At 43.5% G+C, this 144179-nt stretch overlaps 1 protein-coding gene across 1 annotated transcript; it reads right to left on the reverse strand.

Annotated features, from left to right (window-relative positions):
- Window positions 1-1669: 1669 nt before the first annotated feature.
- Window positions 1670-104278, reverse strand: fhdc1 (FH2 domain containing 1). The gene is made up of 12 exons (XM_080192597.1): window positions 103802-104278; window positions 74988-75619; window positions 60862-60923; window positions 34157-34259; window positions 15291-15376; window positions 13933-14033; window positions 13259-13329; window positions 13049-13156; window positions 12062-12132; window positions 9386-9503; window positions 7165-7329; window positions 1670-5855 (listed from the first exon to the last, which is right to left on the reverse strand). The coding sequence occupies exons 2-12, from the start codon at window positions 75396-75398 to the stop codon at window positions 3333-3335; spliced, it is 3819 nt and encodes a 1272-aa protein (XP_080048723.1). The 5' UTR covers window positions 75399-75619; window positions 103802-104278; the 3' UTR covers window positions 1670-3332.
- Between the last annotated feature and the right edge of the window lie 39901 nt (window positions 104279-144179).

Here is a 144179-nt window from a genome sequence, read left to right on the forward strand (position 1 = left end):
GCCTATTCCATTGAATTGAGCTGCGGCTTGGCTTCCTCCTTCGATGAACTTGTTCTATGAAACAGGACTCCCAGACTTGCACGATCTACAGTTCTGAGGTGGTCCATTCGGAAGATCGGGAGAAAAATGTCCAAGGTAAGTAAATAGGAGGAGAATGGCAATCTGACTGTGTTTGCCAATCCTTGGAAGATTGTTAGATGACCAAGGTTGCTTGGATGCAGTACCAAATTGCAAGGTAATCAGCTAAAACTACTTCCCGTTCACAAACACAAACAAGCCACCGAGAACTGATAACAGTTCCCCAAACACAATATATTTAAATTGCCCACCTTCTCCTATATCTCTGTCAAATCCCAGGCGTTCCACTGCATTGGAATTTCCAAAAGCATCGGGGTCATCCTCCCATCCTCTCATCCCAGACCTTGTTACTCCAAGATCTCAGTAACACCGAGATTACACCAATGTCTGCCATATCTCTATAAATTCAGGCAGGTGCCACATACCAGCCAGCTTCACATTACCCCCTTCGCTTCCTGCTCCCATTAATACTGAGGCAGCTCCCATTAACACTGAGTACTTCTACCCTATTCCCAGACTCCAACATGACCATTTCCCATCCCTATCCATCTGCTGCTTCCCTACTGACACACCTCTTCCCCACTCTCTATCTTTCCAATATCAGCTGTATTGCATTCATTTGAACATAACGGGAAAATAATATATAAATGTTGAAGCTGGAATGTATGATCACAAAGGTACCTAATAATGTGAAACTTCAAACAAAATCAAAACAGGGTAATTTTTCAGAGACTTGAATCCTGGCACAGAGGAAGTACAATGGAATATTAGTGATGGCACAGAACAGCCACTATCATGTAGGATGCCTTATATTCATCTTAGTAAAGTTAATGGAGCTGAATATTGGACAGGTAAGTAACAGATAACTTATGTGACATTACTGGATTTGTGCTGTGCTGGTGCCCAATTTTACTCCTCCAGCCTTCACCAGTTGATCTCCATTGTCTGTCGTGTACTAATGTAGCAGTGGGCACTCACAAAGTTCACTGAAAAGACAACACAGTCACTATTCAATGAGACAGAACTGATTTTTAATACTTAACTGAGCAGAAGTTATGTGGAACGTGCAAATGTTACTGTATACAACACTTCATTTCAATTTACAAAGATACATCACTTTTGTTCACAACCTTAAGGTAATCATACAATCTGAAATGACTAGTCAGCCATTAGGTTTTTAAAATCAGGATGAAGGCAGCTACTGATGAAGGTAAAAGAAAGCAGCTCCCGCAGATATACTGGCCTTCATTACACAACAACACAGGAGGGTGCAATTGATAGGGACTGGAGAAGATGAAGGAAGCTAACAGTTTGCGACTTCTTTGCCAAATAGCAAAAGCATCTCAGATATATAGAAATAAAATGCCAGCTGACCTGTGTTGAGCTTTCAGACTGTCATATTTACATTCAATTCTATTTCTATTGTGGATGCAAAATAATCATCCATCACGTCTCAGTCAAAGGTATAAGGAGAGGAAAAGATCTGGAATTCCTTAGACTCTGTCAGTTAAAAAAAATAAAGATGCCAGCGATCTCGAGCATGGTGTGGGTGGATTCAGCAGCCTGCAGGTACTGGAGCCCAAACCAGCCTGGTTCATTTCACAGAGAGTCTGTGGGTCCGTTAGGAGACATAATGAGCTCAGCTCTAACAAAAATATATACTTCTTTTAGAATAAAAGCACATTCTGGAGCGAGGTTAGGGTGTAATATATCCCCATAAAAAACACTACGGAAATAACAGCATGAGAAATTTGCTGATGCACAAACATGCCCAGCGCTTCATGCTGGCGGGATGTTCCGATGGGAATGGCAATTCCAATCGCGAGCCGGCCCTGCCATGGGGAAACAACGGCAGAGGGCTGCAAAATTCCAGCCATTCTTTCTACAGACAGGCATTGGTCCAACAAAGCAGTTGTACACAGATGTATACCGCTTTTATATTTAATCAAATTAGGAAGAACACCACTACACAGACAATGCAACACCTACATATATATATATAGATTAGCACGCTGCATATTTATAAGGACACTATTAAATAAAAAAAAGGGATGACCTTTCACAGCACAATTTGTGTTTGAAAGTCACAGGCTAACATCTGATATCAAAAGGATTATCATCGTTTTCCAGAGTAAGGGTTTCACAAAGTTCTGCATTTTACTCTCAGGGTACTCCTGCAAGAGGGCCTCTTTTCTATTGTTGTGAGAAAGAATTTCCTTTTACAGAAGGTGTCAGAATACAGAAGAGAGCCACAGACAATAGTCTATCTAAATCTCAAGTTCCAATTCCTGAACAACCCTACAATCAGTGACCAAACATCAGTGGTTATCTCATCCACAGAGTTTAATTAACCAGATATTGTATTGACTGTACAGATTATGCTATGCACTTTGTAATATACACATTATACATACCACGATACAAAAAATAAATTATGGTGCTGCAACTAGGTAATCGAGTGGAACCTTCAGTCCACTAGTTCGTTCACTGGTATCTCTATACATTTCTAATCCTCAGCACCAATCCCCTCCTCCCATAAAAAGAAAGTAGCAGCCCATCATAACGATAAATATGCACCTTCTAGAGATTTAAAGATTTAACATTGATGTGTACTTTAAAGAGATACATTGACTAACTACAAAGAGAGATAAAGCTAACTTAGCTTTGCAAGATTTTGATGTAATGCATCAAGATCCATTTACAGACAAGCAGCATCCGTACTCAATCCTGCAAAATACTGTGCACCAGTCATTCTTCCTGAGGAATTAGCGATCACCTTGCTACTAATCAAGATGTTGCTAGGTTCTGGTTCTGCATCAGTTGCATGTGAATGTCATTTCTATTACAATTATTAGTCTCCACCAGGTCTTTGACTCCGCTGTCACAATAAATGGGGCCAGCCAACACATTTCTGCATGCATCAATTCACTGGATAGCGGGAGGTGCACTTCTAAATGGCAGAGCTGGTTCTGGCACTCTCTCCACCTCCTCCCGGTGCCACAGAGAACACATCTAGAAGCCTGACCGACTGGTTGAAGAACAGTCAGCATCAGTTGACAATGAGAGTCAATGTCTGGTCCTCTGATTGGGAGTCTTAACACTCAAGCACTGTCGGGTTGACTTGATGTGGAACAGCATCATGCACCAATGAAAAGTTGAGCTGCGGGCACACGAGGGAAGAACTTTCCTTTCAAAAAGATTCCGCCATCACCGTTAATTTGTTACTGCCCTAATCTACACACAAGAGGAGAATTTCACTTCCACTTCAGCACCCTTTCTGGGGTTTTCCTGATTCTACTCTCTGCTGCTGGGACAGCTTTCTTTTCTGTTGATTTTAACAGAGCAATGTTTCCTGTGCAAGTGGTTTGTGTTTTACAAGTTGCTGTTTTACTTGTCTCTTGAGGCTTGCTCAGTGGTTTTTGGCTACTTGCCCTTTTCAAGGAGCTACTTTCACTGCTCTTTGTGTGGCTTGTCCCACTGTACCTTACCGAGGTCTGCTTCTGCAAAGCAGCTCGGGTGAGATTTGTTGGCTTGGAGGTTTGTTGAGGTTTCTCTGGGCTCTGTTTGGAGTCCACCTTCAGTCGCCGAGAGGATGACGCCACAGTATTTCTGGCAAAGCTAGGAGTTGGGTTTGGCATGGCCATGCCATTTCTATCCGTGGGCTCTGCTGCTCTGCCAGTGTCTGTTTTAGACTTCGGAAGACTACTTGTAGTTGAGCGACAGATTTTCGTGCTTTCCTCAGGTTTTGGCCTGGAGATATTATGGACTGGTTTAGCACTGGGCTTTCTAAATGAATCTCTATGCTTTGGCAGACTGTTTGATGAGCTACCCAAAGCAATAGTCCCTTTTGTGGGCTTTTGATCTGTAACCGGATAGCTGGACCTACGGGGAGTCTTTATGCAACTGTCCCATCTATTTGATCCTGGAGCCTTTTGAGACTGTTTTAGTTCATCACTGCTAAATGTTTTTGTTTCTGATCTTTTAACACTATTTGATCTTCTAATTGGCTTTGATATTGGCATAATCCTTTTTATTTCCTCATGATTAGACTGGCTTGCTGCTCTGGGAGATCTGGGACGGATTGAAGTTCTGAAACAGTGCACTGTTGTTTTTGCACTGGCCTTTCCTTTCTCTCGAACAGTCAAAGACTGCTTTAAATGGGAAACCTGCTTTGCTTCCTTTGGCAAATCTGATTTCAGACAGACTGCCTCAGGAGCTGAAACGTTGCGAGTGTTTTTTCCTTTAGTGACAGGAACAGAAAGATGGTCACATGCCGTGTGGTCCAGATCATTAGATGTAGCTGCCTGGTCTCTGGTATTATTATCTTGCTTTTCACATGCCTGAAGTAGCTCTTCTTTGGTTCCCTGGCACACACCTTCACATTTCTCTGAGAATCCAGGACAATCCACATCATCTGTGTATCCCAGCACAAAAAACACTGTTCCACACTCCTTATTTGAAACAAGGTTAGTGGCTGATTTTAGGGTATCGGAGCTCAGTTTGGACATTTCCGTGCTTTCTTCATTTCTTTCCTTTTGTGGTGATGAGTGAGAACTTGAAACACAGTAAGACTTGCAATTAGAGCAACTTTTCGAAGCCAAACCGGAAGGAAGTACATTTGAGTCACGGTCAGTAGAAGTCTGAAAGTTCACATCTATATCAGCCGTCTGCAAGTTTACATCTGTAGCAGGAATCTTCGAGCTCACATCTGTACCAGGAGTCAGCAAGCTCACATCTGTATCAGTAGTCTGCAAGCTCATATCTGTGTCAGCAGTCTGCAAACTCACATCTGTATCAGCAGTCTGCAAACTCACATCTGTATCAGCAGTCTGCAAACTCACATCTGTATCCGCAGTCTGCACGCTCACATCTGTATCAGCAGTCTGCACGCTCACATCTGTACCAGGAGTCTGCAAGCTCACATCTGTATCAGGAGTCTGCAAGCTCACATCTGTATCAGGCGTTTGCAAACTCACATCCATATTAGGAGTTTGCAAACTCAAGTCTTCGGCATACTCTAGGTCTGTTAGTGTAACGTCATCACAGGTTGTCATTTGGCTAGAGTCAGTTACTTTAGAATTGGAATAACTAAAAATTTGTAAACCCTCAAGATGCTCAAGTTGTTCTTTGGCTGCAGTCACCTGGTTTAAATTTGCAGTCTGTGTGTGATTCCTATTCTGTTTGATATTTTCATTATTATTGTTGTAGGTATTGTGGGCACTCTGAGTGATTCCACTGTCAGTCTTTGTGTTACTGAGATTTGGGGTAAAAATAGTCTCTGTGTTCTCAGTAACGTAGGGTACAGCTGAAGCTCTGCGCTGAAGGTTGTCTTTTACAGGGGTGTCTGGAGAAGAGCCCCGGTCCGAGTCGAAGTATGCATTATCTAAACTTCCTTCTCGAGTTTCTGCCATCTCTTGCCAGGCTGCCCTCTGTCTAGAGCAACGTGCAATTGATCGAGGGATGCTGTTTGATTTTGCCTGTTCATCTGTTCTGGCACTCTGCAAAAAGGACAGTAAATGGCTGTCCATTACTGAGCCTCCAGATGAGCGGAGGCGCCGACTTCTTGTTCTTTTTACACCCCCGGGACTTTCTGATCTCTGCTGGGTGAAGGCCAAGAGGTCATGTAGTCCATCCTTGATGAGCAGTTCCACATCATTCTCACTGCTGCTCCTTCCAAACACAGCTCGCTCTCCAGCAGCCCACAAATGCCGCTTCTCCTCCAGTTCTTTTAACCTCTGCTGTTGACGGAGTTCCTGGATCTCTCTGTCTCTGTTCTCCTATGGGATCAAGGGACAAACTTTTCAGTCACCTAATATTTATCATTTTAGCTCACTGACAATTTTTCTTGAAAAGTTTGAAATAAGTGGAATGAAGGAGTCACAAAAATTCTAGTTAACATTGATCTAAATTTTAAAGTTTATTTATTAGTGTCACAAGTAGTGCTTACATAACAAAGCAATGAAGTTACTGTGAAAATTCCCTAGTAGCCACACTCCGGCACCTGTTTGGGAACACTGAGGCAGAATTTAGCATGGTCAATGCACCTAACCAGCATATTTTTGGACTGTGGAAGGAAACTGGAGCACCCGAAGGAAACCCACACAGACACGGAGAGAACGTGCAGACTCCACACAGACAGTGACCCGAGTCCAAGAATTGAACCCGGGTCCCTGGTGCTGTGAGGCAGCAGTGCTAACCACTGTGCCACCATATCTTGTTGCAACATGTTTGCACCAAAATATAAAACTGAAGCCTCATGTGGTTCGATAAATATTTTATAATAAGGTTTCGAACAATGATATTTCTTAGAAATATGATTTACTGACATAAAGTTAGAAAGATATGTACACTTTCTAGTCTGTGAATAAAAATCCGTTTGAAAACCACACACAGAACTCATGCTGGGATCATTTTCTTCTTGCACTGATTTGTTCTGTATAAACTCCTCCCCATTTCTTGCAAAGGTTGACTTTTTCTGGGGGTTGTTGTCCAAAACAGCCATTTGGGTTCGAGGGACTAAAGGCAGTTAAACCACAGGGGATTATGACTACTGAGGCAGATTCTATCCTCTTCAGATGTATACATTAAACACATATTTATGTGTGTGTAATGTAAAGATCTGAAGAGGACAGAGTGTCCACATGGGGCACTGATTAGCAATCAGGAGGGGGATCTTTAGTTAATTTCTCTCCCGCCCAGCTCAGGGGCAATGAGGCTAATGCATGAAACCCAAACCCCACCACAGCTGCCCAACTCGACAGAGACTGAGGACTGGATCTGGGGGTTTTCCTGATCCACCTGATTCAGGACCACACTGGGCAGTGCATTCACGCACTCAGCTATCATATTCAACCTCTGTTTTGTGAAATTGGGCTGCTCTCCTGTTTGCCTCGTGCTATGCACAGCTGCATTTACAATAACTCCAGCTGTCGCCTCATTTCAAGACTTCCTTAAAATTTCAGGTCAATGAAGAGAATTCTTTCTGTCATTCAGTAAACCTGAATGGATTGGCTTCACATACTGAGGAAGGGATTCAGCAAGCAACTGCAGCTGTTTCAGATCAGAGCAGCTTGTGAAGCAGCTTACCTTGACAGCTTTCTTGAATCTGTCACAAAAGTCTCGAAATATCCTAAAGCATTCTTCTAATTTCATTGTTTCCTTGTCTTCGCAGAAGAAGTCGATGAGAGCATTGGTCTCCCTTTGCAATTCCGTTCGCTCTTTCTCTAATTTGTCCACTTCTCTTAAAGCTTGCTAAGGGAAACACACACAGCGCTTTAGTTAATGCTGGATGGAAGTCAGGGCTCCATTTATCAATCAATATTAACTGCAACAAAATTGACTGTCAGTTACATCCCTCCAAACCACACACATCCTGGCATGGAACCAAATCACTCTTCCTTCACTGTTGCTGGGTCAGAATCCCGGATTCTCTTCCTAGCAGCATTATTAATAAAGTATTTTTTTAAAAACCTACACCCAAAAGGACTCCTGAGGTTCCAGAAGGTGACTCACCACCGCCTTCTCAATGGGCAACTAAGGGTGAGCAATAAACGCTGGCCTAGCCAAGTGCTGCTCATATCCCATGAAAGAATACAGAAATCCTATAAACAGTTTGTTAGATCTGACTTTCTAGACTGCAACGTCTTCTCGAAACTTCCACAAAAACAAATGTTTTTCTTCAGAAATACATTAAATAAAATTTAAAGAACGGATGTCACTAAAAGATATCAAATCACTGTCATGTAAGACAAGTAATAAGTTTAATCATAAAAGCAAACATTGAACTTCATCTGTCAGAGTTTGTTCTTGTTTGTTCTGGTATGATGGAAAATGATGCAGTGTAATACACAGTGTATGATATCTAGTGGGAACCTGACTTGTTCCTTCATGTAAGTAAGTAAGTTCGAGTGCACAGTCTCTTTTGTTAATTGGCCTTTCTGGTTTCCTCATTTGCACGGTATCGCTCCTGCTCTGTCCAAGACCTCAAGAAACTACAAAGGGTTGTGAACGAAGTCCAGTCCATCGCACAAACCAGTCTCCCATCCATTGACTCTATCGACATTTTCCGCTGCTTCGGAAAAGCAGTCAGCATAATTAAGGACCCCATGCACCCAGGACATACTCTCTTCCACCTTCTTCCATCGGAGAAAAGATACAAAAGTCTGAGGTTGCGTACCAACCCACTCAAAAACATCTTCTTCCCTGCTGCTGTCAGACTTTTGAATGGATCTACCTCGCATTAATTTTTCTCTACACCCAAGCTATGACTGTAACACTACATTCTGTGCTCTCTCCTTTCCTTCTCTATGTACGGTATGCTTTGTCTGTATAGTATGCAAGAAGCAATGCTTTTCACTGTATTCCAATACACGTGACAATAATAAATCAAATCAAATGAGTATTGAGACTAGCACTATCATAAGATAACTCTTCAGCCCCTCCAAATGTCATTATTGTTGTTTGTGTTTTTCCTTGTACATGCATGCTGCAATTAGACATTTCCCTGCTGCCAGGAAATTTAGAATTCAACCCTTTAAATTAATTAAAATCTCAGAAAAAATACTTCGATGAAGTCATACAATCAGAATTAATATTTGTATCTGACAGAGATACTAAATATTATTATTATATTTGTACAATCCTTGTACAACAAAACTAGAATTTTAAGCTCATTCTGTTATTAACTTAATAAAATATGTATTAATGGCACTGCTATTCATTTTTAATAAAGCCCTATTTTCAAAATGGCAGCCAGATCATTTTTGGCACAGTGAGAACAGATTAAATAAAATATCCTTTACCCTTATAATAGCCCATTAAAATTGTGAACATCATTTTTTAAATTCTGAACAGATATTTAATACTATAATTATAGTAGAAACAGAATACTCTTTGTTTAAATATTGAATATGGATTTTTTACACACAAGAGAAGACTGCCACAAGTCGAAAATGTACACAGCAATTGTATGTTATCTGATCGCCTCACTTATGGGATAAATTCTATATCCAACAACTAAACTTTTAAGTATTCTCTATATATTCAAACAAAGCCCATGAGAAACTTTAGACATTTGTGATAGGCACAATGTGAAGAGATTAAGATTAACAGCAGACCAACACAACTATGCTCGTTAATCTTTCTGGTTCAAGTTATCTACTGCAATAGGTCAGTGTTCCCTGCTCTTTCCTAATTGAATACGGTCATCTGATATATTCGGCAGCATAATGTTAATATTTTAATCTTTTCTATTCTATAAAGCTGCCATGTGGATATGCAAGTCAAAGGCCTTTTGACACTGGCTCACCTGGGTAAAATCCTCCATTTGATGCAGGAGTTCAAAATCTTGCTTTAAATTTCCTTGTAGCCATCTTGTTCTGCTGACAAGTGACTTGAGCTCACCATCAATGCTGTCTACTGACAATCTGAAAGAAAAATATCGTTAACAACAGATTTTCACATTTAAAAAAGTTCAGACAGGCCCTATCTTGTGCACACTGCATTGGCTAGATTTGGGTGAACACTCCTCACATAAAATTGTATCTGAAAAGACAAAATCAATCGTGCACTGTGCCGTATTATAAAAAGGGAAGCAGACTTTGTTTAAGTAGCTGCAGTATTGTTTTCCGGAATAAAAGCTAAATGCTGCAGATGCTAGAAAACTGAAATAAAAACATAAAATGCTGTCAAGACTCAGCAGATCAGGCAGTGTATGTGGAGAGAGAAACAGAGTTGATAGTTCAAGTCCACATGGCTTCTTCAAAGCTGTGAAGAAGTCACATGGACCTGAAATGCTAACTCTGCTTCTCTCTCCACAGATGCTGCCAGATCTGCTAAGTCTTTCCTGTTTTGTTTACAGAACTGTTATATAATTAGGCCAAACATTACTTCCGAAAAACAGCATTTATCCAAGTTAAATATAAAACATACAAGTGATGGAAACCTATAGAGAATTCTAGAAATGCACGGAAAATATAATGGTGGGTTATTGATGTTTTCTTGGTTAAACTTCACCAAATACTGACTAACCTATTATGTATTTCAGGTATTTTATTTCATTCATCCAAGTTACCGTTATTCTGTAAATTTCCATTTTTGCTTTTAACTGCATTTTTTCCTTTCCTAAATATTGAAAACAGGAGCTGAAAAATTATGATAATATTCTTTTCCTTGCCTTTTTCGTTTTCATCCCTGTCTCTTTCTGATTGGGAACACTGGAGATCAATGGTGTTGGAAGTAACGGGGCTTTTGTTCTGCAGTTTGATGCTGACAAGTGTTTGAAATATGCTAGGGCCAGTGGAAAAAGAAGGTTTTTGGATACTCCCATGGAGTTATTGGATGCTGAAACCACTGGGAATTTGTCCTATCAATGGCGAGACTCAACAGAGGATGTTGGAGCAGGAAGGCAAGTAAAGTGAATCTGAGGATCCTTGAAGCTATACGAGCTACGGGAAACCATGACACAGCGAGCTGACAAGGTCGTGTGTGAGGCTTTTCCAATCCTGCACCAAAAGCCATTTTCCTGGTCGTGTTTTGCTGGCACAATCGGCTTTGCCCCCCGCCACCACTAAAAAGGGGTGGGGCATGGGGAGCAATCAGCAGTAGATCCTGATTTTGTGGTGGGGGGGTCATGAGATCTCCCAGTACACTGGGAGATCGGGACGTCTGTGCAATGGTGCTCCCAGAGCTCAGCAGCTGGCTTCACCAGCAAAATTAGGCTCTGCTCCTCCCTTACTGATGAGAACCACAGCCTGGCTCTTTCTTTAACCTTGTGTCTTACAATTACGACTGGGAGCCTGACGAAAGAATCAGTGCATTCAATTCTCTCCGTTTCTCACGCTCGTCCGACACTTAGAATTTTTTTTGTTAAATTCCACCTGTAGAATTTAATTGGGAAGATCTTGCCCTGGTTATCCTACAAATGTTATTTTATTTCCAGTGATCCTGGGCATCTGCACCACTCCTCCTGTTTCACCTTCCAGACTGCAGTGTCAAAAACCCCTTCTTTAGTGGAAGTGCCTTGACATATCTTTGTTCAGTCCTATCTTACACCAAGGGCGCATTGTGTGCAGTTAAGGGTGAATATCAGTGCAGGCTGTCACTCTGACCAGCGCACATACAGCCTGTTTTACTGTAAGAAACATCAGCATCCTTTTGCAATTCATTAATCCTCAATTTATAAAAATTGTGTGCAGAAATGTTTTCTCAGCGTGAAAGTTTTCTCTTTACTCCCCCCTCGTTTGTTTGCACTCCACTTGTGAACAAGATGATTCACACAAAGGTAAGGTTCCTGAAGCAGTGGTAAAGCTCTAATCAAAATACAAAGGGCAAAAACCAGCAAACACAGAAAACAGAATTGGAAATTTTGGGAATACATAGCAACACTGTCAGCGTCTGCAATGAGAAATGCCCGTCTAACCTGATTTGTTAATCTCTCTTGTTCTGAGCTCAACTAACTCAAATAGCAATCCAGGGATTGAAGGCAAAAGTTATTTCTTCCACAGCAACACATTATTTACTGCACCCCTAGTTCTTAAGAAGTTATCGTGCATCTAGATTGCTGATACTCAAAAGTGCAGTGTATTTCGACAATCCAACAATGCATTGTCAGCTTTATCTGGCATGAACATTCAGGCAATAACAAAGCTAAGCGTCGCTAATGTTTGCATAGTAGACTCCAGGTACGTGATGGAAACAAAAGAAATAATAACAAACACAGCCATTTCGTTAATCCCAGCTGCAGATGGCTTTGGTCATGGGATATCTGGAAATTGCGTGTGGTCAAAAGATTTTTAGGTGTGGCTCCCTAAGTTTGTTTTCAATGTATGAGGTTTCTGCGAAGTATCTGTGAATATTTTTGGGGCACTTTTATAATTTGATAACTAGGTGCTTTATTAGCATTGTCTTGGCATTTGTTTTCTTTGTGCATGTTTGTGGCAGGGGAATGAAGTAAGGGGAGAGAAATAGTCCTGTATTATCTTACCTGGCTGCCTCCTGGACATGTTTCAACTTCTCAGGGAAAGCTGAAAGATTTGCATCCTTTTTTTGTGCTTCCTGTTGGACAAAAAGGATCATTGTTATCGGCTTGCCTGCCTTCTTTTATGTGAAGAGGAATAAATGACACCATTTAAATAACATTTCTTCTTCATTTACAGTACTCAATGATCCAGGTTTCTGTATCCAAAGCTTCATTCTGATGTGCCGAGTTGTTATAACTGTACAATACGTTGGTAGGGCCACATTTGGAGTACTGTGTATAGGAAGGATGTTATTAAATGGGAAAGAGTGCAAAGAAAATTTGTAAGGATGTTACAGGTACTGGAAGGTTTGAGTTATAAGGAGAAGCTGGATAGGCTGGGAACTTTTCCCCTGGAGCGTGGGAAGATGAGGGATGGCCTTATTGAGGTTTATAAAATCATGAGGAGCATTGATAAGATCTTTTTCTAAGGTCTTTTTCCCAGGGTAGGGGAGTCCAAAACTAGAGGGCAGCAGTTTAAGGTGTGAGGGGAAAGATTTAAAAGGGACTCTAGGGGCAACTTTTTCCACACAGTGGGTGGTGCGCGTATGGAATGAGTGCCAGAGGAAGTAGCAGACACAGATATTATTACAGCATTTAAAAGAAATTTGGACAGGTACGCGGATGGGAAAGGTTTAGAGGGATATGAGCCAAATGCAGGCAAATGGGACTAGTTCAGTTTAGGAAACCTGGTCAGCGTGGACAAGGTGGGCTGAAGGGCCTGTTTCCATGCTGTATATTGCTATGATGCTATGAATGAAAAGTGAATTCAGTTTCCTGGAGTTAATAGTGTACCTTATTTGGAAGGTTAATCATTCCCATTATTTATGATAGGAAATTGCTGTCTGAACTGATGCCCAGAAAAATAAGAATTGAGTGACCCAGCCATTAAAAGGAGACTACTAGATGACAGTTGCAAGCATTTGTCCCTACAAGTAAGCTTTGAATACAAACCAGAACGACAAAGTGCAGCAAGTTCATTCCTGGCTTGTTTGCCTTTGTATCCGCTAACTTCAGCAATGAAGACAGTTTGAAACCCACAGCATTTCCGGCGTGACCTCCCTGAAGAGAAAATGGGAAGAGGCCATCAATGGGCAAGAATCACATGGAGAGGTTTTGTGGTATTTAAAGCACAACAAAAAGGGACCATTATAAATCACTTACAGCATTCATGATATTGCCGGCCTGTAGAACCAAATGCAGGATTGCATGAAGTTCCTCACAAGTCATCAATTCTGAAAAATGTTAATAAGGGTACAAAGTTCAGCTACACACCAAAAGGCACTGTGAAACATTTGTGAAACAGACACCAGAACGTTTAGAACTTTGTCAATGAAACATCTATTGTTGCTTATTCAACAGTTTTCGAGGTAAGACAAATAGCCACTCTGACAGGAGTTCCAACTTTCAAACAATTTTGTCCTCTAGTTTTCACCCTCCACCTTAGAATACATTGACAACTCGATGGGCTCCTTGGGCACTAGGTGCTTTTCCTAAGCCAACCTGATTCATGTGCAAGTCTAAACAGTGATTGTTGGCAGTGCAAACAACAAGTGTGATCATCGCAGCCAGACATCCACACACATACAGTTCCAGCAGGGATGGATAGGTCGCACTCAGAAGCAAGATCCACACCTGCACTGTTGTCCATGTCCAGAAGATCTGAACGTGTACATGTGTCTAGTTTAGGAGCCAGGTTTCTACCATAAATCAGAATAAACGTGCCACGTTACAGAAGTTTACAGTCAGTCTTTGAAACATACACTGATCCTTGCCAACTGAGTAGAAGACTGGCACCTGAGAGTTGCACTTTTGTCATTTCTCAGTGTATTTATTACCTTTTGTAGCCATTCGAATTGCTCTCATTTCTTTGTATAGAGTAAAACAGGCAGGAGAAAACTCTTCTTTAAGAACCATAGCTTCCATTCGCAGGGCATAGCTGCAAACCAGCAAAATGATTATGTGACTTAGCACGCATTTGTATAATCAAATATAAATATATATCTTTTATTCATTCATGGGAGTGTCACTGGCAAGCCCGTCATTTATTGCCCAGCCCTTATTGCTCAAGGGCAGCTCAGAGTCAACCACATTGCTGTGGCTCATGAGTCACATGGAGGCCAGACCAGGTAAGAATGGCAGATTTCCTTCCCTAAAGGACATCAGTGAACCAGATGGGTTTTTCCAACAATCAACAATGGTTTTATGGTCACCAGTAAATTCTTAATTCCAGATATTATTTTTTGAATTCAAATCCCACCACCTGCTGTGGTGGGATTCGAACCTGGGTCCCTGGAACATTAACTGAGTTTCTGAATTAACAGTCTAGCAATAATACCATTGGGTAATCAACTCCCCAGATATGGAGAACAGTCTGAGGGAGCTAGAGTCATAGAATCCCTACGCTGCAGAAGGAGACCATTCAGGCCATTGAGTATGTACCATCGAGGGGCGGCATGGTGATACAATGGTTAGCACTACTGCCTCACAGTACCAGGGACCCAGGTTCGATTCTCGGATCGGGTCACTGTCTGTACGGAGTTTGCACATTCTCCCCATGCCTGCAAGGATTTCCTCTGGGTGCTCCGGTTTCCTCACACTGTCCAAAAATATGTGGGTTAGGTGGATTGGCCGTGCTAAATTGCCCCTTAGTGTCAGAGGGACTAGCTAAGGTAAATGCATGGGGTTGTGGGTAAGAGGCCTGAGTGGGATAGTGGTCAGTGCAGACGCGATGGGCTGAATGGCCTCCTTCTGCACTGTAGGATTCTATAATTCTAAGACTCTATGACAGGGTATCTTACCCAGACTCTCCCCGTAACACTACATAATTACTCTGCTAATCCCCCTAACCTGCACATCTTTGGACAGTGTGTGGAAACGGAGCGCCTGGAGGAGACCCATGCAGACGTGGGGACCGTGTGAAAACTTCACTCCACCTGAGACTAGAACCGACTTTGGGTCCTTGGCGCCAAGAGGTGCAGTGCTAACCACTGTGCCAATGTGCTATTTATTCTTATATCAATTTACCCCCCATGAAGAATTCCTCACTGATATCATTGAAGAATGTTGTGCAGACCATGTAGATAGCAACCTGTGGTGCTATCTGCCCCGGGGCATCAACACTGTCAGCAAAGCAGGATTACGCAAACAAATCAATCCCCCTATATTTTTCTAGAGTGGGAAAGTGCTACCTTACTTTGGCACTCGGAGCAGCAGGATCATGAATGAATCTGCAAGTGATAGCTTGTTTACATCATCTTTGAAGGCTTGTAACTTCTTTGCCTGCAGGAAAGATACATGATTCAATTAATACAACCTTCTTATTTAAATAAAAATCACAATGCAAAAAAGGATTTCTAATACTTGTTATTCAGAATTGTGGACACATGTTAAGGTATAACTTGTTTTAAGTGCCAAACTCAATAATGAGAGATGCCAATAATCGTAGACTTGTTACAGTGCAGGAGAAGGCTATTCAGCCCACTGAGTCTGTGTCAGCTTTCTGTAAGTAAAATGCAGAATCCCACTCCTCTGTCTTTCCTCGTACCCTGAAATGTTGCTTCTTCAGGAGCTTATCCAATTCCCTTTTGAAAGTCAGGATTGAAATTGCCTCCATCAGATTCTCAGGCAGTGCATTCTAGATCCTAAACACTTGGTCTGTAATAACAGTTGTTCTCATGTTGCCATTGGTTCTTGCCACTGAGGAAGGCAATCATGATGTTAGGGGCTAGGCCAGTGGGAGGGGATCCTAGAGCTCCCAGGGAGGAGGGTGCCACAACTCTGAGGGGGCTTTATTAATGAGGAGCACCCCCTTTCTGCCCAAGATGGGATAAAGTGTAAGTGTTACTTTTCTGCTCTCCCCATGCCTGCTCCAGCAAGCATAAAAATTGAAGCTGGGTAGGAAAAAGCCATTAAGAAGCCCATAAATAAAATATACGTACATTGGATTGCCCAGTTATTCAAAGATACACATTCAAATGAGACGACAATGGGAAGAGGGAGGAGTTGGCGAAGGTAGACTGGGAGCAAAGACTTTATGGTGGTACAACTGAGGAACAGTGGAAGACTTTTAAAGTGATTTTTCACAGTGCTCAGCAAAAGTAGTGATAAGGAAGGACTGTAGACAAAGAGATAATCAGCTATGGGTATCTAAAGAAATAAAGGATGGTATCAAATTGAAAGAAAATGCATACAAAGGGGCAAAGATTAGTGGGAAGCTAGAGGATTGGGAAATCTTTAAAAGTAATTCAAAGCCATGAAAAAAGCTATAAAGAAAAGTAAGATAAATCATGAGAGGAAACTAGCTCAGGATACAAAAATAGATAACAGAAGTTTCTGCAAATATTTAAAATGAAAAAGAGTGGCTAAAGTAAGTAAAATGAAAAAGAGTGGTCCTTTAGAGGATAAGAAAGGGGATGAAATAACTGGAAATGAGGAAATGGCTGAGGCATCGAACGGGTGGAAGTCACAAATAACACTCCAAAAATTGATGACAAGAAGGCTATGGCAGGTGAGGACCTAGAAACTATCATTATCATAAAGAGATAGTGTTGGCCAAGCTAATGGGGCTAAAGATAGACAAGTCTCCTGGTCCTGATGGAATACATCCCAGGGTACTAAAAGAGATGGTGGGAGAAATAGCAAATGCACTAATTTACCAAAATTCGCTAGACTCTGGGGTGGTTCCCGAAGATTGGAAAAAGCAAATCTGATGCCATTGTTTAAAAAAGAAGGTAGACAAAAGGCAGGTAACTATAGGCCGGTTAGCTTAACTTCTGTAGCAGGGAAATGCTTGAATCTATTATCAAGGAAGAGATAGCGAGACATCTAGATATAAATTGTCCCATTGGGAGGACACAGCATGAGTTCATGAAGGGCAGTTTGACTAATTTGGAGGAATTCTTCAATGTGCAGTGGACAATGGGGAATCTGTGGGTGTAACCTAGCTGGATTTGCAGAACGCATTTGACAAGATGCCGCACCAAAGGCTGCTGCATAAGATAAAGGTGCACCGTGTTATGGGTAATGTATTAGCATGGATACAGGATTGGTGAACTAACAAAAAGCAAAAAATGGAGGTAAATGGTGTTTTTCTGGTTGGTAATCAGTGACTAGTGGTGTGCCTCAGGAATCAGTGTTAGGACTGCAATTGTTTACGATTTACAAGGATGATTTGGAGTTGGGGACCAAGTGTACTGTGTCAAAGTTCGCAGATGACACTAAGATATATTAAAGCAAAGTGTGCAGAGGATGCTGAAAGTCTGCAAAGGGATGTAGATGATCTGAGTGGGTGAGGGTCTGGCTGATGGAGTACAATGTTGGTAAATGTGAGGTCATCCATTTTGGTAAGAATAACAGCAAAATGGACTATTATTTAAATGATATAAAATTACAGCACACTGCTATGCAAAGGGACCTGGGTGTCCTTGTGCATGAGTCATAAAAAGTTAGTTTGTAGGTGGAGCAAGTAATTAAGAAGGCAAATGAAATTTTGTCCTTCATTGCTAGAGGGATGGAGTTTAAAAACAGCGAGATTACGTTGCAGCTGTATAAGATGCTGGTGAGGCCACACCTGGAGAACTATGTACAGTTTTGGTCTCTTTACTTGAGAAAGGATATACTGGCACTGGAGGGGGTGCAGAGGAGATTCACTAGGTTGATTCCAGAGTTGAGATGGTTGGCTTATGAGGCAAAATTGAATAGGCTGGAGCTATACTCATTGGAATTCAGAAGAATGAGGGGAGATCTTATAGAAACATATAAGATTATGAAGGGAATAGCTAAGATAGAGGCAGGGAAATTGTTTCCACTGGCAGGTGAAACTCGAACTAGGGGGCATGGCCTCAAAATAAGGGGGAGCAGATTTAGAACTAAGTTGAGGAGGAACTTCTTCACACAAAGGGTTGTGAATCTGTGGAATTCCCTGCCCAGTGGAGCAGTTGAGGCTACCACATTGAATGTTTTAAGGCAAGGATAGATAAATTTCTGAATAGTAAAGGAATTAAGGGTTATGGTGAGCAGGCGGGTAAGTGGAGCTGAGTCCACGGAAAGATCAGCCATGATCTTATTGAATGATGGAGCAACACTATGTATGGATTTCACTGTCAGTGTGGTGTCAGATAGATAGGCTGTACATCCCAACAACTGGCTGATCAAATCAAATAACATTCATTCAGTTGTTTGTCATAGGCAGAGCACAGACGGAACTTCACCAGCCTGCGCTTGCAAAACCCAAAACAAAATCTCTACTGTTCAGGTAACATTCTGCAATTGATCAGTGCCCACTGAACAATCCTGAGTATGTTAACAGCTACATAAACAGCCAGTCTAAGATGATCAGTCAAGCTTGTATCGTGCTTTATTTCTGCTTGCTAGAAGTGACATACATCAATATGTTATTTGCAAACAAAGCAACATGATTGAGTCTTGCACATTTTTAATTACCCAAAAGCTATGGGAGCCTCTAATTGCCCATTGCTTTCTCCATGGCGAGCCCTTTTCTGCTGTGGTATAAATTGTTGTAATTATTTGAAATTTGGCACTCTTACATTTGTCTCCCTTTATTTGATATTGCCTCTTCTTGTTGCTCCTAACATACACTTCTCTGTATTGAATTTCATCTGTTACACGTCTACCCATTCTACCAGGCTGTCTATATTCTCTTGAAATCTATTGCCATTGCACGATACTTCCAAGTTTTGTACCAAGTGCAAGTTTTAAAATTATGCCTAGTGACCCCCCCAAACCCCCCCCAAGTCTAGATCATTACTATAGATCAAGGAAAGCAGCTGTCCTAGAACCAACCCCCCGGGAAATCCACTGTATATCTCTCACCAATCTAAAGAACCACAGTTCATCACTGCTTTCCAGTTTCTATCACCCATCCAACTTCATATCCGTGCTGTCACTTTCCCTTTTTTTCTGTGAGTTTTAGCTTTGCTGCAAACCTGTTATGCGGACTTTATCAAATGTTTTTTAGAAGTCAATGTATACCACGTCAACCACATTACCTTTATCAACCCCCTACTACCACATCAAAGTCTAAGCTCAGTTACTTTATATATGCACAGGAGAACAGAACACAACAGTTTACAAAAACAGAAAATGCTATTGCACTGTAACGAAGTGTTATACTGATTCAAAACGTTACTCTATTTTCTCTCCACAGATGCTGTCAGACCTGTTGAGATTTTCTAGCATTTTCTGATTTTGTTTCAGATTCCAGCATCCGCAGTAATTTGTCTATATCTTAGGACAGTTTACAAACATAAGAACATAAGAACATAAGAAATAGGAGCAGGAGTAGGCCATCTGGCCCTTCGAGCCTGCCCCGCCACTCAATAAGATCATGGCTGATCTGTCGTGGCTCAGTTCCACATTCCCGCCCTCTCCCCATAACCCTTAATCCCCTCTCTTATCAAAAACCCATCAACCCGCGTCTTAAAAATATTTAGCGAGGTAGCCTCCACTACTTCAACGGGCAGAGAATTCCAGAGATTCACCACCCTTTGAGTGAAGAAGTTCCTCCTCAACTCCGTTCTAAACCGCCCCCCCTTTATCTTGAGGCTGTGCCCCCTAGTCCTATTATCCTTTCTGAGCGGGAAGAGTCTCTCCAACTCTATCCTATCCATCCCATTCATCATCTTATACGTCTCAATGAGATCTCCCAAACCAGGGGAATCCTGTCTGAACAATACAAAGGGATGAGCTTAGGGCTCAAGTTTAAAGTCATCTCGCAAACTTGGAAAGCATTGCTTATCGGTTTGTCCAGTTGTTTGCCAAAAGGTTCCAAGTGATGCAGATCTGTGGGAAAAACCCTGGTATGTGTCTAGTCAGCGAGGTATGTTACAATTCATAAGATAATAGCTGGGGAAGAGAACCATACATATTACAAAAAAATACACACACATTGGATTGCCCAGTTATTCAAAGATGAACAAATGAGAACAGGCGCTACTAAAACCATTGTAGTCTATCGCACCGTGTTCCCATAGTGGTGATTCAAATTGTAATTATGTGAAAAGGGGAGATCTGTGCAAATTCAACACCTTGATTTGTTAACATGCAATTAGATTGAGAATGTTCAAAACAACCCAGTCGCAACAGCAGAGAACTGCAATATTAAAAACAACCAAAGCAAGTGTTTAGCCTCTGGCACACGTCATAGAAATGAGACAAGGCAGATTAACCTTTTTGTCTTTTCAAAATTGCATACCTAACTGCTAAAAATGATCTTTCAAAGATGTTATCTTGTTTCAAATGTGGCACACTGTCTGCTGCATGACAGTGCCATGAACTGTTGGAATAATGGGATGAAAATCAGAATGCAGAAAGAGATTTGAAGTCACGCTTGTACCACCTCCAGGAGTGTGACTGCGGTGAGTCAGCAGAAGAGACCTGGGCCAGTTGCCACCTTCTTAACCATGACACAGAACTGGGGAGTTTGTAATGAACAGATGAAAGCAGTTAGATGGCTGAAGGGATGAAAACAGCCACTGAGTGGGTGTTATGCTCATAAGAGAAGTTTGTTTGAAAGTCTGATTGCAGCACATAATTTTGAGGCCAATTAATGATTATTGTGATTTAAATGTACTTGAGGGCATTAACACAAACACCTGCGATATGGTGGCACAGTGATTAGCACTGCTGCCTCACAGTGCCAGGGACCCAGACACTCTCTCTGCAAGTGTGCCAGCTTAGGTGGATTGGCCATGGTAAATTGCCCCTCAGTGTCAGGGGAATAGCTAGGGTCAATGCATGGGGTTATGGGGATAGGGGCTGGGTGGCATTGTGGCTGGTGCAGACTCGATGAGCCGAATGGCCTCTTTCTGTACCGTAGGATTTTATGATTCTATCAATCAAATGCTGATTAGAAACAATCTCCCTGGAGTTGTCCACACATCCATTTCCACTGAAGAGCAGAGTGTGCTGAACGTTCAAAAGTGGTCCAGGGTCAGAGGGAGAGGATGTACTCCAGGAGCTCCTGGGGGTTGCTGAAAGCACAACAGAGTGTAGGGAAGAGAGGGGGCAGATAGGCAGGTAATGTGGCAGATGTGGAAGGTGACTGTCCATGAGGTAACAGCCAGGAATCTTGCTGAAGGACACGTTTCAAGTGCCACGGGAAACTGAGCAACTTGTCACGAGTGGTCACAGTAAGGTCCTATCTCTCAATAACCACAACTCAGCATCACAAACACAACATACCTCATCCATCTCAGACGGCACACGGATGTTCATACAACAACTGCATCATGTTCAGCCTGCCTGAAAGGTCATGACTATGGGGACTTGGGCCTTAACCTGGCCCATAACGTACAGCCTGGATCCCACTTTACGCGTGTGGTTGCTGACCAGTTCCATCCAACAACCAGTGAAGCTGGCACCAAGCCGTGCCTGATGACTGAGCTCACACTCCACTACAGTCTGAGTATTTACCCCGGAGTAACTGCAATGGAGGTTCAGCCAGCTGCCATGGAGGCTCTGGCGTCCTCTGCTGAAAGACACTTGCAGAGAGAATCTCTGATGCCAAATAGCTACCCTCCAGCAGATCAGTGTTGTTTTAAGGAAGTGGTGGGCATTAATTGGGACTTCACTTGAGCACATATAAAGAGAGACATATTGAAACTGAGTAAGGAGGTGAATGTTTGTATTCTTTCACTCTAAAGCTAAGAGCAGGACTAAGTTGAGATTGGCTCCAGTACTATTCTTTTCCAGCTGGCTTTGTTGAATAGATTTAACTGGCCTAGCTGAAGAGATGCTGAGTTAGCAGCATAGAAACCATATACAGGAAGCTGCTGATCTCTCTCTCTCTCTGGATGCCAACCTTCCTGTTTCCACCCCACAATTCCACCATTATCCTTGCAGTTGCTTATTAGTCAAATGCCAAGTCTGTTTAAGCCTGTGCTGAGATGGTGCAGTCCGACTGGAGTCTCATATCCTACAGCCTTGCCAGGATGTGCTAGGCGGGAACTTGTAGATTCTCAGCAACCATGCGCCTCGCATGCTGCTGCTAACTCACAGTTCCACTTCATCGAAGCAGCAACACTTACTGGATAGCCAACAGGATTTAGCACCTGAGTGACTAGCTTGTGATTTGTAAGTATTGTTGGTTATGCCATGTTTCCAGTGTTTGTGTTTGCTCGAGATGAGGAGTAAGTTTTGCAGTTGCCATTATTATTGTTGATGGGAGGAATTGAGAAGATTGTGTGCAGGTGAATGCTCAGCTGTGGAAGGTAAGGCATGTGGAAATCACTCTCTGAAATGTGATGTTGGAGTTCACCTCTCAAAAGCAGTCTTCAGTTAGATGCTGGCCAGTGCCCTATAGGTGCGGGCTATCTACTTTAAATCCCTGATGCTAACCTAGTCCGCTGCATCTTCCTCTTATGGCTCCTGAGTTTAACCTGATAGTCACCAGATTGTTGTGCATTCAATAACAAACCAATGCATGTCTGGGGATTTTCTTGGCCAGTGAAGGCATCAAAACCGCAGCTTGAGGATATTCCAGGTGTCCGAGTAGCTCTCATTGTACAGCTGAACCAGAATTCCCAATCTTTCGGTGCTGGATTCGGAGCAGCGAGGGATAGACAATGGAAATGTCCTTTGACCTCAGGAGGGAATTTCTGGTCTTGCTCGAGCGAGGCCCTAAAATCCCGCCCCTGCTGTCTGGTTCTTCCTCAATAGAAGGGAAGGGATGGAGAGGAAAGTTGCTGGATAAGTTAATCTAGGGCCCAGGTAATGTTCTGGGAACCTGGGTTTGAATCCCACCATGGCAGATGGTGAAATTTGAATTTAATAAAAATCTGGAGTTAAAAGTCTAATGAATTCATTGTTGATTGTAAAAAAACTCATCTGGTTCACTAATATCCTTTGGGGAAGGAAATCTTCTACAATTACCTGTGACTCCAGCAATGTGGTTGGCTCTTAAATGCCTCTGAAACTCAGAGCAAAACTCAGAGAAATTCAAGGGCAGTTAGGGATGGGTAAAAAATGCTGACCCAGTCAGTGGTGCCCATCCATGAAAGAATAAAAAAAAATCATGAGCTGAGACACCAGAGGATATTCCTTGTTACCTGGTAACCAGGCATCACATAGTGTTGCGGTTCAGAAGTCTGTGGAACAGATGACTATCTCATTACAAACACCTCATGGCAGTTTCCTGGATAGCAAGCATTCACTTGCACGGTGCATTGCCAATGGTTACAGATAAGCTGCACACAGAGGGATTGGAATATCTTCCAGCTCATGAACATCTCTGAAGCATTCACACAGTGTTCAGTCAATAGCTCCCTGGACCATGGGGAATTCTACAGTCCAGTCAAATCTAGAGCTCTCTGCCTCTGGTCTTCTCTGGCAATAGGAAATGACGTATAATTATTTCTCAGAATATGTAGCTGTTTGTCAGAATTGCACAGAGGACCATCATACAGTTGTGGGGGCTCCAGTAAGCACAGATCTCCTCCTGCACTGCACTTGGGTCATATCGATGGGGGAATAGTACTCTCTGAGACCCTGGGTTCATCGTACCTCCTGCTGAGAGTGTTCCTGTTCCTCTCTTCCCCAGCAGCTAGTGCTACTCTGCCTTGTGTCTTCCCCTCCTCCCAGTCTTCCTGCAATCCCAGGTGTCCATAGAAAGATGCCCGGGATCAAGCATTCCTTTTCTCCTAGAGGTAACTAATAAAGTACAGTAGCACAGCATCCACTTCCTTTAGATGAGGTCCTCAGAAAATGTCCTGGAGAAATGTTGATGCAGTGTTAGTGAAATCTTCACAAGTGTCCCAGGAAATCTCCTGATGTGTTCCAAAAGTCCTTGTCAAATGTAATGCAGTCAAGCAATCTCCAGCAGCCAGTGAGGAGTGAAAATTGAGCACTGCTTTATGTAGCACTAGAAATCATTGGAATGACTTCTTTACTCCAATTCAGGTAGCTAGTTTGGAGAGATCATTCATTGAAATGTTAGACATCAAAACGTCCTGCAGCCTCTATAACCGCCACCACAGGAAATGATACGAATACAGCACCTTTAATATAAACAAGGCTCCACTGGAATATTACAACCAAGGCATGACACTGAGCCACATAAGGAGATAGTAGGTCAGCTGACCAAAAGCTTTGACAAAGAAGTAGCTTTTAAGAAATAACTTAAACATATAAATTAGGGGGAGGAGTGGGCCACTTGACCCCTGAAGCCTGCTCCACTATTCAATAAGATCATGGCTGATCTGATTGGAATCTCAAACTCCACATTTCTGACTACCCCCAATAACCTTTCACCCCCATGTTAATCAAAAGTCTCCCTAGCTCTGCCTTAGAAACATTCAAAGACTCTGCTTCCACTGCCTTTTGAGGAAGGGAGTTCCAGAGACTCACAACCCTCTGAGAGAAAATGTTTCTCCTCATCTCTGTCTTAAATGAGAGATCCTTAATTTTAATCAGAAATCTTAATTGTAATCACTGCAGCAGAGAGATGTAAAGAGGGGACCCTAGAGTTTGGTGACTGCAACTGAAAGTGCAGGAACCAATGTAGCAGTGATTAAAATTCAGGATGCACAACAGGTCAGAGTTTGATGAACCTGAATATTTCATCGAATCATAGAATCCCTACAGTGCAGAAGGAGGCCATTCAGCCCATCAAGACTGCACCGGTAACAATCCCGCCAAAGCCCCATCTTGTAACCCTATGTATTGACCCTACTAGTGTCCCTGACACTAACAGGCAATTTAGTATGGCAAATCAACCTAACCCACACATCTTTAGATGGTGGGAGGAAACCAGAGCACCCGGAGGAAACCCATGAAGATACAGAGAACGTACAGACTCCATACAGACAGTTGGAGGATTATGGGACTGGAGGAGATGACAGAGATAGGGAGGGGTAAGCCCTGGAGCGTTCTGAAAAGATCGGTGAGAATTTTAAATTAAGGTGTTGCTTGATGTATGTCAGTAATCACAGGATTATAAACATTTGCACGCAATTTAGTTGTCAGTCAGAGCTTTGATGACCCTCTGGGCAATATGTTTCTACACAGTTCTCAATTCCTTTACCAAAATGGCATTTTACCCTTGACTGGTTATCAGATCAAAGATCCCACTTAGCCATCGTTTTAGCACCTAAAACATCCAGGGAAAATTGCTACTCAAAAATTTAACTTTGAAATCTTGCTGGATCAGAATGTATTGAATTAATTAAGCACTAACCTGACATTTTCAAAATGAAAATCAGCATATGCACTTTTGAGATTAAAATAAAAATCCTCCTTGAAATATGCACAACACTGACATTTATTGCCTATCCTGAGTTGCTGATTCAATTGCTTACACAGAGTGAAGCTGAAAGTCAGCCGTGTTGGAGTGGCACTCGTTTCAGGTATACAACAGACTGGGTGAGAATGACAGGCTTGCTTTCATAAAGGACACAAGGGAACTATTCTTCTTTTAAATTTGTTCTAAGGATGTGAACATGCCCAGCATTTATTTCCCATCCCTAATTGCCCTTAAGCGGGTGATGGTGAGCTGTCTTCTTGAGCTGCTGCAGTTGATGTGGTGTAAGCACACCCACAGCGCAGTTAGGGAGGGAGTTTCAGGGTTTTGACCCAGCCACTGTGAGGAAATGGCAATATAGTTCCAAGTCCACTTATTAGAGGAAAAGATTTGGTGGCATTGGAGGCAGTTTAGAGGAGTTTCACTACATTGATTCCAGGGATGAGGGGTTTGTCGTATGAAAAGAGATTGAACAGTTTAGACTTATACTCTCTGGAATTCAAAAGAATGTGGGTAGATTAAATTGAGGTATACAAAGTGATAAAAGTTATGGATAAAGTAGACGAGGAGCTGATGCTTCCTCTTGTGGGGCAGTCTAGGACAAGAGGTCATAGTCTTAGGATAAGGGGTAGCAAATTTGAAACACAGTTGAGGAGAAACGACTTCTCCAAAAGAGTTGTGAATCTGTGGAATTCACTGCCCTAATGTGCGGTCGATGCTGGAACAGTGAGTGCATTTAAGTAGGAGTTAGGCAGATTTTTAATTGGTCATGGGTTGAAAGGTTATAGGTAGAAGGCAGCATAATGGAGATGAAGAGCGTGTCAGCCATGATCGAATGGCGGAGCAAATTCAATGGGCCAAATGGCCTAATTCTGCTCCTATATCTAATGAACTAAGTCAGGATGGTTTGTGAATTGGAAGGGTGATAATGTTCCCATGCATCTGCTACCCCTCTTCTTCTAGATAATAGATGTTGTGGGTTTGGATGGTGCTGTAAAAGAAGCTTGATAAGTTGCTGCAATGCATTTTGTATGTGGTGCACACTGCTGCTGCTGTGTGACAGTGGTGGAGGTAGTGAATATAATGGCTGGGGTGTCAGTCAGATGGGTTGCCTGGACAGTATTGTGCTTCTTGAGTGGCTTTGGAGCTGCACTCATCTGGGCAAGTGTAGGGTATTCCATCATGCTCTTTGTGGATGGTGGACTGGCTTTGGGGAGTCAGGAGATGAGTTACTTGCCACTAACTCCTGACCTGCTCTTTCAGATACAATAGTTTGGCTGGACCAGTTAGGTTTCTGGTCAGTGGTACCCTTCAGCATGTTGATAGTGGGGGGATTCAGCAATGGTAATGTCCTTGAATGTCAAGGCAAGATAGCTAGATTCTTTCTTGTTGGAGAGGGTCATTGCCTGGCATTTGTGTGGCACAAATGTTGCTATCAGAATGTTGATCTGAATGTTGTCCAGGTCTTGTTGCACTTGGACACGGACTGCTTCATTATCTGAGGAGTTGCAAATGGCTCTGTTAATTGTGCAATCGTCAGTGAAGATCCCTAATTCTGATCTTGCAATTGAGGGAAAGTCATTGATGAAGCTGCTGAAAATGGTGGCATCGACGGCACTACCCTGAGAGATCCTTGTAGCAATGTCCATGGATTGAAATGCCTGAGCTCCAAAAACCGCAACGTCTTCTTTTGTGCTAGGTATGACTTCAATCAGTGGGGAGCTTTTGCCTTGATTCTGTTAACTTCAGTTTTACAACATTGCCTTGATGCCACACTCAATCAGTGTTACCTTGGCAGTCACTTTCACCTCACCTCTGAAATTCAGCACTTCTGTTCACATTTAGATCAATGCTGTAAAGAAGTGTGGAGCTGAGTGGCCCTGGAGAAACCCAAATATAGCATAAGTGAGCAGTTTATTGCTGAGTAAAGGCCACATGGATTACATTGGCACCTTCTATCACTCCGCTGATGGTTGAGAGCTGACTGATGGGGCGATAATTGGCTGGGTTGGATTTGTCCTGCTTCTTGTCGTCAGAACAAACCTAGGGAATTTTCCACGTTGCTGGATGGATGCCAATGTTGTAGCTGTAGTGAAACAGCTTGGCTAAGGGATTGGTTATATCTGAGCCTTCAATATTACAGCCAGGGTTGTGCCAGGGCCCACTGCTTTTGCAGTATCCAGTACATTCAGCCACTTTCTGATACCGTAGTATCTGTGACAGACTGGGTTTTTACTGCCAATATGATTCCCTTCATGGTCACTTCTACTGACCCCAGTTTGCTGAATTTATAACAGAAATAAACATTCCAATTTTCTGAAGCCAGTCTCAACAAGCTTGGCAAACAATAATTAGTGGGCAAATATAAGAAGGGGAAAATTAAAACACTTGAGTCAGAAATTATAGTGCTGGATTGGTACACAAGTCGCTCACACACATCAGAAGATTTTAAAACTACAATTAATAGGTGATGGATTTGCTCTGATCCTGCTTTACCATTTTTAACATTGGTCAAAATCCTGGAATTCCCTCCCTAACAGGATTGTGGGTGTACCTACACCTCAGGGACTACAGCAGTTCAAGAAGACAGCTCACCACCACCTTCTGAAGGGCAACTGGGGATAAGCAATAAATGCTGCACCAGCCAGTGATGCTCACATCCTGGAAATCAATTTTTTTAAAAGTTGGCCAGGATTCTCCCAAAACAAAACTAAGTGCCCAACAGATGGGAAAATGGAAGAATTTTGCACCCTTTTTCTTGGGTGTACTTGTCAGCACAAATTTCCCACCCCACCCTCTGTGCTTTACAGAGTGCCTCAAGAAGTTTAACGCCAGAAAGTAAGGGCGGGGCCTCATCCTGCCCAAGAGGCCAGCAGCGGACTGTTGAGTGGGCCGCTGCGCATGCGCCGACCTGTCAGTGGGGAGATTGGCACACGCACACTGTCCCCTCCCACCACCACTGCCAATCCTCTGATTCCTGTTTATCCCCGAACTCCCACTCTGATGGCTGGCCTTCCTGACAACCCCAACCCCCACTCCCTGGGGCCAGCCCTGATCTCAACCCCAGCCTTCAATGGCCAACCCCGACCCCTCACCCAAGGCCAGCCCCTCCCTATTGCAGGGTGGCAGCAAGATCTCCACACCACTGATCACCCTCCAATAAGCCTCAGTATGCCCTGCCCCTTGGCACTGCCCAGTGACAGGGTGACCCTTGGGCAGTGCCAGTGTACCAGGCTGGCATTGCCCAAACAGCACACCCCCTTTCTCCTAATCTCTTGGGGTGGCCTCAATGGCCACTGTTCCCACCAATGGGGTCAGGATGTCTGTGCCCCATTAGTAGGGAGCAGTTGTAAACCCCACTAGTGGCAACTTCTTCCAGCAGCGGGGAGGGGGTGATGCCAGTGGACCTGGAGATTACTGGTCCAGGCCCGCTAATTAGATGGAAATGTCAATTTCCATATGATAACCAGCTCCGTGCCAATTTCCAGTGCGGAGCTGATTGTGCTAACAAAGGGCCTGGGAGACTTGTGATGGACTGAATGCTGGGCACATTTCTCATGGAAGTGCCCCCACCCCTCCAACCACCGTTGTCTCCTGGCCTGCTGTGCTACTTAAGCAGCACAGTGGGCTGGGAGAATCCCGGTTGTATCCCTGGCCTCATTCCATTCTCTAAAACCAGAAGCAATTACATTTTTAAAGCTTTCCAGAGAAGAGAAATAAGCTCACTGTGGCACTTGCCGCATATTTTATGAGCTCACTGTGCCTTTTAGAAGAAGTTTCACAACACCAGGTTAACGTCCAACAAGTTTATTTGATAGTAAACCCACAAGCTTTCGGAACGCTGTTCCTTTGTCAGGTGAGTGGAAGGTGTTCAACAGATGGGAAAATGGAAGAATTTCCTACCCGGACAAAGAAACAGCGTTCCGAAAGCTTGTGGGTTTACTATCAAATAAACCTGTTGGACTTTAACCTGGTGTTGTGAGACTTCTTACTGTGTTTACCCCAGTCCAACGCCAGCATCTCCACATCATAACTACCTTTTACAAGTGTCACACTTTTGAAATAAGTTAGACTGTTTTGTAATCAATCACCTTTTTACGTACTAAATCCTGAAAGCCCTTTGCAACACTCAGTGAAAGGGCTGCACACAGTGGCTCTTTTAGCCCAGCATTGCTGGGAAATGTGATGGGCCTGGATTTTGCAGTTAATCGGTGACCTTGAAGGACGTCGCTGTCAGAAATCCAGCCATCCTCGTGGAATTCACCTTTCCTGACGTTAATTCAAATCTGGTGACAAGTCTCGAGGTGACCAGCAAGAGTGAGGTCATCGAGCATAAAATTACAAGGAGATATTAATAGATGAAGCAAATGGGAAAACTGCAGCAAATGGATTTCAATTTGGAAGATGGTGCTTTCTATAAGGCTAAAAGTTAGAAACAGTAGAGGTCCAGAGAGGTTTGAGGCTGCGGCTACATAAATCGTTATAATGTACTGAAATTGATCAAATGTGATAGTGGAATGTTAGCCTTTATATCTAGTGCGGCACGATGGCACAGTGATTAGCACTGCTGCCTCACAGCACCAGGGACCTGGCTTCAATTCCTGGCTTGGGTCGCTGTCTGTGCAGAGTCTGCACGGTCTCCCCGTGCCTGCAGAGTTTCCTCCAGGTGCTCCGGTTTCCTCCCACAGTCCAAAAGACGTGCTGGTTGGTGCATTGGCTGTGCTAAATTCTCCCTCGGTGAACCCAAACAGGTGCTAGAGTGTGGCAACTCGGAGATTTTCAAAGTAATTTCATTGTTGTGTTAATGTAAGCCTAATTGTGACGCTAATCAATAAATAAACTAAAAACTTAGCGCATTAGAACAGAAGGGATTGAAGTAATGCTAAACAAAACCCTGGTGAGACCACATCTGAAGTACTGGGAGTATTTCCAGGCACGATACCTCAACAAAGATTGATTAGTCTTGAGGGAATGCAGTATAAATTTACCAGAATGATAGCTGGATTCCAAAGGTTAAATTACGAGACAAGATTAGACAAACTAAGGTTATGTCCCCTGGAATTTGGAAGATTAAGCGATGATTTCTTCAAAGTTTTGAGATATTCAGGCAAACAGAGAGAAACAATTTCTTCTGTTAGTGAATGTAGGGCTAAGGGACATTGTCTAAAATTAGAGCGAGATCTTTCAGGAGTGAAGTTTGGTAAAACAACAAAGGGGATGAAAGTTTAAGGGCGCAATCTTACCGGCTGTTCACACCACGTTCCAGCTGCGGCAAAGTCAGAGAACTTCAACCAAATCTCCGTTTACTGCAGCGGGATAGGAAAATCCTGCCGGATTGAACAGCCATAACATTCTGACCTAAAACTCTCTGGCACAAATGTGACTGATGCTAGGTCAATTGTTGATTGTAAACCTGAGACTGATAGATTTTTGATATCCAAAAGGATAGCAGAGGGAAAGTTGGGTAAATGAAGTTCAGTCCCACATCAGCCATGATCTCACTTATACATTATCCAGAGAGCAAAATAAAGATTGGAACACATCTGATAGAAGCTGAAATATTATAAGCAAAATATTTTAAAAACAATAGCATTTTTATCATAATGGAAAAGCTTAACAGGGCAGCACAGCGGTTAGCACACCTGCCTCACAGTGCCAGGGACCCACGGCCAATTCTGGCCTTGGGTCACTATCTGTGCAGAGTCTGCATGTTCTCCCCATGTCTGCATGGGTTTCCTCCAGGTGCTCCAGTTTCCTCCCACAGTCCAAAGATGTGCAGGTTAGGTGGATTGGCCATGATAAATTGTCCCTTAGTGTTGGGGGATTAGCAGGGTAAATACTTGGAGTTATGGGGTTAAAGGCCTGGGTGGGGTTGTTGTCAGTGCAAGCTCAATGGGTTGAATGGACTCCTTCTGCACTTTAGGTATTCTATGATTCTACACAAAAATAAATTAGTTTTCCATGAGAAGGTACATAGTAATTGTAATGACTTAACACGCTGTTAAAAACTCCATTACACTTCATTAACATGGTGCACCTTTATCAGGGATTATTAACAGTGACTTTCCAATGTAAAAGGGAATTCTTGTCAATTCAGCAATTCCAGATGGCCATCTGCAGAGACATGAACAATGCAGCCTGTGGAGAAGCAGATGTTTAACAGAGCATGTTCAGGCACCAGGCGTTGTTGTCAGTTTCAAGGGCAATTATAGGGAACATTGACAGTTACACCATCATTCTAACTGCAAAATCCAGACCATTATCTTGAGTATTTTCCTCCTTTAGATGTTCCACAATACAACAACAATGGCTGCTACTTGTTTTTATGTAGCGCCAAGGTACTTCACAAGAGCACTATCAAACAAAATTTGGACCAAGGCACAGAGAGATATTAGGGAGAATCTGACCAAAATATTTGGCAGTGTTGCTTCTGGCAAGAAACGTATCAGTTTTCTCTCCAGATCATATGACAATCTGCCAAAAAAGAAATCAAGGCATGGGGTGTGTTTCATGCTGTCATGCAGGGGGCAGGGCCTTAACATTCCAGCAAAACCCAGCTGCACAGAGATCGGGGCATCATCTTTAAAGGGCGCCCCGATCAGAGCCTGAGCAAACCTCCCCCACAGCCCATCACGGCGGTCACAGGGGCCCCACTTACCGTCCCTGATTGGAGTCAACATTTCTCTCCCTCCCCCTCCCCGCACCCCGATCACAAGCTCCTCCCCTACCCCACCCCAATCATTGGCCCCTCCCCCCACAATAGTTGGAGCCTGCACCAACCCAACTGTGTCAAGGGGCAGTGCCAAGCTGCTGTCTGGCCATGTCCCTTCTCCCCCTCCACCCCCAGGGACTATACTTACCTTTAGGCTCCCCAGGAAGACCCCACAACAGGTTCATGTCTAGGCAAGCTTGTTGTAAACTATGACAACATGATGTCACACCCCTGCGGCGTAAATATACAGCGGTGGTCAATATCTGACAATGGTTAGTACCATTGAAATTCTGATGAGGTAGCTGGGTAGGGTTGGGGAAGGTCTGAGATCACGATCTTGCCAGCGAGAACCTCAATTTCTGGATCTTCAGCCTCTGCCGGCATTCACATAGACGATGAACACGGGCTCAAGGTCACCCCCATCAGGTCAGGTGACCAGAGGCTTGGTCAAACAGAAGCGGTCAAAGGTTTTAAGGAGTGTCTTAAGGGAAAAAAGTGAGATAAAGAGGCAAGAGTTGGAGGGAGGGAATTCCAGAGATTTGGGTCTTGCCAATCGGAGGTACAGCGGCCAATAGTGGAGAAGTTAAAAGTGGGGGGGTGCGCAAGAGGTCAGAATTTGAGGAATGGAGATATCTCAGAATTTGTGGGGTATGTGGGGGGGAAGGCCATGGATGAATTTGAAAACAGGGTTGAGAATGCAGGTGTTGCTTAACTGGAAACTAATATAGGTCAACAAGCATGAAGATGGGCAGCTGTATTGTGCAGCTGTTGCCAAGTACAATATAAACATTGGACTGGATCCCATGCTCCGCCACATAACTTTTTACATCCACCTGAGAGGGCACATGCTTTCATATCCCACTCTAACAAACTGCACTTTCAACTGAGCAGCCCTTTCTTGGTGCTGTGAGGGGGGGAGTATCGAAGGATTTTGTACTCAAATGGGACTTCAACCCACAGCGATTCGACTCGAAGGCATGACCTCTGTGCCAAGATTACACCAGCAGACATGACAAAGGGTCAATTGTAAGGAGCTGTGGACAATAATTAAGTGGACTACTTTAGCAAGTGGGGAGAGACAAACCAAATCAAAAATACTTCAGGACATATTGTACTGATTGAGTGGTTAATGGTGTTTCATGTGAACAAAGGCAAAGCAATAAAACTAAGGAGCAGAAATAACCAATAGTAATATTCATAAAATCATAGAATCCACAGTGCAGAAGGAGGCTAATTTTGCCCATCGAACCTGCACCGACAACAATTCCACCGATGTCGTGTCCTATCCCTGTAACTCCACATATTTACCCTCTGAATCCCTCTGACATTAAGGAGTAATTTATCACAGCCAACCAACCTAACCTGCACATATTTGGTTTCTGGAAGGAAACCGGAGCACCCGAAGGAATCCAATATTGATCAATGGCTCCAGGCTCGGTTAACACATTTCAGAAATTTGAAAGTTTGCATTGCTCCCTGAAAGGAACAGTCAGCACATGGCAGCAAAGGGAAACCCAACCAGATCCACTTGGATACCACAAACAAATCACTAGAGGTAGTGAGTCTTTACAAGGTGCGGCTACACGTGTACCATTCCATTTGCCCTACTGCAAGGGTATTCGAGCATTACCAGGCAGTCTAGTAGATCAGGTCTGACAAAAAGCTTATGTTGCCTGAACTATAACCTAAAGGCAGGATTCTGGGACTCTTTATAGGAGAGAGGGTGCAAGGAAACATTAGTCAAGTGTTGAGGATCCTGAAGGGAAAAACAGAGCTCTGATCATACATTTCAGATCACAACAAATTTTCAGGGCAGTGATATTAGCTTAAACTGAAAGAGGGAAGGTGCACAGTTTAACTTTTTTTTTACAGATGGTGATCATGCAGAATGAATCATTAAGTAAAAAGGAAGAATTGGATAGATACTTGAAGGAGTGGGGGATGGAGGAACGGAGATTCAGATGGCGACACTGGATGAAAGGAATGCTTAGTCTTTTCAGCCTCTGTGCCTTCCCATGTTCTGAAACCTATTAATCACTCAGCTTCATTCTCATTATTGGGAAGTAAAAGAGTTATTGCTGACAAGTCTGACCTCTTCTGCCTCCGGTAATATTTTGAGAAGTTCACGGAGTTTTTCCGAGCCATAAGCCTCGCTCCTTCCTGACCGAATATCTTCAATGATGCACTGATTTGACCTTCAAATACAAGAGAATAATCATTAGTATTTTAATGATGCACGGTTAGTGCAGAAGGTGCAAAAGAATGATTTCATCTCAAGTTTCAAATTATTGTTATCACTTGGAGCATAGTGAAGTAATGAACATGTGAAGTGTACAGATCCCGTCTGCGTGAACAGTGGAACATAGGCACCAGCACAATTACAGTGATTCTAAACTTGGGTTGTGTCTGGTGAGATCATTCTGACTTGTGTAACATTGGAGAGAAGTACTGTGAGTTACAGACCTCTCGCTGGCAGTGGTCCTGGTGGAGACAATTTGAGGCGATGAAATGAGTCAGTCCACAAGTTGTACACTGATTTTTCCCTAGAACATGCTGCTACCGACGTGCTAAATAAGCCTTGTGGCAACACAGCTTGTAATGCTGTAAATTTAAGTTGCAATCCACAAGCATCCTTATGACAGCTGCAATTAGCTGCTGTATGACTCATAATTTCTGGAGGAAACTAAGGATAGGTGCCTTCTCCTGATCTCTTTTCTGGCAGGAATTTTGCATGCCCAAATTTCCCAGCAATTCTTTCAGCCATGACTCTGATTTACATAAGTCTGCAAAGGCAACATATTTTAAATTATAGTCAATACCGCAGCAGTGCAAAATATACACAGGATGAAAAAAAACTTTCTATTTATTTAAGGAGCACACATGAAACAAGCAGAAATTCCACAAAGTATTTTAGTTAGATGTCGGCCTTTGAATCGTTCTTCATCAATGTACGGATGATAACATCAATTATATCCAAATCAAGTCACGGCAGGGATTTCAAATGAAGTTTAAAAGTTGAAACTGCAGATTGGGGTGAGGGTGGGGGAGTGGTGCAGCAGGGTGTGGGGTACAAAGCGATAGTACTTTGAAGAATATAGTGAGGCTGGCGCCATCTGTTAGTCACAATGCCTGAAGTGAAAGGAAACTCATCTGAAAACATCTATCAGCTCAGTAAATTATTAGTGGTTAGTGTCTGAGGAATTAACTCATGATCCAGTCACCAATCAGCAAACACTTCTGTCTTTTACTTAGAAAAGCATTTGAAGGATGTCTCTCTTTTTAAAAAGGATGCATTTTCCCAATTTTCATTTTTTAAAGGGGTACAATAAAGAAACTTAAAAGACAACAAGCCTGTATCTAGGGTCCATCTGTCCAATCACATTGCAAACTAACTTGTTCCCCTCCCCTCATCCCCCACTACATTCTCAGAGGAAGAATCATTTTTGTTCTCAGGGGACCCAGAATTAGACCACCAACTAATATTAATGCCCCATCTGTAAAATACGGGGAGAAAGAGAAATAAAAACAGGACCAAATACATTCACTCAAAAATTAATTTTATTATAGAGTGGGTGACATATGTTCATTACTTTCCTTCATTTTTCCAACCGCTATACTATTGACTGTTGCTGTGGCAACCTGAGCAGTAACGGCAGAAATTTACAACGGGGAATGAGGAAGGCATTGAAACCCACTGCAATAGTGAAGCTCTTCAGCCTCACAGGCCCAATTCTAATGGTCAAAATTCAGAGGCGCAGACATTTAAAAATGAGGGGGCTAAGTTTACCGGTCTAATTATGCTATAAAGCATCAGCTTTTAAAACAGGATTCAATCATATTTTTCCCAGCATGGAATTTTCTTCTCGTACCCAAATTAAATTTGACAGCATTGTGTATGGTTTCGAACATGCGGCTCCTTGGTCCAAACTATCAGAGAATTATTTATCACTCTTATTGATTCACAGCCAGGGCAGGCATAAACTTCTCAGACAGTTCCAACAGACATTTTAGCTTATTCATTTTTTTCAAGGGAATATAAGACCCTCAGGACATTTGCATTTATCATACAAACACAAGACTGTCGACATTTCAATGATTGATTTGCGCTGCTGCTCAAGGGGGTGAAATTCCAACTCACAGGAAAATTTGAAAACATAATTTAAGGGGGCGATCTTACCATTTTTCCCTGCCAGTCAATGGGTGGGGTGAGCTGGTAAGACCGCGAGAAAGCTGAAAAATCAGGATTGCGCCCGATTGCTCTTGCTTCTTGTATTCTTGCTGGCACCAGATATCCGGCGTGGGGCTTATTATAATATTTAAATTCTTTTGTAAGTAGAATTTAAATATTACAAGGGAGCCTGGGATGCAATCAACAGGACTCACTTGCCTGAGCATCTTGCCTGGTGAGGATCACGTACGGTTCCCTTTAAGGGGGGCCTGCCCTGATGGATCTGCTGGTGGGACTGGAGGCCATTAGGGCTGCCTGGGAGGTCGGGGCAGAGTTTGGCACTTGGGCAGTGCCAGACTGGCACACTGGTAGTGCCAACCTGGCACACTGGCACTACCCGTTTGACACCCTGTCGCTGCTGGCCTAGCACACTGACAGTGCCCACTGCACATGGGGAAGTGCCCAGAGTGTGGGGCCAGAAGGGGGGCACACACAATGGCACCCTCTGTTGTAAACTGGTGGCTTTCAGGCAAGCTTAGGCCAGAGGGCCCAAGCTGACAATTGTGAGGTGCCAATGCCCAGGGGGCAACCCCTGCCATCCAAACCTCTGGGGGGCCCTGATTGTTCCCCTTCACTCCAGAGGGGCGCACAGCTGGTTCCCTGTTAGTGGGGAGCCACTGTAATCCCTGCTGGAGTGAACCAATCTGGGGGCGGGGGGAGGTGGGATGCTCGTGCGCCTGAAGACTTCAGTCCTGGGCCCACTAATGAAATTGAAAGCCTATCAAAATGACCATTTAAATGGCCTTGGCACCTCCCCGCCAACTGTGACAGGGCTGGAATTCAAGCTGCCAAATGGTTAGACGTGAGTGACTGTCCCTGGCTTGAAGTGCCTCCAGAGGAGGGAGAGAGCGAGAGAGTGGGAAAGGAGAGAGACAGACAGTGGGAAAGAAGACAGATAGAGGAGAGATAGAGTGGGAAAGGAGAGAAAGAGAGAGAAAGAGACAGAGGAGGAATTGAAAGCATGCAAAAAGTGGTGCTGAGTTTCAGAAACGATATGGTTGAGACACAAAAGCTATGCTACTTAGGGCCTGTTTGAGTGATTTAATGTATCCAATTTTCATCTATATAATATTTCTGTTACATTCAGTGATTTATTTTGTTTTGCAATTTATTCCAATTAGGAATGCACAGTGCAACACATGTACTGTACAGGTTTTCAACTTGAATATTAATTTTTCTGGGTAAAAACGTCCAAAGGAACCTAACTCCAGCATTAGAATTGATTCCCGGTATGAGGGAGCATATCTATGGTTTACCTGAGCAGAAGAGTTTGCTCGTGAAGGAGGGAGCGTTTGCAAGTGTTGCAAGTTATCTTAATAATCGTTCTGAACTTTTAGTTGGATATGTTCCTAGCGATCGGTCTAAAGTGTATTTTGTGCAGCCCAGTATTGGATCCTGAGATCGCTATTCCCATGGAGGTGAAAGAGGAGAGAAGTGGGCCAGTGACAGGCAGCTCCTCTGGGCTGGATTGAGAGGGTCCATGAAGTCAGAGTCTGTGAAGATGCCAGTAACATAAATAGAGCAGGGAAAGAGGTTCTGCTGAGGAACTTTGAGCAACTATGGGCTAAATTAAAAAGCAGAATCTCACAGTTAACAAACTTTAGGTTACTTCCTAAGCTGTGAGCAAACTGGCATTGAGCAAATCAAATTAGAGATTAGATATGTGGCTCTAAGACTGGAGACTTGGGTTTCAATTCATGGGCGAATGGCACCAGTACTGGGGAAAGGGGGAGCTGTCCAGTCTTCACCTGAATGGTTCTGGGACCAGTGTTGTGGTGAGTCGCATAACCAGGACTGTAGATAGAGTGTTAAACTAAATAATGGGGTGAGAGATCAAGACTGGGAAGACGTGTTAAATTAGAGAAGACAAGATAGGAATAAGGGAAATGATGATCAGCATGTGGCAGGAAGGGACAGAGTGCACAAATCTAAGAATGCACCAGCAGACAAGGCTAGAGATTTAAAAAATGGTACAAAACAGAATTAAAAGCTCCGTATCTGAATGCAAAAAAGAAAGCATATGTATTGACAGTGTAAATATAAATAAATATGTATGATCTGATAGCCATTACAAAGACATGGCTGTGGAATGACAAAGCCTGGGACATGAATATTGAAGGATACATGAGATTTTGGAAGGACAGGAAGCTAAGAAAGGATGGGATGGTATCTCTGTTAATAAAAGATGATGCTGGCGCAATAGAAAGAAAGAGAGAGGACCTTAGTTCTGGAAATCAAAACTTAGCGTCAGATGGGCAGTGTTTTGGATAGAGATGAGAAATAGTAAAGGTATAGTGAAGCAAAATGGTTAATAAGTCACTTATGGTAATGATTTGTAGGCCCCCTACATGCTGCAGGACAGGATATACAGGAGGACTTGTGAGAAAGATACAGTGGTCACTATAGGCGATTTCAATCTCCATATTGATTGGATGAATTGGATTGGCAAAAGTTGTCTGGGTGATGAGTGTTTTTGGGACAGTTTCTTACAGCAGCACATTCTAGCACCAACACGAGTAGGCTATACTGGATCTGATAATATACAATGAGAAGGATTAATTAATGACTGCATTGTGAAGGCACCCCTAGCTAGCAGTGAACATAATATGATTGAATTTCACACTCAGTTTGGGGGAGAAAATAGTGGTTCTAAGGTTAGTGTTTAAATTTAAATAAGGGCAATTATGAGGGCATGAAGACAGAGTTAGCTGAAGTGAAGAGGGAATTTAGGTTAAGGAATAGGCCAGTAGAGATGCAGTGGCAGACATTTTTCTTTATTCTTTCATACAATGTGGGCATCACTGTCTGAATCAGCATTTGTTGTCCATCCCTAATTGCCCCTGAACTGAGTAGCTTGCTAGGCCATTTCAGAATGCAGTTAAGAGTCAACCACATTGCTATGGATCTGGGGTAACAAGTAGGTCAGTCTGGGGAAGGACGGCAGATTTCCTTCTCTTGAGGACATTAGTAAACCAGATGGGTCTTTACGGCGATTGACAATGGTTTCATGGTCACCTTTTAATTCCAGATTTTTACTGAATTCAAATTTCACCGTTCATTGTAGTTGGATTTGAACCCAGGCCCCCAGAGCATTACTACAAGTCTCTGAATTACTAACCAAGTCACAGTAGCACTATGCCACCACCATCCAAGGAGATATCTTAGAATACCCAAACAATATACAATGAGGAAGAAAGACTGTAAGTAAAGGATGCACCATCTGTGGCTAACAAGGGAAGTTAAAGATAGTATTATAGAATCCCTACAGAGCATCAAGGCTGCACCAACCACAATCCCACCCAGGCCATATTGCCATAATCTCACATATTTATCCTGCTAATCCCCCTGACACAAGGGTCAATTTAGCATGGCCAATCAACCTAACCTGCACACCTTTGGGCTGCGGGAGGAAACTGGAGCACCCGGAGGAAACTCACGCAGACATGAGGAGAATGAGCAAACTCCACACAGACAGTGACTCGAGGCTGGAATTGAACCCAGGTCCCTAGCACAGTGAGTTAGCAGTGCTAGCCACTGTGCCACCATGCTGCCCTTCAAACTGAAATAAAGCAGTATACAACTCCTGAAAGACGAGTGGCAGTCAGGAGATTGAATGGAATGTAAAGAACAAAGAATGAGTAAAAGATGAACATGGAGGGAGAAATTAGAGCACCAGAGAAAGCTAGCTAGAAACATAACACAGATATTAAAAGTTTCTGCACGTATTTAAAAAGGAAAGGAATAAGTGAGCATTTGGCCTCTAGAGAGAGTTGGGGAATTAATAATGGAAAATAAGGAAATGGCAGATGAACTGAACAGATATTTTGTGTCGGTCTTGATTTAGAGGATACAAATAATATCCCAGAAATTATTGTGAATCAAATGGTGAAAGGGAGAGAGGAACTTAAAACAACTACAATCACCAGGGAAAAGGTACTGAGGAAATTATTGGAACTAAAAGCTGACAAGGCCCAGATCCTGGTGGACTTCAACCTCATGTCCAAAAAAAAGAAGCTGCTGTGATAGTAGATACATTTTCCAAAATTCACTAGATCCTGGAATGGTGCCATTAGATTGGAAAATAGCAAATGTAACTCCTCTATTTAAGAAAGGAGGGAGACAGAAAGCAGGAAACTACAGGCCAGTCAATTGAACATCTATCCTTAGGAGACTTGGGAATGAGACTTTGGAATTCTCTCCTTCAAAAGGCTTTGGAAGCAGAGTCCTGAAATGATTTCAAGGCAGAAGCAGGTAGACTCCCAACAAACAAGGGGGTGAAAGGTTACCAGGGGTAGGGAAGAGATTACAGCCAGACCAGGCATGACTCCACTGAAGGGTGTAGCAGCTCAAAGGGCCGAATGGCCCACTGCTCGTAGTTCGAATGACAGTTTCACTGATTTCACACTGGTTCAGTGAATTTCACAGCTAATGTTTACTCTACGAATAAAACATATTTTAAGTCTCAGTGGTATTTTGTATAAGTCATTTTTTTAACCATCACAGATAAGCACACAAACTCATGAATGAAGTCAAAGAGATGCTGGACTAGAATCATTAATTCAATGCAAGAATTGGGCATCAGGTAACATAATACTCAACACCAAGAAAAATACCAAAACAGCAAATGAGTTTTGTGAAGAGGAAGGAAGGCGGATTAAAACCATATCTCTCAGAATTCAATATAATCTGTGATTGTGTAAAGTTTGGAAAACCAACCAGACACAAAGCAACATGGTTTTTAATGTGAAAACAGAAGACAAATGTATGTTTTGGGATGAGAATGATGTAGTTCTTTATGAAAGGTGCGACATGTATGTGAAAAATATAGCAAAACTTTTCAAACCTCTTCACAGAAATGCAAGCAAAGAAAAACTGACACCTGAGCCTGTGGAGGAAACACATTGACACGTTGAACAAAAGCTTAGGTCACTGATCTTGGTTTTAAGGAGGATCTTGATGAAAGAAACAGAGATGACAGTTGGAGAGGGGTAAGAGATTCCAGAGTTTACAGCCCAGCATCTGAAGGTTGGGGTGAAAGCCAATGAAGATACAAATGTTCTCAGCCCCTCAAGCCTGCCCCACTATTCAATAAAATCATGGCTAATCTGATTGTAATCTCAACCCCACATTCCTGCCTGTCCGATAACGTTTCACCCCCTTATTAATCAAGAAACTATCTGGCTCTGCCTTAAAAACATTCAGGACTCTGCTTCCATGCCTTTTGAAGAAGATAGTTCCAGAGACTTGGACCCTGTGAGATAAAATATTTGTCCTCATCTCTGACTTAGATGAGTGACCCCTTATTTTTAAATAGTGAGCCCTTGTTCTAGATTGTCCCACAACAGGAAACATCCTCTCCATATCCACCCTGTGGATTTGCCCCTCAACATCTTAAAGGTTTTGATCAAGTCGCTCCTTCCTCTTTTAAAATGTAGTGGACAGAAACCCAACCTCTCCAACCTTTTCTTATAAGACAACCTGCCCACTCCAGGTATTAGTTTAGTAAACTTTCTCTAAACTGCGTATAACACATTTACATTCTTCGTTGAGATCATTACCATACACAATACCCCAAATGTGATCTGATCAATACTCTATACAACTGAAACATTATCTCCCTACTTCTGTATTCAATTTTCCTCACAATAAATGTTAACATTTTATTAGCTTTCCTAATTGCTTGCTGTATCTGTTTATTAGCCTTTTGTGATTCGGTCACTTGGACACCCAGATCCCTGTGCATCTCAGAGCTCTGCAATCTCTCACCATAAGCGTTTTCATTCTTCCTGTCAAAATGGACAATTTCACACTTTTCCACATTATACTCCACTTGCCAGAGTTTTATTCACTCACTTAATCTATCTACATCCCTTGAAAGCCACCTTAGGTCCTCTTCATAATTTACTTTCCTACCTATCTTTGTTGTCATAAGCAGGGGTTAAAAGGAAAAGCAGCAGAATGTGTATGCGACCTCCCCCTCTGCGCTAGCTGAACTTGCGCATTTCTTGCCTCCCGCCCTGGTTACAGCGGCCAAATCTGCCATCAACAGGTCCAGGCAGCAGGCGACCGAGGGGGTCATCCGACCCGACTGTCTGCCCCTCTATCACGGTTACATTCGCAGCTGGGTGTCACTGGAAAGGGAGTATGCAGAGTCCATGAGCACATCGAAGGCTTCATGCTCACTGGGCCCCGCAGGGGCTGGGGCATATTATTGACCCTTTTAACTACATTTTCGTCTGATGTTTTAAGTTTCCTTTACATTTTGTCTCTTGGTTTGGGAGATTCCCTTGTTTTTGGGGGCTGCCTTTCTTGCTTTGATTTAGTTTATTGATTTTGCATTAAGAGAAATACCCTGGTTGCAGCCCACATGCAGGTCCTGCCTCTAAACCTATCCTTTTAGATTTGTATAAGATCAGTTTCTGAGCTGGTGGCTTCCGGTGTGATATCGAGTGAAGGCGGCGCGACTTCATCTTTTTGGTCATTGCCTGGCCTGGAAGAAAAGACACAAGACTAAGGAGGGTGTGAGGAGAGTGGAAATTGTGCATAGATACACCATCTGCAGCTTATAAATCTGAAGAGAGTGCAAAATGAGTGGTAAGTGGGATGTGAGAAGATCAGTCATGAGGATAGCATGATCTTCAATGGTTTCAGTCATGCCTGAATAGCCTCAGCAATAGCTGTTCCAATAATTACCATCACCATCGCCTACCCAGGGCTGAGGAAATCCAGGCACACCTGTGTGTGGATGTCTGTCCTGGAAGAGAGAGACAGAAATGTGTCTGAGTGGCGTGCAATCTGTTTGGCTGATATGGATTCCATGGTTAAATACCTGGCTGTGTGCAGTCTGTGAAACGTGGACATGTGACTTGCAGCAGTGCTGAGGGAAGGAGGATGAGGTGAAGCAGAGGGTTGTTAGGTGTAAGCCTGAGCGGGAGGAGATTGTTGGTGGGTGAGTCGTGGGTTTGCTGCTTTGAACAGTGACCGAGGCCAGTGGTGTAATTGATAGGATGCGGCTGTGTTCACTGGCCTTGGCCGTATATGTAACAGGTGAGGTCAATGAACTGCTTGTGACACTGCATCCATGTCCTTAGGGTTCCACTCCTGACCTTGATCATCACAGCTATCATCAAAGCTCCATTTCCCCTTTGGAAACCTTGGGACATCTCTCATTCTCCTCCACGAAGCCCTCCAGTGAAAAACACGAAGCCGGCTCTCTCCCCTGTTGTGCCATCCCTCTATTCTGGGTCAAATTCTTCTCAACCGTGTCTCCCAGCATCTGCCTCAACCACACTGCACCTTGGGGGCAGTTTTCCTGTCCCGCCCGCCACGGGAATTGTAGCGGGCAGTGGATGGTCCATCCAAAAACCCGTTGACCTTGGGTGGAATTTTCTGGTTTCGATGTGAGCGTGGCCAGAAAAATCCTGCCCCTCATCTTTAAGAGATGCAGGCTGATTTTACCCAGTGACAAAGCGCTCATGATACTGGCTGACGCACTCAGCCGCTCACCAGTACAGTTAGCTCTGGCTGGATGCTGAGCTGATTCAATGACGCAGGCAGCACAGGTTGGCATGGTGCCTGCAGTGAAAACAGTGAGCAGACAGGTTAGCCCAATTTAGCCCTCATTTATAATGAACAGCACAAGATTTGAAATGAGACATTTTAATGTTCTAATAATTTTGATGAAAAAGTATTCGCAGGTGACTCAGCATGTGGAGCGTTTCCAATTTGATTTGCGTGCAATATACATAGTCCATTCCCACCCTTATGCTTTGTAATCACTTTATCCTGGATGTCTGCCCATTGAATGTTATGGTAAAACCTCCTGATCCAGATCACCACATACGTACAGAGGTTTACAGCATGGAAACAAGTCCTTCGGCCCAACTTGTCCATGCCGCCCTTATTTTTTTTAAACCCCTAAGCTAATCCCAATGGCCTGCATTTGGCCCATATCCCTCTATACCCATTGTATCCATGTAACTATCTAAATGCTTTTTAAAAGATAAAATTGGACCTGCCTCTATTACTACCTTTGGCAGCTTGTTCCAGGCACTCACCGCCCTCTGTGTGAAAAAATTGTCCCTCTGGACACTTCTGTATCTCTCCCCTCTCACCTTAAACCTATATCCTCTCGTTTTAGACTCCCCTACCTTTGGGAAAAGATATTGACTATCTACCTTGTCCACACCCCTCATTACTTTATAGATCTCTTTAAGGTCACCCCTCAGCCTCTTATGCTCCAGGGAAAAAAGTCCCAATCTATTCAACCTTTCCTTATAACTCAATCCATCAAGTCCCGGTAGCATTCTAGTAAATCTTTTCTGCACTCTTTCTAATTTAATAATATCCTTTCTATAATAGGGTGACCAGAATTGCATACAGTATTCCAAGTGTGGCCTTACCAATATCTTGTACAACTTCAACAAGACGTCCCAACTCCTGTATTCAATGTTCTGACTGATGAAACCAAGCATGCCTTCTTCACCATTCTGTCCATCTGTGACTCCACTTTCAAGGATCTATGAATATGTACCCATAGATCTCTTTGTTCTGTATCTCACCCCAGTGCACTGCCATTAACTGAGTGAGTACTGTCCTGGTTCAATCTACCAAACTGCATTACCTCGCATTTGTCTAAATTAAACTCCATCTGCCATTCGTCAGCCCACTGGTCCGATTGATCAAGATCCTGTTGCAATTGGAGATAACCTTCCTCACTATCCACAATGCCACCAATCTTGCAAACTTACTAACTATGCCCCCTATATTCTCATCCAAATCATTAATATAAATAACAAATAACAGTGGGCCCAGCACTGATCCCTGAGGCACACCGCTGGTCACAGGCCTCCAGTTTGAAAAACAACTCTCTACAACCACCCTCTGGCTTTTGTCAAGAAGCCAATTTTGTATCCATTTAGATACCTCACCCTGGATCCCTTGAGATTTAACTTTATGCAACAACCTACCATGCAGTGCCTTGTCAAAGGCCTTGCTAAAGTCCGTGTAGACAATATCAACTGCAATGCCCTCATCTAGCTTTTTGGTTGCCCCTTCAAAAAACTCATGTATGGTCATATGTATGTACATATGGTCAAGATAAAAACTGGTGTCTTTTTTGAAATAAATTGAAAGATTTGTATTTATATAACCTTTTAGATTTGTTTGATTAATTTGCCGGGTGTTAGCGATGGAAAGGTGGTAGGACTGGAGGGTCTCAATGACATTACTGTTACTAGAGAGGCGGTGCTCGACAGACTGGAGGGGCTGATTGTGGACAAGTCCCCAGGACCGGATGGAATGCATCCGAGGGTTCTGAAAGAAATGGCGGAGGTGATAGTGGATGCCTTGGTGGTTATTTTCCAGACGTCGCTGGATTCCGGGGAAGTGCCGGATGATTGGAAAACGGCTAATGTTACGCCGTTGTTTAAGAAGGGTGCCAGGCAAAAGGCGGGGAATTATAGGCCAGTTAGTTTAACGTCTGTGGTAGGTAAAATGTTAGAATCTGTCATTAAGGAGGAAATTGCAAGGCATCTTGAAGGGAATTGCTTGATAGAGCAGATGCAGCACGGTTTCATTAAAGGGAAGTCGTGTCTGACAAATTTACTGGAGTTCTATGAGGATGTGCCTAGGGCAGTGGATAGAGGAGAGCCGGTGGATGTGGTCTTTCTAGATTTTCAGAAGGCGTTTGACAAAGTACCTCACAAGAGGTTATTGCAGAAGGTCGAGGGACATGGAGTTGGGGGTAGGGTGTTAGCGTGGATAGAGGATTGGTTGTCAAATAGGAGGCAGAGAGTAGGGGTCAATGGGTGCTATTCGGATTGGCGGATGGTGACTAGTGGAGTGCCCCAGGGGTCAGTGCTGGGGCCTCAGCTTTTTACCATTTATATAGATGATCTGGAGGAGGGAACCGAGTGTAGGGTGTCGAAATTTGCTGATGACACCAAGATTGGGGGAACGGCAAATTGTGCGGAGGGTGTGGAGAGTCTACAGAAGGATCTAGATAGGCTGGGCGAATGGGCCAGGAAATGGCAAATGGAATTTAATGTTGGCAAGTGTGAGGTGGTCCACTTTGGTAGGAATAATGGTCGGAAGGACTATTACTTACGGGGCGAAAAACTGCAGCAGGCGACGGTGCAGAGGGACCTCGGGGTCCTTGTGCATGAGTCGCAAAAACCCAGCTTGCAGGTGCAGCAGGTGGTCAGGAAGGCGAATGGGATGCTGGCCTTCATAGCGAGGGGGATTGAATATAAAAGTAGGGAGGTCTTGCTGCAGCTGTATAGGGCATTGGTGAGGCCGCAGCTGGAGTACTGTGTGCAGTTTTGGGCGCTGCACCTGCGCAAAGATATTTTGGCCTTGGAGGGAGTGCAGAGGAGGTTTACTAGGCTGATACCGGAGTTGAGGGGGTTGAGCTATGAGGAGAGGCTGAATAAACTAGGCTTGTACTCCCCTCATTAGAAGAATGAGGGGAGATCTCATTGAGACGTATAAGATGATGAATGGGATGGATAGGATAGAGGTGGAGAGACTCTTCCCGCTCAAAAAAGACAGTAGGACTAGGGGGCACAGCCTCAAGATAAAGGGGGGGCTGTTTAGAACGGAGCTGAGGAGGAACTTCTTCACTCAAAGGGTGGTGAATCTCTGGAATTCTCTGCCCGTTGAAGTGGTGGAGGCTGCCTCGCTAAATATTTTTAAGACGCGGGTTGGTGGGTTTTTGATAAGAGAGGGGATTAAGGGTTATGGGGAGAGGGCGGGAAAGTGGAACTGAGCCACGACAGATCAGCCATGATCTTATTGAATGGCGGGGCAGGCTCGAAGGGCCAGATGGCCTACTCCTGCTCCTATTTCTTATGTTCCTACGTTCTTATGTTCAGGGTGTTTCAAAGAGCTTTTTACCCAATTAAATACTTTTGAAGTATAGGCACAGTTGTAAGGTACAAATCCAAACAACATTACCCTAAGATGTATCCACAACAACTTGGGGCTGGCAAAAGCACACAACAAAAGTCAAACAGGAAAAAACAGAAGTGTTTTCGTAAGATACAAGCTCATCAAATGATGATGCGCCATTCAAGGTTCACTTCTTGATTTCTCAGCAACCCACCCAGACATCAGAATCCACTGTGAGTCACAAAATCTTGTTAAAACTCTCCCTCAGAAGGGAGAGCCACCCTTCACTTTCAAAGCCTCTGAATCCCCCCAAGTGTGCTCTGACTTGGACTGCCTCAACAACTGTTCACCTCCTGATAGTTCAATCTCTTCTTCTGAGACGGCGTTGCATGGGATTCACAAAGTTGCACTCCTACCTTTACCTGCATACTTCCAACTCTTTCATCGGCTGCCAGCTTCACTGCCGCTGGGTTTCCCTGAAACCCCAGCCTCACAGCTGTACCAAGCTATAAATGGCTCCCAGGGCTTCTCTGAGTTCTAGCTGCTTGGCACAAAACCAGTGACCTTCCATCACCTTCTCAGCTTCCAACCAACTCCCTTTCCTAGAAAATACTCAGGCAAATTAGTATGAGAAAACCTTCTCAATCCCTGGTCAGCTCCTGATGACACAGCCTTTCAGGCTTCACTGAATGCTTTTAAACTAATTTAGCTCCAATTTTCAAAACAAAGCATCGTTCTGGATTGCACTTCTTTACAAGCAAGTTTGGACATCGTCAGCAATGGTCACCCCCAAAGTATTTTAGTTACCATACCCTTCACACCAATCCTCCCAGAACTAAACATTAGCTCCAAAATATTAACATGAACCATGAACTAGATATTCGTCACAATATATATCTTCTTGGGAGTGGCCTGTGACCAAATATTAGCAAATAAGGCTGCCCTCAAAAAATCAACATTGGGAGAACCAGCAAATACCGAATGGGAAGGTTAGAAACAACAGCAAGTCTTCAATCCATCAATATAATTGTAAAATGGCTGAACATGTGACAGATCCAAAATGCGTCATAATGACGACCATCCTTCCCACAAACATCAGGAATGTCAACAGTTCAGCCCTCGTTTTTAAAATATTATTTCACTAGATGTGGGTGTCGCTGGCTCAGTCAGCGTTTTTATTGCCCATCCCTAATTAGCCTAGAGAAAATGGTGGTGAGCCAACCTCTTGAGCTGCTGCAGTCCACGTGGCGTAGGTACACCCACAGTGCTGTCAGGGAGTTCCAGGATTTTGACCCAGTGACTGAAGGGATAGCGATATATTTCCAAGGCAAGATGTGAGTGACTATCAGAAATGCACAATTTTCAACTGGTTCCATCTGAGCCTGTTACGTATAGTAGACAGTTGGTTTTACATTCTCCTTTGTAATAGTCTGTATGATAATCTAAATTTTCTCTCAAGTAGTTAGTCATGTTCAGTGTATTCATTGAATAAAATGAATAGTAAAAATGTTCGTCAGTAAAAAAAAGTCTCCAGGGTTATTTAAATGTGTCTAGTGGAATATTTGCAAGTCAACGTGGTTAAAGTTGGGTATGTGCAAAAGAATATCTAGAAAGGAAGTACCTTCATGCTGGCATTTCTATAAGGTAAGAGGCAACGAGAAAAGCATCTGGACATTTCATATCAGGCACTTTATTTTGTGTTCAAAATTAAGGGGTAACATCAGAATTTTAACAGGGTAGTTCAGTGTGGGAGATAAACCTGGGCAACTCACATACTCCATGTCTAATGTTCAAACAGCTGAGGGTGATGTTGAAACAGATCGATACAGAGTGCGTGAGGCTGCAGCTGGTGTTGTGCTTGCACCCGTTAGCCATAAAGTTGGTCTACCCAACTCATCCGAATGATTCTGCACAGAGGAATCTTTGTCTCCAGTACTTGTCTCCTACTCTCAGTGCTGTGGGTGTGGTTTGAGCCAGCAGCACTCTATCCCAAACACAGAGCGCAACCAGCCTGCTTTCTATTGAAAAATTAACACAGGGGTTTGCATTAGTGATACAGGTTGGCAGGAGTGATGCCCTGGTCTCATGGTTGGTAGAAGGCCCCGGAAGGTCACACCCAATATCCAGCAGCATTGAGAGGTGGGAGTGGGACTGACACATTGGTAGGTGCACTCAGTTGGGTGGAGTTAAGCTTGTGTCCTGAGTGCCAGGGAGTGCAGACATGGAAAATTATTATTGTTGTGTGAAGATGGCTGACATTGACTGTAAGTGAGGTCACTGGGCCTGTGGCACAGCTGCTAGATCCTTGGATCCACACCCCCCTGATGGGGGTCCTTGAGAGTCCCTCCTCCTGCCCACCTAAACCCTCCAGCACCACATCCATCACTATGAACCCTCTGTCTGCCCTGCTGTTCAGCATCCATCGATTTCCACTGCAGCGATCCTTTTCGCAACCTCTCTTTGTGAGGCACTCAGTAGCATGTGGTCCATGCCATTGACAGGGACGCCTCTGTCCACAGCTCACTGGCTCCATTATGGAGCACAGATCCGTGCTGGAGGCACACCAGCCAGCACCACAATCATTTAAATCAGGTGGATACATGAGATCTGTGGGCTGACCTCTTCGATACAAATCGTGATTCCTGTACTCAAAGGTAGCTGAATTTCTAGCCATTTTTCTCTTGCTCTCAAAAGATGGGCAGTAAAATTGCAATTCACTGGGTCAGATTTTCCTGGAAATTTGCAAAGGTCAATAGCTGGGGGGGGAAGTGACGTTGAAGTTGCCGACAGCAATGGTAAAATAAAGTACCAAAGGGTAGACCCATGATGTACCGCTAGAGGGGCAGCCTCTGATCCACGTGCCCGCCAGTTCTCGATGATTGGGCCAACATTTCTAAAGGCCACCTTTCTGTAAACAAGTTCACCAGGAACCCCACCCTGGGCATTGCCCTGACACGATCCTCTTCCCCATGACCTTTGCACCCCACTGGGAGGTCTGCTCACCAGGTGCACGCCTCGGGAGACCGGTCACGGTTCACTCTGTTCTGCCCTCACACCCACGTGAATGGATTTTCGGACTGCGGTGGCAGGGATGATTCTGGCCTAGGTGCCTGGTAACAATTTATTAATGAATGCAGATGATGTTCCAGACATTGGCACCCCATCACTGACAATCACATCGTGTGTTTACATCAACATAAAAAAAATGTAGTTGTTCCCGTGATATTTTCCACTCCCAGTGTCAAACCTGCCTGACGCAATCGGGAGGGGACAGTCCCGACGACAATCTTTGGAAAAGAAATGTTGTTGCTTCTTAACCCTTTAGGTGTGGCAGGTTTCCACTGGGGAACATTAAGATAGTCAGTTAGGAATTAATTTACTCAGTCAGGTAGAATTAATTCAACAATGAATCAGCTAAGCACGTTGGCAAAGAATCTGTTTAAAGAGCGTTTACTTCAGTTGCAGGTGGGAGTAAGTTGCTTTAGAATACCAGCTCCATCACAGACAAATCACCCATCCCACAAATTATTATTGGGGTTTTGAACAAATGCCTGACTGGACTGTGACAGCAGCTCCAACATCACTCAATCACAAATCTAACAGGCCCTCATCGGGAAAGCAAAGATTTCAATGTTTCAAAGTATAAACTGATCATTAAAAATACAAAGGTCAATGGTGACCATAAATTATAGCTCATAGCTTGCAGGGAATACAATCTATTTTTCAAACTGGGAATTCAAACACATGCAATTCCACAGCTTTTCATTGGTGAGGTTCAAACATAGGGTTAAGGGGATAGGGCTTGGGTGCAGGCTTGAAGGGCCAAATGGCCTTCTTCTGCACTGTGGGGGTTGTATGATTCTATAAAACCCATTGTCAGCTGACAGCACTGCAGTCATGAGTGGGCTATCAGAAAGCCAAACAGATAGGCTCTTCACCACAGCCTGAACGTTCCTGCAAGTCCACTGCCCTTAAGATAAGTTCTTCAAGGTTAAATTTCAGTTGTAAATATTTCACATTACTTTGGTTTCAGCTTATTTGTAAGTGCTTTATCATTACTTGCTGAGACCAGTTTAGTCAGGGAACTAAGTGTACTGGCAAGGCCTGTGGATGGAGCACTGTGATTGGTTACAGGGGAGTTTGGGACATTTACTTTATTGAATGCTCATCTTAGCATCAAGTCTTGTACTTTACTGCTCTGTTACACACTGCTGAACTTGCAGGCTCTGCTGACCCTCTCTGCCATGCATTATTGTCCGAGATCACTCTCAGAGGGGATACTGGAATGATGTAGGTGAACTCTGTATTGTGTAGGGAATCTGTCAGTTGACGCTGTGAAGTAGACACACATTTGGACAACGCTGACACAAACCTTTAGCCCCTCATTTTCTTACCTTAACTAACTGTTCTCAGCAACCCTCCCCAGCAACACACCTAGGGTGCCAAGTTCTTCCCACTTTACTACTCCATGTCCCTGACCCCACCCTCTGTCCATCACTGGATTCCTTTGCCACTCCTTTAGCCCGTGGGCCCTCTCCAGACCGCCACCTCCCACCACTGACTCACCTTTACTGCTCCCCAGCCGGCTGCCATCCTCCTGCTCCCCCTTCCCTCATGCGCGAGAAGACAGGGATTGAGACGGAGACTGAGCGAATAGTGAATCGTATTCATCTGGGAATTCGGTGCATGGGAAAATGATGTGAGATTATCTTGGGTCAGGATCAGGAGCAGCTGTGCAGAAAGGAACATGGGTGGAAAACTCATCTTGAAAAAGAATTGGGACAGTGGCACCACTGGAAAACCATAAAATTCATTGGAAATTACTGTTATGGAGCGTATTTAATTAGCTGTAACTTAGAAAACTATATATTTTTAAAAAGTAATAAACATTCATAAAAGATAATCAACTTTCAAAGTTGGTAAGGATGAGGTACTGCATAACCTATCGATTCTGAAAATTGACAAGGTACTGAGACTGGATGAGATGCATCCAAGGATATTGCAGGAAGTGAGAATGGAAATTTGATGGATGCTGGCCATAACCTTCCAGTGTTCTCTAGGCTCAGGGGAAGTGCCAGAGGAGTGGAGAATTGTAAATGTTTATTCAAAAAATATTGGCAGGATGAATCTAACAATTACAGGCCAGTCAGTTGAATCATGGTGGAAGGGAAGCTTCTAGAAACAATGGCCAAAAATAAAATTGCGTGGACGGCCTTCCCCCTGGAATCCCACACGCCTCAACCCAAGCAATTTCACTGCAAGGTGGATGGGAATTCCACCCATGTCCCTACTACAGCTACTCAGGCTGGAGGAAGGCTTGTAGCGGTGTTCCCCGGGGGTCAGTCTTGGGACTCCTGCTTTTCCTGATGTCTGTTAGCAATCTAGATCTGTGTGTGTAGGGGACAACTTAATGGATAATACAAAACTTGTAAGCATTGTGAACTTTGAGGAGGCCATTAACTTCTAATGGACATAGACAAGTTGGTGGAGTGGGCAGATAGGTGGCAGATGAAGTTCAATGCGGAGAAGTGTGAGGTGAAGCTTCTTGGAGGAAGAACATGGAGGGATCATACAATAAAGGGTAAAATTCTTAAAGGGCTGCAGGAGCAGAGGAACCTGGGTGCTTCGGTCAGGGAAGGTGGCAGGTCAGGTGGAGACAGCAGTTAGTAAAGCATTTCATATTCTGGGCTTTACTAATAGGGGCATAGAGTACAAGAGCAAAGAGGGTATGCTGAACCTATACAAGACACTAATTAGATCTCAGCTGGAATATTGTGTACAATTCTGGACACCACATCAAAGGAAGAATGTGAATGCATTGGAGAGAGTGCAGAAAACGTTTACAAGAATGATTGCAGAGGTGAGAAACTTCAGTTATGAGGGTAAATTGGGCCTGCTCTCCTTGGAGAGAAAGCAACTAAGAGGAGATTTGTTAAAGATAGTCACAATTGTGAGGGGGATGGGCAGAAGAGATAGGGAAAAGGATCAAGAATGAGAGGGTACAGATTTAAAGTGATCTGCAGAAGAAAATAACTTTTTCACACAGCAAGTGGTTTGAGGCTGGAATGCACTGCCTGGAAGTGTGGTGGAGGTAGGTTCAGTTGAGGCATTGAGAGAGTATTGGAAAATTATTTGCATAGAGGCAAAGTGTAGCTATATAGAAGAGGCAGGAGAAAGGCACTTTGTTACATTGTTCATTCAGAGAGTTAGCACAGAATGATGGGCCAAATAGTCTCCTTCTGCACTGTAATTATTCGGTGATTTTAGAATTTAATAAGAAAATCTGCTGACCTTACACACAACTGCACAAAGCCAACTGGCACACCACCATTAAACAGATATGAAGCGGGTTCCTGCACACTGCTGACTTTATCTTGGTAGTAGAAGATGATTTTAAAGGTTTTCCGTTCATGAATATGCATATTCCATGAGGAGGAATCTGTTACAGGCTGGTGTGAGGCCTGACAGGCCACAAACAGGCCGCTGACTTTATCTCTGTACCTCAACCAATTAGGTAATTTTGCATCCTGCCTAATTAAGTCACCTCACACACCACAATCCACACTCTCGAGGACTCTGCAGGCTGTTACCTACAGCTATATTTAACTCTGTTCCTACCTAACATCCAGGTCCAATGGGGAGAAATGGATCATAATCATTCCACAACACTTTGCCAGGCTTTAGAGCCAACTTTAGGACCTTAACAATGTCCCATTTGAAAACGACTAAAATAGTTGTTGAAAAGTTCATTTTGTAACCTGTTAGACGATATACAATACACAAGATTTGGATGGTGCATACCAAGAAAAGGTGCCGCAGAAGAGGGTACGATTCTATTTCATTGGCAAAGTCACAAAATTAGCTCATAGTTGAGTAACCTACCAATACTTATCATCTTGGTTCACGGCTGAAGGATTGTCACTTGTGCCCATGGAACTACATCCTAGCATTGATTTAACAAGCTGAATTTTTACATGGGTGTATAAATTAGGGGTAAGTCTGCCTCCACTTAGTCAGCTCACCTCAAAGTCGCTTAACAGTCCTCAGGACTTTAATTGACTTGAGACAAACTATCTCCCGCTGGATATTTATACTGGTCTTTCCATTCTCAGAACACCCCAAAGAGCTTCACTGCTAATAAATTACTCTTGATGTGCAGTCAGTATTATATAGGAAACTGTCATAGTCAACTTGTGCACAGTGAAGTTCCACAAACAGCAGACAGATAACTTTCTAGCTCATTTTGGTGATGTTGACCAATAGATACTGGTTACAACATTGCAGCAATATTTCTGATCTTTAATACTGCCACAGAAATACTTCATATCTAACAGACAGAATTGACTGCACCTTGGTGTAATGTCTCACCTGCAGCCCCATCTCCAATAGGGCAGCATTCCCTTTGGATTGCACTGGAGTGTCAGCCTAGATGTTGTGCTTGAGTTTCCAGTGTGGGGTTTGAACACCTATTGCCCTGCCTCAGAGACAAGTATGAAGCCCAATGAAGCAGGATTGGTCATCTCAGCATCTTTGGCTGACTTCAGTCTAGTCAGTATAGAAAGGGTTTTTTTTTAAGTTGACACCATATGAACAAGGGAGGTGGAGACACTTGAAGTTACTCTGTGGTGAAGGGGCAACAGCAGTCAATGGCTATGCATGGAGCTAAGCTTTCCTGTATTACACAGACAAGCTGGAGCTATTGTAACAAAATAACAGAACCGAGGATCTTAAATAAGATGGACACTTGTAAATGACAGCCCAGCTGGTGAGTCCTATCATTGATCCGAATTAACAGTTTCCACCTCACTGTGGTACACTAAACTTTTAAAAGATTAACAAAATTAACAGTGTAAAGCAAAGATTGTACATATTTGTGTGTCTTTTTGCTTTCTGGTTGATGAGTTTCTTCAAAAATTAAATAAACAAACAGTTACCAAGATATCTGCATGATCATTGGTGCCGAAAATGCATTACGGTGGGAAAACTACTCAAATTAATTTCAATTTCATCAGGACGAGATCTCAGACTCACCCATAATTAGGTCACTGCTGTTAGCATTTTCTTCTCTTACAATTGCAATGCAGGTAAGCAATCTTGGAAACAGCAAGCAATAATGCCAGCTGGGAGATACTGTACTGTATCTTATTTCCTCTAGCTTCAACACATCTTAATTCAAATATATAACAAAGGTGAGAACAGACTGCATAATGTTCATGTTTAAATTTTTAAGTTTATCAAATAATTTGACCTTTCAGCAGTCAATTATTAAATGATATTTCTCTTTTCAAAATAACACAGAGGGGGAGTAAATTGGGACATTTTGAACATAAGAGAATAATTAGCCAGTGAAGTCTAAAGAAATGTCTATGGCAATCTTTCAACAGAAAAGACAAGGCTGGAGTGTATTCATTGCTGAGCAGCAAGAATAGTACATGGCGTGATCGTGTGTGGTTATTTATTGTGGTTAATTAAGCCATGGAATCAAAATAAGCCTGGGAAATGGCTCATTAAAAACGTGGCAAACTCAAAATTAAGCCCTTGAGCTCCAACTTTCTGCTCAATAATAACAACACACTCTGTTCCCAGAAAGTGCCATCTATACAAATGCATTTGAGAAAGTTTAGAAATTCAAATGGAAGATTCTTTGGTTAGGTTTGACTGGACTGGATACGAATTTTGCAACAACCCAACACAAATAAATGCACAACAACACCACCACAATGTGAGCATTTATTAATGCTCAACGATGTGAGAATGCTGGCAGAGGAAGCATATTCACACACACTTTTCAAAATGCAACCATGAACACTGCTACAATGCAGCACATCATCTTGCCTCCTGCCTTCAACATCCTGGCCTTACACACAGCCAAGGTCCCTGTCACTCCACTCTCCCAGTGTAAACATGGAGACGAGCCTTGCCCACTCAGCTGGTTCAACCCACAGACGTTTAATAGTTGGCAGTGGCTTGATGCAAGACTTTCTCCCCAATCTAGAGAGGAAGTCCTGCCTCTAAAAGCTGTTGGCCAACTAGCCAATCACATGGACAGCAGATCTCTGGTCCCAGGAACAGCGACTGGGAGTGGTCATCACAGGAGCCAGTTGGGGGAGGGTTCAGGGAGCTGAGTTGTACAGACCAGGATAATCCCATTTTCTATCCTTGATGAATTTGTTGATCAGAATGGAGGTTTGCAGATCAGTAGACACCTAAGTGAAGTATCAGAGATTGACTGATGCTCAGAAACTGTACCACAGTGATTAATACTCTCAAGAGAGATGGACGGGCAAGGAGAAGAAAACTGAAAGAACACTCTCTCAGTCAAGTATACAAGGTATACTTAACCTTGTATACCTAATCAAATCAAGAATCCAATCCACTTTGCACAATCATTTAACCAGTGTGAAATGGACATTGCAGATAAGGATTTAACACAATGCAATAAGCAGTATCAGAAGCCCAAAAGACAGTGATATTGGCAAGAACACAGGTTAGTTTATAATTAACATTGGCATATTGATAATCTGTTATTACTCTTGGTTTTGCAGATATTAGGGATGTCTTGCAGTCTGCACATTTAGAAGCCCGAGAACAGGCCTAGAAGAATGGCCAAGGCCCACAGCACAAGGTAGAAGAGAAAGGAGTCGATAATAAATCAATCAAGAAGCAACGTTTAGGTGACACTTAATATTTGTGTTGAAAGCCGAAAGATTGAGGAAAAAAGGTTGGAATTATCATGGGTGATGTATGTACAATCAAGAAGTGTTCACTTGAAGACTTTGCAAATTTCTAATCAGTTTGACTTGGAACATCTGATGCCTGATAATTTTCTAGATGACATTAGGCTAGCGTTAGAGGTGACAAATCTACACAACATAGTCTTAGAAACAATGTATGTCAATCTGTGACCTTAGAGATTGCAGTAAGTTATTGCCTCAAAGACACAATGCTATCCATCAGGCCCCCAGGGCACCAGTGAATACACCTGTTCCCTTTACTTGCAATGTCATTAACTACAACAGTGAAGTCTTTCTCCTCCAATGCCTCCACATGTTCAGGGAGCTGAGTTGTACAGACCAGGATAGTCCCATTTTCTATCCTTGATGAATTCATTGATCAGAATGGAGGTTCGCAGATCAGTAGACACCTAAGTGAAGTACCAGAGATTGACTGGTGCTCAGAAGCCGTACCCCAGTGATTAATACTCTCAAGAGAGATGGAGGGGCAAGGAGAAGAAAACTGAAAGAACACTCTCTCAGTCAAAAGTCAAAACAGAACTAACAGAGGAAGAGAACATGAACCTCATGGAAAGGCTTTGGAATCACAAATTTAGACCACTTTACTGAACATTAAAATTGCTTTTGGATCCTCCCCCTGATGCTTTGATGATTTGATTAAATAGACTCCACATGAGTGAATAGTGCAACATCTTAGCCATGCAATGCTGAGCAGGAAAGATGTGGCCATATAGCTGGGTTCAAATGCTCTATGGATAGCTGAGGTGAAAACTGCACGTTGATCCTGTGGTCGTGCCAGGGCAAGTTCCTCCAATCGAGGGCAACGTATAACAACCTTTATTGATAATGCACTATGGCCCAGGGAGGTGAGGTTTGATGCCGCTTAGAACATTTTTGTTTTGAGAGCTGTTGGTTTCTCTCAATTTGTAAACATGCCAATTTATCACAAGTTGATCACAAATCTTCCCTTTCTTCTTTGCACTAAGTTTGCTTTTGTTCCTTTCTTCCTTTCCCATCTTTCCCAGAAGTATATTGTTATACCTTGCACAGCAGAAATTCCCAACTCAGTCAAAACAATGTGTACAAGTCTGATTGGTGAATATAGCTGAGAAAGGCAGTCATGTCTGATGACTTCTGTTTGATTGCTTGCTTGATATGTTTTTAAGTCTCCTGCATGTGGTACACTTGGTTTTGTTACTTCCATTCCTAGTAGCAAGTACTAATGTAAAATTGGTACCAAGTTGGTACTTAGCATAGCCCCATAGAATTTTTGCTCTTTAACTGTTTGTTGATTTATTCATGCAAATGTGAGGATGAGCCTTTGGAATACACCTGTGATGAAATGCTCCCAACAACACAGAAAAATTATAAGAGGGTTCAAAGAGTTTGGCAATCTGTTATTCTGCAATATAGGATCAATGGACCAAGCTGTAATGGAGATTGGGTTATTGTTCTTTATTTATACCAACGCACTTAAAATATGGAAAAAAGCATGGGATCAATTTTAAACATAGGCAAACACTGGGCAGGCATCCATAATGCTGCTCACATCTTGCTCTTAAAGAGGAAACAGAGGGCTTTTGAGGGCTCAGCCTCATTTAGTACTTAGCATTGGGCAGCACAGGGGCACAATGTTTGGCACTGCTGCCTCACAGCTCCAGGGACCCAGGTTCAATTTCCAGCTTGGGTTACACGTGTGGAGTCTGTATGTCCTCCCCGTGTCTGCATGGGTTTCCTCCGGGTGCTCCAGTTTTTTTCACACAGTCTAAAAGATGTGCTGGTTAGGTGCATTGGCCATGCTAAATTCCTTCTCAGTGTACCCAAACAGGGCCAGAGTGTGGCGACTAGGGGATTGTCACAGTAACTTCTTTGCAGTGTTAATGTAAGCTTACTTGTAACACTAATAAATAAACTTTAAAATTTTCATCTAATGAAGTTCCCTAAATTGTGGAAGATGAAAGTACTGGGTTTCAGGAGTTTGAAGTATTCCTTCATCAATGATGATGTTGCCATCCCAAGATGTTTCAAAGAAGCAAATATGAAACAAAATTTGATATCAGGGCAAAAGGGCAGATTTTAAAAAGTGTGAGATATGGAGATCAGAGAGAGGTGGGTTAGGTGTGTGGCAGTGAGATTTAGAGAGGGAATTCTGGACTTTTCAGCTTAGACAGCTGAAAGCACAATGATTGATAGCAGGGGAAAGAAAATTGGGGATGCACAGGTGCCGTCTGGCTATAGGAAGTTACTGAGAATGGAACAGGGGAGATCATGGAAGGACGAGAATGTTAAATCAGAAGCATTCCTGGAGTGGAAGCCAATGTCAGTCAGCAAATACAGGGATGAAGTGTAAGATGGGCTTGGTGTGAATTGCATTTGAGCAACAGACAACATCCCTGACCAATAATCCATAGAAGGATAACACATTCCCATTTGTTGCTGGTTGATAGGAGGGAAATGATGAGATGGGATCGCTGGAGAAAAGAGAGATCACCAAAGATGTATACAATGAACTAGGCATTGCCAGTGTAACCCTGAAGGAGACCACAAAACAAAAACAGACAACTGCAGTTATCTCCCGAGTTACTGATAGTACAGCTCTTTTCAGGGAACGTAATTACAGGTGGTCATCAACAAGATGTTCGTGAGCACATCTGAGACTGAGACTGAAAGAGGAACAAAATATGCTGGAACAGCTCAGCAGGTCAGGCAGCATCCATGGAGCGAAACAGAGTTAGGGGTGGTACAGTAGCACAGTGGTTAGCACTTGTTGCTTCACAGCTCCAGGGACCTGGGTTCGATTCCTGGCTCGGGTCACTGTCTGTGTGGGGTTTGCACATTCTCCTCGTGTCTGCGTGGGTTTCCTCCGGGCACTCCGGTTTCCTCCCACAGTCTAAAGATGTGCGGGTTAGTTTGGTTGGCTATGCTAAAAAAAAATTGCTCCTTACTGTCCTGGGATGTATAGGTTAGAGGGATTAGTGGGTAAAATATATAGGGATATGGGGGTCGGGCCTGGGTGGGATTGTGGTTGGTGCAGACTCGATGGGCTGAAGGGCCTCTTTCTGCACTGTAGGGTTCTATGATTCTATGAGAGTTAACTTGTGGGGTTTTACAGCCTTGCTTCAGCGAGACCAGAATTTCCCACCCGATGTCAATGGACATTTCCGCTGTCCGCCTCTCACCCGCTCCAATTCCATGGCAGCCAAGGCAGTAGAGTTCCAGCGAACGTTTCAGGTCCACGACCTTTCATCAGAATTACTACTGAGAACCGTACTGAGGCTGAGTTGACAGGCATTAGCAGGGCCTTTGAGCCTCTAAATAGAACAATCCAACCTACCTCTGCTGTTGTGAAGTGAGTGACTAAGGGAAACACTTCGCACGTTATATTTTAAACTCCTAAGTCTTGGTTTTAATGTGTTTCAGCTCTGGAGGCTTTGCTTATACAGGTGTGCAACGGAATCCCGTTGTGAATGCCTGGCTGAGCTCAAACCTCTTCAAAAGACTCAGATAAACAGAGGTTGCTGACATGTCAAAGAGCCTGAGCATTAGCAAGTGATCTTTGAAGCTAGTTCAATATTTTTTTTGAACCTTGATAGTAACTGATTTTATCAGATCATTGCCAATAACTTTTTTCTGGTGTTTTAGTAAATAAGCAATATTACGTTAAAATATATGTGAATTGGTCTGCAGTAACAATTACTGCTAAGAGACATCTTAACAGTATTAAACATTCACTTGCATTTTCAAAAAGGTTAACAAGAAATAGAACTTCTCCTCCCCCTGATCAACCTCCTGAATTTTAAACAAAATATTTAATCAGATCTGCACGAGTATCTGAAGATAATTTTAAAAAAACAATATATTATCAAGGATCCAAAGTACACCAGAGTTCATTACATAAAAGAAACTATGATAAAAGTCAATGTTGTTCAGGAAACAATATCTTACCTTTTAAATTGCTTCAGAAATATTCCAATATTCATGCTTCTTTTTGCATCCAAAATACTGATCTATGAAAATAAATAACGTAAATATGATGGAATAACATCAGTGGAAAATAAAATTAAAAAGCTTTGTTTAACCTACTTGCACATCAGCACTGTGTTTGCCATTTATAAAAGATACGGAAGACAGTGGATCAGATTTTCCCCTCCTGACGTAGAGCAAACACATGTCAGGAGGTCTATAGTCCAGTAGGATTAGCACTGGACTATTAATCCAGAAATTCAGTTACTGTTCTGGGACCCAAGTTAAAATCCCCCCACGACAGATGGTGGGATTTGAATTCAATTAAAAATATATCTAGAATTAAAGAATCTACTGAATACCACGAAACCATTGTCAATTGTTGGAAATCAAATCTGGTTCACTAATGTCCTTTAGGGAAGGAAATCTGCCGTCCTTACCCAGTCTAGTCTACACGTAACTCCAGACCCACAGAAATGTGGTTATCTCCCAACTGCCCTCTGAAGTGGCCTAGCAAGCCATTCAGTTCAAGGGTGACTAGCGGTGAGCAACAAATGCTGGCCAGCCAGTGGCACCCATGTCCCACAAATGAATAAAAAAGACGGGCAGAAAAAGAAACAGGCAGCATCCACATTTGGATGATCCAGCCCCATTCCTGTCTCTCCCAATTTGGCATTCCACACAGCACTCCTGAGCTTGCTGGCTGCATTGCAGAGCAGATATTTTAGACTCACATCCCCTTCGATTTTGATGGAGACAAGCTGGTTTTTGAAGATGACCTGGTTGACACCAGCTTGGTGGGCTGGTGAACTATGGGAAAAATTCTCATCTGGCGTAAGGAACCATTTAACATGCAGGTTCACAACTTCACATATCATATTAGAGACGTTAAATATGGTTTCAATCCAATGATTGATGGTAAGGCTTTGTCCTTCTTACTGCCTTTGCGCTGACAATTGTGATATTCAGATTTGACTGTGTTGATTGTCCCCTGTGATTTCATCTTTTCATTAATTGACAGCTCTGACAACTGTTCCCTGCTTTAAAGCTTAAAAAAGATGGCTGAAGGCTGTTAATGACTTCAAAAGGCTTGATCTGTTCAGCTCTGGAGGTTTTGCTTATACAAGTGTGCAATGGAAACTCATTATGAATGCTTGGCTGAGCTCTAAACCCTCATCAAAAGATTCAGTTAAACAGAGGTTGTTGACATGGCTGTCAAAAAGCCTGTGAGTTTTACCTTGCCAGTTTTATGACCACTTAATAGGGTTCTTTTTTTTTGAAATGGTATTTGTCATGGTCGGACTGAAGAGTTCTGTAAACGGTGGCTACTGTGTGAGTGGGCGTGGTGGGGATGGGGTGGGTGAGACTGAATTGGGTAAAGAGGGGCATAGGGGTGAGGGCTAGGCAGCTTTATACTCATCTATGGAACTGGGCCATTGTTCCAATGAATAGAGATGGGCCTTCCATCCTGGCCGCCTTGGCATCCGCTTGATTTCCACATCCACCCTGCTTGGGCAGGTGGACAGCACAGACTCCAGCCTATCCCTGCCTCTGGGGATGAAAATATGGTAGCGAGATTGGAGTACCATTTCAAGAATGGGCTAAGTCCTGTCTCAAAGAGGAAAATCTGCCCTAATGTTTAAATAATGGTCTGGGTTCAATACCTGAACCTAGTATCTTGGGCTCAAGTATTTGAATCAAATTGCATGTCCCAGTTATAACTCACATCTCATTGAAGTCAACTGATTCCTATGTACTGGTTATACTGTATAAAATTAACCCCAGCATGTACAACTTGGTTTTGTAACTGCAAGTTCAGCAAAGTATACAGTTGAAAGAAAATATCATTTTTTCCTCAGAGATTTAGGTCCAGGCTTTCATGCCTCCATCTATATTGGAACAGAGACAGGAAGGCAGGTTGTTATAATGGCAGGTGAGACCATCTCTTCCTGGCTCACTCCTGTCACTCGCCCACTCTCTGGCACCCACTCACTCTCTCCCACCCATTCCCCGGCACACTGTTCCCCAGTCCCCCTGCCTGGCACACCGTCCCCCACTCCCCCTGCCTAAAACACTGTTCCCATCCCCCTCCCCAGCACACTGTTCCCAAGTGCCCCTATCCACCGCACTGTTCCCCAGTCCCCCTATCCACCACACTGTTCCCCCGTCCCCCTATCCACCACACTGTTCCCCAGTCCCCCTCCCCACCACACTGTTCCCCAGACCCCCTATCCACCACACTGTTCCCCAGTCCCCCTATCCACCACACTGTTCCCCAGTCCCCCTATCCACCACACTGTTCCCCAGTCCCCCTATCCACCACACTGTTCCCCACTCCCCCTGCCTGGCACACCGTTCCCCACTCCCCCTGCCTAAAACACTGTTCCCATCCCCCTCCCCACCACACTGTTCCCCAGTCCCCCTATCCACCACACTGTTCCCCAGTCCCCCTATCCACCACACTGTTCCCCCGTCCCCCTATCCACCACACTGTTCCCCAGTCCCCCTATCCACCACACTGTTCCCCAGTCCCCCTATCCACCACACTGTTCCCCAGTCCCCCTCCCCACCACACTGTTCCCCAGACCCCCTATCCACCACACTGTTCCCCAGTCCCCCTATCCACCACACTGTTCCCCAGTCCCCCTCCCCACCACACTGTTCCCCAGTCCCCCTATCCACCACACTGTTCCCCAGTCCCCCTATCCGCCACACTGTTCCCCAGTCCCCCTATCCACCACACTGTTCCCCAGTCCCCCTCCCCGGCACACTGTTCCCCAGTCCCCCTATCCACCACACTGTTCCCCAGACCCCCTCCCCACCACACTGTTCCCCAGACCCCCTATCCACCACACTGTTCCCCAGACCCCCTATCCACCACACTGTTCCCCAGTCCCCCTATCCGCCACACTGTTCCCCAGTCCCCCTATCCACCACACTGTTCCCCAGTCCCCCTATCCGCCACACTGTTCCCCAGTCCCCCTATCCGCCACACTGTTCCCCAGTCCCCCTATCCGCCACACTGTTCCCCAGTCCCCCTATCCGCCACACTGTTCCCCAGTCCCCCTATCCACCACACTGTTCCCCAGTCCCCCTATCCACCACACTGTTCCCCAGTCCCCCTCCCCACCACACTGTTCCCCAGTCCCCCTATCCACCACACTGTTCCCCAGACCCCCTATCCACCACACTGTTCCCCAGACCCCCTATCCACCACACTGTTCCCCAGACCCCCTATCCACCACACTGTTCCCCAGTCCCCCTATCCACCACACTGTTCCCCAGTCCCCCTATCCACCACACTGTTCCCCAGTCCCCCTATCCACCACACTGTTCCCCAGTCCCCCTCCCCACCACACTGTTCCCCCGTCCCCCTATCCACCACACTGTTCCCCAGTCCCCCTCCCCACCACACTGTTCCCCAGTCCCCCTATCCACCACACTGTTCCCCAGTCCCCCTCCCCACCACACTGTTCCCCCGTCCCCCTATCCACCACACTGTTCCCCAGTCCCCCTATCCACCACACTGTTCCCCAGTCCCCCTCCCCACCACACTGTTCCCCAGTCCCCCTCCCCACCACACTGTTCCCCAGTCCCCCTCCCCAGCACACTGTTCCCCAGTCCCCCTATCCACCACACTGTTCCCCAGTCCCCCTATCCACCACACTGTTCCCCAGTCCCCCTATCCACCACACTGTTCCCCAGTCCCCCTCCCCAGCACACTGTTCCCCAGTCCCCCTATCCACCACACTGTTCCCCAGACCCCCTATCCACCACACTGTTCCCCAGTCCCCCTATCCACCACACTGTTCCCCAGTCCCCCTCCCCACCACACTGTTCCCCAGTCCCCCTATCCACCACACTGTTCCCCAGTCCCCCTATCCACCACACTGTTCCCCAGACCCCCTATCCACCACACTGTTCCCCAGTCCCCCTCCCCAGCACACTGTTCCCCAGTCCCCCTATCCACCACACTGTTCCCCAGTCCCCCTCCCCACCACACTGTTCCCCCGTCCCCCTATCCACCACACTGTTCCCCAGTCCCCCTATCCACCACACTGTTCCCCAGTCCCCCTCCCCACCACACTGTTCCCCAGTCCCCCTCCCCACCACACTGTTCCCCCGTCCCCCTATCCACCACACTGTTCCCCAGTCCCCCTCCCCACCACACTGTTCCCCAGTCCCCCTATCCACCACACTGTTCCCCAGTCCCCCTCCCCAGCACACTGTTCCCCAGTCCCCCTATCCACCACACTGTTCCCCAGTCCCCCTCCCCACCACACTGTTCCCCCGTCCCCCTATCCACCACACTGTTCCCCAGACCCCCTATCCACCACACTGTTCCCCAGTCCCCCTCCCCACCACACTGTTCCCCAGTCCCCCTATCCACCACACTGTTCCCCAGTCCCCCTCCCCACCACACTGTTCCCCAGTCCCCCTCCCCACCACACTGTTCCCCAGTCCCCCTATCCACCACACTGTTCCCCAGTCCCCCTCCCCACCACACTGTTCCCCAGTCCCCCTCCCCACCACACTGTTCCCCAGTCCCCCTCCCCACCACACTGTTCCCCAGTCCCCCTATCCACCACACTGTTCCCCAGTCCCCCTATCCACCACACTGTTCCCCAGTCCCCCTATCCACCACACTGTTCCCCAGTCCCCCTATCCACCACACTGTTCCCCAGTCCCCCTATCCACCACACTGTTCCCCAGTCCCCCTATCCACCACACTGTTCCCCAGTCCCCCTATCCACCACACTGTTCCCCAGTCCCCCTATCCACCACACTGTTCCCCAGTCCCCCTCCCCACCACACTGTTCCCCAGTCCCCCTATCCACCACACTGTTCCCCAGTCCCCCTCCCCAGCACACTGTTCCCCAGTCCCCCTATCCACCACACTGTTCCCCAGTCCCCCTATCCACCACACTGTTCCCCAGACCCCCTCCCCACCACACTGTTCCCCAGTCCCCCTATCCACCACACTGTTCCCCAGACCCCCTCCCCACCACACTGTTCCCCAGTCCCCCTATCCACCACACTGTTCCCCAGTCCCCCTATCCACCACACTGTTCCCCAGTCCCCCTCCCCAGCACACTGTTCCCCAGACCCCCTATCCACCACACTGTTCCCCAGTCCCCCTCCCCAGCACACTGTTCCCCAGACCCCCTATCCACCACACTGTTCCCCAGTCCCCCTCCCCAGCACACTGTTCCCCAGACCCCCTATCCACCACACTGTTCCCCAGTCCCCCTATCCACCACACTGTTCCCCAGTCCCCCTATCCACCACACTGTTCCCCAGTCCCCCTATCCACCACACTGTTCCCCAGACCCCCTATCCACCACACTGTTCCCCAGTCCCCCTATCCACCACACTGTTCCCCAGTCCCCCTCCCCGGCACACTGTTCCTCAGTCCCCTTCCTCAGCACACTGAGCAGTATTATCATACCCAGCTCCAGGGACATTTCAAGAGGCTTTGCAGGACATAGCCAGCTTATGGGCTGTACTTTGGGTAAGGCTGTGCTAAGGAGCCTGGTGAATTGCTGCAGTGCATCTTGTACATGATACACACAGCTGGCTACGTGCACTGATGGTGGAGAAAGTAAATGTTTGTGGATGGGGTGGCAATCATTGAGAGGTGAGGGTTGGGAACCTAATACATTCATAACAGGGTTCATCTCCAAGGGAACTGAGAACGCCCTTCTATCCTGCCTGTCACAACACCCTCCTACCTTTGTCCTGCTTTGGGAAACAGCCCCAATTTCAGCCTGGCCCTGTCACCTCACGGTGAAACAGCGTGGCTGACAATGCCAGCCTGGAGGTAGCATCACGATGTTCAGAAATAGCTGGGCCTGCGATTTTCACTTTGAATTTAGAAATCAGGCCCAGTTGGTTTCTTGCTCAAGAACATAAGCATGATTTCAAACTGTTTAACATCGGCCAGAATTAGCTTTCTGCTTGCTGTCCCAGTCTGTTCTATTTTTTCTGTGAATACATGAACCAATACTTTCTTCACGGTGATCAAGAAGTTATGGGTGAGGCCAAAAAGCTTGATTACCTTTGAAATGTATAAGCTGAGTCATCCTCACTGCAGTAGATGTGAGAGCATTGCTGTTTGTATGGCATTTCTCATGCTGTGGCCATACCCTGAACCAAGTTACTCATTCAAAGAACAATACTTTGCTGTTGCAACTTGTTAATTATAAACAGCTCTGTAGTGTATAATTATACAATTATATAATTATGCTATGTGTTCATGTTTAAATTAGTCAGAAAGTGCACGCCTTTGATCTGGCTAGGTTTTGGTGTGGGCCCTATATGGCTAGTTACAAAATTGGTAAAATGACAAAAATCATTATTTAAATTCCTAAGGCCTCTTTGAAAAGAATGATTTTTCTCCTGAGGAGAGAGGTGTATGTCTATGTGTAAGTGCCTCCTTTGTTTGTAATGATGTCACTGTAATAGGATCTGCGTTCTAGCTCTTTCTCAATGCAAGCTTGACATGTGAGACAGGCTGTTTTTGGATTAACAGGTATCACATCATGATTCCTTTACAATTTTCACTGGCATGTTGTACAGTGTAGTGAAATAGTTCTGGTAAAAGTATCACACTTCAGGTCAGGTCTTGTGCTTCGGTATAAGCAGCTATTGAGAACAGACATTTTATTCTTCGCAGCCAAGAAGAGATGGAGAGCCTGGGCAAACCGACTCTCAAACGCTATTCTAAATGAAACAGAATCATCACTGCTGCTTTTTCTTGCAACGTAAGAGCACCATTTAAATTCAAAAGCACAACATTCCTCAAAATAAATACACTCCAATCCTTGACTAGTGTTTTCCAAACTTTTCTCTCCATTTTGCCCTTATCCCAGAATGGGATGGATGAGAGGAGGGGAGCTCTCAGAGTGATGTAGTGGGAGGTGGCGAACTCAGAGGTGTCGGAGTGGGGCATAAAGTTGTCCAGGGTGCTGGGGTGGGGAGAGGCAGCTAGGGTTTTTCAATGATCATTTTGCAGACACTGTTGGGACCCTGAGGAAACATCTTTGTGGATGCACTGTTCAAATCCCAGATAGAAGTAAGGAGCTGCACGTTCATATCAAAGGCTAAGGAGCTGGTAACAGCACTGTCCCACCTGGGTTTCCACTCCATGGTCACCACTACTGTCTTGAAACTCGGGGATCCCAATCACTCATTCTCCGAGTCACAACTCGCGGTGGCACGGTGGCAAAGTGGTTAACACTGCTGCCTCACAGCACCAGGGACCCGGGTTCAATTCCCAGCTTGGGTGACTGTCTATGTGAAGTCTGCATGCTCTCTCCATGTCTACGTGGGTTTCCTCCGGGTGCTCTGGTTCCCTCCCACAGTCCAAAGATTGCTGGTTAGGTTGACTGGCCATGTTAAATTGCCCCTTAGTGTCAGGGAGACCAGTCGGGTAAATGAATGGGGTTGTGGGGAGAGAGCCTGGGTGGTTTTGTGGTCGGTGCGGACTCAGTGGGCCGGATTTTTCTATAACTCATGGTTTTAGGGAACCCCTGACTCCCCAGTGAATCCCATTCATAGTTATAGTGGGATGTAATAATTGCCATCAACATCCTTAGGTAGTAGAAATTAACAATAAAAATTCAGCAACATCCCATCTCTATGTGTGTTCTCCTAACCACCATTCAACATGCTTTGTTAGAAATACCCCAAGTGAGTGTGAAGTGTGGAAGCAATGGCCTCAAAATGCCCATGAATATTCCCTGAAGAGACTCCTCCTTGAAAAATAACTTCTTGGATAGTTATAGTTATTGAATGATTACCCTCAGGAGGCCAGGGCCAGAGGAGAGAGAAATAAAGCTACCAAGACTCATATAAGATATGAAATAAACATTTTATCAAGTTCTATTGGAATACTTAACTACAATTTCAACAATTAGATTAACAGTCACACAAACTTTGAAATGGCATGCTTCTTTCATCCTTTTGAGACATCTCCTCAGTGCTTGGAAGATTAGACAACACCTGCACTGAGTAAAATCAAAGCTCCAGGCAAAAGAATTTGAAAACATGCAGAAGGAATTAGAGTGTTTTCCCAGGATTTGTACAGTTACAAATCTGGTATATGGAAGCATTTTAATTGTAAGAAGTATTAGCACAAAATTATAGAGTACGTCATTTATTAAAAGGCTTTGGCAGCTGGATTTTGGAATGGATGCCTCATAATTGAGAGCTAATTAGTGTACAAATTCACACATTAGCCTAAAAATTAATGTTAATATCAATGGTCAACTTCTATCATAGTCCTCTGTCCCTACTCTTAACTCAAACATAAAGGAGTTTACTTTAATTCAATTAGGACCCGACTAAAAATATCAGGGGTAGTGATCTCTAAACTATTATCATAGAATCAGTGCAGAAGGAGGCCATTTTGGACCACTGAGTCTTCACTGACAACAATCCCACACAGGCCCTACCCCCTGTATTTACCCAGCTAATCCCCCTAACACTAAGGGGCAATTTAGTTTGGCCAATCCATCTAACCGGCACATCTTTGGAGTGTGGGAGGAAACTGGAGCACCTAGAGGAAACCCATGCAGGCACTGTGAGTGTGTAGAGATCCACACAGTCACTCAAGTCGGGAATCGGACCCGGGTCCCTGGCACTGTGAGGCAGCAGTGCTAACCATCATGCTGGTCATAAATGTTTTTGTTGGATTGAGAAACATTGCATTGTTTGGCAGCAAAAGTAAATAAAGGCAATCAGGTATAAGATCATTTACATATAACAATTCTTGATTCAAATTTACTTCAGGTGTTTTCTTGTAGGATTGGTCTATTTGGAAGGCCTCAAATTGCATTGCAACATCTGGTGGCCTAGCATGGCCAATGATCTTGAAATGACACATTATTCAAACATGTTAGAATTACGATTTAACAGCAGGCTTTAATAATGCCAGCCTGAAATTGTGTGCCGTTTCTCCTCCTCTCCTATCGTAGCTCAAGCAGATCAGACAAGTCCTCAGAGCACGAACAGGCAGGTGTTAAACCGGTTCTCCTGGGACTGTGCTGATCCTCTGTTGCAGAGATGCAGCAATCAGTTAGGATTCATTCCCAGCCAGCCTCTCTGCATCTTCTATCCTGCAATAACACCTGCTCCCCACTACCTCCAACCCCTTCCCCACTCCCCACCTCAAGTCACCACCCACCCCTTCAGGCTGGAACTTCCAGGCCACTAGGGTGAGGATTGTCCTACATAATTAATACAACACAAAAGCTGCAAGGAGAGGTGGTTTAAATTTTTTTTTCCATACATGTTGCTTCATTATTTATTGCTATTCCCTCATCTGTTCTCCAGGTTGTTTAATGGGACATTTGATAGCTTAGACACAGTGTGTGTACCTTCCTCACTCTTGTCCCAGCCTGTAGCTGTGCAACAGTAAGCTTGATTGGCACTTCTCCCTTCCCTATTGAACTACCTAATCTCCAGCAAGCACTTCATCCCACTCAGATTGGAATTCAACTGAGGGGAATTCTAGGCACCATCCATAGCCACAAAACAAAGTTTACTGCTCTGCTAAGCAAAGTAGAACAGTCAGTCCTCTTTGTATACCAAAGGGAAGCCATTTTCAGTTCTGAAGAAGTCATATTGGACTCAAAACGTTAACTCTATTTCTCTCTCCACAGATGCTGGCAGACCGTCTAAGTTTATCCAGCACTTTCTGTTTTCATTATAATGAACTGCTGGAGTGAACTGCAGCAGTGCATTCCCACCTCCCTACATTCTGGCCCTATTCGTCAGTCTCTCCTATTACTTAAGATACAAAGATGAACAAAACAAAATGTGGACCTGATCTTTGAGATTTGAGTTGGTAGAGTAACGAGGTTGAGGGTACATTATGCTAACGATTTTAAAACGTGCTTCATTTCAAAAAGACATATTACATTCGCTGTCTGGAGAACTTGGGAAGGCTCAATGCATGATGGGTAACCTACTGGGAAGATGGATGCTGTGAACACATTTTTCTTTTTAATTCCCACCACCCTCTCCATCAATTTTCGTTCTGATCCAGACTTATTCTCCCGGCTCTACTTTGGGGCAGTTAATCCCTTTCCCTTGCATTGATATTCCTTGTACGAACTACGGCTTGACAGCTTTTCTCTCATCTGTATTCTGTGTCCTTGCTGTCTCTTTTCCGACTCAAACTTGTTTACTCCTGTTCTTCTAACCCTGCAGCTACAGCAAGTGACAGAAGACAAGAAACCGGATACTGAGACAATACTGCAGATTTCAGAATAGAGTTGTGCCTGTTTACAGCTAGCCAAAGCAGTGGATCATTACTGAGCATTGTGGCTAATGTAAGGGTGAGAAAATCATTTTCCAATCTTTATAAGAAGTGCATTAATCAGCACTTCAGTAGTTTTTACAGTACCACTTACAACCTGATCCTCATTGGAGAGGTCACATTCACACATGGTTGAGAAAAAATCTATTAGAAAATCTTGTTTGCCAGAACTAAAAGGCAATGACTTAATATGGAAATTGGTTTAAATTGGTTGCTGATTTTTGCTATGTTACGTGATACAGTACTTTTTAAACCTAATTTAAACAAATTTTACAAACTTCATTTCTGCCTTACCTATCATTAAATAATAAGGTTTTTGAGACTTTGGAGTGTTTTTCAGTAGGGGGGTGCAGAATATAAATATAGCTAATCAATTGATGTTACAGATTTTTAAAAAAAAATCAGAACTGGTTTGGAATGGATTCATCATTTGTCAAACTTTCTAAATAGCGTCTTTCAATGAATAAGGCAGGTAGATTCTGGCAGTAACTTTATCAGAAACCACCATGGCTGAAAGAAAGGTAGCAAATCTGACATTTCCCCTTTGGTCTCTACTGGAAGCAGGCATCCACAGATGGAAGACTTTTCTAAGTCGAATTCTGATCAGATGGTGGCTCAGGGTAGCGGGTTTGGAGTGGAAGATCAGCAGATTATGGGGAGGAAGGCTCAGTGCTGTGTGTTTGGGTGGAGTCGGGGGATGGGCTATCAGCAGATCACTGGGAAAAGACTCAGGGATCATAGGTGTGGGGGTCAGGGAGTAATGTCGACAAATGGCAGCAAGGAGGGCCTGGCCCACCACTGACAGCTCGACTGAGCGCTGGGGAGAACTCCTACTCCTCCAAGCTCACAACCAGCAGTCTGAAAAGTACTTATCTTCAAACGCCACTGCCTCCATTAGCTTATGGGTTTTTCAAGTGCTAGGAAATCTGGCCAGCAGCCTTTCAATTTAAAACCTCAGGCTCCCAAATACACTGTGGGAGGTATTGCTCCAAGGTGAATGCAAACACCTAAGCAACTGACTGCTGTGAAAATGGTGACAAGTGTGTGTATAACAAGTTGGGCAGTTTCTTTTTTTTTATTTTTAAGCTCCTGACCTCCAGACCATCTCCTGCCTATCACAAGGAAGTTCATATTGACCCCTGGATGTCATGAAAGCAATATGTCATGATTCTATTGAAAATTTAGACTCTAATAAAGTTGTCTGATCTGTTTGTCTGCAATCTGCCATACTCAATTCCGTGTCAAAGAACAAAGAAAATGACAGCACAGGAACAGGCCTTTCAGCCCTCCAAGCCTGCACCAACCATGCTGCCCAACTGCAATAAAACCTCCTAACCTTCCAGGGACCATATCTCTCTATTCCCATCCTATTCATGTATTTGTCAAGACGCCCCTTAAAAGTCACTACCGTATCCGCTTCCACTACCTCCCCCGGCAACGAGTTCCAGGCACCCACTTTTCTCTGTGCAAAAACTCTGCCTCATACATCTCCTTTAAACCTTACTCCTCGCACCTTAAACCTATGCCCTCTAATAACTGACTCTTCCAACCAGGGAAAAAGCTTCTGACTATCCCTTGCTCTAGCTAATTTTCCACCCCATATCCCAGCTAGTCCATTGATGCTGTCTCCTAAACCTCCTAGCAACAAGTCTCACAACACCAGGTTAAAGTCCAACAGGTTTATTTGGTAGCAAACGCGTGATGGAAACCGTGAGAAATCTGTTTGCTTTAACTATCATTTCACTGCATTAATTAATCAGTGGTATTATTGATCTAATGAATGAATAGGATAAAGCATTTGCATGATTGTGATGGTAGGGATTTTCTCTCTGCCATGATTAATAGCACGTTCTGGTATAAAGCTGGAGCCTCAGCAGAACCTGTACATTTTCCTGGCCTGGCAAGCTGTTAACACAGGTTTAAATCAGAAAGGAAATAGTAAATAAACTACACCCGCACATGGAACTTGGGGACTTCCATTTGGGCACCACTTTCCTGGCACTGCTACTTAAATACAAATACACCAATAGATAAAATATCAAAGCTAGTGGTAACTGAATCAGCCGAATCCATTCAGATACACTTCCACTGCCAGTGTTGCTCTAAGAACAACACTGGCAGAGGACTGACAATGAACTTCAGATTCAGCTAGAGAATGGTGTGGTAGGAACAAGAAGGGAGTAAATATGATCAAAAGGAATAACAAAAATGCTGATAAATGCACAGCAGGTGTTTCAGCATCTGAAACCAAAACAAAAAAAGACAGAGCCATAGAATCCCTCCAGTGCAGAAAGAGGCCATCCAGCCCATCTGGTCTGCACTGACTCTCTGAATAGTTTCTTATCAAGGCCCTGTCCCACACCCTAATCCTGTAACTCCACACATTTACCATGGCTAATTCATCTAACCTGCACACCTTTGGACACTAAGGGGCAATTTAGCATGGCGAATCCACCATCCTGCCCATCTTTGGACTGTGGTAGGAAACCAGAGCACCCAGAGGAAACCCACACAGAATAGGGAGAAGGGGCAAACTTCACACAGACAGTGACCCAAGGTTGGCATTGAACCCAGGTCCCTAGCACTGTGAAAAAGCAATGCTAACCACTGTGCCACCGTGTCATGCATCCTGCCACATGTTAACTTTCTAATAAATAATCTCCTTCCAAAATGTTAAATTGACTTTCAAGAGACTGATGGTTCTGCTGAATAATTCTAAAATGTTCACTTTTCATTTCATCATTTTACAGTACAAATATTTTCAATTTTTTTCAGTTCCACATTTCAAATCGGAAGGGGGTGAACATGGTTTTAAAAGTACTAATCGTTTTAAACCCTACAGTCTGCAATTCACTGCTTGATTTTTGGCAAATTCTTCACAGAAATTTAATTTTGTTGAGTATATAATGGAGCAAGAAAGAAAATGTGCAGTGCGTTTGCAACCCAAACTGATTTCCAGTCAGTGGTGTACATTGTTATGTAGAAAATGACTTGATAGCATGGTTAAGAGAAAAAAAAGGGCAGCAGGTGGTCTGATCTGACCTCAGCAACTGAGGCTGCATCCCCATCAGCCCTTTGCAGCTGGAAGGATGTCGGTCTCATTCTTAGATATGGGCTGGGGAACAAATATTAGCCCGGCATTTCTTTTGACACTGCACCTTGCAAAATGCTAATTGCACCTGGGAGGGCTGCTGGAGCCTTTTTTAACATGTCACCTGAAAGATGGAAGCTCCAATAGTTCGGCACTCCCTCAGTACTGCACAGAAGTATCAGCCTAGATTATAGAATCATAGAATCCTGCAGTGATGAAGGAGGCCATTCGGTGCATTGAGTCTGCACCGACCACATTCCCACTCAGGCCATATCCCCATAACCCCACACATTTACCCTAGGTAGTTGCCCTGACACTAAAGGGGCAATTTAGCATGGCCAATCCTAGCCCGCACATCTTTGGACTGTGATGAACTCTTTAGATTAGGGAAGTGATTTTCCAGCTACATTCACCCCGAGAGCAGAAAATCCCACCCAAGGTTAATGGATCTTTGCATGGTCCATGTCCTGCCTGCTATGATTCCTGTGGAGGGCAGGACAGAAAAATTCTGTCCAAGGACTTCAACCCAAAACTTTATGCCAGAGACAAGACTGGTACCACTGAGCCAAGATTAACACTCAATATATCTCAGAAATAATGCCCCATTAGGGAGGTTCTTTTTCTATTCAAACTATTTTCTTTGCTAATCAGAAAATCAGCTTGTCACATGAAAAAGTCAAATTCTGATTTTACCTCTGGGCTGTTGGTTTTAAACGGGGATCTTGAATTCTTGTTTGTACCAAATTTAGTTTTGACTTCATCTTGCTGTCCAAACAGCTCCTCAATAGTACTTGTGTCGATTCTGTAAGAGTGCTGTCTTGCACTAATAGTCCAAATATTGTTTTTTCCACGGATGTGCTCCTCAGGAATGGTCTTCCAGAAGAAACTGCGAATGCGTTTTTTATGCCCAACATGGGAACCTGGCGGAGGAGGGGGTGGAGGAGGAGGTGGGAGTCCTGGTGGAGGTGGTGGTGGAGGCGGAGGTGGAGGTGGCCCTGGAAGCGGAGGGGGTGATGGTGCTGGTCCAGGTACTAAATCAGTAACTGATGGAGAACTTGCATTCTCTTTGTCATTTACAAATGACAGGCAACTCATCACTTGCATTGTAATTCCAAGAATAAAAAAAAAGGTAACTTGGCTTTACTTCCCCCCTTTGCAAGGTCGCTAATGGCTGGGCTAAATCGTAGCCATCGTTCCAACATCCGTTAATAAACTCCTGTCACTCACAGGATTTTCTGGACATGGTCCACTGAAGAGTAAAACGTCCCAGAAGACTTGTACTTTACCATGATTGGTCTACCGAACTGCCAGAATCTATTCACACACTGAAAACAAAACAAGAACAAATGTTAGATTAATGGAGTAATAATAAATCACATACCCATTAGCCCCTCACAATGCCCAATAAAGAGACATTTCCTAAATGTTTATCGCTTGTTCTTTTTATTTAAATTTGCAAAATAATCCTAATTTATTTCTAACAACTCTTTGCTGATTTAACAATGAGAGCACTATTCCCAGACTACCAAAATCAAAATGATGCCGACACATTGTGGGAAACAACGGCAGAATCATCACCAATATCAAAAAATCCATCCAGAGCCTCGTGATGTCAGAACGGTGTGAAGTACGATTGGTGTCAGAAAGCATGCACCTGGAAAGCAGTACTCCTGGGGAGCTCGGGGTGAGTGTAGCATTCAAGGGGCAGGGGGAGCAGGTGTGTTGTGCCACAGCTGAGCTACTTTGATGCTAGGGAGTGCCAGGGGTGCACCTGGGCAGAGACTGTCTTCTGGTTTGCTAGCTGTGCACAGGGACAGCCTCTAAAAACGAGACCTGGATTGCTGAGTATCTGATTTGATTGGGGGGGGGGGGGGGGGGGGGGGGGGGGGGCAGGCAGGCGAAGCAGAGGTTGCCTGCCAACAATAAGTGCCACGTTGGCAGCTTCAACTCCACTCTTCCCACCCCACATCGGCCTTTGCCAATATCGGAGACAATCCTGGCCACTGCCTTATGTGAGGTGCACAGCCATTGATGCTAGGAACAATTCAATGCCTTGTGGTCTTTCTTCATGCACGAACTTGAACAGAGATTATAAAGAGGTCATTCCTTCTGGGGTCATTGTAACTGAATGCATTCCTGTGTGTATACCTATCTTACACAATCACTTCAAGCACATTTAATTGAAATGTGCTCAAAAGCATGAACACTTGCCAATATACCATCTGACTAGGGACACTAATGCCAACTGGAAGACTCCTTCCCCTACTCCTGCTGGGGTTGAAAGCTGTCAATTCAGCAGAGATCGGAAATCAGACCTGGTACTTTCCTGTTTTGTCGGTCTCAGTATCTCACCCCTGGTATAACTACCCATTAGGGAGATTCTTTTTCTATTCAAACTATTTTCTTTGATAATCAGTGAGACTGCTTTTTTGTTTAATATCAGCACAAATAATAATAAAACTATAATGAAATACTCAGTGGATTTGGCAGCATCTGTGGATAGAGGAAAACGGGTCAATGATCTTTCATCAGAACTCAGATAAATTGGAGAGGAATAGGGTGGTTGGGACAAGGACAAAGGAAGGTCTGTGACGTGGTGCAAGACAGGGCAGCACGGTGGCACAGTGGGTAGCACTGCTGCTGCACAACGCCAGGGACCTGGGTCACTGTCTGTGCAGAGTTTGCACATTCTCCCCGTGTTTGCGTGGGTTTCCTTTGGGTGCTCTGGTTTCCTCCCACAGTCCAAAGACGTGCAGGTTAGGTGGATTGACCATGATAAATTGCCTAAGTGTCCAATGATATGTAGGTTAGCAAGATAAATGTATGGGGATAGGGCAGGGAATGGGTTTGGGTAAGATGCCCCCTGGAGAGTCAGTGCAGACTTCATGGGCCATACACCCTCCCTCTGTACTGTAGTAATTGTATGATTCTTGATTGAAAAACAGAACAGTTGGTCTTAAAGAGTCAACAAACAAAGGGGGCGATTCTCCCACCCTGCTGCACTGCTTTTTTAGCACAGTGGACTGGGAGGCTCTACCAGCAGCTGATTCATGCGGGTGCCCAGGCCTCTGCATGTCTCCCAGCGCCTCACCAGGAGCGGTTCACTCCAGTGGGGTTTACTATAACTCCCCATTTGTGAGGAGCTAGCGACCCTGCTGGGATGAAGAGGGGTAATCTAGGCACCGGTTTTAAGGGGGTGCCCCCTGGGCATTGTCACCTTGGCAGTGTCAGCCTGGGTATCCTGGAACGGCCCAAAATGCCAATGCCCAGGGGACACTGCCCACCAGGCATTGCCAAATGAGCAGGGCCTGATGGAGAGCAGAGTGGTCCCACTGCCAATCTGCACTTGGGCTGAGTGACAGAGGGAGGGAGGCCAGCGATTGGGGCTGGGGGGGCGTGGGGAGTGGGTTTCCATTTCTGGCAATAGCCTATTAACTAATATTTGATATAAGCCCACAGCTACCTTGACTGCACTTCCTTACTCTCTACACCCTGTAAGGATTCCACTCAGGTCCACTGTCTCCACCGCATCTGTTCCAATGATGCTTTCATCCACACCAGTGTTTCTGAGATGTCTTTTTTTTCAATCAACGTTTCCCTTCTCATCATGGTTAACAGGGCCCTCGACCACATCTGCCACACTTCTGCTCTCACCCACCTCCTCAGAACTACGATAGAGTTCTCCTTGTCCTCAGCTCCCCCCAACCAGCCTTTGTATTCAGCAAATCTTCGATTGCCATTTCTGCCACCTCCCACATGATCATCAATTTATCTTTCTCTCCCTGTTCAGCATTCTGAAGGGAGCACCCCTCCATAATATCCTGGATGTTGTGTATTTCTGTGAGTAAGATTAACAGATGCTCAGCTACAGGCAGCTATTATTGAGCTATTTTGTTTACACCATCCGAGCAGAGAGGGCAACATAATAAAATGCTTGGATCTTGCAATAAATCACGCTGCCTACTCACTTAAAAAAGTATACATGAAAATGGTGAAATTACATAACATCACAGAATACAATGGGACTAAATCAACATTGACAATATTTAAAATTTAACTGTTCGGGCAGCATATTTGTTTTTACTTTAATCGCAACCAAAACATATATGACCAATATTACTGGAATGATTTAACAAAAGGAATTGTTTTTCCTTAACACCAGTGGGTGTTTAACAAAAATATCTTAACTGAGAAGAATGATTAGAATATAACTGATTTCTTCATTCTCCCTACATAATTTCAGTGAACTTATCTGGTTTCTTTCCCTTTCTGAGAATCTCCTTCCATTTCCAACAGCTTGACTTTGTTCACTTAACATCTTGGACTGGGTGAACCCTGAACTTTTGACTACTAACTCCACTTAATGGTTCAGACCGTGACATTGATTGATTTGTCTTAATCAACGACCCACACTCACTCTGTTGTACTGATGGATTCTATAACACCAGTGTTTCTTTTTCACTTTCCCTTTCTTTCTGACTTTCACGTTGGGCTGTAGGAGGAATTTGGACTCATGCCCTCCCTTTGTCAGATTGCCTCTTTCAAGCAAATGATCTACATGACACTGATGGAATCTCTCACTCAGATAAGTGAATGCGCTGATTCTCTTTGCAACAACTCCAAGCACACACTTCTCCTTATCATCTCAGTGGTTTATCACCCTGACCTTCTGACCAGCACTAAACTCATTTCATGCCTCACCTTCAGTTTCTCTTGCTTTTCTCTTACTTTGCTATTTACGTCAGGTTTAAGCAAACTATATCTTATCATAGGCGTGTCTTTAAACAATAACTTGTAAGGTCAGCAATGTGTTGTCGGCTGTTAGATTATTTGCTAAGACAACAAAAAACTATCACGGCTGTGTCAAATGGAAATATGGAAATTATTGTCTAGCATGTCACCTAGCAAAGACATCTGCAAAGATGTGCACTTCCTCCTGCAGCACCAATTCATATTGCATGATGTCGTGGTGTTCGTGTATTTGACTCAATTCTTACTTGGAAATATTTCTAACTCTCTTGGTGTAAATTGTGGACCATTATCTAACACCAACACTGCTTGCAATCCATAGATTGCAAACCAACTTATCGATATCTCTGTAATGTTGGCACTTGTGGTATTGAGTATGGACTCAACATTTATCCATTTGCTGTAGTTATCGACCATAATAAGATACCCTTTCCCCTCCACTTCAAAGAAATCAATATGCTTGTATCCATGGTTTTCTTGGATTTTGACTATGAAATGAAAGGAGCTTATGCACTTTCCCCAACTCTTTATTATCTTTATCTGCCTTTGAATACCAAAAAATTTTTGCTACTACTTTTACACGGATTACCCCTGTATGCTCTTGAAGTTCCCCTATAATCTCTCTCTAAATCTTGGCAGAATAATGAATCTTAAACCCCACTGGAGTCTGCCTTGACCTACACACAGTTCATTTCCATATGTGAAATATTGTTGTTTCCTTTAACTTGAGAACGTAATGAAGGAGGAGGACGTGGTGACATAGTGGTAATGTCACTGGACTAGTAACCCAGAGGCTCAGGGTAATACACTGAGGATACTGGTTCAAATCCCACTATAGCATATGGTGGATTTTAAATTCAAATTAATAAACTTGGAATTGAAAACTAGTCTTAATAATAGTAACAATGAAACGATCAGTGATTGTTATGAAAACCCATCTGTCTTATTAACACCCTTTAGGGAAGGAAATCTGCGACTCCCTCAGTTTGAGGGCAATTAGGGTTAGGCAACAACTGCTGATCCTGCAATTATTTCCCATGAGAGAATACATTTTAAAAAATCTCACTCAGTGATTGCCATCTTTCATAAAATGCTACCCAGTGCAATCTCATTCGTAGTCACACTCTAATCTGAATGCAGATTCTCATTAATTTCGGAATAGTTCACTGTGGTAGAGTCACACAGCCAACATTGGTTAGATACCACTTCAAAAACATCACAATGAGGAGAATATTTGCGTTATTCCCAATTCTTATTTTATTCACTATTCCTTGTAACTACACCAATCCGCTCTATTAGGTTTGATTTCCTCCGTTGTCTTCAATGCTATTTTTTCAATTACATACTCTGTTATTTACTGTGTACCTGAAGCTCATATGAACATACAGTGATTCAAAGTGCTCAAACTTCCTCAAAATCAACTTTAGCAATTCCAAAAATGCTCTTCATGCCCTGAATGTCTCAAGTGAAATGTAAAAAAAAATCCAGTTCAGATTTCCAGCCATCTTTCTGGCAACTGAGTTAAGACTAGCACATATTCAACTGCAGGCAGCCATTACTGAACAACCGTATTAACGCCTCCCCAGTAGAGAGAGGGCACTATAAGAAGATGCTCAGATGTTGCAAAATACTACGTAGGTCCACTCCTCAACGATCTCCAACACCTACCCGAGCTTCACTAGAAGAGTGCAGCAGGCCAAGGATAGAGGATGTCAGCATGAGAGCAAAGTGGAGAATTAAAATGAGTAGCCACCGGAAACATGGGGTCATGCTTGCAGGCTGAATGGTGGTGTTCCACAAAGTGATCACCTAACCTGTGTTTGTTCTCCCCAGTGTAGGGGAGACTATTTTATGAGCAGTGAATACAGTAGACAAAACTAAAACAAGTGCAAGTAATTTTGCCTCACAGCCAGGAACCTGGGTTCAGTTCCAGTCTCAGGTTTGTTTGGAGTTTGCAGGTTGTACCCATGTCTGTTTGGGTTTCCTCCAGGTGCTCCAGTTTCCTCCCACAGTCCAAAGATGTGTGGGTTAGATTGATTGGCCATGCTAAATTGACCCTATTGTCAGGGGGATTAGCAGAGTAAATGAGGGTTACGGATATAGGGCTTAGGTGAGATTGTGGTCATTACAGCCTCGATGGGCCGAATGGGCTCCTTCTATACTGTAGGGATTCTATGATAAATTGCTGCCTCACCTGGAAGGAGTGCTTGGGGACTTGGATGTGATGACAAGAGTAGGTAAAAAAAAGCAGGAATTACACCTCCTGTGTTTGCATGGAAAGGTGCTATGGGAAGAGAATAGGGAGCACAGGAGGGTATCACTGAGGGTACTGTCCCTTTGGAATGCTGAAAGGGGGAGGGGGGATATGTTTAGTGGTAGCACCACAGTGTTGGTGGCAGAAAATAATCTGTTAAATATGGAGGCTGGTGGAGAGGAAGATGAGGATAAGGATAACTCTATCATGGTTCTGGGAAGAAGAGAAAGGGGTGACAGCAGAAGTGCACAAAATATGGTGGGAATCAGTCAAGAGATCTCACAATGGCAGGACATTGGGCAGACAGAATCTTTGCTCGAGGAAACTAAACATAATGGTGTGAAAAATTGCATCATCGGAACAGGTTTGGCAAAGATGGAAGAACTGGGAGGGTGGAATGGATCCTTCTGGGGTATAAATGGTGAGGAAGTGTAGTCCAGGTAGCTGTGGAAGGCTTATAATGAATATTGGTTGATAGCCTATCACCAGAAATGGAATCAGAGAAGGGAAAGGAAGAATCAAAGATGGATGACATGAAGCTGAGGGAAGAATGAAATTAGAAACAAAGTTGATGAAGATTTCCAATTCAGGACATGGCACTGTTACAGTCATCAATTTAGCAGAATAAAAATTGAGGAAGCAAACCCCAAGGAGGCCTGGAACAAGGGACATTCCACATAAACTATAAAAAAGACAAAAACAACAAGGATTAGCACAGTTAGAATCACAGAATGCCTCCTGTGCAGATGGAGGCCATTCGGCCCATTGAGTTTGCACCAACCACAATTCCACCCAGGCCCTATTCCTGTAACCCCACATATTTACCTTGCTAATCCCCCTGACACTAGGGTCAATTTAGCACAGCCAATCCACCTAACCTGCCCATCTTTGGTTTGTGGAAGGAAACCTGGCGGAAACCCACACAGACACAGAGAGAATGTGCAAACTCCAAACAGACTGTGACCCAAGGCCGGAATTGAACCCAGGTCCCTGGCGCTATGAGGCAGCAGTGCTAACCATTGTGCCATCATACACAATTTTTCTTTGAAGGATGTGAAAAGAATTATAAAAACCACATTTTTATAATATCTTATTCAAACTAAAGGTACCAAATATCCCTGACAAAGTAACACTTCTCTCAAGCTCAACTTCATTTGCATTCATTTTTAATATTGGAATTGAAATGCAGCTCTATCTCGGTATGAATTGTGCGCACCTACTAATATTCTTCTCGGAAATGATTCTTGTAATAGTTTATGTGCAAAATGATCAGTCTCTCTCACCATGCAAACAATGCTCTATGCAGTCAGCAAGAAAAGGTACATGTTCCTACATGAGTTATATATCTGACAACTCATAATAAGAGCAGAAATGTATTTCTGTACATCTACACCAGTCAGAGAAAAGGCAACCCCTGTGGTGATTCATGTGATTATTATATTACTGAAGCTATAATACTTTTTGTTAACTGACATTTGTGGGGTGGTTTCAAAAAGCATTTTCAGTCACGAAAAACATACAGGATTAAATTTAGATTTTTTGATAATTGTAAGTTAACCTATTAAATTCCACCCAAATGGCTTTCATCCAATTCACAAGAGAATGATGGCTGGGAATGCCATTCAGCATGATCGATTCAGGTCTCTGGGGAAATCCTAATACACATGTTTATGGAAAAGACAGAGATCCCAACACAGAGTCCTGTGGCAGTTTACTCTGGACTTCCCCCACTCTCAGGTAACACCCTTAAGGAATACTTGTTGGTTGAAGGGTAGGAAACAGGTTCCTATTCATTCACAGGGTTCACCCTGAATCCCCAAGGCTTTAGGTTTAATATAACAGTCTTCCATGTGAAACTTTTGAAAGTGGAGGTTCACCGTGTCATTGGACAGTCTACTTGGATTTCCACTTCCTTAAATCAATCAGGGAACTTGTTTGGACAGGGTCTGCCCTTCAGAATCCACATAGCTGTTATCTTCTGCATTAAAGTTGGTCATCAAGCATACTCCCAAAAGTTAATTCAATTACTTTACATTGAATTAAAGTAACTAATGATTCTGCAAATGTTTAAATCTGTTTAGTCACCCTCTTGAATAAGAGTACCATGTTGTCACGCTTCTAATCTTTTGATAATTCACAGGTGTCCAACAACTCCCTTACAATGATTGACAGTGCTTCAACACATTTCACAATTACTTTTCAGTAATATGTAGATGATTGGTCAGGCTGCACCTGGAGTAGTGTGTCCAGTTTTGAGCCCCTGCAAAGGTGAGTGATATAATAGCTTTGGTAAAAAGTCCAAGGAGAGATACAAGAAGGATTCCTAGCTTGGAAAACTTCCACCACTTAGGCAAGCCAAAGAAACTTGGTCAGGGTACTTGAGAGCAATATATATAGGGAAGCAACCTGGTAGGGGTTTACAAAATAACTGAAGAACAGGACAGCATATTGAGCTACTGGAAGATATTACTGGCTAGTGTGATGGGCGTTGACTCACCGAATGCTTTAAAAAGGAGCTGGAACAGTTCTTGACTGAGGCAGAGACTGCATCATATAGAAGGATTTTATAGATAAATACTTGGCCCATATGATTCTCTGGTCTGTTTTTTAACTACCTGGGAAGGGCAATCAGAGCAAGGTTTCAAAGTATTCCTTTCTGTTATTGGTCCAAGGATTGGAAACAATGGGTGGAATTTTACAGTTTCACTCATCCCGAAACTGCCCAAGATCAATGGAACTTCTCATGGTGCGCCGCCCCTCACCCATTCCAAGTCCCATGGCAGGTAGAGTGTAAGATTCCAACCAATGTCTTGTCATAATGTTCCAGCCATCATGAGGTATGCAGCAAACTTGATGGGCCCAATGGTCTTTTATCCATTAATTATGCGCCTCCTTCTCTAGTCTTTCTCAAAATTCTGGGATAATTTCCAAGTATCCCACAGAATTATTTGTTTGAACTTGTCTAGGCGTTCCATCTTATAACAAAGTCATTCATTTTACTGGGTTTTTCATTTTAGTAATAGTCTCCCTTGTGAATACATTCAGAGTCATCCGGATTTTGCTGTGCTACTTACTAATGGTGAAATTATCACTGCATCAGTAAAAGGCCAGCAACTTAGAACATGCGCACTTCAACGCAATGGTCCAGAAACTGCATTGGGCCATTCTGCACTGTTCCAAAGCTTCAGCATTGCACTCAAGGTTAAAAAGGGAAGTATATAGAGGGAATACAGCGAAGATCTGTCAATACGAGGAGAGTCTAAGATGGTTAGGTTCAATTCACTGGAGTTTAGAAGAATGAGAGAGGATCTCATAGAAACTTGTAAAATTCTAACAGGTTTAGACAGGATAGATACAGAAAGGACATTTTCAATGGTGGGGGAGTCCAGAACAAAGGGTCATACTTTGAGGATAAGGGGGAAACCTTTTAGAAATGAGATGAGGAGAAATTTTTTCACCCGGGGATGGTGAATGTGTAGAATTCACTACCACAGAAAAAGCTGAGGCCAAAGTATTGTCTGATTTCAAGAAGAAATTACATATAGCTCTTGGGGCTAAAGGAATCAAAGCATTTGGAGGGAAGGGGAGATCTGGATATTGAATTCAATGATCAGCCATGATCAAGATGAATGGCAAAGCAGGTTTGAAGGGCAGACTGGACTATTCTTGCTTCTAGTTTCTAGGTTTAAGTGGCACCGGTGAGAACTGGGACTGGCTATCCACTAATAACAAACTTCTTTCACCATTGCCACTTTGTGCTGGTATTTCCAGGCAGAAGGAGCCAACAGAATCACTTTGTGAATTATTTAAAAATCCAAGTCACTGAAATCACCAACATTAGAAGGCATTGCAAATTGAGAAACTGCTCTGGCTTTTTAAATGATTTAATTGAAAGTACTTTTTAAACACAATTCCAATACGCATACACATTTAAAAGGTCAGATAAATGTTATGATTTTTAAAATGAGATAATTTGACTTGTGATTTTTTTAAAAGTTCTGCTCAGATTTATCTGACTTCACCTTTTGTTCCAATTACTTAACATGAAAATGTTTGGACAGATACTGCAACAGGTTCAGTGGCCGTGGCTTCTTTTCACTGGGAAACCTGATCTGTCCTTTTCAGCTACATTACAGAATGGTGCTTTGCCACACACTGCAAAATATGTTTCTGTTCGTTCCTTCTAATTTCTCCTAGCAGGACTTGAAAATTATAGTTTTCCTCTTTATTTCCCATTTAATTTGCTTGCTGGTCCATTTAGGGTTGAGCTTTTTGTTTAAGCTTGTTTAGGGATGTTTTATATCCTGCATATTCAAACATAAGCTTTGACAATGTCCCATTTTCTGTATAAGACAGTAATGTTGAACAATGTTCTTCAGTCAGTCAGTTTGCTTCAGTTCTTCCCTAATTTCATCCTTTTAAAACATCTGGCTCCTGATGTTTTCTGTTATCACATATCCTTCTTGTCTCTTCATATAGCAAATCATCATCCCACCTGTGTTGACTTTTTCATTTGTATAATCTCCTCAGTAAGTTACCTTGTTTTTTTAGTATTTATGATGTCTAACCAGAATAATTCATTTTGTAGTTTTCCATCTCTCACAGGATCAACTATTTCTACCTCAAGGTTTTCCTGACATATAGCGGGCATCACCTTTTTTTTGGGGCTATGTCTTCCCCAATACCGCATTTCCCTGACTGTTATTCTAATATCCATTCTCTGGATTAAACTATGTTTCTGATACTCCCACCACATTATAGTTCCTGCCCCCAGTCCACCACATTCATCTCAAGTCCCAACATCTTGACTCTAAAACTTCTAGCATTTTGGGCAGGATTTCAGTCCTACCCACCACCATCTAGTTCCCACCGAAAGTCAATGGGCTTTTGTCTGGGTGGCTGAATCCCACCACAGTATGACAAGAAATCCCGGCCAAGTATACTCACATGTGTCCTAACATCCAATATATAGACAAATTATAGATTCACCTCCTCTTGTGTTCCTCCACCTCTGTTACGAGCATCTCAAGCTGTTAAAATGATCACCTGGGATCCTGAGGTCATACAGGATTGTAAGAACTTGTGCACAAACCTGGTCTACTGCAAGCAAAGCAAGTCCAATTCCTTTAGCATTTTTGCTGAAAGGGACTCAGTTTTATTACCTGTACCTGTACTATGATTTACCCATCCTGCATGAGGTAATGAGTGCTATACATACTCAGTTTAAAATGTTTTTAATAAACTCAATTCAGAGTTATCAGGTCATGTACCCAGAGTTTGGAGAAGTATTTTTACAAAATGCTGTCGCTGGCAGCACTATTCCAAATGGCTGTACTTTAAAAAAACACTTTAGCCATTACACTATGTTTGAACTGCCCAAAGTAAAACATTGACCTTTTAAAGCTGAAGAGGCAAAGTATTTACAAATGAAAAATGAGGGAAGTAGCTAGAAAGTACCAGGAGATTAGGAAATCAACAATCTGGAATGACCAGTAAGGAGATGCTTACTAAAAAATGAAAGAATAGCCAGCAATTAAATTATTCAGTTTTTAAAAAAAGTCACTCTTAGTAACTGAAATTTCTCATGGCCGAAATGAAGTTTGTAATTTTAAAATATTTAATGTTGCAATAGATCAGTGGAATTTATGTCATCCATGATGTGTCTTGGAGCAGCTTTGTTGGAAAACTCTGACCAAAAATAAACAAGTTCACCAGTGGGTTTATTAGAGACAGAAATGATAGAGCATGCAATGTGAGCAGTTAAACTGTGCATCTGTAGCAGTCAGAGAGAAACTTTGAGGGTGATCGTGCCCACGTTTTCCATGAGTGCAAATGGCGATGCTGGCGCAAAATCTTGCCAGAATTGGAAAACCAGACTCTGGCCGGTGAGATCAATTCTCCACACCCCTTGGCAGTGACATAACAAGAACTTCATTTCAATAAATTTACATATAATTAAAAGGCTTCTTTTCCCTAGTTGCGAATATTCATACCTCACTGATGTGGCATTATGTCAGTGAGATTTACAACAGGAATTTAAAAAAGTGAAGCAATTGAGAGGAAGTGACAGGGGATGCAAATGTAAGTTCAGCTTCTGGGGGAGAGGGAAATGCCTAGGCAGTGCCCTGGCACTTTCCCTGGCAGTTCCACCCAGACTGAGAGATACAGAGAAGAAATGAAAACAATCACACCTTCTTCAAAAGTAATCTTTCAATTCCAAACTATTATGTTTCTGCACGGAAAATCAAATTCTATTTTGTATAATGAGATTTCAGTTTGTAGGTTTTTTGATAACAAACTGAACAATTAAATTGGAGCAGATTTTTGTTTAACTATGAGCTCCTGGGAGAATTTCCTTTATGGAAGCCCTCCTGATACTGTGCATGAGGAAGCAGCTGACCAGTTTCTCTTTCCTCAGCCCTTCCCGTGCCCTGCGCTCCCAAACATTACATATAAGTTCAGAGCACAGTTGCAAATATGTTCCTGGTCACTAACATCTGAGATATGTGGCTATTGCTGGAAAAGTCCTAAACATTTCTGATCAAATGTTGTTCAAATGTCAAGTTCACTTGCTTGTAACTTCTAAAACCTGGACCCAAGACCCTCAGGCCATGGCACCAACGTGCTTCAGGTATTTTCTGCTGCTGTGTTCAACAGTTGAATCTGGAAGATTAAATTGGAAGGTTGGGAATACTCTTCCCACCTTGATTAAGTAAAGCACCTTCTAATAGGTATCGGTGCCAGTTCTATCCAGGATAAGCCACGATTCCTGATTCAATAGGTCACCATCTCCATTTGTCTTTACACACCAGAGAAATACCAAATCCCCAAATGCAAAGTGAAAAAAACCCTATTCATTTTGTACTTCACAAAATGTGTAAATGAGACAGGGACCGTGCTACTTTTTTCATGTGAAAATGATGCTGGTACAGGTGAGAAAGGCAGTCTTCTCATAAATCTTTCTTCACCATTTGGTGAAGGAGAGCACATAATTCAAGAGAAATGTATTGGACAGGTGGTGATGTGCTACAGCTCCACACACTGATCCCCATGGAGGAGGCAGCCCCAGTGTTGGCAAGGGTGCCATCAGATTCAGCTATGGGCAATGGTGAGACAGAAGGTCTTCCACAGCAGCTCATTTCACAGTTCAATCTCCAGGTCAAGAGCATGGAAATCACTTCTGCCCAAATGCCATTTGTGCCTGCACTGGTTTATTTATCTCAGAATGGATGTAGAGCCCACCTCTGGAAGAGGATATCTGTTAGCTGCTTGATGATGTGATGAGCTGTTGACTGATGAGTTGTAGCTGATCTCTCATAGGAGTCGAAACGTTGGCTCTATCCTCTCTCCACAAATGCTGTCAGACTTGCTGACATTTTCCAGCATTTTTCTGTTTTTGTTTCAGATTCCATATCTGCAGTATTTTGTGTTTACATATCTTTGGAGTGCACAATGGTTGAGTACATTCAATAGAGCGATGAATAGATTTTTGAATTCTTAGGGAGTTAAGAGCTATGAGAACAGTGTGGGAACATGAAGGTTTGAGATCAGCCAGAATTGTATTAAGTCGTTCAACAGACTGACTCCTTTTTCTTGTGTTCATTTTACTTTCTGGGAAGCTATTAAAGAGTGAGGGACTGTCTGCGAGCATTATTCATTGTAATTGATTACATAACTATTGCTGGAGATTGGCAAACACCTTGAGCTGACACTGAAACCAAATTAAGGATGTGACTATATTGGAGAGAATCCAGCAGAGGTTTACAAAAATGGTCCCAGGGATGGGAAACATCAATTATGAGGATAGATTGGAGTTACCTCAGAGAGAAGGCAGCTAAGAGGAAATTAGATAGAGATGTTCAAAACCATGAGACAGCTGGACAGAGTAGATTGGGAGAAACTGACCTCACTCATAAATGGATCAAGATCAAGAAAGCACAGATTTAAGCTGATTTGCAAAAGAAGCAAATGTGATATGAGAAGAAAACTTTTTCACGCATAGAATCCCTACAGTAGAGGAGGAGGCAATTCGGCCCATTGAGCAGGCATCAACAACAATGCTACCCAGGCCCTATCCGTGTGACCCCACATATTTACCCTCCTAATCACCCTGACACTAAGGGGCAATTTAGCATGGCCAATTCACCTACCAGGCATATTTTTGGAGTGTGGAAAAAAGCCAGGACACCCAGAAGAAACCCATGCAGACATGGAGAGAACTGCACAGACCCCCGAGGCTGGAATTGAGTCTGGGTCCTTGGCACTGTAAGGCAGCAGTGCCACTACGCCAGCATGCCATCCAACTAGGTCTGGACTATACCTCCTGGAAGTGTGGTGGAGGCAGATTCAATCAAGGCATTCATAAGAACATAAGAACATAAGAAATAGGAGCAGGAGTAGGCCATCTAGCCCTTCGAGCCTGCCCCGCCATTCAATAAGATCATGGCTGATCTGTCGCTGCTCAGTTCCACTTTCCCGCCCTCTCCCCATAACCCTTAATCCCCTCTCCTATCAAAAACCCATCAACCCGCGTCTTAAAAATATTTAGCGAGGCAGCCTCCACCACTTCAACGGGCAGAGAATTCCAGAGATTCACCACCCTTTGAGTGAAGAAGTTCCTCCTCAACTCCGTTCTAAACCGCCCCCCTTTTATCTTGAGGCTGTGCCCCCTAGTCCTATTGTCTTTTTTGAGTGGGAAGAGTCTTTCCACCTCTATCCTATCCATCCCATTCATCATTTTATACGTCTCAATGAGATCTCCTCTCATTCTTCTAAACTCTAACGAGTACAAGCCCAGTTTATTCAGCCTCTCCTCATAGCTCAACCCCCTCAACTCCGGTATCAGCCTAGTAAACCTCCTCTGCACTCCCTCCAAGGCCAAAATATCTTTGCGCAGGTGCGGCGCCCAAAAATACACACAGTACTCCAGTTGCGGCCTCACCAATGCCCTATACAGCTGCAGCAAGACCTCCCTACTTTTATATTCAATCCCCTTCGCTATGAAGGCCAGCATCCCATTCGCCTTCCTGACCACCTGCTGCACCTGCAAGCTGGGTTTTTGCGACTCATGCACAAGGACCCCGAGGTCCCTCTGCACCGTCGCCTGCTGCAGTTTTTCGCCTCGTAAGTAATAGTCCTTCCTACCATTTTTCCTACCAAAGTGGACCACCTCACACTTGCCAACATTAAATTCCATTTGCCATTTCCTGGCCCATTCGCCCAGCCTATCTAGATCCTTCTGCAGACTCTCCACACCCTCCGCACAATTTGCCGTTCCCCCAATCTTGGTGTCATCAGCAAATTTCGACACTCTACACTCGGTTCCCTCCTCCAGATCATCTATATAAATGGTAAAAAGCTGAGGCCCCAGCACCGACCCCTGGGGCACTCCACTAGTCACCATCCGCCAATCCGAATAGCACCCGTTGACCCCCACTCTCTGCCTCCTATTTGACAACCAATCCTCTATCCACGCTAACACCCTACCCCCAACTCCATGTCCCTCGACCTTCTGCAATAACCTCTTGTGAGGCACTTTGTCAAACGCTTTCTGAAAATCTAGAAAGACCACATCCACCGGCTCTCCTCTATCCACCGCCCTAGACACATCCTCATAGAACTCCAGTAAATTTGTCAGACACGACTTCCCTTTAATGAAACCGTGCTGCGTCTGCTCTATCAAGCAATTCCCTTCAAGATGCCTCGCAATTTCCTCCTTAATGACAGATTCTAACATTTTACCTACCACAGATGTTAAACTAACCGGCCTATAATTCCCCGCCTTTTGCCTGGTACCCTTCTTAAACAACGGCGTAACATTAGCCGTTTTCCAATCATCCGGCACTTCCCCGGAATCCAGCGACGTTTGGAAAATAACCACCAAGACATCCACTATCACCTCCGCCATTTCTTTCAGAACCCTCGGATGCATTCCATCCGGTCCTGGGGACTTGTCCACAATCAGCCCCTCCAGTCTGTCGAGCACCGCCTTTCTAGTAACAGTAATGTCATTAAGACCCTCCAGTCCTACCACCTTTCTATCGCTAACACCCGGCAAATTATTCATGTCCTCCTCCGTGAAGACAGAAACAAAAAAGTTATTCAATACCTTAGCCATATCCTACCCTTCCTTATCAACTTCTTTGTCAATCTTTGTTGACATTTAAACCTCTCCCAATCCTCTTTTCGCCCACTACTCTTAGCTACTCTAAATTCCTCCGCTTTTAGTTTAACACTTTCCTTCACCTCCTTTGTTATCCACGGCTTATTACCTCTCCTCCTACTATCCTTTTTGACCATCGGAATAAATTTCCGTTGAGCACCAAGAAAGATCTCCTTAAAGATCCTCCACTGCTCCTTAACAGACCCTCCCTCCAACGCGCTCTCCCAGTCCACATTCGCCAATTCTTCTCTCATCCTACCGTATTTCCCTCTATTCAAACAAAGGACGCGTGTCCGGGAACCCACTTCCTCCTCCTCCATCTGCACCAGAAACTCCACCATACAATGATCACTCTCCCCAAGAGGATCCTTCACCACAAGGTCCCTAATTCTACCTGCCTCGTTACATAACACCAGATCCAAGATAGCTCGCTCCCTCGTCGGCTCCAACACACACTGTTCGAGGAAATTATCCCGGCAGCATTCCAAGAACTCTTCCTCGAGCCCCCCACGTCCAACATGGGTCGACCAATCAATATGCAGATTGAAATCCCCCATAACTACGGCCGTCCCATTCCTGCACGCCGCACTTATTTGCGCGTTAACAGCCCGCCCCATCTCCAGATCATTATTCGGGGGCCTATAGACGACACCCACCAGCGTCTTCCTCCCTTTGCTGTTCCTAATCTCCACCCACAATGATTCCACCCTCTGCTCCTTGGCTCCAATATCATCCCTTGCTACCACCGTGATGCTATCCTTAATCAGCACAGCTACGCCCCCCCCTTTTCCCTCCTGTCTATCCTTCCTAAACACTTGATAGCCCTGTACATTCAGCTCCCAGTTCCTGTCACCCTGCAGCCACGTCTCTGTAATGGCCACCAGACCGTATCCATTTGTGTCGATCTGCGCCATCAGCTCATCCACTTTATTCCGAATGCTTCGTGCATTCAGATAAAGAGCCTTCATCCCAGCCTTCACCTGGACCCTATTTGCCGCAACTCCATCAACTATACTCACGCCCCCTACTCCCTCTATTATTGGGACATCCTCGGCCTCTTCCCTTACATGTACACTCTCCTTAACTTTAGACCTCGCAAGGTCACCTACCCTCACACCCTCCCCCCCCCTAATTAGTTTAAAGCCCTGTCTACAGTCCTCTTTACTCGATTCGCCAGCACTCTGGTCCCAGCACGGTTCAGACCAACCCCATCCCTCCCGAACAGGTCCCACCTACCCCAATACTGGTGCCAATGCCCCATAAATTCAAACCCATTCCTCCCACACCAATCCCTGAGCCACCCATTCACTTCCTTAATCCTGTCAACCCTACGCCCATCTGCACACGGTTCAGGCAGTAGCCCAGAGATAACCACCTTGTCGGTTCTACTTTTTAATTCCATTCCCAGCTTTTCATACTCCCTCCCCAGATCCTCAGTCTGCATTTTGCTTACGTCGCCGGCACCCACATGTACCACAACGACCGGATTCTCACCCTCCCACTCCAGGTTCCTCTGCAGCCCAGCTGCGACATCCCGTACCCGAGCACCAGGCAGACAACACACCCTTCTGTGCACTTTGTCATTGTGACAAACGACAGTGTCAATACCCTTCACCCCACTATCCCCAATAACTACTATGTTCCTTTTCCTTTTGTCTTTGCCTATGTCCTGCTGCAGCACTGTACCATGTGCAGCTTGCTCACCAACCTCACCTGCCTCGTTCTCGTCCAACTTGGAAGCAAGAACCTCAAACCTGTTATGCAGATTAAGAGGCTGAGGCCTCCGCTCCTCACCCCCCTTCCTCCTCCCAGCAGCCCCCTCTTGTCCCTGACCCTTAGAGTTAGCCAGTCTAGGGGGGGTGGATGTCACTTGCACCCCATTGACAATGGCACCCTCTCTCCCCTTGATGAGCCTCAGTGTCTGTAGCTCAGAGGCCAGCTCATTTACCCTGAGCTGGAGCTCCTCCAGCAACCTGCACTTACTGCAGACATGGTCACTGGGATTAACCCTAGGGTCCACCAGTTCCCACATCATACAGAAACCACACATCACATGCCCCTCCATTATTTACTGTAGTAGTTTTGAAAAAATTTTTTTTTTTGTTTTTTTTTGTTTTTTTTTGTTTTTTTTGTTTTTCAACCGAACTCACCTGGCCTTTTTTCCTTCCAGCCCTTTTTGATATTAAGCCCTAGTAGCTCACTCTGCTTCCCTCTCACTCCGCTGCCCGCTCAGACGCTGCCCGCTGTCTACACCAGGCCTCCTTTTAAACCTGGCGCTGATTTAAATCTGATGAATCACAACTGCCTGCTAACCACTCCCTCAGAATTCTTAAAGCAGTAAATACAATAAATAAATGCTTTAAACAGTTCTACAAAGAACAAAGTGCTTTAAACTTATTTTAAACTGGTTTTTAACAGGTAAAATCTTAGCTGTCTCTCTGCTCCTTCACTTGTCTGCTCCAGCACACAATGGAAGGCTTCACCTTCATTCAAGAGAGCATTAGATGATTATTTGAATAGAAACAATCTGCAGGGTACGGAGAAAAGACAGGAAAATGGCACTAAGTCATATTGTTTGTTTGACGAGGTAGCGTAGACATGATGGGCCAAATGGCCTTGTTCTCTGCTGTAACAATTCACTGAAACGCACTCTACAGATAGATCACTGGATCATAATTTTTTTTTTCAGTTCTTGCCTTTTTTTCTATTTCTTGCTGGGATACAATACTGTGGACTGAAGTTACTCCAAGTAGCTCTTGTATACTTTAACACTGCATAGTAACTGACTCAACACAGGGGATATCACAGGCAGCCCTGCTCCAGTTCATCAGAAATTTGTTTCATTTAATTTTCCAGCAAAACTCAGTGGATATCAATAAGAAACAGAAGTTCTTGCCAATCTTTTTTTCGTCCCTGACCAGGTGTCCAAAGACCAAAGGTACTAACCACTAAAGCCCAAGGAGGCTGCAATTAGTTAACTCAGTAGACAGCAAAGGTCAAATCTAACTCCTTTCTAACGTGAATGACTCGACTGTTTCCTCGATAAGCTTGCCTGCTGACACTTAACCATGAGTCAATTATTGAGACACAATAAACTGCATATATTTTTAGCATCTTGTTACACCTTAAATGTGAATGTCACATGCACTGACTGGTAATGCACACATCAACTGTTTAGAGTTGAATCCAGAAAAGTGCAGTGCATCTAATGACTCGCTGACTTAAGAAAATGATTAGAATATTACATACACATAACTGAGTTAAGAATATTACGACAATTCCTAATGCTGCCATCAATATTAATCATGGTGTGATGTTTTGAAATGGAAATGGATACAAATGGTACATCCATTAGAAAAATAAAATGACGATGGAAGAGAGATGATGGTCCATATAATCAAAAAATCATAGTATCAGGAACAGTACAAAAGCAGGCTATTTGGCCCATCGAGCCAACACCAACAACAATCCCACTTATTTACCCTCTGACATTAAGGGGCAATTTAGCATGGCCAATCAACCTAACCTGCACACCTTTGGACTGTGGGAGGAAATTGATGCACCGGGAGGAAACCCACGCAGACACTGGGAAAATGTGCAAACTCCACACAGACAGTGACCCAAGGCTGGAATTGAACCCGGGTCCGCTATGAAGCAGCAGTGCTAACCACTGTTTCATCCCAGGACAATGTTCCATGTTAGAAAACAAATAACATATGGTTTTAATTTAATGACAATTTAATATTTTCTAATGCACAGGGCTGAATTGAGGGACAGATGTACACTGGTGCGTTCTTTGTCTTTGTACTGGACATGGGTCTCAGGATGGGAAGGATTCCCATTCATTGTTAATGAATTGATAACATGAGGCCATTAACTCAGGTGTATCACAAAGGGAATCTGGAAGAAATATTTCACACAGAGGTTGAGAGAGTCTGGAATACTTCACCACAGTGGCTACAAAATTATTTGAAAATGAAGAAAATAAATATAGACAGTGAAAGAACAAGAACATTTGTTTAGAGCAGATATTGAGTTGTTGGCACAGGCCCGATTGGCTGAACAGCTTCAGTCACAATTCAGGATCTTACACTCATGTCACATGGAAACTTAACATTATACACGCCAAAAATACTAAAGTCAGCTGTCACACAGCTTAAGTGTAAGACATCAGGGCTGGTAAATTAGTTCTTGGATGGGACATATGGATCAGCATAACGGAGACAATAAAAGAGAGTTTAACATTTGTGGTAATTCACATTCATTACTGATTCAATAACTATAAATATGAACTCCTCACAAGTTACTGATATGTTAAACTGGTGAATTCTACTCTTTGGGGAGGTGACAGGTGGTCTGGAAGCTGACAGTGGAACAACATAGAGGCCTGAATTCTCTGACCGATTGCGCCCCACAGCCGCTGCCAGCGAGAACGGAGAACTTGGCGCTCAGCCAAATCTCAGTTCATTGCGATGAGACTGGAGGCAAGGTCAGAGAATCAGGCCCAAGGAACTATAAAAGCTGAAGAACAGTGAGGCAGAAAAATGCTTTCAGGAGGACAGAAGATATGAAAACAAAGTTCAGAAATTAGCTTTAAGTAAGGAAAAACTACTCACCGATGCCAGATATCTTGGCATTTTCATATCATTACATTTTGGCAAATTGCTTTTCTGGACTTAGGTGAAACTAATGGTAACTGGTGTTCTACCTCTTCACTTTATTGTGAATTAATAACCCATATCAATCCTTATATCACTAATGGTAAGGTAGCCAAATATTAAGAAGGTTGAAGAAATGCATTAATGTAAGACATTATGTAAGACCCCCAGAGGCTCTGGCTGTTAAATTTGCTCATCCAATTTAAGGACTTGCTCAGTTAGTTAAATCAAAAAGTTCATAAGCCATATAGAGTAGGAAGATCCCAGATTCAAGCCCAATTTGTGCTGAAATAGTTAATCTCAACCTGGCTGGTGGCAAGGGGCTGGATATTTGGCTTCACTGCTTCTTGGAAGTAAAGCATGCATGTTTTGTATTAGTGATTTCTATCTAGTAAACCCTGTTGGAATATGCATCCAGTTTGGGTCAAGTAGTCTGTCAGAAGTCACCAAAGACTGTCACATGAAGAATGCTTGTTTGCAATGAGGGACAGGGAATTGCCCAAGGAACTGAAGCCAAGCAATATTAACGCTTTCAGTTTTTGAGACAAAATTAGCAGGAGAATAAAAAAAAGTAACCATGCTGTCTATGCTTTAAGCAAAAACCTTCAGCACAAGTTGGTTAAAAAACAACACAATTAATGTATTTTATTCTTATCAGATAGGTTGTTCAACAGAGAATTTTATTTCAAGTCTATGGATCTCCTGTAGGGTCAATGAAGGAATGATCTTAAGAACGTCCAACACAAATGCTATTGTGTCAATATGCAACAAGGAACAAAATGAAATCTGTTGCCAGGCTAAGACCATTACAATCTTCACCAAGATGGAAATTAAGGAAAAAGAGTATCAAGGATAAAATGTAAAACAAATTGCCAAAGCAGTGAATAGAATAAGGTCATAAGTTTAAAGGCAAACACTGAATGCTGGAAATCTAAAATAAAAATAGAAAGTGCTGGAAAAACTCAGCTGGTCTTGCAGCTTCTGTGGAGAGAGAAACAAATGTACTCTTCAGAACTGAAGAGGGGTAGAATTGTGATGAGGTTATACTGTTGATAAAGGGGGGAGGATCAGGTGGAGCCAAAAGGTCAGGCAAAGGTTAGAGGGTGAAAGAGATTATGTGTCATGCAACTAGAGACAAATAGAATGGAAGTTATTCCAGTAAAGACACAAAACATTGGTCCAGATGAAGTGCTAATGGCTGAATAAAGGACAGCTCTGTCTGAAAACAAAGCATGAAAACAAGATACAGACCGGAACTTGGAGTAAAAAAAAGAATCAAAATGGGACACAGATTTCACAGTCTGAAGATGGTGAATTCAACGTTGAGTCAAGAAGGCTATAAAATGGAAGATGAGGTGTTCCTTCTTAAGTTTGAATTGGGCTTTACTGGAACAGTAGGCCAAGGACAGAAATGTGAGCATAAGAGCAAAGGGTGAATTAAAATGGCAATCAACTGGAAAGTTGGAGTTATGGTTGTGGGCTGAGTGGAGGTATTCTGCAAAGCATTCACCCAGTCTGCATTTGGTCTCCTCACAGTGCAGAAGGCCGTATTCGGTATACTTACTTTGAAAGAAGTTCCAGTAAAGAAATTAATCATCTGGAAGGAGTGTTTGGGACCTTGGCCAGTGAGAAAGGAGGTTAAAGGGGAAGGGCTTCATCTCCTGCAATTGCATAGGCAGGTGCTGTGGGAAACGGACAAAGTTTGGGGGTGATGGAGGAGAGGACCAGGATGTCACGGAAGGAAAGATCCCTGTGGAATGCTGACCTGGGATGGGAAGATGTGTTTAGTGGTGGCATCATGTTGGAGCTGTCTGAAATGGCAGAGGATGGTCCTTTGAATGTGGAGGCTGGTGGGTGCAAAGTGAGGACAAGGGCAACCCCATCACGGTTCTGGGAGGGAGGGGAAGAGGTGAGGGCAGAGTGCGGGAAATGGGTCGGGCACAGTTAAAAGCCCTGTTAATAAAAACATGGGGCAATATTCCTCAATTGAGGGTAAAGGAAGACATGTTGAATGTGCCACTGTGGAAGATGGTATCACTGGAACAGATGCAACGGCAACACAGCAACTATGAGAATGGAATGGAGACCTTACAGAAACAAAGTATGAGGAAGTGTAGCTGAGATAGCTATGGGTAGGCTTATAATGAATATTAGTAGACAGATTATCCCTAGAAATGGAGACAGAGAGCTCAAGGAAGGGAAGTGTCAAATAAGGGTGGAAATTGGAAGCAAAATCAATTAACTTTGCCAGTTCCAGGTAAGAGCACAAGTGATGTACAGACAAAAGGTAGAGGAAGCCAGAATAGAATTGAAACAAGAATTGTTCCAAATTTTCATGAAAAGATATGCATAACCATGGCCCATGGGATACCCATAGCATATCCTTTTATTTGAAGGAAGTGAGACTCTTTAAAGGGAAAATTGTTTAATGAGAGAACAAGTTCAGCCAGGCAGAGAAAAAAGATGGGGATTCTTCCAATCAAGGAAGAAGCAAAGAGCCCTCTGACACTCACTGTGAAGGGAAGTTTGGTCCAGGAAATTAGAAACTGTTGGAAAGACATAGGGCATCAGAAGAATCATGAATGTAGGTGGGAAGGGATTGGACAAGAGGGAAAACAGAGAGTAAAGATAGGAACAAATATGTTCAGTGTGGCAGGAACAGGCCAAAACAATGACTCTACCAGGATAGTCCTGGTTATGGATTTTGGTAAGGGAAAATAAATGGACTGTATGGGATTCAGGAATTATGATGCAGAGGGAAGATCTTCAGAGAAATGATCAGTGACAGTCCTGAAAACAATGGCTTGATGTTCAATGGTGAAGTCTCTGCGGGAGGAAGGAAGAAACGTCTGCGAGTTGGCACTCTGCCTCTGCAACATATAGGTCAGTACATAAGAACATAAGAACATAAGAAATAGGAGCAGGAGTAGGCCATCCAGCCCTTCGAGCCTGCCCCGCCATTCAAAAAGATCATGGCTGATCAACAAAAGCACAGAGACAAAGGCAATGCAGCTAGAGACCAACATCATGCCAAGCCCAACATTCGTTGAGGTGGGAACATAAGGGGATAAAATGGAAACCTTTCCTAAGTAAGATCATTCAGCATCAGAGAGGGTATGTTCAGAGAGAATAGGGAATGCACAGCTAGAAGTGGGATTAAAAGGGATGGGGTCAGAGTTACCCATAAATTGCTGTTTGCATTCCTTAACACCGGAAAGGAAGAAAGGCTTTGGATGAGACAAAGAAGGAAATTAAGCTGGGGACCAGAACAGCTTTGAGATAAGGAAGGTCAGTATTCCTACAATCTATGTACACATGACTCCACTTGGCCCCAAATCTAGATGTCAGGATGCGGTGAAAACAGCAGTCCAAGGAACAGTGATGTCCTTGCATAAGTCTGATTTGGACAAAGTCATTTCACCAAATCTTTGCTCATCCATCCATAATCACGACGAACTCACATTGTTCCCAAAGACTTACCTGACTATCTTTTGAATTAACTTAAGCTCTGTAATTCTGCTGCCTCATCCACCACAGAATCAGAGCAGGCAAGGGGCAGACAACAGAAATGTCTGCTGACTTCAGGCGGAAATTTTCAGTCTCGCTTGAGCGAGGCCGTAAAATCCTGCCCTACCTTTCCTCCACTAGTAGGAAACCATTAGAAGTGTCAATTATGCTCTGTGAATAGTTTCCAATCAACCTAGTCCTAAAGAAAAATTTCAGTTTTAACAGATTTTAACACCTTCACTATTTAATTTTATCTGCCATGAAACTTAAATATGTGCCTTTTAAACTCAAAGGAATCTGGCAATCAAATGTAGATGCAAAGAAAACCCACTTGATGCTCAAAAGAAAATCAAATGGCTTGGTCCCTCCCTCAGTGTCTATGTTCCAGTGTCTATGTTCAATGGCAATTATAAATTTGGGTGTGGTGGGTTTATAAAGATGAACAATTAACTATCTTTGAACAATGGCAATTTTAATGGTATTACTTGCTTTACTACACTTTTTCTCAAAAGAGATGATGTTTCTACAGTGTGTCTTTAATTTCCATCACAGTGGCATAAACATTTTCTTTGCGTGAACCTAGCTTTTAACACACTATGTGTTATGATTGGGAAAGAAAAGCCAGTACCTAAACTATTGGACAAAGATGTTACATTGCACGTTATGGCTAACCAGGGTTAGCTGGACTGAAAGCAACTCTTCTTTAACTATTGTGGCTTCTCCCAAATCTTGGCCGAACATTGGCTAATAATTCTGTGTCTCCGCAGCCCATTCCACAATGCCCCTATTTTTCTGTAGCCCACTCTCTGATGTCAATACTTAATACCATATTTAAAAATTATAGCCATCAAAGCTTGAATAAATGTACAAAACACTCAGTTTTTAAGAAGAAACCCCAGAAATGCAAATAATATTAGTAAAATCAGCACTCTGCAAGGGATTAGCAATCCATTACTCATCCCTATAAACCTATCCCATCTGCATTTATCATTTGGGTGTGAAGGCTGAACAGCTTTTTTTGTGCGTATTTTAGGACCTAACATTATACAATTTACTACCAATACCACTTCATTGATTTTCTGATCATTTCTTTTAACTCCCTTGGAATTACTGGTGCTTTCAGCCTCAGTTGGTTCCCGGCAATCCATTCCAAACACCCACCATCCTCTGTGAGGCAGTCAAATCTGTCCAATCTACTTCCTTTAGCTGAGCTTCATCCCATGGCCCCTTATTGTCATTCTCCAGGTCAGAGTAAACAGTTCCTCGGGGATCAATTTGTTAAAACCCTTAAGGATCTTGGATATCTCGATGCGATCTCCTCTCAGTCTTCCCTAGTGTAAGCAAACAGCTGCCATAACTTTTCTTGCAACTGAGCTGTCAAATTCTATGTGGGTGGCCTTTCCTGCACCTTTTGATGTCTTGAGATGTCCTTCCGGTAATATTGTGAACACAGTACCCAGATGGGGAGGGAAATCACAGCTCCCATGATTTGTGTTCTATTCATGAGGAATACAACCCAAGAACTATTTGCCTTATTTATGACCGCCACACACAGTGCAAATGTCTTCACAATCTATCCAACAATACACTCCAATCTTCTCTGCTAGATGCTGCACATTGGAATTGTTTATTTAACTTTTTGCTTCCAGTCCCATCACTTTCCATTTGTCAACATTCCACTTACCAACATTGAATTCCATTTACCATTTCTCAGACCCAATTTGCCAATCTAGCTGGGATTGTTCTCCTTAAAATAAGGAATTTAAGGGGAGAGTTTCAAAATGTGATGGAATGAAGAAAAAGGAAATGAATTCATCATTTGTCAGTAACAAATGGACACAGATTTAAGAGAATAAAATGACCAGTGGAAAGATGAGATGAATGTGTTTACACAGATCAGTTTGGTGATCTGAACCTCTGTCTATAAAATACTGGAAGCAAATTTAAAAGAGAATTGAAGATATAAATGAGAAGTAAACATTTGCAGGGCTACAGGATACGTGCAGGGGAATTGAACTAACTGGATAGCTTATTCAAAGAACTGTAGAAGCAACAGAGCTGAATGGCTCGGTCCCTTTACACTTGATTGGTTGCTCTTGGTTGTCCATAACACGACTCCCTCAGTGCTGCCTTTGTAAAATTTTGACATTTTCTCTCTATTCCCATTTCCAACTACTCATAGGCAAATGAGTTTACAGCAGTGGTACCAGCCAGTTTGTTAGCCATTACACTCCTGCCCCACCCCCATCTCCAGAAACTTCCTTACATGCTACTTTCTGTCACCCCACCTTTTCTATGCTTTGAAATCCTCCATGCTTCCATATTATCAGCTTTGCTGATTCCTATTTAAACAATGTCCATGGAATTCTCTTCTTTCAAAGATCCAATAGCGCCCCCTCAAAGAAATGCAAGGTTTGTAAAGCATTATCTTTGCCTCTATAAAGGTATGACCATACTTCACTAGTAATTTCACGATAGCCTTTAATATTTTACCCACAACAGGCATCAGGCTGATCAGCAGATCATTTAAAGGATCATCCAGTTTGCCTTTTCCAAGCAGCCCCAGAAATCTGCTATCTCAGTAGTTACCTCCAGCACTGAGTCAGAGTCATCAGAAGAGCATTTAATTTTCACGAGGCCAGGAGGGTACAATGCCACCATGAACATACTGCCAGCACTTGTCTTCCCCTCACATTTAGAAAGTCCAGACATGTTTCTCCACATTACAATACTAAGTACACTTCAGTATTACCCCATCAGCTGTAATGTGCTTTGTGCTATCCTCGGATCATAGGTGCAACAGAAATACAAGGTTTATTTTAACCTCCTTTGTTCCCAGTGCAGATTTTCATTTTTCCCTGTTATTTCTTATACAAGAGTTTAAACAGCCTTCATAATGCAGACATTTTGTATTTAGAGTTATGTTCATTGGTTCACCACTATGCTTTGTCCCTCTAACAATCTATTCCCATCTAGCCCCATTACAAACATAACATTGATACAGCACAATCCTAAGTGCTTCAGCAAGGTATAATCAAAAGAGGGCCAACCAAAACAGGAGACATTAAGATGATAACCCAGAGCTTGGTTAGTCAGACACAGATTCATTATTCTCTCAAAATCCACTGTTCTAAAATTAGGAGCTTCAATTGTACTCAGTCTGATTCCAAATCTGTAATATTTCTTTAAAATATTTTCAGAAATAAAAATGCAATTGATAAGAGGCTTTTTTTAATTAAAATATAATTTCATCTTCACCTTGGAATTATTTGTTAAATCCTCCAAAAGAAGTAAGTGAAAATCTTTTCAAAACAAAACACCATTCACCAGATATTTTTGATTGGATAATCCAATTAAAGCAGTAGAAATATACACGTGCAAATTATTACACCAATACAAGTTTGTGAAATATTCAAAAATAAATAAAAGTCAACTTAATAGAACTGGTGCCTTGAAGCTTTGAATTTCATTTTAGAGAGGATTGCACCAATGGGACATTGATCTATCTAGGGCAAGTTTTAGCTCTGCTAAATTTAGGTGTTTTGGAGGCCACGGTACGAATTTTGTGTCTCTTAAAATAAGTTAAAACCCCAATCTATCCTTCATCATAAACCATTTCTTTACACTTTCACATTCAGGAAAGGCATCAACGCATTAAAAGAGATGTATAAATATAACATGTTTACATTCTAAACGCATTAACTACATATTTGATGCAACCAGTTCTCTAGTTTGTACTATATAAAAAAAGGATCGGGGTAAAGCCGCATGCAGCACACACAATGGTTGTGGGGTGGCAGCATTCACTGACTCATTGCAACTTGTAGGTAGTGGGGGTTAGTGCTGGGGGGGGGGGGAGGAAATGGGGTTGTTGCCTGTTATTTGTTTGAGTAATCAATACATCTTGAATGCGAAATCTGATCTTCAAACAGAAAGCAAGCGACGCTGGGGTCCCTGGCAGCCGTTTCTATGAAGGAAGATTCTTCCCCAGCCCTTCATTGCCTCCAGTATAGAAACGCCACTTGCTTCCCTGCATCTGCTCCGCCTGTAGAAACGGTCTAATTCCCGGGCTGATCTCAGTCCCAAACAGCAGCTCTTTGTCCTGTTGTTTTAAAAAAGTGGCACAAATAAGCACTGTGCCGGCGTCCCCCTCTTTAGCACAGTCCCCAATGCCTACCTGCAAGCTCGCTTTATTCCTGATGACTGGCCTCAATGAAAGATCAGGACGCTGCCACCAATGTTGTTTCTTTTTAACAGAGAGGTAGCATTGCCGTCAGTCACATGTTGATCAATAACCACAGGATCTGAATGTAATGTCCTGCAATCTGCAGAAAAGACCAGCCTGGTGTGGCCCTTCCCTACTACACACACACACTTCCTTTTCACATTAATGATACTTAGGTGGTCCTTTGTAATTAATAGCCTTTAAAAAAAATACTTGCACCAAATCCGGTTCTGCCACTTCCTCGGCAGCGCTTGTCGAAGCTGCAGCCCTTGTTAGACTGGGACTGAAGAGGGTGGAGGGGTTGGAGACACACAGCACCGCAAACTCCCAAAGCAAACAACAGGCAGCTTCTCACCCACACCACAGCTCTGCCTCCATCCTCCAGCCCCTCACTGCGAACACGGTTACAGAGAAAACCAGCCTCTGAAATTATAGCTGCCACAGAGACACAACTGTAGGTTGGTCTGACGGCGAAGGTGAGCAGTGAGGCAGTGCTGAGTGAAAGGCGGTGAAGACACTCTCTCTCTCTGCCACTGCAACAAGCGGCTGGAGCACACACAGGGCGGCCAGGCTGGCACTCACTCCCTCAGGGATACACACCTACCTTCTCCCACCACGTCCCAGCTTCCCAGACAAGCTTCTCCCTGCGCTGCTCCCCAACCCCAGCACAAATCCAGCTTGATGCTTTCTTATCCCGGGAATAGTCCAGATTCATGTCCTCTCATCCCGGGAATATTCCAGATGGATGCTCTCCTATCCCGGAAACTGTGTAGGATAATTCTCCCCAGTCCTGGGATTGATGTTGTTCTATCCCGGGATTGGGAACACTCTGGTACAATGTTCTATCCCGGGATTACTCTGGGAATCTCGCTCTCTTATCCCGAGAATACTTTGAGACTCCCGTCCCGGGATTGGGAACACTCTGGGACTCTCCTTTCCCGGGATTGGGAATACTCTGGGACTCTCCTTTCCCGGGATTGGGAATACTCTGGGACTCTCTTTTCCCGGGATTGGGAACACTCTGGGACTCTCCTTTCCCGGGATTGGGAACACTCTGGGACTCTCCTTTCCCGGGATTGGGAATACTCTGGGACTCTCCTTTCCCGGGATTGGGAACACTCTGGGACTCTCCTTTCCCGGGATTGGGAATACTCTGGGACTCTCCTTTCCCGGGATTGGGAATACTCTGGGACTCTCCTTTCCCGGGATTGGGAATACTCTGGGACTCTCTTTTCCCGGGATTGGGAATACTCTGGGACTCTCTTTTCCCGGGATTGGGAATACTCTGGGACTCTCCTTTCCCGGGATTGGGAATACTCTGGGACTCTCCCGGGATTGGGAATACTCTGGGACTCGCCTTTTCCGGGATTGGGAATACTCTGGGACTCGCCTTTCCCGGGATTGGGAATACTCTGGGACTCTCTTTTCCCGGGATTGGGAATACTCTGGGACTCTCCTTTCCCGGGATTGGGAATACTCTGGGACTCTCCTTTCCCGGGATTGGGAATACTCTGGGACTCTCTTTTCCCGGGATTGGGAACACTCTGGGACTCTCTTTTCCCGGGATTGGGAATACTCTGGGACTCTCTTTTCCCGGGATTGGGAATACTCTGGGACTCTCCTTTCCCGGGATTGGGAATACTCTGGGACTCTCCTTTCCCGGGATTGGGAATACTCTGGGACTCCTATCCCGGAATTGGGAATACTCTGGGACTCTCTTTTCCCGGGATTGGGAATACTCTGGGACTCTCCTTTCCCGGGATTGGGAATACTCTGGGACTCTCCTTTCCCGGGATTGGGAATACTCTGGGACTCGCCTTTTCCGGGATTGGGAATACTCTGGGACTCTCTTTTCCCGGGATTGGGAACACTCTGGGACTCTCCTTTCCCGGGATTGGGAATACTCTGGGACTCTCTTTTCCCAGGATTGGGAATACTCTGGGACTCTCTTTTCCTGGGATTGGGAATACTCTGGGACTCCGTCTCTTTCCCCACAGCCCAGTGCGCACGCGCGGCTCCTGCAGGTGATTCCCGGCTCCCGCCCGTTCCCATTTTCACCCCAGTTCACCCCTTTAACCCCTAACCTTTAACCTAACCCTTAACCCCAACCCTAAACCACTAATCCTCAACCCTAACCCCAATGCAGAGTCCATTCCCATCTTCACCCCAATTCACCCTAACCTTTAATCTAACCCTTAACCCAACCCCTTAACCCTAACCCCAATTCACCTCAACCCCTAAACACAAACCCTTAAGCCCTACCCTAACCCCACCCCTAACTTCAATGCAGAGTCCATTCCCATCTTCACCCCAATTCACCCTAACCTTTAATCTAACCCCTAACCCTTAACCCAACCCCTTAACCCTAAACTTAAACCCTAACCTCAATGCACAGCCCATTCCCATTTTCACCCGAATTCACCTCAACCCCGAACCCTTAAACCCTAACCCCTATCCTAACCTACCCGAACCCCAAACCTTACCCTTAACCTAACCCTAACCTCAATGCAGAAACCGTTCCCATTTTCACCCGAATTCACCCCCACCTCTAACCCTAACCTTAACCCCAACCCCGAACCTTAAACCTAATCTCTCCACTCCCTCAAACCCCCTCACTGTATCCTTTCCACATGCCCAAACCCTAACCACACTGTGTCCTCTCAATACACCATCCCCAAAAAACTAACCTAACATCTCCACACCCCCATCCCAAAGCAGTTCACTCACTGCACTGTATCACTAGATTTGGTGCAAGGAAACGGAAAGGTATGTGGGATTATTTATCTGCTACAACAGTACCAGAATTATCTGGACATTTTAAAGTGTGAATTTTTAAAATGTGACTCTACTTGGTGTAATCTGTGTACAGTGCTGTCCTGCAGATATCCTGCTGTGTAATGTCTCTGATATATCCACAGCTCTGTAAACCTTCCTTGCAACCTGGGAATTCATTCTCCCTGATCACTTACCTCAGAAATTATATACAACAGTAATCAGTGATCTTGCTACAGCTCGGGGATATTGTCTAAATAGATTGCTAGGAGACGGAGGTCGCCGCTTTACATGTTTTCAAACTGATTTGTTTATAAATGTCGCCATATCAAACATTCGTCTAGTTTAAAAATCACCTACTCGAGAGAGGAGAGACTTCCTTCAGTTCAATGCAGCTGTAGCGAGGCCTGTGTGTGCCGGATAAGGCGGATATTTGTTCCTTAGCGCTGCCACAGTGTTAGACACCGAGCTCACCTGAAATGATGAAAGGAAAGCTCCTCATATCAACAGGCAGCGCCAGCCCCCTGTATCCCTGCCTTCACTCACACAATAATCCTCTGGCTGGACCTTGCTTACAGGCGGTTACTTTGTGCACGTTAAGCAAACAAAAGTTTTCTCCTCCAAAGAATGATCATAGATTTAAGGTGGACCCGGTATGTAAATTGGCACATTTGAAATGGGAACTGTAAAACCGAAAGGGATCAAACAACTTGAAAACCATTCATCCAGACCCTACAATGTCGGGGTGAACTCAGTGTGAATGACCGCTTGACTCACAGCTGCACTATTTCAGCTTTGCATTTTTGTGTCTTTTGCCACACACAATAAAAATTTGATAAACCATAAAGAAATGTTAAAAGCCTCTCAGGACACATTTTTTGGTGCTTTATTAGAAGCCTTTGACAACGCGGGAGAAATACACAGCCTAATATTTACATGATCATTTCTGCAGCTACTCATTTGCCTAACCACACCCACACCTTCACTTTGATGCCCTAATCTCCAGTAAAACCTTTACTCTCAGCCACCCTGGCATTCCATCTTGTATTGTTCTCATCACTGCTCCCTTACATCGAAGGGATGCAGACTTGTTAAAGACATAGTGGACAATTGGTTTCACCATGGTGCCAGCTCTGGCTGGACTGCATGAACCACAATGTCCTGGGAAGTGTAGTTTAGCGGGATTAGTGGGATGAATGTGTGGGGTTACAGGGATAGGGCTTGGGGTGAGATTGTGGTTGGTGCAGACCCAATGGGCCGAATGGCCTCCTTCTGCATTGTAGGGATTCTGTGATGCCTGTATTGGCCAGGAAACACCTATCTATTCTAGTCCTGTTTTCCAGCTCTTGGCCCTTGTAGGCTATGGAATTTCAAGTGTTCATCTAAATGCTTCTTAAATGTTGTGTTGGTTCCTGCCTTTACCACCCTTTCAGGCAATGAGTTCCAGATTCCTAGCACCCGCTGAGTGAAAAAATATTTCCTCAAATTCCCTCTAAATCTCCTGCCCCTTAAATCTATACCTCTTGGCTGTTGTCCGCTCTAGTAAGGGAAAAGTTCCTTCTTATCTACTCTATCTATGCCTCTCATAATTTTGTGCTGTTCAATCGGGACCCCCCCCTCAGCCCTCTCTGCTTTAAGGAAAACAACCCCAGCTTAGCCAGCCTTTATTTGTAACTGAAGTGCGATCTTATTAAACCCTTCTCCCCTGTCTCCTCTACCTTCACCTTCAATAGTATGTGTAACAGAACTCATGGACTCTTTGTCACTAACACTGAGACCATCCAATCCAGTCTTTGCTGCATCTTCCATTAGCCCACCAGACCAAACTTCTTCTGGTAAAAATTCCCCCCTGCCTTATCCCTGAACTTCCAGCTTTCACTAATTTCATTCCTATCTCCTCTCATGGCCCTTAAATCTATTTTCATGAAACTGTGAGCCAACTGACTTCTCCTGGTCCCCATGTTGGATGATATTGTTAACGTTCTCTTTCTTATGATATTGTCCTTCTTTAAATGTGCAGTCATTATCCTCTCCTCAGAAAAATCCTAGATTCCACTGCCTTTGTAAATTATTGTCCCTTCTCCAGTCTCCCTTTTCTCTCCCAGTCCTTGAACATGCTGTCAACTCCCAAATTCATGCCCATAGTTCCAAGAACTCCAACTAAAATCGCTTCAATCAGATTTCTAACCCTACCACAGTATCAAAATGGCTCTTATCAAAGTCACATGACAACAACATGGTTAAATGATCCTTGCATGTCCTTTGTAACCTGTCTGCAGCCTTTGACACAGCTGGCCACAGTATCCTCTTCCATATGCCTCTCCACTATCTTCCAGCTCTCATCTGGTTTTATTCTTATCTACTCATTTTAGCCTGAGTATCATTTGCAATAGATTCTCCACCTCCTCCTGTGCCATTATCCATTCTGCCTCCCTCCTATTTCTTGGCAACATCATTCAAAAACACAACATTAGCTTCCACGTTACGTTAGTGACATCCAGCTCTGGCTGAACACCATCTAGCCTGACTGCACTGTTGCTAAATTATCAGACTTTTTACCTGACACCCAGTACTGGATGAGTAAAAATATCCTCCAATTAAATATTGAATGGAAGTCATTGTTTTCGGTCCTCTTTTCAAACTTCACTCCCAGCCACTGACACCATCCTTGTCCCTGACAACTGTCTAAGACTGAACGAAACCATTTACAAGTGTGGTTATCATATTTGACCCTGAAATAAGCTTCTGACCATATTCCTGCATAATCACAAAATCTGGCTACTCCCACCTCCATAAAATCCCCCTGACTTTGCCCTTGTCTGAGCCAGTCTGCTTTTGAACCCCTCATTCATGCCTCATTACCTCTGGATCTGACTATTCCGGTCCACCACGGGCTGATCTCCCATAAAACTGCCCTCTGTCAAGTTGAGGTTGCTCAAAGCTTTGCTGCCTATGTAATAATCTGCACTGAATCCCATTCACATTTCATCCCACACTCACTGACTTACATTGGCTCCCTGTCAAGCAACATCTTAATTTTAAAGCTCTCATCCTTGTTTTCAAATCCCTCCATGGCTTTGCCCTTCTCTGCCTCTGTAATATCCTAAAGCCCCATCCACCAAGTTACCTGGGCTCATCTGATTCCAACTTCATGAGTATTCCCAATTTTTATAACCTCCACCTTTGGTGGCCTTACCTTTGGTTGCCTAGCCTCTGATTTCTGAAATAGCCTCCATAAACCTCTCAGCCTCTCTACCTTGTTTTCCTCCTTTAAGGAACTCTTTAAAACTTATGTCTTTAACCAAGCTTTTGATTATCTGACCCAATATTGCTAATTGGTGTCATATTTTGCTTTGTAATGCATTTGTGAGGTGTCTTTGGATGTTTTATTATGTTAAACGTGCCCTTTAAATGTAAATTGTTCCTGATTTAATACAATACACCTATGTTTATCCCATCAGACAGCCCACCTATTAGTGATTTGTAAAACAGACCTTGCAGGAGAGAGCTTTAATTCAGGAATGTAATGAGGCTGTGACCCTGAACAATAGCCAGATTTCAGCCAATGCAATAAGATAAAAGCAAAATACTGCCAAAGTTTTTGTTCCAGCCAACGCTAGATTGGCATGGCCAACCAGTTGAAGCTTAAATGTGTTTTCATATGTTAAAATTGATGTTGAAGGAGGCTCAGAATACCAGGTATTTGAGCTTCAATGGTTAAAGAGTATTTGACGAAATCTTTGGCAGGAAGTGACCATTAAAGCAATCCCAGCCTGCACCCTCTCCCCTCCTCCTCCCACCCCCCTCCCCACCTCCCTCCCCCGACCCCCTCACCTCCCCCTCCTCCCCTCCTCCTCCGCCTAACCCTACTCCGCCTCCCCCTACTCCCCCTCTCCCCCCTCCCCCTACTCCCCCCACTCTTCCTTAGTACTATTTTAACTTACTTAATAATAATGATGTGAATGGAATGGAATAAATCATTGTGCCATCCCAGTGTAGTACCACCAAGACAAAAACGACACAAGATTCAGTGGTGTGGACTTTGGGATGCACTGTCTGATAGTGCAGTAGATACAGGTTCAACAGTAGCCTTCAATAGGGAATTGGTTAATTACTTGAAGGAGAAAAATACAAGGATTTAGGGAAAGAGCAAGGGAGTGGAACTAATTGGATAATTCATCAAAAGACTTGGCACAGACTCAATGGGCCAAATGACCACCTTCTGCACTATTCTATGATTCTAGGTACATGGGTATGCTAAGCAGATGGCAGGTGCAACCTTGTAACCTAACACATTGCTTTGTTTCTCAGATAGTGCTTAGCACAGTGACAGACTGTCACTTCAAATGATTTGAGGAGTACAGAATATGCAGTATGTAGAAGATTACTGAAAGTGATATCCTCAGTGATTCACAGTCCCCTCTGCCGATGGCTGAATATATGAATACACTGCATTGTGCAAACTGCCATATAGGCCAGGAAGATCCCAAGATTGCTCAGTTATCTGGATAAGACAGCCAGTTTTGTCTAGGGTGGTGGTAGGAAGTTGCCAAATCTTCAATTGTTAACTACACTACACTGAAACATTCTATTGAGATTACTGGATAGCGATCTGAAACAGCAATCATAACTATTGGTTCTTTCCCTAACCTACAATTGCTTAGATCAACTCTTTGTTCCCTACCTCTGCTCCATTTAATATCAATTAACTCATCACAAACTAGGGATGAAAACTGGAATGTTCCTGATCTATATAGCTCAGTACTACAAGAGGTGGTATATTAACCTATTGAATCATCTAATGACATAGTGCCTACGATAATGAACCTTAAATTTGAAGACTATGACTATTTTTATTACTTTATTTAATTTCCTGAGTTTTAAATATGCCATTTATAAAAAGCAATGTGTTCAGAAATACTTGTAGTCCTTGATCTATTGGTTTGCTTGAATAGTTACAGCCTGGATTTTATATTCTGAGATCAAGCACATGCCTGACTCGAATACACGTAAACCTTGCGCGAAACGATATCATGTGTTGTGTTCCAATGTCACTGCGTACACATGCAATATGGAGGTCAGTGGGAGCCGGAGCTGCATCCATTTAAAGGGCCAATTAAAGCCTTTAAAAAGCTGGTTGACCAGGATTTTACCTTGCCTGGGCAACTTGCATTGGTAGGACGGGCAGAAAGGGCAGGGAGGCATCACAATTTTATCAATTTGTCATCCAGGGTGGGATTTTTGAGTTTTGCCAGATTTCCTTTTGATTACAGTAGTTTTCAAAGCTGTTTCACCTACAAAGATGTGCCAAAGTTCTAACAGAATAGATCAGTCGGTACAATCCATGGGGAATACAGAATTTTACAAATGATATTGTCCTGAAAATCCATGGACATTTGGCACTTTGTCACTGTAATTATGTGGGTAGGGTGGAGTGGGGTGGGTAGGGTGTTGGGCAGGTGATTAAGTTGAGGGTAGGGGCTCTCTGAATGTCAAACTCCCATGACTCAGGCCTTCATTATGACCCAGCATACAGATACTGCAGGTTTACATAAGAACATAAGAACATAAGAAATAGGAGCAGGAGTAGGCCATCTGGCCCTTCGAGCCTGCCCCGCCATTCAATAAGATCATGGCTGATCTGTCGTGGCTCAGTTCCACTTTCCCGCCCTCTCCCCATAACCCTTAATCCCTTCTCTTATCAAAAACCCATCAACCCGCTTCTTAAAAATATTTAGCGAGGCAGCCTCCACCACTTCAACGGGCAGAGAATTCCAGAGATTCACCACCCTTTGAGTGAAGAAGTTCCTCCTCAACTCCGTTCTGAACCGCCCCCCCTTTATCTTGAGGCTGTGCCCCCTAGTCCTACTGTCTTTTTTGAGCGGGAAGAGTCTTTCCACCTCTATCCTATCCATCCCATTCATCATCTTATACGTCTCAATGAGATCTCCCCTCATTCTTCTAAACTCTAACGAGTACAAGCCTAGTTTATTCAGCCTCTCCTCATAGCTCAACCCCCTCAACTCCGGTATCAGCCTAGTAAACCTCCTCTGCACTCCCTCCAAGGCCAAAATGTCACTGGGAGTGTCCCAACTGACCCAACAGTAGAGTAGTATATGATCAGATCACTGCATCATTGAAAATGGCTTTTTAAAAAAGCATTCCCTACAAAAGGCAATAACCACACTTTGTTTGTAGTCTCTATCTCTTCAGCTCTAATTAGACCCCCCCCATCCCCCCCAAACATGATCACTACCCATTTCTGTGCTATCTCAGCCAGGCAGTTCAGAGCTGCTACAAAAGCAGGTAAACTAGATGTCCCCTTGATGGCATGAGTTCAGGTGAGATGTAAATTGAGTCCAAGTCTAGCCGCTCAGATTGGTGTAAAAATCCAATATGTCTGTCTGTGGGAGAGCTTGCTTTATGTAAATCAGCCCTCCGAGACGTTTCCACATTATAATCATATCCATACTACAGAAAGGATAGTCCATCATCTGGCAATTGCACCTTTCTGGAGTATGATCGTCAATACTCTTAGAACTGACAGGTGGTGGCATTAGGGTTCCTAAGTGAAGCACTATCCAATCTGGGATAGACCTTCATACGCTGGTGTTTGACAGTCCAGTTGATGATGAAATCAGTATCTTAATCAACCAATTTCAATCTTGTGAAAACTAAAAGGATCTTTGTTTACACCTCAGCTGAATGTTTCAACATGGGACCAGGGTCAGATTAGGAGTAGGGGATCTACTTTTGCTTTTGCTATAAATATAATTATAAAGATCCATATGGTTTCAGAGTTGGTTATTTTTAAAATGCCACATTGAATACAATATATTTGCATTTTATTTTTAGCTCCATGTTATATCCTATAACGACAACCTGAAAATTACAAGTTGCTGGCAGTAAGGTGATGTCATTGCAGTGTAGGTTGTATGAATCACTGCAGCAACAAAAAGGATTTTCAAAATGGCCGGTGCAGAGGACAATGTATTGCAGCACGTGGGAGAATGTTGATTGAAGTGCATAATTACGTCTCTTTTCACAGTGACTACCATGGAAGGTGGTGAGTTGTTACAACAGCGACTGATGTTTAATATAGTGCCTTTAAATTTAAAATAGATTGAGTAGAATGACACCAAAAGTCCAGCCTAGAATGGAGATGGTTGGATAATTCACCTGCCAAACAGATCAGAAGACCACTGTAAGTTGCTAATGTGGCATTAGGGCATTCAGGACTATAAGGGTTAATGTGAAACCGGAAATCACTACCACCCATATTATGATGCAGGGTCACATAGGAGTAGTAGAGTGTAGTAGTGAGTCCGTTAGAAATTGGCATGAAAATAGCACCTAGTTGGGACTGTATCCTATATATATGTATCTAGTTATGTTGTTATTAATAAATTGTTCAACCATATAAGCCTTAAAATCTCTTCATGAGAAAACATACAACATGATGCCAGTTAGTGGCAAAATCCCTGAGAATGTAGAAGCAATGGAACTGCTAAAGGTCAGAAGAAAGATCCACCATACATCGTAAACATAAGAACATAAGAAATAGGAGCAGGAGTAGGCCATCTAGCCCTTCGAGCCTGCCCCGCCATTCAATAAGATCATGGCTGATCTGTCGCTGCTCAGTTCCACTTTCCCGCCCTCTCCCCATAACCCTTAATCCCCTCTCTTATCAAAAACCCATCAACCCGCGTCTTAAAAATATTTACCGAGGTAGCCTCCACCACTTCAACAGGCAGAGAATTCCAGAGATTCACCACCCTTTGAGTGAAGAAGTTCCTCCTCAACTCCATTCTAAACCGCCCCCCCTTTTATCTTGAGGCTGTGCCCCCTAGTCCTACTGTCTTTTTTGAGCGGGAAGAGTCTCTCCACCTCTATCCTATCCATCCCATTCATCATCTTATACGTCTCAATGAGATCTCCCCTCATTCTTCTAAACTCTAACGAGTACAAGCCCAGTTTATTCAGCCTCTCCTCATAGCTCAACCCCCTCAACTCCGGTATCAGCCTAGTAAACCTCCTCTGTACTCCCTCCAAGGCCAAAATATCTTTGCACAGGTGTGGCACCCAAAACTGCACACAGTACTCCAGCTGCGGCCTCACCAATGCCCTATACAGCTGCAGCAAGACCTCCCTACTTTTATATTCAATCCCCCTCGCTATGAAGGCCAGCATCCCATTCGCCTTCCTGACCACCTGCTGCACCTGCAAGCTGGGTTTTTGCGACTCATGCATCAGAGCACGTGGAGATCCATCCTGGGACCCAATCAAAAGCAGAGTCAAAGGACCTAGCCAGATCGCAAAAGGATGAGCAAATTCCAAAAATTCTAAAATAAGATTTTAAATTTGGCATAATAATCAGGCAGCCCTGGCAGACTGACTGTTTTAATGAACATAGCTTGAAGAACGCTGCAGTCTGGATCCAAAGTCAACACCTTAATACATGGCAAACCACACACAAACAAACAAAAATTGAAGAGAAGTCAGAGCAAAAATTCAACTTCAATCCGATTCTCTAAGCTCAGGGGAGCAACTAGCTGGCCAAAATTATTCATCCAAAAAATTTTCTGCAGAATTGCAAAAGTTTAGAATGGCTTCATAACATGGCTGGAGCCAATCAAATCCCAATAAGCAATGGGAAGTAGAACGAAAACAATTACTGTGGCATCAAAAGAAAATAAAGCTGTACTCTCTTGTGCTGGAAACAGCCAATTAACACTGCCTGACCAATTAAGGCAGGTGGAAGGGCCAGACCAGGAGTAAAGTTGAATGTTATTGCAAAGAAGATTTTTGAGATATATAATAGCATCAGGCTTCAATAAGAAAACAGAGGCTGAATAAATGAAAACACTATAATAATCAGTAGGTCCAATACCTGACGATATAATGGCCAGAGAAGAAATAAATAAAAATTCTGATAACAAGACATGAAATCCTTTGAAGAATCAATAAAATTTTGGAGTGAGCTAAAGCCTGGGGAACCCATAATGTTAAGATGATCGCAAAGGCTATGGGGAATCGTTGATAGATCTTCCCATGAGCTTTATGGAATACGTGCCTTATTGAGCAAGTGGAGGTTTACCCAATAGCAAGCGTTCAGTGGGGACTGTTAAACCTTGTTACTTCACCCGGACTAGTGTAGTAGGCCCCGAGATGTTAAACTGCCTAGCTGTGAGCCATGGGAGCAATCTCTTTCAAGGTATACAATCAGGGCACTTGGTGACAAGAAACTGGCATTTGGCTGAATTATTATATTGGCAATGAAAAAAAATATTTCTTTCCATCTTCCTCCTCTGGACAACCTCTGTAAGTCAAGAATCTTCTCTGGTAGGAAAAGCCATTGTGCCTCTTTTCAGAAAACCTGAACCCTATGAAACCAGCGGGAAAGAATGAGCCCAGTATACTGAATGCATGCTAACAACATTGAAAAAGAATCAAAAGATGATATTGCTGATGTCATGTAGGGCCTGACTTTCAGCGTGATAAAAAGTCTGACCTATCCGGATACCTCTGGTTCAAAATCTTTTGATGGGCTGGTCAATCTGTTAAAAACTGTCAACAACCCAAAGCCTCCTTCAGAGGTATGACTTCAACATGGCTGGGAGAACTCCTGGAGAATTTGTCACTGAGATATTGGCTAGGTTGTAGAAATTGGCTGAATATTGTGAAGTTGGACCGCCTCTTAATAATATGTTGTGAGCCAGATTGGTATGTGGTATAAATGACCTAACCATCCAAAAGAAGCTGTTGGCAGAACCTGAGTTGGACTTTAGAAAAGCCATTGAAATAACCTTATCACTTGAGGAAGAAGGGGCTCAGGAACTACAGGGAGCATCTTGTAGCAATGTATTCCAACTCAGGGAGAAATCCCATGCAATCAGTTCTCAATGGAGAGTGCTGGTATAAACCAGGTGTTAAAGGATGAAATAGATTCATATAGGAACCCCATCAGTGTAGGAACCCTAATGTCACCACCTGTCAGTTAAGGAAAGGCAATGCGACCTTCAGAATATTAGACAACATACTCCAGAAAAATGCAATTGCCACACAAAAGACTATTGGAAACACTGTCAAATGACGCAGCTGAGGCGAAGTTTCAGGAGCAGGCGAAATGTGTGCAGCCTTGTGAAAAAGCCAAGACCAGTGCCTGACTATACCACGCAGGTGTCTCCTCCTCCAGAGGCAGGGACACTACAAAGTAATGGCAGAATTACTGGTGAATGGCCATCCCTTCAACATGGAGGTGGACATGGGAGTTACAGTCTCTGTTATCAGAGCACAAACAGATAAACGTCTCTGATTTGGCATCCAGCTCCTGAGGTCGGAAGATACAAAGGCCAGACTAGTCACCTACATGGAGCATCCTTTACAGATAAAAGGAGCCACAGTGACCCCACTAACTTACAGGCTGCAATCAGCTTACCTCCCATTCATTTTTGTACGGGGCTTTATGGGGAGAGATTGGTTCCAGCTGAACTCGATGGAGAGTTTCAGACTAGACATGGGGAGATGGTACAAAGTATTCAGTAGATAAATACCCTGGAGTTTTCCAGGGAGGCTTGGGGAAAAATGAAAGGGGCCAAGGCCAAGATCTACATTGACCCCAGTGCTACACCTAAGTATTTCAGAGCAAGGCTAGTCCCATATTCCATGCTGGAGAAGGTGGAAAAATAAACTAGGCCACTTTGAAAGTCTAGATATAATTATGCTTGTGCAATTTCTGGAAGGGGCTGCCCCTGTAGTCCCTGCTCTTAAGCCTGACAAATCAACTTATGCTGTGGGGATTATAAACTAATGGTCAATTAGATTTCTAAACTTGATATGTACACTATGCCCCAAATTGAATATTTATACGTTAAGGTGGCAGGCAGCAAGATATTCTTGAAATTGAACATGAGCCACACCTATCTTCAGTTTGAGTTGGATGAGTTTTCCAGGAAATATGTGATGTATAAGGGACTCTATAAGAATACCACCTTGCCTTCTAGGTCTCATTAGCGTGTGCCATTTTCCAAAGAGTTATGGAGAACATCCTTCAAGGGCTACCTCGATGATGTCTTGGTCATAGGGGCTTTAGAACCTGGCATAGAAGAGTCTTGCAGAGACTTTCCAGAGTGGGAATTTGTTTGAAGAGGTAGAAATGGGTTTTTCAAATGGCTGGAGTAACCTATTTAGGCTACTGAGCAGCTGGCAAGGAGTTATATCCAGTAAAAGGTCCAATAAAGGTTTATAGTTAGACCCAAAAAAAATCCAACCCTATCTAAAGTAAGGCATATGATCCTACATGGGGGTCTCCAAGGACAGCCCTCAGAAAAAATGAAACTCTATCTCAATAAGAAAGATGAACTTGGTGTTGAGGATGGGGTCATTCTTTGGGGGTCACAAGTAATTGTTCCACCTTCAGGTGTCCAATATTAACAGAACTAAATTAGAATTAAATGGCCATTCCAAGTATCAAAAACATAGATGCTGACTAGAAGTTACATCTGATGGCCCGATTTTGACTTAGACATCACAGACTTTGTAAAGCAATGTGACCTGTGCCAAGAGAATCAAAAGGTCCCACCCTCAGATTCCAAGTACCTATGGGAGTGGCCTGGCGGGTCTTGGGTGAACGTATATGTGGTCTTCATGGATTCCATGTTTTTACTCATGATGGATGCACACTCTAAGTGGTGCACCGCATGGGCTCCACATCTTCCCAGGCTACAGCTGAGAAATTACAGCAACGCTTCAGGATACACAGGATGCTAGAAGTCCTGGCTTCCAATTAAGGTACGGCCTTTACTAGGTGTGATTCCCAGAACTCTGTGCTCTCTAATGGTATCCAACACATCTGAACTGCACCTTATCAGCCAACATCAAATGCACTGTCAGAATGGGCAGTGCAAACCTTCAAAAAGGCCATGAAGAAGCAACTGGCGGCATCCATGGAGACCAAACTGGCACATTTTTCATTCGATTACAGGACCACACTACACACAACAACAGGTTGTGGAAATGGTAATAGGACAATGACTTTGTACCAGATCAAGCCTGCTATTCCCAAACTTGGCAGGAGGGTAGAGTCTAAACAAGAAAACCAGAAAGAAATTACAATTCTGCAAGGACAGAAAGAATGTTCGCAACCGGTGATCTGGTTTGTGTGAGAAACTTCAGGGATGATCCCAGTTGGGTCCCTGGGATCGTTATGGAGAAAACAGGACCAGGGTTGTATAAAGTCCAATTCCAGGGTAAAACCTTGAAGAAGCATTGGACCATCTCAGAGCCAGAGAGTCCCTGCCTGATCAGGTTCCACTACCAGCCATGGATATGGGCACTGCTAGTGCCAGCCCACAGCTGGAAGCTGATTCCACATTAGCCCCTCTGGATAGTGAAGGGACAGACTCGGAGATGGAGGCTGAAAAGGTGGCCTCCAGGCTGAAGCAGAAGCTGAGAAGGAACTGCTTTGATGATCTTTTGATGGTCCCTCTGGAAATGAAGGTCCCCTGTCTGGATTACACTGCCTGAGCAAGCCCCACATCCGATGGATCTTTGACTGATCACTAAACGAAGCCAGGGGCTTTTATGCAGTAGTGGTGCTGGGAGAGACTTGGACCTAAGCAGGAGAGATGTTATGATGGCCACGAAGAATCATCAATATATCTCCCCATGGGTTTCATGGAGTACAAGTTCCCTTATTGAGCAGGTGGAGGTTTGACAAGTAGGAAGCATTCAGCAGAGCTGTCAAACCTGTTATTTCAGCCTGAGCGGCATTGTAGGTCCTGAGAGGTTGCACTACCTAGCTGTGAGCCACGGGATCAGTCTGTGCTTTGGTGACGGGAAACTGGAGTTCGGCTGAATCACGCCAACTCTTTAATAAATGAGCTATACAGATTGGCTGAAGGCCGTGACTTTGGCGACCTCAAGATGGAGCTCATAAGAGACTGGATAGTAGTGGGAGTGCCCGAAGATACTCATTCGGATATACGCTAATCTAATGAAGATCTGACTTAGGAAAGAGCTATCCAAATCATCAGAAAATCAGAATTCTGCCAACAAAGCCGATCCATTTTGCATGGAGAAGTTAAACCATGGTCCAGAGCAACCCCACAGTTCAGCTCAGGAAGCAATAGAAGGGCAAGGAGACTACAGCACAGGAAAGCAATACCCAAGCAAAACATCAGGTGGTGGCAGACCATGTCTGCACTGTGGCACCAAAAGACCTCACACATGAGTGGTGCCCTTCAATCACTGCAGTGCTTTCACTGAAATCAGCTGTTGTTCACTCAGTTTGCTGCAGTTTATTGAGGCTGTTTAAATAGATCCTATTTGGGTAATTAGACTCTTTGTGGTTAAGTCCTACTTTGGCTTAAACTCTGTGGCTGGCACAGTAATGTCAACAGTCGCTTTGATCAGAAAAATGCCCTAAGGCATTTCACAAATGGTGATGAGGTGTTGCTGCAGCTGGAGTGAAGGAACTCACTCATATTCCTTCTGCTGGTTGGATTACACAATAAAATCCAAAGAAAAGGAAATCACTTAGCCCCATGGCCTCGAGGTAAAAGTGGGATTGAGCAAAAATACAGCTAATGCAAAGGGGGATGCAAACATCAAAGTATTAAATATACCAGGGTAAACACAGAACTACAGAAATCCTATTGCAGCTGTATCTCAGCCTCAATGTCCAGTCTGTGCTGAATCATTTAGATCTGTGCCATGAAGCCAATGTATGGGCATGACAAAGCTCAGTTAGAAGTCACTCAAGAAGCCCTAACCCTGATGTGTATCCAATAATTCTGCTTGATGGTGTTTATATGTCTGGCTATCAAGTGAAGATAAGATGGGACTGAGGTGTGATTCTCCATTGATTAAACAGCCTGCCACACTCATCTTCTGCACTTACACATGAGGCATGGTAGCACAGTGGTTAGCACTGCTGCCTCACAGCACCAAGGATCAGGGTTCAATTCCAGCCTCCGGTCTGGGTAGAGTTTGTACATTTTCCCTGTGTCTGCCTGGGTTTCCTCTGGTTTCCTCCCACACTCCAAAGATGAGCAGATGAGGTTGATAGGTTATGTTAAATTGCCCCTTAGTGTCTTAAGATGTGTGGGTAAGGGGATTAGCAGAGTTATGGGTATAGGGTCGAGCTAAGATGCTCTTTTGGAGAATCAGTGCAGAATCAATGGGCTGAATAGCCTCCTCCTGCACTGTAGGGATTCTGATGATGGGCAGCAGCTTCTTGACACTTTTGAATGTGCAGCCCAACTATAGGTAACATCTTCAGAAGATGGAAATGATGCTAATATAATATATGGCCTAGGACACTCTGGTATACTATGGATTTCACAATGCCCCATGTGCTGAGAGCATTGTTGTGTGTTAGCCCAGACTTTAGTAAGATAGTGCTCTTACAAAGGTGAAAAAACACAAAAATTCACACGTGCCATCCATAATTTTAATTAATTTGATTGCTTCAGAATTATTCTATGTTGTGTGCCCTAGATTTGTAATACTGAATGATATTTATACATAAACAAAATATATAAAGTTCTAAACAACTCTGCAAGGGTAAATGGGAAATTATGCAAAATCAATGTGTAGCACACACATATGGACTGTATCAGGAAAAACAATTCAGATTGCAGTGAGCTAGGCATTTATTCATTTCCCAACCATATTCTCTTTAAATATAAAATAAAGTCTCATGTTTTCATATTTTAAATGAGATTTCCCTCATTCAAATTGCCACCCAATATACCGCAGAAGATGAACAGATGCATATATATTGATTTAATCCCAAACACAGACAGGAAACAGTATCACAGATGTTCAACATGGCTCAAGAGTCTCACAATCAATACGGACATAGTCAATTCTAATTACAGCAAGAGATACAGATTTATAGGTACACGGTAAATGCACATCACCACAAATAAACAGGCATAACAAAACACAGGCAAGACTCATAGACAAAGACCTGCTTTTTACAGTCCCCCACCAGCTCCCTGCTGGCAGGTTTTGTGGTGGCAGAGTATGAAATTGAATCAAAGGTATTTCCTCCAGGATCCCACCAACACAACCTGGAAGAAGTTTTCCGCTGGAATGAGCAGCATGGCCTGTTGGAGTTGGGGGGGGATGTGTTCCCTGCCCATCTCTGAATGGTGAGGCCAAGGCCCCATCTGGAAAATTCAGGCCAAAACATCACATCAACAGATCAAATGATAAAAGCAATGAACAAACAAAAACGTGCATACATAAAAATACTGAATTAGGGATAAAATAACACAACACATAAAATTTACACTATACTCACAATGAGCAATGCCACGAGAGGTCAACTACAGCAGTTATATCCTCGCATTAGGAATTGGTAATGTTCTAGGGAAAATATATAAATTTCAAGACCACAATTTCTTCCACCTAACCACAAAAAAGGTTCACACTTCCTGTAAAACTCTGTATTAGAGGCAAATTTATTTCAATGTAAACAAATTTATTCTATACCTGACTGAGTCATGTTTTTAACCTGGTTGCCTTTCAGCCCTGGCACTCATATGTCTGAGTTTCTTCCCCAAGAGACACAATGAGCCTTGGAAAGCATTGGAGCAGGAATAGGCAATTCAGCCCCAAGACTCCAATCTGTAATTCTATACAGAACATGGCTCTTCTGTATCTTACCCGCCTTCTTCCCTATCCCTTCATACCCATGCCTAACAAAAGTTTTAAATCTCAGTTTTGAAATTCGAATTTGGCCTAGCTATAAATGCTTTTTGGAGAATATTCAAACTTTCAACAGCTTGTATGTAAAGCAGTGCTTCCTGACATCAAAAGACATCACTCTAATTTTCTGTTTATGTTCCTTTGGCCTATGTCCCAAGAGAAACTAGTTTCTCATTATCTACCCTCAAATCTTTTTACCACCTTAATGTGAGGCCTCAGATTCCCGACTTCTGACTTCAGCCATGGTCAGATGCTGGACACTGCCCACTTTGGGGCAGTGGGTTCCCATCAGCAGAAGCCACGGGCAAGGAGAGAGAGAGAGAGAGAGAGCGCAACAGCAAGGAACAGAGATAGAAACCTGGGACTTGTGAGTTGCAGCTGGAGGAGCCAAGGCCACAAGTAGGGAAGCCCAAAGTCTGTGATGGTGGCAAGGAAACTGAGAAGTGGGAATGGAGCAGATATACATAGGTGGAGACCTAAGTAGAGCCTGGATAGCACCCATGAGTTTGAGAGGCCATAAGGAGAGTAAGATGCCCTTCATATCAGGGAGACGAGGTCATCTGGTTCACATGTCATGGGAAATCAGTATAAGGAGCTCCATCAACTGATCACTGCAGAAGAATTAAGCTCTTGATCTCTTGGTAGATCTGGAGTGTCAGTTGCGAATGTTCTCTGTAAATAGTTTGTTTCTTGGAGTTAAGCTTTTCTACTTTTATAAAGATTTTATGCCAATCGAATAACAGACATAAATTATCAACCTTGTGTCATGTAACATCTTGGAATCAGAAGTGGGATTGCACAGCACTAGCATCAGGTCATAGTGGACGAGATGGAAAGGTGCCTGGCTGAGATAGAGCTATTAGTGGAGGAATTAAACCTGGCTATGTCCACCAGGGAGGTCTAAGATGCTGCAATCACTTTGGGGGCTTAGATGTTGATGGAGAAAATCAGACTTTTGGGCCAAAACCAAGCAGAGACTCCCTGTGTGCTTTCACTCGACTCTGCAAAGGAAGTAAATGGTTCTTCTGAATGAGAATTCTATCTGGCAATGAGCAGGAAGCTGAATAGACTTGTTGTGGGGGTGGGGGGTGACGGGGGAGAACAGAAACATCTAATGATGTGATGGATTGACTGGACTGAGGACTGACAGCTGGTTATGGTGTTTATAGATCTTAATGAGAGTGTGCAGACAGCATTCATGCTGGAACACCAATATTGGAAACCCAAAGTGAAATAATGGGAGAGGTTTAGTATAAAGGTCTAGCACATACAGGGTTAACGTGGGACTGAATACTCTACTGCCCACACAGAGAACAAATAATCTGCAACTAGGGGTCAGCCTCATGTTGGACATAGCTCTGTGCACAAGCAAGCACGGACACAGTTCCTAGCTTGAGCACTATAGTGTATATATGTACATTGTTCTTATAGTTCATAAAAATAGTTAATCTACTTAATACTACAAAAACTTCATTAATACCTACCAAATAGTATTCAACAACCTAGAACAAGAGGTATAAAGAGGTCTGTGGTGGATCTTTGGAGCTCTGGCATGGGTGTTTGGGGACAGCAGTGGCCCGCATAGTTGTAGCAGATGTTTTATGAGTACAAACAAGCCAAAAGAGAAGAACTGGTCTCCGCATTACTGGAACTGGTGAAGTTGTTCAACCACATCACCATCCTCCTTCGATTCAACTACAGACCTGCAGCTGATGCGGTGAGGGGTAGAAATACCTTAAGGCCTTAAAGAGAAGGCTTAATTGTGACAAATCCCAATTGTCCTTCTTAAAGGCTTAGAATCACATCAACCTGATCATGGGGAAAGACTGAACTCTAAGGACCATCATTGCACCATCACTGTTCCTCAGGCTCATACCAGATATCATCAATTGATTGACATCAGGTTTTGCCAGAGCATCGCATTTCACAAATGGCAGATGTACCTCTTGGTGTAACTCTCATTACTATTGGAGAAAAGGGTAGGGTACCCATGTAGCTCACTAACTTCAGCAACAAGGATATTTTCCTCCAATAGAGAACACACATCGATGTCCTTCAACCTGCTACTGTTCTGAGGAATAAGCCTACTTGGGAAGACATCTCAAAGCTCATCACAAAGATGGATGACAGTGAGTTGGAGGAGGCCCAGACGAGACAGCTCATTTCTACTTTCACCAAGTACTGGAAACTTCCATAATGAGTACTGTGACCTGGAGAGAGACAGGATTGTGACTGAAGGTGACTGCCCAGTAAAGATTACTCACTGCCAGATCCCACCACTTCACTGGAAGGGAGTTGAGGAGTAGCTGCAGAAGAACAAAGCATCACCAGAGAGTCAGATCCATACAGCTACCCCTATAGACCTCATGAGGATGAACAATAAGGATCTGTGTTGATAAGTCAATGTGCAGAGACATATCTGCCCTTGATTGAGGAAGCATTACAAATCCTAAAGGTGAGAAGTGTTACTGTAGTCTCTATTTGACCCATGGTTATAACCAACCACGCACTGCCGTGGAAGACATTGTATTCGAGTAGGCACTGGAGGACTTTAGGAATTCACAAGAATTCGGGTTTTGTAATGTCCTGTCACCTTCATGCTTGTAATGGGTAAGATCTCTGGGGACCTTAATTTTTTGTCCCTCCATGTGTATCTGAACAATACAGTCATCTTCAGCTCAACAATCAGAGCCCTTTGAAAGATTAGACACCAGCTTAGCCTGCCTACTGAAGCTTAATTTGATGGTGGCGAGGGAACTGGGAAATGGGAATAGAACAGGTGCACAACTGCTACAGACCTAGGCAGAGCCTGGATAGCACTCATGAGTTTGAGAGGCCGCAAGGAGAGTAAGATCCCCTTTGTATCTGGGAAACAAGGTAATCTGGTTAACATGATCACAGGAAATTAGCAACAGGAGCTCCATCAACTGAAGATCTGCTTCCTAGCACACCTGCCCAAGGCTCGTAAGATCGTGCACAAGGCTTATGGAGAATGCCGTTCTGTGAGTCTCAGAGCCGGTAAATCAGGGTCCAAGAGTGAAGCCCTCTGAGGGCAGAGCCTGGTGGATCTGGAGGGTTGGTCACAAATGTCCTCTGTAAATAACTTGTTTCTCGAAGTTAAGTTTTTATATTAATGTTTATCAAAATTTGATGCCAGTGCGATAGAGGATCCTGTATTATTAATCTCATGCAGTCTGTATGAATCTCACATCAAATTAAGCACCTCAACTGCAATATCCTACATTTGTGGAGGATGAACAAGACAAGGAAATATACAATAAATGGTAGAATACTGTCAAGTGTAGTGGAACAAAGAGACCATGTATTACTCTGAAGGTGGCATGAGAGATAGATTAGATATTTAAGAAGGCAGATAGGATATTTTCCTTCATTATCTCAGGCACAAGAGATAACAGCAGGAAAGTTATGTCAGAATACTGAAACACTAGTAAGACTACATCTAGAATACAGTCCTGGCCACCACATTACAGGAAGGATGTGACGGTACTAAAGCGGGTACAGAGGCAATGAGTTACGATGATGCTGTTAGGAATGGAGAATTTCATCAATGACAAAGATTGAATAGGCTGGGTTTGAATTGGGAGATTGAATTAGGGTGAATAAAATTGAGGGTTTTTTATTCATTTGTGGGGTATGGGCATCACTGGTTAGCCAGCCTTTGTTGTCCATTGCTAGGTGCCCAAAGATAGTTGAGAGTCAACCATATTGTTGTGGCTCTGGCATCACATGTAAGTTAGACCAGGTAACACAGCAGATTTCCTTTCCTAAAGGACATTGGTGAATCCAGATGGATTTTTCCGACAATCAACAATGGTTTCACGGTCATGAAGAGATTCCTAATTCCAGATTTTTCTTGTATTGACATCAAATTCCATCATTTGCTGAGGCAGGATTTGAATCTGAGTCCGCAACACATTGGCTGAGTTTCTGGATTAATATTCTAGTGATAATTCCACTAAGGCATCGCCATTGCTAAGATGCAGGTTCAGTGGATAGGAAGGACCCATTTCCCTCAGCAGGGAAGTCAATAGCCAAAGAGTATAGCTTGAAAGTAATTGGCAGACTGATAAGGGGGTTGAGAAGAACATTTTGTGCTTTTCTGGAACAAACGCTCTGAAAGGGTGGGAGAAATGGAAAACTGCATCATATTTTTAAAAAAAACTTGGATACACATTTGTAATGCTGTACAGGACTGTGGATTGGAAGATGGGATTAATCTGAACATTTCCTGTGTTTATTAGGTTAGTAATCAGTTCAAATTTATCCATATACTCAGTATCTCTGCTTTAATTCTCCTAACTCTGCCATAACAGATCAGGCTAACACATTTATAACTTTTGGTTTCTCTCTCTCAATCATCTTAATTAAATGAAAATTAACTAAAGATAATTGAAGAGCTTCAAAGTAAGAGCTGCAAATGTAATAAAAATTCATCTATTAAAACAATAATTCTTCCTAATAGAATCATTTACATTTTCTGCCCCCTCACATTAACAATATTAAAATGGGTCTTTCGGTTCCTGCTCTCCAAGAATAAGTGACTCCACAATATTCATATGTATTATCAATCAGTTCATCAGATAAAACCAGTATTCTCATTTGAGATCTAACTGAATAGTAAGAAGTCTCACAACACCAGGTTAAAGTCCAACAGCCTTATTTGGTAGCACAAACTTTCGGAGCGCTGCTCCTTCATCAGGTGAGTGGGAGTTGTGTTCACAAACACAGCATATATAGACACAAGTTCAATTTACAAGATAATGGTTGGAATGCGAGTCTTTACAGCTAATCAAGTCTTAAAGATACAGACAATATGAGCGGAGAGAGTGTTAAGCACAGATTAAAGAGATGTGAATTGTCTCCAGACAGGACAGTTAGTGAGAGTTTGCAAGCCCAGGCAATCACCAGGCAGGAATGTTGTCTTCCTGTTGGGGAACACTTCAGCGGTCACAGGCATTCAGCTTCTGATCTTCGGGTAAGCGTTCTTCAAGGCGGCATTCATGAGACACAACAGCGCAGAATCACTGAGCAGAGACTATAGCCAAGTTCCGCACACGTGAGGACGGCCTCAACTGGGATCTTGGGTTCATGTCACACTATCTGTAACCCCCGCGACTTACCTGGACTTGCAAAATCTCATTAACTGTCCTGGCTGGAGACAATTCACATCTCTTTAACCTGTGCTTAACACTCTCTCCACTCACACTGTCTGTACCTTTAAGATTGATTACCTGTAAAGACTCGCATTCCAACCATTACCTTGTCAATTGGATTTGTGTCTTTATATGCCCTGTTTGTGAACACAACTCTCACTCACCTGATGAAGGAGCAGCGCTCCAAAAGCTTGTGCTACCAAATAAACCTGTTGGACTTTAACCCGGTGTGGTGAGACTACTTACTGTGCTTACCCCAGTCCAACACCGGCATCTCTATATCATCTCCAACTGAACCACACTATTCAGGTGAAGGATCTCTGTGTGCATGAATCACTAAAGGCTAGGATGCAGGGACAGCAAGTCATTAGGAAAGCTCATAGAGTGTTATTATTTATTGCAAGGGGAATTTAAGGGGAGGCAATGGCAGAGTTGTCACTGAACTCGTAATCCAGAGATCCAAGATAACGCTCTGGGGTTCCAAGCCCACCAAAGCAGATGGTGAAATTCGAATTCAATAAAAAAAATCAGGAATTAAAAAGGTTTAATGATGATCATGAAATGATTGTCATATTAAAAAAAATATCTGGAGAGAAGGACATTACCTGATCTGGCCTACATGTGACTCAAGACCCACTGCAATGTGGTTGACTCTTAACTGCCCTCTGAAATGGCCAAGCAAATCACTCAGCTCAAGATCAATTGGGGATGAGCAATAAATACTGACCCAGCCAGTGACACCCACACCTCTTGAAAGAATATTTAAAAATTGAACGCAACAGTAGGGAAGTTATGTTTCAGATATACAGGACATTGGTGAAACCACATCTGGAGTACTATGTACAGTATCCTATTTAAGAAAGGATGTAAATGTGTTGGAAGCAGTACAGAGAAGGTTTACCAGACCAATACCTGGAATGGGTGGGTTGTTTTATGAGGGCAGGCTGGGCTTCCATCTGCAGGGGTTTAGAAGAATAAGAAGGAACTTGATTAAAACGTACAAGATTCTGAGGGTTCTGGATAAGGTGGATATGGAAAGGATCTAGAACTAAGGGTCACTGATTAAAAATAAGGAGCCAACCATTTTAGACAGAGGTGAGGGGAATTTTGTTTCAGGGTTGAGAGTGTCTGGAACTCTCCCTCGAAAGGCTGTGGAAGCAGAGTCTTTGGGTGGAACCTTGAGCCTGTGTTTGCCATCCCTGGGACAAGTGGCAGGGGCTCAATATCCAGCAAAACCCGGAAGTCATGAATCTCATCAGCACAACTGTGACTTTTAATTTTTGCCGCACCTCAGCGGCAACATATACAGATTCATGCTCAGAATGGGCAAGAACCTGATTTACATTTATTTTAATATATTTCCATATTATTAAAGAACCCCATTGCCTGATATTGAGTCCCTGATGTGTTTTCAAACCACAATGATGTAACATCACATCAGTGCGGTTTACACCATGTGCCCAAATACGCCAGGGGAAAGTGCCAGGGGCAGACCTCAATGGGAGCCTCATGTTGGGGGAGGTGGGCTGGGGTGGAGGATTCATCTGTTTGTGGTGGTGATCAGCAGCCGGCATAGGAGCCAGTGATGGCTGTTTGGGTGGGGTACTGGGGACAGGAGTCCAATGTTCGGGGTGGGGGAGGGGGTGAGTGATTGGTGCCAGCTCTGATTACCAAGGTGAATAGTGGCCCTATCGGAGGATGGGGGGGGGTGGCAAATGCCAGCTCCGAGACCTGTGTGATGGGGTGAGATGGAGAAAGATCATTGCTTAGTCGGATTGGATACTCTTTAAACATGGCGTTCCAATCTCAGTACAGCCGGGCTTTGCTAGTGTGCTGAGGCTCCGCCCCATATATGATGGTGTGAAACACTCCCAGCTGAAGTGTGGTAAGATCTGAAAGAAACTTGCCGTTTTTCTCACCGGAACCAACACTGCCAGTTTCTGGTAAGATTCTCCCCTAGCTAGAGAGGTTCTTGATTAACAAAGTAGGTGAAAGGTTATCGGGGGTGGGCAGGAATGTGGGATCAAGGTTACAGTCAGATTAGCCATGATCTTATTGAATGGGACAGCAAGCTCGAGGGGCTAAGTGGGTCATTCCTGCTCCTAGTTCATACTTTTGTACGTTTGTTTGTACAAAATATGGAAAAATAAACCTTTTAGCCATAAAGAGTGTTACATATGAGTTATATTTTACACAATACTGAATTTTCTTAGGATTTCTCCTGTTCAGTCACTGTAATCGTGGCAGGGGTTTGGGGAAACACTAGTAATGCATGTAAAAAGATTTTCTGCTGAACCAGTGGGAGTCATTGGCACAGCAAGAGAAAACTATTACCATTTTAAAGAGGATCAGTGAAATGCCCTGCAGGAGGTTTATTGGTAGATATATCACAAAGATGATTTTGATGCTTCATTAACTGATGCGTTGCTTCATTGATTGGGACGTATCTTTGTGGGGGAAGGATGTGGGGCTTACAGAGGGATACTACACAGACTGTGGTTGATTCGCTAGGATTGGATTAATAACCATACTGGAGGTGGGCTTCTTGGCCTACTCCTGATTTCCACTGGATAGTCCTGCCAAAAGGGACTGAGTTTTGATATGACAGGTCTCCATACTGCCTGCAGAGTGTGGTTTGATTGTGGAAAAAGTGCTGTCCTCCCTGCTCAGACCTGATCACAACATCCCCTGAATGTTTGCACAGATCCTGACTTCTCTCAGATTCCTCAGCCCCCTGACTGCCCGCTGCCAAGGTTCAGCTGACTGGGCTTTCCAGGCAGCCTTTGTGTCAAGTGTTTAAACGTTGCAGATTACAGGAGAAACAGTAGAAGCCACTTTATCTAATAAATCTATGTATTGTGACCCAAGGTACAGCTGAACGCTTGGGCGACAGTTACCCGGTGTTTGTGCCCTCTGCCACCGGAGAAACCCCACAGCGGGGTGGGGTGGGGGTGTGGGGGGTGGGGGGAATGCTGTCAGAGGGACAGGAAGACCCCACTGACAGGAAAGGCTGGAAAATCCCACTGTCTGTCTCTGCCCAAAAAACTTGTGTCAGGTGGATGTTTCAAACATAAGCTCTGTGGTGGAACATTTTCACAGAAGCTCATTACTCAGAGTGTTCTGAATATTACCACAGTAACAGCGTTTAGAAGGGTTAGACAGTCACATGGGAGAAAAATGAATCAAAGGCTATGCAGGAAGGCTGTGATGAGGTAGGCAGAACATGAGGAGTATCAGCGCACACTGGTTGGGCCAAATGGTCTGTTTCTGTGCTCTATAATTTGTGTAATATAACATAAAGAAAGCCTGAAATGTTATTTACTTGATTCTTTCCTGTTGATACTGAGATCCAAGCTTCTAAGATTTAAAGCAGGAGTTTTCATCACCTCTAAATAAAACAATGTTGTTAAATGTCTCTAACCTGCTATTAGGTTAATTAGCATGTTCTTTTTTTAAAAAAATCTTCAGTATGATTGGAAAACTAGTGTACATACAATGTACAGCACAGAGTATTGCAAGTACTGAAGACCCAGTCATTAACAGATGATGGAGTCACAACCCTTTATTATCCAGGAATAGGTTTGGAAACGTCATGGATTGACACGACGTTTTAAAATAGTGGCATTTTGCTAAAGGTTAAATTAAAGCAGGCAAACATTTGAAACAAATTCTGTTAAAAGTTGTGGAAGACATGGGTTGTACCTTGTACTTAACAGTAATAAGTACTAAGCAAGAAAGAAAGTAGAATAACTTCTTTATACCTACTTACTATCATCTCAGTATTGAATAGGTATGAAGTTGTAGCCTGGCTGGTGCTGAGAAGGAACTTCTCTGTCAGATCCTTCCTGCACTCATGGAGGCTCACTGCCTCCGCATGTTACCGCTGAGGTGGCTGCAGTGGGAAGGGACCATCTTCCTCCTCTGGAATGTACCTTTGCAAAGCAGGTCTGGAAAGAGATTCAATGGTTCTTGTCAAGGTTCATCCTGAGCAGTTCCCAAGCCAGACTCCACTCTACAGATTGTTCCCAGGGAGGCAGACTGAGTTAACATCAATCACTGCTGGAGGACCGTCTACTCAATGAAAGGTAGTCTATAATCTGACCAAAATCTGCTGGGCTTCAAGTGCAAGGAGATGTCAATGACCAAGTGTTGCAAACTGACATATTCCAAGGTCCTAAACGATGTGTCAAATGATACACCAAAGCTTGGAGCAGTGCTGCAATGGCACTATAGGGAAAGGCCATTGTCTGAGGCCTTCCAGCTGTTCTACACCAAGGAGTTAATAGGCTGCAGTTGGACAGGAAGTTCTGCCTCATAAATCTTCCAGCCAATTAATTGGCTGGCAGCTCAATAGTCCCAGCAGTGTCAGGTGGGAGCAGTGGCCACCACTGGGACTACAGGCAGTCTCTATTAGAGACTGTTCTACATGGTGCTGGACACAAAGTAAGCTGGTTGTGGGGAGGGTAAAGGAGGCAATGTGATCTTGGGGGATGGGTTTCACAGGCACAGGCCGCATGGCTAAATCTGCTGGGCTTCCCACATTGTGTGGGCCTTGCCCTGACACTTTTAAATAGCAGCAAGGGAACAGAAGGAGGTCCTTAAGTGGCAATTAATAGGTTTCATGAATGACAAGTAAAAAGACTAAGTGGCCAAATCCATGTGTGAGGCTAGGTGGTTTCAGTGGAGTACTTAGCAACAGAATCAAGTCTGATTCAATCCTCCCCCAGTGCCAACTCACTTTTCAAAAGGTGCCATTACATAATACCTAGGAGTAGGAATCCTGTTTGATAATTTCTGTCTCAGCTCAGAGGAACTTGCAATGTTTAAGCTGTGGCTCCAGATGAAGGTTCACTATTTTTCACCAGTTTTAAAAGGTATTCAATCATTCGATCACTTCCACATAAAGCATTGTTCCTCTTCTGAGACTCAATGCAGACAGCTTACTTGAGGTCTCCATCAACCAATAATGATCTCCAAAAGTAGCTTAAGAAGGGAAGGTGAAAGATTTCTGTATGTATTGCTTAAGTAACTAACTGAGCTTAATGATAGATATAAGAATGACAGATGATATGGAAATTTACTTATTCTAATGTAATGTTGTTTGCCTGTCGGTGCTCTATGTACAGACTGTTTCTACACTCTATCTATTGACATACAAGACCAAGAAAATCTCTGGCTGATCATCACCTACTTCCCCATTTCTCCTCTTGAATATTACTTAGGAAGGTCCAAGCTAGAAGGGAGAATATTCTTTGGTTGGGGACTAGATTGGACAGGGTGATGAATCAAGACAAGAAAGTAAGTTACTTGGCATCGTAATCTATCTATTACAGAAACTCACCAATTAACTGCTCTGCTATCACAGCTTTTAAAATAAGAGTTGGGCCATTTTCTAATGTGGAAATATTTGTAGGGATACAGGAAAAACAAAAAGTCAGAATGTAGCTCAGTCCATTACTCAAACCATCATTGACACTGTCTACACTTTAGTCTGCCTTGGAAAAACAGCCAGCATAATCAAGGACTCCAGACATTTTCTCTTCCACCTTCTTCTGTCAGGAAAAAGTTACAAAAGTCTATGGTCACCTACCAACTGACTCAAAAACAGCTTCTTCCCTGCTACCGATAAACTTTTGAATGGACCTCCCTCGCACTAAACTGATCTTTCTCTACACCCTAGCTATGACTGTAACATCACATTCTGCACTCTCTCCTTTCTTTCCACTGCTAAGTACTCCACTGAAACCACCTAGCCTTCACTGTGAAGGTATGTTTTCCCTGTATAGCGTCGCAAGAAACAATACGTTTCACTGTACATTAATACATATGACAATAATAAAATCAAATCAAGGGAAAAGGCAGGAGAGTGGTACTAGATAAATTGCTCTTGCGGAGATCTGGCAGGGATATGATGGGCCAAATGGCCTCTGTGATGCTTCTATGTTCAGTATTGGTTCTGCTTGAAGCACTTAGCTCCAGGCCTTATCCCAGATGTAAGACCTGAATGTCTGAGAGAGAGATGGGAGGAATTGAGTGAGAGAGAGAGAGAGAGATGGGGAGAGCTCACCTCCATATTAAGACAATCATGAACATGGCACCAAGGAATACTTGGGAAAACTGTGGCTAATAGAGGTAGATGGGAAAGCAATCAAGAATAATAGCAGCAGTCTCATGGGAATGCCATCATGTCCAATGTCTCCTCGTTCACACATGATCCTGACTCCCACTTGCATTGTCTTTATTATCTTCGGACTTAACATCCTGGAATTCTCACCATGAGAAATGATGCAAGGCCACTGAAAATGGATAATGAATTTGGTTCTGCCAGTGTTGCCTACAGGAGCAAAAGAAAGAACAACTATTTCCAAACCTTGTGAATCTCAACATAATAAACAAATACCACTATAAATGAGTCTGAATCACTCCAATTTTATGGTCCAGTTTGGTGACCCGTTTGGTAAAACAAATTTTATCTGTAAATAGAATGATAATAGTCATAGTGTTTCAATATGAGAAGAAGCTTTATATGGACTGAATACAAGCTGAGTGGAGTTTTCTTTAAAACCTAAGTTGAGCTTTCTCTACACCTTAGCTATGACTGTAAAACTACACTCTGCACCCTCTTGTTTTCTTCTCTATGAACAGTATGCTTTGTTTGCAAGAAACAGTACTTTTCACTGTTTACTAATACGTGTGACAATAATAAATCAAATCAAAAAAAAATTGTTAAAACCAGTCAGCTTTTTTTACACAGAACTGCCGGCAGCTTGTTCCAAATGTCCGTAAAGTCCTTGGACAAATGCTCAGGTTCCTCAAGTACAAGGATTCAGGGGGAGGATGTCTGAGCTCTCTCTTCTCTCCTATTCAGGCAGTCAGCAGGAAGCAAGTGGATATCTGTGTTTGGAGAAGAGACCTGAAAGTGAGGTAAGAAGGTAAAATCTTTTTATCTTGCTGGGTTTCTAAGTACAGCTCATGTTTCCTGGTAAGCTGGCTATTATCTTTTCGTCATGGGAGCAAGATATTTACTATTGGCTCAGCTGATAGGTTATCTAATCCATTTGAACAATTGATAGATATCCGTGTGTTCTTTGCAGAGTTAATTTGTATCACTCGCTAGTTAATGAATCTATTGCTTTTCATGAGTGAGGAAAATTTAGTGTTTTCTTTAAGTTGTTCATTTTTTTGTTGGTTAATTAGTTTCCCACCAGTTACAAATAGAAAGATTCTTGGCGGCGATTTTCTGATCTCGCCACACCTGATCACGCCAATCCCACAATACTGTGTGGTCTAAAAACCGGTTTCGTGCCTGGAGCCAAATGGTTTGCAATCATCCTGGTCTCTTTCTACTGGTGCAGACTGGATCACGCCCAGATGTGGGTGGATTAGCACCTTTAAAATAGAATTTAGCCATACAACACCAGATTCTCCTAGCTCCCAGGACCTTTCGATTCTTGACTTGTGAGAATCACAACTGGTCTCCACAAACAGCGGTCATTGGGGACGTGGCTGGCAGTGCCCACCTGGCACACTGACAGTGTCCACCTGGCACTGCCAGTGTATCAAGGTGAGACCTGAGTGGGGTCTATGAGGGGGGTGGGCTATGCTGGGGGGGTTATGCAGGGTGGGGTCATGCAGGTGTGGAACATGAACTGAGGGCATAACAGGGGTCAGGAAGGGGGGGTACATGTCAAGAATTATGGGGGGGACATGTCGCAGATCATGAAGGGGGACCCATTGGGAGGGCCCCAGTGCGCTGATGCTGGCACTCTGTGTTGAGGAGGATGTGGGGAAGCATGCCACCGATGGCAGCAGTTCCCGATGTCCATCGTGGGAAGATGGTGGTCCCACAGTGCACTGAGATCGGGACATCCTTCCAAAACAGCACTCAAAGCTTTGCAGCTGCAGTCGCTGGCATTCTTAGGCCCTGTCCATTCCAGAGCCAGCTCATAACTCACCGTTCTCCAAAAAATGAATAAATGTGGGAGGATTGCGGTCTGGACTGCCTCAGTGTTTTGAGAAAATCACAACTCTTATATTTATTCTTACCTACCTACTAAGAAATCTGCAAGAGGTGTAAGACTTCTTATACCATCTTACTTTAAAAACACAAAGATTTTTGATTTGCTTTATTTCTTCCTTGTGCTAATTCCATTTGTATACATATTAAGCTTTGCCAGGTCAGGTATAGCAGAGGAAAACCTAGAGTAAAAGTCCCTTTAAATTACTGTCTCTAACCTCTGCCCCAGCAATATGCCAATGTCCGTTGGAACACTATAATTGGGTTCAGTGTCTTGATCGTAGTTTGGTATCATTTCCCAAATCTATCGGTACATCCGGCTGCTTATCTTCTCTCTCAGATATCAAGATTGAGAATTGAGGTGTTGAAGATTTCAGGCTATTGGGAGTTGGGTGGCAGAGTGTGTCAAACTTTCACAGGGCAAAATCTTTCACCGATAGTGGGCCCAAGGATGTTCCGGAATACTCCACAGCCAACCAAGTACTTTACGTTGTTGTGATGTAATAATTTAATTGTAATAATCACAATAGCAAGTCTGCATACAGTGAAACCCCATAAACAGCTGTCAGAGAGTAGACCAAATGGTGTTCTTGGTGATGCAGTTTGAGAGCAAAATGCTAGCTAGGACACCAGGGGAACATCCTTTGCAATGGTACCCATGGCATTTTTTACATCCATTTGAATAGGCAGTCGGGGCCTCAGTTTAACATTCCATTCAAAATAATTCATGGCAGTTGAGGGGAAAAACTGTCCAAAAAATTGCCTCAGTTCCTTCAACCGTGCAGTACTCCCTCAGCATCACAATAAAATGTCAGCTTAGGTTAATTAAATACGTTCTAACTCAGATAAGAAAGCTACCGCTGAACGGAACATTGGGGATCTGAGTTTCAGGTAAAGCCCAAAGCAATGGGAAGAATATCTCCTCAGCATAAAAGTCCAATGTAATATTAGCTTGACAAAGCACATTCATTAAGGCCATAGGATGATTGATAAGAGAAGTGAGAAATCCTGTGCCTTCACTGTTAGTGTGAGAGAATGGAACCCTCTCTTGAAACACCCTGAGGGCAGGTATAACCCAGCTGAATACAGGTGAAACTTTGTCTACTACCCATCTCAGTTCAAAACTCAGAGCAGGAAGGAAAATCAGCCTCATTCTCTCTTGATCCTTGCTGAGATTGGTTGGCAGATTTTAATGTTTGTAATTATTTATATACTATGTGTAACATATTAAATTATAAAATAACATTTGCATGACTTGTCGCTTGAAAAGAATTAATGGTTAAAGCAGATCTGGGAATCATACACTCTCACACTTCCTGGTAGTAAATCAGATAGTACTTTTAACTTCGTCTTTGAGGGAAATATTTCTAGATACATTACACTCATATATAAAGGGTTAAGAGAGGGTGAAGCATATTAAATTTTTCTGTCGTGGATTTAACTCACAGCATGCTAATTTTTATGCTGAAATTCCTTCTTGGCCTTTTGGCTAAGATCAAACATTGGATCAAACCCAAAATGGGATACAATGCCTTATCTTATCAGCTTGGATCTTGTTTGTCTCTCTTGCGGGGACCATGAATTGGATTCAATTGAATTTTAATTTGACTTTTGGAGCGGACGAGGAGGTGGATTCGGCCCAGTCCACTGTGAGCATCGGCTTTGTAACTTTAAGAATGGAGTAAAAATTTTTTTCAAAAGTTCTTGGGCCCACTCTAATGCCTCCAGCTGACCTGGAGTACCTGGGTTCAGCTAACTTAAATATTGCTTGTGGTATCCATACCAGTATGGGTGCAACTTGGCTGATGCTAGTGAGGGAGTGACAGGAGGAAGGTACAGCATTGGCAATCTGTTTAGTGATGCAGGGGAGGAGGAAGCTTGTCTTGTCAGCTTCAAGGGATTTCTTTGAGACTTGCCACGATATTGCTAGCGTTTGTCTGAGACAAGACTCAGGTTAGGACATCCCATAGTTGCCCAATAGTGCCTCCCCATGGACCTGGATGTCAATTCAAATATTTTGATTGCTGGAGGCACATGAGGGGCAACTGGGAGGAGGCTGAAATCCCCCCCTCTCTTTGTCACACTGGAAATGCTCTGTGCCAACTGTTCTGGGGCAGAAATGCAGTAATGCCTGAATTTCTGCACTTTCATCAACGCTGCCAGCTGATTTATCCAAGGATTTTCCTGAGGAAATTCAAAGCCCATACCTTTATTCAATTTATCTCTAAATCTCAGATGAAGGTTTATGACATTAAACAACACACCATGAGGTACCTGCCATTCCAAAGTGAGTGTGGTAATATAGAACAACATAGAATTTAATTAGCCAAGATTACTATAAACAAGTTAACAATATTAACCTTTAGGTCCCACCAATTCTACAAGGATAAATTACTCAAAAGGTGCAACTACCAGAGTGTAGGAACAAGCTTTGGTTACAGGAGTAACCTCTCTCTCAAACCATTGAGAGAGAAAATGATTGTACAAAATACCTCAAAATTGCAATTACACAAAGGCTACAAGAGTATAAGCATTTATGGGAAAGGTAACAGTTTGATCAGATAGTACTGATTTGTGTAGTCACTATATTCAGTGCAAACATCCATGGCCTGGGCTTTGACACGTCCCTCTGTGACTGGATCCTGAACTTCCTAACTCACAGACCATAATCAGTAAGGATAGGCAACAACACCTCCTCCACAATCATCCTCAACACCGGTGCCCCACAAGGCTGTGTTCTCAGCCCCCTATTATATTCCTTATACATCTATGACAATGTGGCCAAATTCCCCTCCAATTCAATTTTCAAGTTTGCTGACGACACCACTGCAGTGGGTTGGATCTCAAACAATGACAAGACAAAGTACAGGAATGAGATAGAGAATCTGGTGAACTGGTGCAGCAACAATAATCTCTCCCTCAATGTCAACAAAATGAAGGAGATTGCCATAAACTTCAGGGAGCGTAAAGGAGAACATGCCCCTGTCTAAATCAATGGGGATGAAGTAGAAAGGATCGAGAGCTTCAAGTTTTTAGGTGTCCAGATGACCAACAACCTGTCCTGATCCCCCCATGCCGACACCATAGAACCATAGAAAATTACAGCTCAGAAACAGGCCTTTTGGCCCTTCTTGTCTGAGCCGAACCTTTTTTGCCTAGTTCCACTGACCTGCACTTGGACCATGTCCCTGCACACCCCTCTCATCCATGTACCTGTCCAAGATTTTCTTAAATGTTAAAAGTGACCTGGCATTTACCACCTTATCCAGCAGCTCATTCCACACTCTCACCACTCTGCGTGAAGAAGCCCCCCCTAATATTCCCTTTTAAACTTTTCTCCTTTCACCCTTAACCCATACCCTCTGGTTTTCTTTTCTCCCCTAGCCTCAGTGGAAAAAGCCTGCTTGCATTCACTCTATCCATACCCATCAAAATCTTATACACCACTGTCATATCTCCCCTCATTCTTCTAGGCTCCGGGGAATGAAGTTCAAACCTATTCAATCTCTCTCTGTAACTCAGCTTCTCAAGTCCCGGCAACATCCTCGTGAACCTTCTCTGCACTCTTTCAACCTTATTTACATCCTTCCTGTAACTAGGTGACCAAAACTGTACGCAATACTCTAAATTTGGCCTCACCAATGCCTTATACAACCTTACCATAACACTCTGACTTTTATACTCGATACTCCAATTTATAAAGGCCAGTGTACCAAAAGCACTCTTTACGACCCTATCCACCTGTGACGCCTCTTTTAGGGAATTCTGTACCTGTATTCCCAGATGCCTCTGTTCAACTGCACTCTTCAGAGTCCTACCATTTACCCTGTACGTTCTACTTTGGTTTGTCCTTCCAAAGTGCAATACCTCACACTCGTCTGCGTTAAATTCCATTTGCCATTTTTCAGCCTATTTTTCTAGTTGGTCCAAGTCTCTCTGCAAGCTTTGAAAACCTTCCTCACTCTCCACTATACTTCCAATCTTTGTATCATCAGCAAATTTGCTGATCCAATTTACCACATTATCATCCAGATCATTGACATAGATGACAAACAACAATGGACCCAACACCGATCCCTGCGGCGCACCACTAGTCACAGGCCTCCACTCAGAGAAGCAATCCTCCACAACCACTCTCTGGCTTCTTCCATTCAGCCAGTGTCTAATCCAATTTACAACCTCCCCATCTATACCTAGCAACTGAACCTTCCTAACTAACCTCTCTTGAGGGACCTTATCAAAGGCCTTGCTGAAATCCAGGTAGACAACATCCACCGCCTTCCCTTCATCCACTTTCCTGGTAACCGCCTCGAAAAACTCTAATCAATTGGTCAGACATGACCTACCACGCACAAAGCTACGTTGACTCTCCATAATAAGTCCCTGTCTATCCAAATATTTGTAGATCCTATCCCTTATCACACCTTCCAATAACTTGCCAACCACCAACGTCAATCTTACTGGCCTATAATTTCCCGGATTTCTTTTGGAACCTTTTTTAAGCAACAGAACATGAGTCACCCTTAAGAAAGCCAACCAACTTCTCAGTTACTTTCTCAGAAGACTAAGGAAGTTTGGCATGTCAGCTATGACACTCACCAACTTTTACAGAGGCACCATAGAAAGCATTCTTTCTGGTTATATCACAGCTTGGTATGGCTCCTGCTCTATCCAAGACTGCAATGAACTACAAAATGTTGTGAATGTAGCCCAGTCCATCACACAAACCAGCCTCCCATCCATTGATTATGTCTGCATTTCCCGCTGCCTCAGCAAAGCAGCCAGCATAATTAAAGACCCCATGCACCCCAGACATTCTGTCTTCCACCTTCTTCCTTCGGGAAAAAGATACAAAAGTCTGAGGTTACGTACCAACCGACTCAAGAACAGCTTCTTCCCTGCTGCTGTCAGGCTTTTGAATGGACTTACCTTGCATTAAGTTGATCTTTCTCTACACCCTAGCTACGACTGTAGCACTACATTCTACACTCTCTCATTTCCTTCTTTATGAATGGTATGCTCTGTCTATATGGCGTGCAAGAAACAATACTTTTCACTGTATGTTAATACATGTGACAATAATAAATCAAATCAAATCATGTACTGTATTCCAGCAGCTGCATAACCAGCCATAATTCCAAAACTCTGCCCTGTTGGTGTAATCTTAATCAATTTAACATGATATCTAGTAAGACACTGACAGTGGCACTGTGGAGATAAAAGTTATATTATGTATTGCAATTCTGTTCTACTCATATATTATTAAAATGGTCATTTCCTTCCTGGCAACCATCTCCTTTTCCCCCAGAATATAAGTACTGTTTTATTTTCATCATCCACTCAGCCCTTCAGGGGTGACTCATGCTAGAGTACAGTTTCACAAGTAAGACAGCCGCTGGGACCTCATTTGGGTGGCTATTATTTCTGTATGAGATCGTGCAGTGAATAAATCATTCCATCACGAGGATGCAGGGATGAGCCCAATGTTTTTCTAACACCCACATATACAGACTTTGTAAACAGGGTAGCAAATAGAAACAGGATTGACAGGAGACCTGTCTTCAGGCAGTGGAATGAAATTGAGTTGAGTTGGTTGTCTTTAAATAATATTACAAAGTGATCCTAAATCATTTCTCATTGGCTAAACTCTGACATCATTCATAGTCAAAGATTCACATGCTGCAATGACAAAGCCAGAGCTTTTCAACAACCTCTGAGGACCTCTTATGGCCAGGTGAGAGCCTTATATCAAATTGGTTTCAAAAGGCAAGCCTTTACGTGAAGATTGGAAATATCAGCTTCATGAAAGAGGGCCTTAAAGTTAAGTTTTATTTATTAGTGTCACAAATAGGTGTACATTAACACTGCAATGAAGTTACTGTGAAAACCCCCTGGTCGCCGCACTCCGGTGCTTGTTCGGGTACACTGAGGGAGAATTTAGCACAGCCTATGCACCTAAAGAACCAATTCATGGGAAGGAAGAGGACTCCTTATTTCGTTGTCTACCCAAAGTAGAGTGACCTGTGTATGTATAATGCTTCAATCTCATTTCGAAAAGCTATTCCAGATCAGATGGGACAATAGCAATGATCTTGGAAAGCACACAATGCCTTTGATATAAGTGTCTCAATTGACATCATAGGGGAGAAACAGGTAGTAACATAACAATTAGGGAAGATGACTAAGGGATAAGTTTTGTGGAAGCTTTTGAAGGACAGAAGAGAATTAACAAGTTAAAGAGGTTTAGGGAGTTATAGTTTTGAATACCAAAGCGTTTAAAGCTGAAGGTTGTGCCATTAATGTCCAATGGGAGATGTGGATTGCACATGAAGCCAGAATTAGAAGACCATGGGATTCATGGGGAAGCACGACTTTGTTATATATCCCCTATGGTCTGCTCTGCTCTACTCTATTTCTGCACATTTCCAGAGGCAAGAATTTACAATTCAATGTGCTGAGGAACACGGAGCCATTCAGGATTGGTGAGGACAAGGTTAATAAACCAAACGACTTGGTGTGATCTTTGGGAGAGTTGGGTTCATATAGGATGGAACTTGGGAAATCAAGAAGGACATTGGAGAACTCACGCCTGGAAGTAATGAAAGCAAAGATGGAAAGGATATGGAGTTTGAAATGCAGCCCAAGATTGAAGCAGACACCAATGCTCCACATCATTGGTTAAATATGAGCAAATAGAATAGAAACAATGCAAGAGTCTGGAGTATTTAGCAGGAGTGAAACAGCTTGTTTCAATTTTGTCAATGTTAAATTATAAAACAAAAAACACCTTATTACTGCCCTTTTGAGACTGAGTTATAAAATTCCCTTTGAAGTACTAATTCCTTCAGTATTCCCGAACAGAGTTGTGGTTCTAGATCATAAAAAGATGGTTCCTAGAGAGACTTCACTTAGGAATCTTGTTGATAAGTGGCTGCTGTGACACTTAGATCCAATATTTTTGAAGAAAGTAGAAAGGAAGAGGCTGGATTTTGCTCCTTGGGGAATTGGCTTTGTAGAGATGGTACAAGATTGCAGACTGTCCATATGCTCGAGGATCCCACTTCCTGTGTTTGAGAGGTGAACTTGTTGAAACATATGACATCCTGAGGGGACATGACAAGGTGGATGCTGAAAGGATGTTTCTCCTTGAGGCAGAGACTAGGCCCGCAATTCTCCCCTCCCACTGTGCCAAAAAATTAGGAGAATCCCACTGCAGCTGATTTGTGCGGTTTGTGCTAGCGTTCGCACCCTGCTTGCATCTCCCAGTACTGGATTTCCGATGGCATCTGCTCCATGCCGGAATCGGCAGGGAGACACAGAAATAATTTTAAAATTTCTCTACAATTTAACTGAGATTAGTGGGCATGGGACTGAAGTCTCCAGGCCTGCTAGCCTTTCTCACCCCGCCAGAGTGTTTCCCTCCAGGAGGGATCACTTTTGGGGAATTAGTGTTATAAAGCAGAGGTTGATCTCCCTTCTGAGAACCCCCAAGAGGAGTACCTCACCTCATAATCTGTAAAAGTGTGTGCGAAGTGGTGTGACCTGCTCTCCAGCAACTTCTTGTGGTTACGTACAAAAAAACCCGATACTCACTCTAAATTCAACATGTATCAATTTATTTATCTAACTAACAATGAAAAATTAACTAAACTATTAACAAACCAAATAAACCCCTTCTAACTATTAAATATTCCAGAATAAAACAAGATTCTAATGGTATGCTATTCAAATAAATACAATTACCACTTATTAACAAAAATACTCTCTAAATCACAACCAGGTTTTTGTGTCCTCCAGAATATTCTAGGCCTTCTCTATTGATTCTTCTTTCTTCCTTGGTACCTTTTTTATCTAGACAGTGTTTTCACTAAGACATAGATAAAGCTATGAGAGCCAGCGATTCTCTCTCTCTCTCGAGTTGAGAGTTGTTAGCTCTGGCAGGTGACAGTTGCTCTACCATCTTTGTCCCACTGCCCCTTTTTATTGTACCCATGAAGACATATCAATATTTCCCACAATAGGATTGGTCCTAGGTTGTCAAAACCATCACATTTAAATTTAATAGGTTTTTGGTATCTAAGTGCCTGATTCAAATTGATTGGCAAAATTCAGAAGCCTGCTGTCTTGGTAACACTGCTGCTTGGCCATTTGATACAAATGTTTCAGTTTGGGCACTCTACATACTTGCATTTTAAAATTTTACAAACACCAAATTATAACTTCCTACTTCCCAATCTGAAATTTCTCTACCCAACTTCACAACATTAGTGGCCCAACTCCACTAGAGTGGAGGGTGGCAATCGGGGCCCCCCACCATGCCCCCTTGGGCATGGGCATCCTGGCAGTGCCAGCCTGTGTTTGCAGCACTGCCAAAGGGGCAAAGTGTAAATGCCCAGGGCCACCTTGACAGTGCCCATTGGGCAGTACCAAGATGGTGGAGTCTAGAGGTGGAGCCTGATGGGAGGGGCTTAGGGGCGATTGGTGGGGGATCCCGCTGCCGCTCTGCCTAGGGATTGGTTGGGGAAAGAGGGAGGCCAGCGATTGGAGCAGGCTGAGGAGGGGGGGGGGGTCTGCCAGGTGGGCAAGGGATCAGCCTGCTGGAGAGCTCGGGACTGTGGGGGGCTTAACTGTCAGGGGGCTTAGCTGTTGG

The sequence above is a fragment of the Carcharhinus amblyrhynchos genome, chromosome 1 (genome assembly GCF_965287045.1).
Source record: "Carcharhinus amblyrhynchos chromosome 1, sCarAmb.v2.hapA, whole genome shotgun sequence".
Lineage (NCBI taxonomy): Eukaryota > Metazoa > Chordata > Chondrichthyes > Carcharhiniformes > Carcharhinidae > Carcharhinus > Carcharhinus amblyrhynchos.

Coding starts and splice junctions, on each gene's coding strand:
- fhdc1 (XM_080192597.1), bottom strand. CDS start 75,398: ATGCAAGTGATGAGTTGCCTGTCATTTGTAAATGACAAAGAGAATGCA. Junction 13,157..13,258: donor CCGGCAATATCATGAATGCT/GTAAGTGATTTA, acceptor TTTTCTCTTCAG/GGAGGTCACGCCGGAAATGC. Junction 12,133..13,048: donor TGCTGCACTTTGTCGTTCTG/GTTTGTATTCAA, acceptor TTTGTCCAACAG/GAAGCACAAAAAAAGGATGC.